The sequence below is a fragment of the Anarrhichthys ocellatus genome, unplaced genomic scaffold, assembly GCF_004355925.1.
Source record: "Anarrhichthys ocellatus isolate YVR2014 unplaced genomic scaffold, GSC_Weel_1.0 scaffold127, whole genome shotgun sequence".
Taxonomy (NCBI): domain Eukaryota; kingdom Metazoa; phylum Chordata; class Actinopteri; order Perciformes; family Anarhichadidae; genus Anarrhichthys; species Anarrhichthys ocellatus.
The window spans coordinates 595359-709987 of record NW_022280157.1 but is presented as its reverse complement, the minus strand read 5'-3'; the positions used below and the strand labels follow the sequence as shown (position 1 = coordinate 709987).

The window sequence follows — 114629 nt, the reverse complement described above, 5'->3', positions numbered from 1 at the left end:
AACCCCAACCCCAACCCCAACCCTAACCCTAACCCGAACTGCGTCTCAGGTCAGAGGTCGGAACCGCGTCTGTGACAAAGAGCCCGGTTCTTGCTCCTCTGGCTGGGAGAACAGTTTACCGAACTCCAGTGCGGCGCGGGGGATCTTAATCTTTTGTTTTATTTCATTTTGTTTTGTTCCTTTACCTTCTCTTTTACTAATCCACAGACACATATAGCTTTGAGTTAATGTAGCTACGTGCTAAACGGCTACCGGCACGTATAGACGCCGGGTCTTCTGTTGGCTATCCGCCATTATGAGTCTCGCGCATGAGAGACGTCACCACGTCCCAACTACGTAATACGGTGCTGAGCTGTTCCCTCGCTCCTCCCCCTACACACACACACACACACACACTCCCCCCCTCTTTTCAATAGTCTGTTGATTTTAGATAGCGTGCTCATAAATGTATAGTTGTTGTTAGTTTAGATATTAGTTGACTAGATCATTAGTATTAGAACGTAATAAACTGTTATATTTTAAAGAGCAGCTGTCTGATTACTTTGTGCATGTGTTGTGATAATAGCTGTATATGTGGTCTGTGCTCGAACTTAAACCTTCACTTTCACTCTGAATGTGTAATAGTACTCAGACTGTTGACATTGTGAGTGAACACTAATTATGAGACTTAGTTTTATCGTTTGGTTATTGGTCCCTGTTCGCAGGGTGGTGCCCCGTTATTATTAATAATCATTAATAATTGTTACTGATATTAATAATTCTATTGATGTCAAGAATTTAGTTTCTTAGATGCTGATAACCCAAACACACTCCTTTACGTTCCCAACATAATGGTGCCCCATGTGAGGCCACGTTATACCAGCTTTATCACAGTGTTTATGTACATTAGTCCAGAATTGACTTTGATAATTTTTGAATAATTTAAATTTTCCAAAATTTTATTTTTCTAAAATTAATTTTTTCCTTTTTACCGTTCCTCTTTTGATTTTGTAAGTTAAATTACTCATTTAATTTCCTAAACAAACACACAGCTGTTGTGGTAAATTTGATCGTTTAATTGTAACAAACTCATTTTGTTTTTTTTGAGTCCTCATAAATCCAACACACAGCTGTCACCAGCCAGAAGTGCTAAGACCACTTCAGTAGCATTCCAATTGCAAAGCAGTAGAGCGGTAGAAATTGTAAGTCACAGAACTAAGCATTTCACTGTCTACCTCAAAACAGCAATTAGCATATAGCAGTCAAACTTGTAAGTCACAGACTAGGCAGTTCACTGTGCACCTGTTAATAACTGTAACAGTCCCTTGCTCACATTAGGTAAATAACACCACTGGGTGTCGCCACTTACTAAAAGTAAAACGTGCAACCAGAAACCCAGGTTAGGAGCATGAAGCTCAATAGAAGTCGGACAACCCTGCATTACAAGATGCAGTTGCTGGCCCCCTCAGTCGCTACCATGTTGTGCAGCAGGACACAACTGCCCTGCCACAAGAAGCCCGGGTCCTTCGAACAGAGCTGGACCAGCTGCCGAAGAGCTATTAAGCTCATCATGGTCCCCAAAGCGAAAGCCTCTGAAGTTTTAGAGACCCTGAGTGCACAACTCCAGGCTGCTCAGAGAAGCACTAAGACCTGGCATGAAGAACCTCAGGGGGGTCAGGTAAGTATTGCTGTCGCAATCCCCGACCCCATGATAGGCCTCCTCCCTGACATAGTCAGACAAGCCCTGCCCCAAAGGCTTGATGAGGCTCGACTGAGTGGACAAGCCACTACAGTCACCTTGAAGACCACTGCTAGGAGCTTAGCAGCGTCTAGTGGTGTAGTTCTTCATCACACCACCAGGGACAGCGACCGAGCACCCCAGTCTGCTCGCGTGCTTGATCCAGGTGGCCCACTCCCCACTTTGCAGTTTGACAGGAGGAGGGGGGACTACTCCCAGGCCCCGAGTGGCATTAGTGGTTCCAAACCCACATCCACAGGTGAACAAAACGTCCCGTGTAGTCCATGCATGCACCTGAAATGGTGCCCCTCCCCCACACGTCAAGAGGTTAGTCGTCCTCACCGCTATGTCGTCTTAAACGACTATGCTAATCCAGACTACTCTGATGATCCAGGCCCTCTCCGCGCGCAGGGTTTGCGTATCCGTCAGCTTGAGTCTCTTGCGAACGACATAGAACCCTTTGATCCAGAAGATCATGAGTCATGGCATCAGAAGACATCTCACCCTAAAAAGAGAATTAGGTTCAAACTAAATCTTAAGTCCCAAACCCACTCCGGAAGAGCAAGTTTAGACCTAGAGATCAAGAGTCTTAGACACCAACATGTGACGGAGGCGGTAAAGCGCTTTACCACACTCCGGACACTGGTGGACGACCCGAAGCCACTAAACCTTGCCAGCCGTGGGCCAGTTCCAGACGGACAAGTCGCCGTCACCCAGGAACATAGACAACCGATGCCAATGCCCCTCCCAGAGCCTGCTCCTGACTCTAGTCCACCCAGTCCGCCTGCATGCTTACAACTGCCAAAATCTGACACCCAGAACCATGTCCCAAACCAGAAGTCTTCCCTTTGTTCACTGAAAAACGCTCAGAACAAAGACGCACGACACTCTGACCTCTCCCTTGCAGTCAACCAGCCTGCAACGGAACAAGGGACACCCTGGGTAACCCAGAATAATCGGCCCCCAATTTCACAGCCTTGCACGATGAATAGTAGTGCAGATTTGACCGCCCAGCAAGCACGAGATCCAGCCCTTCCAACCATTCGACAGCCGAAGTTGAAACCCACGCAAAAAGGGTCCCGACAGGGTTTAAATAGCATCATATCCTGGTTTTTGTGGAAAGGGATGGGTAATATGATCGCTCGTAGGACGTTAATCGCTAACAAGAGGGAGGGGGGTTTAGATCTGATTGACATAGGTGCCAAAAGGGACGCACTTAGGGTAAAACTTATAGGGCGTTTTTTGGATGAGAAGAGGCAGCACCCGTGGAAGGATGCTTTGACCGGACTCCTGGCAGACTACGGTGAGAGAGGGTTGTACAACTTGTACGCCCTCTCCCGGAAATGTTTCAGGAGACTGGCCCGGGCTCTTTCGCGAAGTGCTGGAGGCTTGGGACAAGTTTCTGCCCCACCTCAGACCTGACGTACAACATAAAGGACATTTGATGTTTTTAAACTCCCCTTTCTTCCTTCACCACGGCAGACCCATGGTGTCTAAGGCCCTCTGCGAGGCGGGCCTGACGACACTTGTGGATGTCTGTGGAGGAGGGGGGAGTGGGGAGGGTTGTGTTGTATTTGAAAAAATAAAAACTGTAATGAGACTGAGGAGGGCGGTCCGTGTAATAGAGGGGCTGGGCTGCAGCCTGTCAGAGTGCGTCCCGCAGGGACTGGAGCGCACTCAAAACCAAGAGGAATGTGATGCAGGGCGATGCTGTAAACGTCTTCCTGTGTCTAGGTGATAAAACAACAAATCTGGTCAACATAAAAACTAATTTTATTTTTGATAATAAAAAGACAAAAATTCGCGCCCGATCTCGGAAACTAAGCAGAGTCGGGCCTGGTTAGTACTTGGATGGGAGACCGCCTGGGAATACCAGGTGCTGTAAGTTTTTTCACTTCTCTCTCCAAAAGGCAGAGGACACTGTGCTTTTTCACTTGAGAAATATGAGAAAAAGGCAAGATTGAAGAAGAGATGCATACAAAGATGTGGGTAAAGGTAAAAAGGGAAAAGAGAATCAATCAATATATCAATATTTTCTTATTTTTGGAATGTTAATTAATGAACTGGTTTAGGTTCGTTAACGTTTATAATTGACCTACTGTTGTAGGTTTTAAAGAACTATGTGTTGGAGACAAACTTTTAACCCAAACTTTGCTTTGGGTTAGGTTTAGGGTTGGGTAATAGCAAGGACACCAGACTTTTAGCATGATCGTATATAGCTGTTGCCCACTTGGTGCTAGCCCCCTGTAAACCTGGTGTGTGCATTCCTAGCACACCTTTGTATTAAATTTGGTATGGCTGCCATAGAGCCCCATTGGATTATTTTGGTGATGATCGTATATAGCTGTTGGCCACTTGGTGCTAGCCTCCTGTAAACTTGCTGTGTGTGTTGGTATTAAGCCAGATTACGTGTGTGTCAGGTTTTTGCGGCTCTAGCTTGTTCCTTTAGTATAGCTGTCATAGACTCCCATTGCTTTGGGCTGGGGACCTGAGAGGTCCTGGAGCCTGGGCCCTTCTGGGATAACTTTTGAGAGGAAGGTCCTAGAGAGTGGGCTCTACCCCCCCCCCCCCTAATGTGGCCATTGTGGTTCGATTGGTACCAAGTTTGAGGTTCTAGGACCTTGGGAAGGGATAATAAATCCCCTTCACCATATATGGTGACTAGTGACTAGTAGTTAAACCTACTTGGGTAGGTTTTAGAGCCTTGCAAGTGGGCTCTACCCCCACTAAGTGGGTGATTGCGGGTAAATACGTAGATAACAGTTTGATGCTGGTAGGACCTTGGGAAGCGTGAATGCGCGGCCTGATCCATGTTTTCCATGTGTGTGTATGTGGTGAGCTGTCTGTGGGTGTGTTTGGTTGGTGGGAGAGTGGTTGAGGTTAGGATAGAGGTGTGGTTGGGCTTGGCTTTAGTGTCTGGACCTGTCTTGGTGGGTTGGGAGTGGTTGAGGTTAGGATTAGGTCATGTTCTGGTTTGAGAGCTGTCCTGCGTCCCACGAAGGCATGATCAGTGGTAGAGAGTGCCAACCATTATGAATGTGTCACATTTGGGCCTGGCTACAACATATCCAATAAGCAGAGCTCTGACATGTTTTGAAAGAAAAACATATCCTATTTGACCAACTTTTTCAGAGGATGTCAGACTTTTGTCAGACAGTTTGCACTTTTCTGTTTTGTTTAAAGAACCCATATGACCTTTCTTTCATAGGGACAGGTTTGTCTTTCTGATTTTTTTTTTTTCAAAGAAAGAACTTTCACAGATAATACACTGGTCAGTGTTTTTGCTGCATTCTACGACGGGATTGAACAGCTGTATTCATAAATACTTTTATTTTCCAGTCACCTTGGTTTTCAACTGTTTCAAGTTCATGATAGTGTTTTCAGAGACAGGTATATTTATAGAAGGGAACTCCTATGGCCATACAGTTTATGTATCGACAGATTTAAAAAAATAATATCTTAACTGGAAAAGTGGTTAGAAATATTCTCTCAAAAGTCCAGTTAAAATGATGCACGCAAGTGTGTGTGTGTGTGTGTGTGTGTTTGAATGGTTGACATTGTGTGAGCCTTTTTATATTAGTCCAGGATGGAGTTTTACAATGCAGAATCATTGACTAACACACAATGAATGTTTGTTATGTAAAAACCATACGACTTTCTAAGTGGTCAAGCTTGTCACTGCTCTCTTGTCTTCTGGGTTTTACAAATGTTGGTTAACTAGTTCATACCCAGCAATCACCAGATCTTAAAGAACATCAGGTTGTGATGTTTTCAAGACGTTTCAGAAGATTGTTCTTTTTTGTTCTTGTTTTTGTAACGGGTGTAGTTAGGACCCAGGAGCAGTACGACAACACCAGGACTGGTATGATTTAAGTTCTTTATTTTCAACACCCGACAGGCAGAATATTCTCCGGAAGAATCAGCGACAGGATTCTCATGGTCAAGAAAGGCTGAGTAAGTTACCAGGGCAGAGGCAAGGCGCAGTAGTCCGGAACAGGCAGGGTCGGCAACAGGGAATCAGTCCATGGGTGAATGCGGGAAAGTCTAGCATGAATGCAGAGAACGATCTGGCAGCGAGTGTGTGTGAGGCAGGTGTTTAAATAGTGAAGAGGCAGAGTGAGCAGGTGAGAGTGATGGGCTGATGAGGTGATGAGGTGAGTGTGACTGGCAGGTGCACTGAATGAACTGATTAGGTGAGTGAAAGGTGGAAAAAGCAAGATAGAAGTGACAGAGCTGTGACAGTTTTAGCTGATATTGTTTTATATTGTAAATAATCTGTGAGTTCTTTGTATATTGTTTTAATGTTGATAAGTTTAATAAATGTTTTTGAACTTTTCATTATTGTTTAATCTTATTGTTCAAAACAAGATCAATTACACCAGATATGGTTAATATTTGTGGTTACACTTATCAAAATGTGTTTTCTGTGCCTGCATTACACTAACAAACTTAGTTTTTCCTTTACTACTTTGACTTGAAAGCTAAATACGTACCACATCAAATTCCAAACTTTATTTAAAGGGCACGCGTCATACTGCTTGTATAGAATCACAAGCACCTGCTCCTTGGAAAGGGATCTGATCATTTAAACCCCTATAAAGGCCAACACAGTGTACTCAGGCAAAATGTGACCTTTGACTTTCGTGATGATAGAGCAAATTAATCAAATTTACAACGAAAGAGGAAACTAATATTGTATTTCACTATGCACCACAGCATTATATCTTCTCATCTCGGCCCTTTGACCTCTTGTTTTAACCATTCATTTCAGGATTTAAGTGTGACAAATAAATCAATGAGGTAGGTAAATTAGGCTTAATGTCCAATAAGAATGAACCAAACATCTTTATTTTTCAATTGTCATTATTTATTGCCTCGTGATCAACACGTGATCACTCTTCCATGTAGGTATGTTTAGTTCTTAAATGACGCATAGATAACATGTAAATACATGATGTATACAACTAATGTAAATTAACCATAAACATGAAATAATCAGCATTAAATGCATCTGTATCAATAACCTAGATAATTAACAAAGGCAGAGGTAAATATGTATAATTATATGGTTTAAATACACGTATACTGCCATCTAGTAGTAGAAAGGTGAACACTTACTTTGCGTGTCCTTACAGCAGGGGTCACCAACCTTTTTTAAACTGAGAGCTACTTCAAGGGTACCGAGTAGTACGAAGGGCTACTTGTTTGATACAAACTTCCTGAATAAGAAAGTTGCACAGATCACTTTTTAATATGTGTGAAGAGACTGTCTGATCACATGTCAATGTTAACTATTCCTCACAATAATTATTAACAATGATTTCCACAACATGATGGTAGGAAACACAGATATATTTAAACATTTATTTCTGTTATTCTGTTTCAACATTTGAAAGTCAGAGGTATCACATCTCTGATATTTTTGTAAATATCTTTGACAGTTTTGTATGAATAAGTACATTTGTAGCATTTGGTTCAAAATCACACCTGTTATATTTTTGTAAAAATTATCACTTCTAACATTTTTTATGAAATCATTAACTGTCATATCTTCAAATCATGTCTCGTTTGTACTAACCACTTTTGTAACATTTTTGAACAAATCATGATCAACAAATCAACTCTGTCCCATGTTTATACAAACGATCAGTTATGAATATCCTGTGTTGTTTGGCTTTGGAGCGGATGCCATTTATGATCTTCACGAAAGGAGTCATCACATGATCAAAGCTTACTTTTGCACATAGCGCCTGCTGGTGAATGATCCAGTGGTAATGTAGAAATTTTGGGAAGTCTGGGTCACCTTTACATTGCGCAATGAAGCCTGCATGCCGGCCCGTCATGGCGGGAGCCCCGTTTGTTGTCACCGACACCAGTTCTAATGGTACCTTTTTCTCCACGAAGAAACTAGTAAACAGTCTCGTCTATAGCCGAGGGGGGATCCAACCCTCCGAGGCGCGCGAGTATCTTCGGGCGCCCGCGTTCAAACCTCTAGTCTGGGCCTTTTCGGTCGGATTGCGTTGCCTCGCCTTTACCCCCGCCACCCCTGAGTTGTTGCCCCGCGGACTGTTCCGAGGACTGACGGACCTGACGACGGGGTGCGCTCGCGGGGCGTGTCCGGCGCCAACGGGCAGCGCCCACCATTCTGAACCTGAAAACCCAGTGCGGTACGGCAGCCTCTTCCTGGCTGTCCGCCGTGCGCCTCTGGGTCCCAACTCTCTTATGACGAAATATTGTCATTTTAAAATCAACATTCATGCAAGCGTTTTTGATTAAAAATGAACAGCAACTAAAATGTTTAGACGGAGCTCGTGATTAATACTATTTTTAGAACATGCCTTGCGGGCGACTCACGTGGTCCCTGCGGGCGACCAGGTGCCCGTGGGCACCGTGTTGGCTACCTCTGCCTTACAGGCTACACTCTGCGTTCACTAAATCAACAGCACAACACAGTGGAACAAGAAATATCAGTGCGAACAGCAACATTTCTGTGAACACAAAAACGACTTTGATTAAACTATATCACGAACTGTATAGCATCAAACAATGCACCGATTAATCGAAAAGTTGAGTTTGACACCCCTGCTCTATCGGATCACTTCAGCCCAATACAAACTGATGGGGACTTCCTCCGACCGCTTGTTGGAATTGGTGATTTCTTTCTGAACGTTATTGATGTATTTCTTTGTGTTTTCTTGAACACTATTGTTATATGGTGAGTCTTGGTCACTAAAGCTTTATCGAAGAAAAACAAATGTAGGTCGAATTCTACACAGTCTATGGTCGAACGTTGAAATAGTAAGAGCGAAGGTTGGGTGTTGACCCGAGACAGCCTCAAGAGGCGCGAGCGTGAGTCAGCGGAAAACGCGTAATACGCGTCTGCGCGTCACTCACTGTAACGTCTGCACCACCGGTGGGCTGTAAATATTAACCGGTGACTTGAAGAACCATCGAGCCGATCCAGAGGAAACATGCATCTTCTTAAACACTTAGTGCATCGGTGTCCGCCAGTTCCCCATCAGACCACGTCGCTTTCTTCCTCTTTATGGCAGCATGCTCGGTTTAAAACGCGAGGGCTCCCGGTGCGGTCCGGGTCGAAGCGGTTCGGCACGGCGGAGGCTTCTGTGAAGACGGGCGATCCTGTCAGGACGAGAGCGAAAACCCTGACCATGGCGACCTTAAACCCGCAGGTGAAAGCGGTGGAGTACGCCGTGAGAGGACCCATCGTTACGAAGGCGGGAGACATCGAGAGGGGGCTGCAGCAGGTGAGCGGCTAACCGACCGGTGCAGCTTCCGCACCGGGGAGACAGTGTGTTCAATGATGGAGGGAGAGAACGGGAATAACGCGTACGTTATTAAAAGTAGTTACTTTACTAAACGTATGAAGGGAACAGTACGAAGAGGCTTAAATATTTAAACTTCGTGTGTGTGTGTGTGTGTGTGTGCAAGGGCTTAGGTTTGGTCTCAGCATTGGTAGGGACACTGCCCCCCCCGCCATATAAAAAACTTAGTTGATATTATGTTCAACAGGCAAACTTTATGAAAATATATTAACATTTGTGTAACTTGAAACTGATTTAAACACAACTGTAATAACTTGAATACTGTTTAAATACAAAACAGTATTCTGCACCAAATAAATAATAATAATAATAAATAATTAAATAAATGAATAAAAAACGTTCTTCTAAAATGCCAATATACAGTAACAGTATATCTGCAATATATATAAAAAACGTTTCCCAGTTGTGCAGCCAAAAACATTTTAAATAATTAAATAATCTATTCTGCAGCACTTAATAGCCTATAAATAAAGTGCTTTCCTCCTTTATGCAATTATTAGCTACTTTTCTTTTCTTTTGATGTCTTATTTAAATACACCAAAAAGATACCTCCGTCTATCATTCACAGAGATGAACTGTTGGCCTACATCTTCAAACTCAATCTTGTCCAGAGCAGCTTGTGCGCGCATGTGCGTTTAACAGCGCTTCTTTGTATGAGTGAGTGCATTTATCTGTTGATGCCCAAGTTTAATAAAGGCAGGCTATTCATAAAAAACGTACATAAATGTGTCATTAGTATGAACAGTTGAGACATTGGCTCTGTCGGACGCGCGCCGGGCTCAGACAGAAACATTTGGCATGATCCATACTCTACTCTACACTAACACTGTGTGGGTAGTTAGCCTACTACTAGCTAACTAACAACGACCTGGGCTTCTTGATAGCTACTTACCCTCTGGGTGGTGGAAAAACTTCGGCTATATCTCTTTTCTTTTTTGGTGTAATTTTCCCATCTACAAAGCACAAACGGGTCAACAATATCAATGCTGAGACCAAACGAAATACTAATATGAGGCTTTATTATTTCCTGGCGTATTTAGTAGCTTACTGTGTCAGACTACTGCCAGCTCTCTTTCTGCAAGTCACGATTCACTGAGCGTTTCTGACTCTGCCACTTCAGCCAATTAAATGACAGCGTCTTGTCTCGCAGGCTCGAGGGCGCATTGGAAAACTTGGAAATGTATTTTTCACTCTTCTGGGCGACGAACATAGTATAGATAATAATACGAATGAGTTTGCAAATATATTGTGCAAAGTTATTTTTTCTAACAGGCAATTAAAATGAACAAAATATTGGTGGGGACAATTGTGTCTTTCCCAAACTTTGGTCGTGACTAGTCCCTATGGACCATATGCAAACCTACGCCCTTGTGTGTGTGTGTGTACGATCACGCAGCTTCTCTAAATGACAGCGGAGCTAAAGGAGAGAGGCTGTGTTATCCTCTTACGGTATGGCTCGCTGGGTACCAGACTACCGACTTCTGTTACCGGGTCACCAAGTTCAGAAATAAACCCATCCGATTTTAAGATGCACTGTCCTGACAAAGCTCAGGCCATGATTCATGATGACAGTGGTGTTTTTTAACTTTTGTATTCAGCCTCAAATTGCCTGTTGGTGTGTTGTGATGATCTTTTTTGTCTTCTCTCTCCAGGGAGAGAAACAGTCTTTCACTGAAGTCATCAAAGCCAACATTGGTGACGCCCATGCTATGGGCCAGCAGCCAATTACCTTCCTCCGTCAGGTGTGCAGCCAACTAATCTGCAGCAGCTGTTGATGTTATTATGTCAATATGGAGCACAATCTGTGAGGACTGTTTACAGCACCTCATTATGTTCAACCGCTACCAGCAAAGTGTACCTAATAAAGTGTGTGTGTGTGTGTGTGTGCGTGTATGTATATATGTATATGTATATGTATGTATATATATATATATATATATATATATATATATATATATATGTATATATATATGTATATGTATATATATGTATGTATATGTATATATATGTATATATATATGTATATGTATATATATGTATATATATATGTATGTATATATATGTATATATATATGTATATATATATATGTATATATATATATGTATATGTATATATATGTATATATATATATACATATACACACATATATATATATACATATATATATATATACACATATATATATATATATACATATATACACACATATATATATATATATACATATATGTCCTTCCCTGATTCGTCACACTCATATCACGTGACCCTTACCCGGAAGATCACAAACAACAACATTGATTACCGATCGACTACCAGGTTAATTCAACATGGACAACTGATTACAGGCATTGATGACCTTGTTGTCTTTGCTAGCAGCTGTTGTTCAGTTAAAGTCTTTATTATTACGGAGGAAGCAGCTGTTATTGGAGTGATTAGCGAGCGGCGTGACCAGCGGGGTTATCAGACCTACGGAGCGGACGTCTGAAGTCACAGTTAGCGGCTTTGAGGAGGGTGATGGACACCAGTGGCGGGCTGTGGATTTTATACCTGGGCCTTCTGTGCTGTCCTACTACAGTTGAATTACCTCCTAATAACCTCATTATGAAACATCAATCTAGCAAACCTGCAGCGGATCCACGCATTCCACCCCACAAGAGCATGAGCTGTTTACCTGCGAACGTGTTTGTTGAGTTGTAGATCCACTCGAGTCTCTCCAAAAGTTTTCAAATGCTATGGTGTCCTCAGGTTAGCGTAAGGTAGCTCCAAACACCAAGAGCTCAGTTAAAATGAAACACATTCCCAGCCATAAAATGTGCAACGCTTCTCCAACGCTGTCAGCAAGAATACCGTTCATACAAATCCTTTTCCTGGCTGAGTCAGGCTGCCAGCTGTGGTTGACTGACCATTTCTTATGATGTCCAGCTTTTCCTGAAATGTCCTCCTTTCTTGAGAAAGGCGTTGTCAGTAACTCCGTTTCTCCTCCTTATTCAGCCATTGAGTGTTAAAAAAACAAAGCTAGGTAAAAAAATAAATAAACTACACCAAGCAAACCCCTAAAAATGTTATAATTTCTTCCATATCTTTCAATTTGAACTCTTACTCCTCCAACTAAGCTCTGCTGTTAAGTTTCGTTTCACGATAGTCACATGCTCGCCCACTGACCAATCACAGCGCACGCTGCACCTCACTGCAGAGCTGCACCTGCAAACTGAGCTGCCCGTTAATGCTGATGTAGTTGTAGGCCAGCTAGCAGGCTCTGACATGTCAAAGAATACGCCCAACAGGTCAAACTAAAGATCTGATTGGTTGAACACTATGACAATCAACAATATCGTCCCCATTCACTTAAACTGCACATGGATGCACTTGTGAGTCTGCAGGCCTCGAGCCTCTCTTCTTACCTAGAGACACAGAGGTGAAATCTGATTGGATAAAAGCTCTACTTAAAACAAGCTGCACTGGAAGCAGAGCAAGTGATATGTGAGAGAGATATAGACCAAGACCTGCAGCGTTGTAACTAACGTTGAGTCTGAAAAATAAAACTTCTAAAACTTTCCACGAACTGTGTTTGAGTTCATAGAGGAATATTTTAGAGAAGATCTTAAGTATCAAACACGACCTTTCATTATTAAAGACTACTTTATTACTCTGTCGTATATTTTTTAACTAAGCAACTAATCTACTTCCTGTTTACACCGGCACCCACCCGCATGCCCAGTGTACGTAAAGAGTCACGTGATATTCGTTTTCAGGCGTGTTAGTCTGGACGGAGATTCGAAAACGATGCTGAAACGCCGTGTGGACGGAAATTGTTTTTGTTTAAAAACGTAGTATGGATGTAGCCTAAGCCCCACTTTATCTATTTCAACTTTTTATGAAGGATAAGACAGGAGAGATGAGTGTGTTTCTAAAAAGAGATGTTGTTTTATGAGATGACGCTGCTATCATCTGCTCGTCCTTCAGCCCATTTCATTGAGGTACAGAGTCGTGCAGTGGTATGATGACGACACAACAAATGGTACTGGATCCTTGGTCAGTGTGGGGATCATAGTCCAGTGGTCATAAATGATGAACCAACAGTCAGGTCTGCTCCTTTATGTAACTAGGCGTACACTTGGACAACATCAATAGCCAAAAGGTCCATGTTTAAATCTCATGGTGTATAGGGTGGATCAGAGGATTATGTTCTTATTCTACCAGGCTGTATTAGAGAGCATAGTGAGGAGTGGGATTTCAGCATGGCAAGGGCCTCTCTCTGTACAGTTAAATAAGAAAGCCTGCTCTTCTGGTACCGACTGCCATGAGGGAAGAACGGCAGTCTCTCCAGTCCTTATATGAGCTGTCTGTCCTCGGCAAGCTCAGATCCATCCCATCTGAGACTCAGATGGTTGTGCAATATGTTGCTTGTTCTTATCACCGGCTGTGTAATGTGTACAATATGTAGAAGTTGTGGTTGCTTTAGTACATGATGCTTTGTTTGTCTGTTTCTTGTTTTATTACTACTATAGAGGCAGCTATAATGATAAGACAATGCCATGTGTCATATCACATGTGCAGCATTTGAATCCAAGACAAATGACCCTCTGGGTACAATAAAGTATTTGGTATCGTACCTCCATCTTCAACAGGTACTAACTGCTTCTTTTCTACTGGTCCATTATGTGTCCGAGGAGGAGCCTTTTACTTTGCACAGCAGCTGGACACTTGTGATGTCACAAGATCACAAGAAAAAAGCGGGATCACATATCACACCAAAATTCATCTTCTCAGGCTTCAGTTAATGCATTTGTGTCCGGTAACCCGGGGCACGGACCAATCAGGGTCCTGTAAGGACCTACTGGCTGCTAGGGGCGTGGTTAGGGTGTCTGTGAGAGGGGCGACTGTGGCTCAGAAGGTAGAGCGGGTCGGCCCTCAATCAGATCAGCGATTTGATCCCCGGCTCCTCTAGTCCAATGTGTCCTTGAGCAAGACACTTAACCCCAAATTGCTCCCGTAGGCTGTGCCTGCGGTGCGTGAATGTGTATGAATGCATGGTAGCCCCTGTCATCAGTGTATGAATGCATGGTAACCCCTGTCATCAGTGTATGAATGCATGGTAACCGCTGTCATCAGTGTATGAATGCATGGTAACCGCTGTCATCAGTGTATGAATGCATGGTAACCGCTGTCATCAGTGTATGAATGCATGGTAGCCCCTGTCTTCAGTGTGTGAATGGGTGAATGATGAAATGTAGTGTCATAGCTCTTTGAGTGGTCAGAAGACTAGACAGGTGGATGGGTAGTGATGCAACTGAATGTTTTCTCCTACTCTTTAGCCACAACATTTGCATTTCCTAAAGACATACTCTGGTGGTCTGTGTTTTGGCCATATTTACTGTTTCCATGTTGTCTGTTTACTTGGAGTTTTATGTCAAACCACGATTTATTTCCATATAATATTGATACATATTCCCATATAATAAATGGAGGTTGTAGAGGTTCAGAGGGCTGGAACAGTATCATTAGATCCATCTGAATAGGGGAATAGAATGGTATCAGGCTCATTGCTGTGTCGCCATCTGGTGGTCGTATCAAAGTACTAAGAGCCAGAGCTTCTAAACATAGCTAGCTGCCGGCTCAACATTAGCATACCAAAACCACCGCCACAAAGTAAACCAATGTTAGCTGTGTTCTCCTCTGTCTGTCCCTCTTGAAGCCTCTGTTCATGTGTACATGACAGCAGCAGACACCATGGACTCAGTGGGCACCTGTCAGCGGCAGCAGCGGGTGGTGTGGACGGGGAGCCTCAGTAGTTGCTCTGCTGTTGACCCATGTACTCCGCTTTCCCATCCGCCGTTTATCCCCCAAAACAGAGGCGGCTGCCCGCTGTACATCCTCAGCAACATTTCTGTAGTGTCTTTAAGCTTTTCTTGTCGTGCTCCATGTTGTAGGATTTCTTCTTTTGAACATTTCTCTCATTGTGCCTTGTATCATGTTCTTTTAAGGGTGGGATTAACAATGTGTCCTGTCGCTGCAATGTTTTTTTACCGTATCAAAAGGCGTCACACATGTCTAGTTGCGAAATAAAAACTACTGGAACCATCGTAAGCCAAAATAATTTACTTTAAAAAACAAATCGGACTTTTTCAACCCAAAGTGTTGACTGTCTGACCGTCCACCGCTGGAGACGAAGCAGCCCTTGTTTCTGACTCAGTGGTGACGTGCTTATACACACTGAGGTTTGAGGCAGGTGTCAGCAAGACATCTTCAAGTGTCTTGAAGGTCTTCATCAGATTCTCTTTATACCACAAAAGCTGTATTAGTGTTAAAATGACAACATTTCATCTGCTGCATAACAGGCCTCTCCATCTCAAAGTCCCAGGCTGCATTTCAGTCCCAGGCCGTCCCTGACTGGACCTGCTGACCTGCTAACCTGCTGACAGTTTTTGACAAGATTTCAGTTGCTACTTCACCACTGTAACTTCTTCTGGCATATTTTTAATTTCCCTGCTCATTATAGAATATTTAAAGTTTTTGTGATGTTTCTGAATGTATACATATTTAAGGCATGACAGGAGTTTGCAAACCTATTTTTCAATCTCTACTCATTTCTTTCACAGTACTCACCGGCACTTCCACACATGCACACGCATCACTTTCCCTGAAGCTGGTAGTGGGACAGCTAGCAGCTAGCTGTCCCACTACCAGTGGTTTCTTATTTCACTGCATTAGGTTCTCTTTCAGACTATGTTGAGGGCTGGAATGTATATGCATTTATTTTTGTGTCTATTTACAAGGAAGATATTGTCTGTTTAGATATTTTTGACTACCTTGCATATGGACCCATATGTGCTGCTTTAGCCCTGACACCAGATTGGTATTTACTTCCAGTGTTAATAGTTCTCTGTCTCCCAACCTCTGTTCTCCAGGTCAAGTGCAGAGTAAGAAGTGTATAGAGGAGGTGCTCCACTTCGCCTATGTGGAGAATCTGTTAGTCATGGCTGATGAGGTAACTTCCAATGCCTGCAAATACCGTTTTACATCCAGAGTTATTTTTCCTTCATTTTCACGTTAAACCATTCAGACTTTGCACGTTCAGGGGCAGATTTCTGTTTTCTTTCTTTTTTCTTCTCAAAGTCAAATCAGCAGAGAAAGAGAGATGTCGTCAATCAAAATCAAATCAAAAGAACTTTTATTTATTCATTAGTAACTTCGTCATCAAAATGAAAACGGAGTAGACGACATGCAGCTTGAATTAGTTTAAGATGTCCACCAGTGGGATTAAGTGTGCTTAAAAATGTCCATAATTAAATGATAAATAGGATCAAGCACCAAGGTCTCTTGCGCAACAATGAGTCTGATGGAAGCAGGTGTAGAGCTGGAGGAGGAGGGACCTGCATCTGTGGCCTGATCTGTTGTGTTGAAGGTGATATATGAAGGCAAATCACTGTCAAAATCCGAGAGCGCAAATGAGAGCTGCGCGTGTGTGTAGAGGTGCTCACCAAAGGAAAATATGCGCGCAGCTGTTTAATTTGCATGCGCGGGGGTTCTGCACGCAGGCACACACGCACGCACGCATCTCATTTGCGCTCAAGGGTTTTGACAGGGATTTGCCTACATAGTGATAGAGGATTCAATGAAGCGCCTGCAGGGAGCTAGCACATTCACCTCCAGTGAAGGGATGGTGAACCGGCCATGGCGGATAGCAGTGACCAGCTCCCTGGTCTTGGAGGCGTTGAGCTGAAAGCAGTTCCTCCTACACCACTCTGAGAATGGGTCCATCCAGCTTGGAGCAGCTCCTCAGAGTTGGTGTTGTCGATGATGTCTGTGTCAACAGCGTATTTGATGGATGTTACTTCTTACTTCTTTATTATTATTAATCGAATAACAGATGCTGTAGACCAACATCTCCGAAAAGAACAGGCAGGTTTCAGAAAGGGTAGAAGTTGCAACGATCATATATTCACGTTACGTAACATCATAGAGCAGTGCACAGAGTGGCAGAGGGAACTGTATATAAACTTTGTTGACTTTGAAAAAGCATTTGACTCCATTCATCGTGAAAGCCTTTGGCGTATATTGCGGCATTATGGGATCCCTGAAGATATAGTTCATGTGATCCAAAGTTTTTATACCAACTTCACATGTAGGGTTGGAAACAGTCTCCAAACATTCCAAGTAAAAACAGGTGTGAGACAAGGATGTGTGATGTCAGCTTTGCTCTTCAATATTACTATTGACTGGGTAATGAGACAAACAACTGAAGACCAAAATGGAGGCATTCGATGGACACTATTTTCATCACTTGAAGATCTAGACTATGCAGATGATCTCTCTCTTCTTTCACATACTCATCGGCACATGCAGGAGAAAACATCCCGCCTCAGTGATTTTGGTCAGAAGATTGGCCTGAAGATCAGCAAAAAGAAAACAGAAGTGATGACTCTGAACATTCCCAATCCCTCACCAATTCAGGTTAACGGAGAAGATCTCCCTAAAACTGACGAGTTCACATATTTGGGCAGCACTGTCAGACACGATGGGGGCACAGATAAAGACATCAAGAATCGTCTTAATAAGGCAAGGAACGCTTTCAAAGTACTGAATAACACATGGAGGTCACAGCAGGACACCATCAAGACCAAACTCAAATTGTATCAGAGCTGTGTTTTATCCACCCTATTGTACGGTTCTGAATGCTGGACAATGACACAAGAAGACCTCAACAGACTATCAACCTTCCACACCAGAGTTTAAGACGAATACTGCACATTTTCTGGCCAAACACCATTTCAAATAAAGAACTGTATGACAAATGCCAACAAGAATGCATGGAGACCATCCTAATGAGAAGAAGATGGGGATGGATAGGACATGTGTTGAGAAAAGATCTTGCTGATATTACAAGAACAGCCTTACATTGGACACCAGAAGGGAAAAGCAAAAGAGGCCGACCAAGAAACACATGGAGAAGAACTGTGGAGAAGGAGATGCAGAGCCTAAACCACTCAAGGGGCACCATCCAGCGACTCGCCCAGGACAGACAGGAGTGGCAAGAGGCATAAAGGGAAATGATGATGACTTCTTACTTCTTACACCTGACCTACTGCATTATGAAAGTCATTGAAGATGGTTGGTGAAGGTCAGTAGTGTAAATATAAATCCGGTTCACAGCTGTTTCTAAGGTTCCTGTGTTTGAAGATAAATGGGTGCTGGTTCAGGGCAGAAGGTGGCTAGTTTGGTCTCTAATAATTAGGATTTTATCATTGAAGAAGCTCATAAAGTCACCACTACTGAGGTCTATGGAACACACGGCTCACAGAGCTGTGACTCTGTCAGCCTGGCTACAACCTGGGGTTGTTTTTATTTCCCTCTATTAATGATGAGTAATAGGCAGCTCTGGCGTTACGGAGGGCCTTCCTATAAGTTCTAAGACTCGGGTTTGTGGGTTATACCATGAAGCTAACCTCCTTTGTTTTATTGTCTTCTTGTTTAGAGGGGCACTAGATCAGAATAGAAGCATCTCCCCCAGAGTGCGTTCAACCTGCTCTCGTGCCTGTTTACATTCCACCCTCATGCACTATGTAGACTGTAGTGTGGTCATCGCAACATATCAAATTCTGAGGTGTTGGGAATAAATTAAATACTTTAAGAGAAAACCTGATAATGTTGAGAGTACAGTTGTTAATATTGAGAAAAACGTTATATATCCAGATTGGAAGCAGAGATGTAGTTAATTGTATTCTCATTAGCATATTCTGTCTATAACATGTCATTACAGGTGAACACCGGTGTAATTAAAGACGTTAATTACGGCCTTGTTCCATTTTGGTGCACCAGGGCCCAGGTATTGTGCCGGCTGGCTCACTGGAATGACTGTGACTCACTAAAGTAATTTGATCGATTACATCTGTGTTTACCGTACTATGACATGTCAGAATGGCTGCAGTGGAAAGGGCCTACTCCCTATGTGTCGGTGACAGGTTTGTTTCTTGTGGCACCATAGTTGTCATTCTGGCTGTGTTTTTACAGGTTTACCAGGACAACGTGTACTCGCCAGACTGTCAGTTCCACTCCTTTAAGAAGGTCCTCTATGAGATGGGCCCTGAGTACTTTAACAATGTGGAACTGGCCTCCTTCCACTCTACCTCCAAGGGCTACACTGGAGAGTGAGTGTCCATTGCACTGAACACACACTGAGCTCTTATCTCATTACTGGGTGCTTGCACAGGAAGAGCATGTGCATTTAAATGTGTTAAATGTGCTTTTACTATTTGCTTCTTTACAGTAAGTTCTTAAAATATTGTATGAGGTCTTCATTTATATCAACTGAACAGAGAATTATATATTAACAGTTTATAGATATTTCTTGGTAATGCTGAGCAGCAAGAGGGGATCTGATGTGGTAATATAGCCGACGCAGCTCCATCATCATCCAAAAAGACTCCATGTTCTCAAATGCAGAGTAACTAAATAAAAACATCTTCATTGTCCTTGTTGTGTGAGATGCTCAGATTGACACCACTCTATGGAGATATGAAGTTACAACCAGCAGCCAGTTAGCTTAGCACGGAGTCGTGCGCAATGACTTCCATGAGTCTTGTCATTACCATGAGGTTGCCAGGCAATCAGTGGACAGTCCAGTCCAGCAGGTAGCTGTACCTCAGGGTGAAGGGTTTGGTTCATAGGGCGTACCAAACTGAAGGACCTAATTGCTTCTGAATTAATACATGTGTCTTTACACCCCTGGTGTGGAGTGCCTTTTTCTGGACTTTTCATACTATCTGCGCTCTACCTTTTTTCTTTCTCCACACGCTCCCACTCAGGTGTGGTTTCCGTGGGGGATATATGGAGGTGTTGAACATGGATCCACAGGTGGAGGCCCAGCTGGTCAAACTACTTTCTCTTCGCCTGTGCCCCCCCGTCCCTGGACAGGCAGCAATGGACGTCATTGTTAATCCCCCCCAAAGTGCACGAGCCCTCGTATGCTCAGTTTATTAAGGTGTGTGTGTGTTTGGTTTTCCTAAATCCATTAAGTGTGACGTTGCCTTCACAGCATTGCCATTTCTGAGTAACTAGCACTGCGACTCACTTTTGCACCATTGTAGAAGAGATGAGGGATGTCACGGCTGGCATCAAATATAAAGTATAATATTAAAATGGTAAAGAACAGAATTCTGTTATTCAAGATTAAGTTTATTTTTCAGTCTGTATAGTTTTACTTGCTCGGGCCTAAAAAGATTTGAGTCCAACTGAAATTGGATTGCATGTTTTGCTCCGTGCATTACTCCCTGACTACTTTGAGTTCTCTGTGTACGTAAATGAAGAACTCGTTCCAGGCTGAGACCAGTACAAGTATCATAAATGAGGCTTGTGTTATTCCATTCCAATGGCAAAACACCAGGTCTTTGTTTTTTCATCAAGTACCGTAGCCATGGGAAATGCAATTTACTTATCTCTGACATTAGCAACTGTTTGGGGAACAGAAACACGTGGGTATTGGCGTATCCTTTCCAATCATTTTGCCTTAAGTGTGGTCAGGTCTCCCTCTGACGGGGACTAAATAAGTTTGGTCTCTTAAATCCATTTCTTTACCTTGTGTATTATGTGTTCTGTTGGTGTCCAGGAGAAGAGCTCAGTCCTCAATGTCCTGGCTCACAAGGCCATGCTTACGGAGCGAATCCTAAACTCAGTGCCTGGGATCAAATGCAACCCAGTCCAAGGAGCCATGTATGCCTTCCCTCAGATCTTCATTCCACCACGAGCAATTCAGGAAGCCCAGGTCTGTTGCTTCATGCATTCTCTAATGAGGGATTGTCCTATACAGACAGGTGGTAAGGTCACACGCTTATGAGCAGAAATACAATGTACCAGAAATGTAAGAATGTGCCAGAAAAATAGAAAACTATCCACACCACTGTATGTCAGCTGGATAGAATAGAATATTCAGTTTTATTAATTCAGGTATGTGTTGAAAAGACCCTGTGTGGCCTGTTTACACAGGTGAGAGATGACATGTTGTCCATGTCTTTGCCAGCTTGTGTCAAAAATCCAATCTCTTTATGTCATACAAACACTTAATAAATGCTGAGAGTCTATCCCAGCATGCACTGAATGTCCCTGAATACGTCTCCAGTCTGTGGACAGATGGAAAGCAGCTGAATAGAACCAAGGCAACATTCAGGGAGGGAAGTGACGGTGGATGGCTTTCTGTTTCTTTTCTTTGCAGTCCCTGTCTGTGGCTCCTGACATGCTGTACTGTCTCAAACTGCTGGAGGAAACTGGCATCTGTGTGGTTCCAGGAAGTGGATTTGGCCAGAGGGAGGGAACCTTTCACTTCAGGTTAGACGTGAACACTTTTGAATTTTATTCATCAACATAATGTTAACTTGATATTTTTAAAAATATTGAGATTTGAGATGATAATATTTAGAGTCAAACAACCAATTTGTCTTGAAACCTGGCTGTGATCTGATAAATGAGTTATCATTTCTTTCATTCATTAGACTTTTCTATCAGTGGGTTTCTTTTTTATTCTGCTTCAGGTACCTTCTGCTTAGCTGGATGTGAAGTGTGATGCTCAGTCCCACATTCAATATGCAGGTTGTCATGAATTGTTTTTAGCACTATCAGGCTACCAGAGGAATAAACCCATTTCATTTGAATGGCCTTTACTCTCGCGCTACCCTGGGGATACAATGACTCAGCATTTTAATTGGGTGGTGCCATAAGCCTGGTGACGTAATGAGTACTTGCAAGGTTAGGTTACATTGAACGGTGTCTGGTCTGCTAAGCTAGCAGGGTCACAACCATTTCCCCTTCTGAATAATGAATGCTTTGGTAGTTGGGCTTTTTGTTCTTTAGGTAGGTATTTGGTTTTCACTGTTGCTAGCACCGCGCCAACGCGGATTTGACTGGTCAGGGCTCCAAAAACTGTCAACGAGCAGAAAAGCAGGGCTGAAATGGTGTAGTGTCCACTATGCATTAGTTAGGAGAGCAAAGTCTTAAATCAAACCATGGCAGATTTAGACACACTGTGTATTTGTTCTTACAGTGTGTATGTGTTTCTGTTTCTTAGAATGACCATCCTGCCGAGCCCAGAAAAGCTAGAACTCCTCTTAGGGCAGCTGAAGGAATTCCACCTCAGATTCCTTGAAGAGTATTCACAACAGGAATCAGATCCCCAGAACCACCCAAGACCACCACAGGGAACCATCAGACCAACCAGACAGACACTTCTATTGATAGCTTGTTTCATATTGCTAAAATTGTTATTGTTAAAATTGAGTTTACTTGTTTTTTAGAACTTGTGTTACAGAAATATTGTGCCTTCTGCTCAGATTGTTTTGAACCCGGTTAGAAAAGTGGCCCTCTCCTCAAAGCCCCGACTAAAGGAAGACACAGTATAGTGACTTAGGAAGCACACTTATGACCTTATTCTCCTCTAAGTGTCCGTCCGTCGTGCTCTCATCGATCTGTGCTCTGTGGCATCCAGTGAACTTCCACATTCAAACATCTGCTCCTGTCCATCAACACATATCCATTTGATGGCTGCTGAAGACTTCAAACATCAGGTTGCTCCACACCTATTCGGTGTATGAGGAGTTGTATGCCTCTGTAAATGCCTCTGTAGAAGTGCAGCTACAATGGTTTTCAAATGTTTTCTTTGATTTGATATTGCCTTATATAACATTAAATGGTCACTATATATATTATATAGTGTGTCGCTGGTATCTACCCATGTAGATAGTTTTGTTCTAACTGCTTTTCAGCTATCTGTCTCCCCTATACAATGAATCTGAATGGAATTTAGTTTATGGTGATTACGTAAATGACTCAACAGCAAAACAAGTCCTCCAACCTATCAGTGCTGAACCAACAGGCAAAGGACTCAAAAGCAGACTGAGGAGGCAGGTCAGTGGTTAGTAAAATACACTTCACTCAAACAAGGTTCTGTACATGTGATCAGTCTGGATAGGCAAAAGTACAAAATCACTAGGCTGAGGAATACTCCAAAAACAGGTCAAACACTACAGATTAACACTGGGACAGAGAACATAAATACTGGAACGCTAACCAGGAGGAGTAAAGACAAAGGAGCAGGTAAAGAGACACAACAGGTATGTGCCAGAATAGAACTGGACATGAGACAAATACTGAAAAAAAAATAAGGAAACATAACTTATAAAGGGGACCGGGATGTGACAGTACCCCAGGCGGGCAGGATGACGTCTGTGGAAGTCACGGATGAGGTTGGGGTCCACGGTGTTCCTGGACGACACCCAAGACCTCTCTTCAGGACCGTAACCCTCCCAGTTCACCAGGTGCTGCTGTCCACAGCCACGGCGTCGAACCGCCAGGAGGCGCTTGACCAAATACACTGGACCACCATTGATGAGATTGGTGGGGGTCCACAAATCTGGGAGTCAGCTTGCAGGACTCAACTTTGATATATATATATCTATAGATATATATAGATATATATATCAGTGGTGGGCGGTCAGGGCCTGCAAGGCCTTCTCTGCTGGCCTAAACAGAATCACAAAGTTATAGCTATTTTATAATTTAATAATTGTTCTTAAATACACTACATGTATTATAATTTATAATAATATTTTTCCCCATTATCTTATTTTCTCATTGCACAGCTCCTGTCTTCCTCAGTTGCTCTGCTTCCAGTGCAGCTTGTTTTAAGTAGAGCTTTTATCCAATCAGATTTCACCTCTGTGTCTCTAGGTAAGAAGAGAGGCCCGAGGCCTGCAGATCCACACGTGCATCCATGTGCAGTATTAAGTGAATGGGGACGATATTGTTGATTGTCATAGTCTGTCATAGTAGAAGAGGATCGACATCACCAAGGCAGCAGGACTGGACAAAGTGTCGGGCCGCACACTGAAGACCTGTGCCGACCAGCTAGCAGAGGTTTTCACTAACATCTTCAACCTCTCCCTGCAACAAGCTGCAGTCCCCACCTGCCTCAAAGCCACCACCATTGTCCCTGTCCCAAAAAAGACTGCAGTCACCTGCCTCAACGACTACCGCCCAGTTGCCCTGACCCCAGTCATCACGAAGTGCTTCGAGAGGATGATACTATCGCACATCAAGGACGTCCTCCCAGCAGACCTGGACAGCCACCAGTTTGCGTACCGAGCAAACAGGTCTACGGAGGACGCGGTCTCCATCACTCTTCATACGGCCGTGTCTCACCTGGAGCACCCTAACACATACGTCAGGATGCTCTTCATTGACTTCAGCTCTGCCTTCAACACCATCATCCCCCATAAACTGGTGCATAAACTCAAAAACCTTGGACTTTCTACATCACTCTGTTCATGGATTCTGGACTTTCTCTCAAACAGACCACAGAATGTCAGGATAGGGAACCTAACATCAACAACCACCATCCTGAACACTGGTGCACCGCAGGGCTGTGTGCTCAGCCTGGCCCTCTTCACCCTCTTCACCCTCGACTGCTCCGCCACATATTCCTCCAACACAATAGTGAAGTTTGCTGACGACACCACTGTGGTGGGACTCATGTCCAACAACAACGAGACACACTACAGACAGGAGGTCCAACATCTGGTGGTGCTTGGACAACAACCTGGTCCTGAACACCACCAAGACCAAAGAAGTCATAGTGGACTTCAGGAGATCCAGGAAGACCACACCCTCTCCACTCTACATAAGTGGGGAGGAGGTGGAGAGGGTGGACAGCATCAAATTCCTGGGGCTCCACATCACTAAAGACCTCACTTGGTCCCCGAACACATCCCACCTGGTGAAGAAAGCCCAGCAGAGGCTCTTCTTTCTGAGGAAGCTCAAACAAGCTGGCCTGCCCCCTGCACTTCTGGTTAACTTCTACAGAAGCGTGATCGAAAGCATCCTGTGTATGTGCCTTACTGTGTGGTATGCCAGCTACACAGCAGAGAACAGGAGGGACCTGGCCCGTGTGGTTAGAACAGCACAGAGGATTGTGGAAGTTACCCTGCCTGACCTGGACACTGTGTATGCTGGCCGCCTCCAGAAGAAGGCCAGAAACATCTGCACAGACACCACACACCCGGGTCACTCTCTGTTTGTTCCACTACCATCAGGAAGGAGATACAGGACCATCAAAACCCGGACTAACAGGCTGAGGAACAGCTTCTTCCCCAGAGCGGTTTCCTCCATCACCCCCCCACCGCCACCCACCACCCCACCCAGCTCACACCGGACAGTGCTGAAACAAACATAGTCAATAACATGACACTGTAACCAAGCACATTTTTCACTTTGAAGCCATTGATGCCTGTGCTTTATCTTGTTTTAGCTTGTATATATTTATTTAATGTCTTGTTTTTTTAAATCGTCTTGTCTTAATGTTTTTATACACTTTTTAACTGTTGCTGCTGTACTGATGAGTCGCCAACTCAATTTCATTGTATGTTCGTACGATGACAATAAACATCCTACAATAAACATTTACTACGCACATAGTTACAGCCTTAGAAACTAATAACTGTGGCGCTATCATGTGGTTATAAGGAGGTATTTCAGCTGCAGGACAACAGTGAAGGCCTAGGTATAAAATGCACAGACCGCCACTGATATATATAGATGCCCTCACCACTTTTAAGAGTTGGCTCAAGGGAACAGTGTGTAACATGAATTGGCAGAGATAGAATATAATATTCATAACTATGTTTTCATTAGTGTATAATGACCTGAAACTTTGAATCGTGTTTTTGTTAGCCTAGTGTGGGGACTGCTGATCTTGCTGCCTCTTAGTTTTGTCTTGTGTGTTTGCTTTATGTTAATAAATCCCATGGATTTGTTGTTGATTTGGGGCGTAACATCCTTGTTAAAGGTTTTTTTTATTCGGGGCAGGACTTTTTCCTTTTCTGATGTGAGGGTCCAAGGACAGATGATGTTGAATGCTGCACTGATTTTAAAGCCCTCTGATGCAAATCTCTGATTTGTCATGTTGGGCTACACAAACACACTTAATTGAATTCGATGTTTCCCTTCTCTTATATCCATTTTTGTTTTCAATTTCAGCTTTACAAGTTCATCTTTTAGTTTGAGCATTTTCATTTAAGCTTTTGCATTTAAGAATGATCTGTTTTTCATTGTCACTTTCAAATGATCATTTAATTATAGCCTGATTATTCCTAGCAATGTAATAAGATAATATACATGTTTTAACTTGTTCTCTTTAAATTTTCTATTTGGATATCTAATTTCAAACATTACATTACAGTCATTTAGCAGATGCTTTTATCCAAAGCGACTTACAATTCAGAGTCAATCACATTTCTACACCGTAGGCTCAACTCCGGGAGCAATTTTGGGGTTAAGTGTCTTGCTCAAGGACACATCGACATGCGACTAGCAGAGCCAGGGATTGAACCGCCGACCCTTTGATTGAAAGACGGCCCTGCTATCCACTTAGCCACAGTCGCCCACATTTCAGTGGGCGACTGTGGGCACATTTCAGTAGCCAAACATGACCAAAGCTTTCCCGTATTTGGTGGAATAGGATATAAGTAATTGGGTGAACTGATGGAACGTCACACACTCCTGCACAGTAGTGGGCGGTATGAACCTTCAAGCTGTTCGCGATCCACCATTTAAACCGAGAGAAGTAGAAATAGAAGTAGAAGAAGAAGACGAGGACGGATGTGGAATGACAAACATGGCGGCGTCCAATGTCGATACATTTAGGGCAAATCGATTACAGTCACAGAAACCTTCCCAATGTCTCCACTGACACGGACCTGGTGTTGTGAGCTGAAGCCACAGCTGTGTTACGATGTGGACGACCGGCAGGACCGCAGGAGCTTCTCTCCGAGTCCTCCGCCCCCTGCAGCGCTGCTGTCCGCAGGCGGCGCCCTGCAGGCTGGGGTCGTCATCCAGACCCCCGTGGAGGCTCCTGTTCTTCGGCTCCGATCAGTTTGCCGCTGAATCTCTAAAACTCCTCACATCCAGCAGGTGCGTACTCTCCACGAGAAGTTTACTACACACCGCCAGTGATGCCGATGTGATACAACAATCACGTTGCATGTATATTATGTATGAATGTATTGTATATTTAAACATAGTTAGACGTAAGACAAAGCGACACATTGAGCTGCATCATCATTCGACAACGAACATTGTTGATAAAAAAGAAGAGGTCACTGTAGCTTCCATACCATCAGTTCACTACACTACTTTCTTTGTTTAGTTACTTTGACAGTAATTGTTGAAAGTGTTTAAAGTATAGCTGATAAAGTAATGATTTTAAAAGTAAAAAGTTGATCTGGTACTGGTCTTGGGATGCAGATGTTCAACAGGTGTGTCTGCAATGACCACTGCTGAACAGTTTCTTTCAACCTGATCTAATAGGTCTAAAATAAACTCTGTAGACATCTGCAGGTTCTACTGGGGCTGGAGAGGCAGTCACAGCGGGAGAGCAAGCTCTACGTCCAGGGTGTTTTCTAGTGCTGTGGAAACATTCTCCTCAAAGTCTACATATTAAAAGACTACATTTAAACCCATCATGATAGCATTAGAATTAACCTTAGGCCTAATACTCATTTGAGCCTCATCCTCATGCTGTCATGTTTTACCCTAGAAGAATGGAGTTGATATTTGTGGAATGTAATGTCATTTCTGTCAGTACCTGTACCAGAGGAGCGCTATAGAAATCTAACGGCACCATGAATTGCATGTTTACTCAACATTAAGTAGTTTGGTTGACTGCGGTGAAACTGTAGTTCTTGAAACGCTAAACCCCAAATAATATGGATTGAATCTTTTACAATCCATTTTTTTTTTTTCGGGAATGAGTTAATCGATCTCTTTTCAATAAGTGTTGACATTTGGACAAAGGACTGGGAGAGAAGGTGGATGCTGGAGGACCATAGACTAAAGGGGTTAGAATGCTCCAGTCTTCATTTCAAGTCTAGTTCAGTCCGGTCCCAGAAGGCTGGAATATAACTTGTTGGGCATCTTATTGGGCTTCATCATCTTGGAATAAGGGAAGTGAGTGCATGATAGCTGACCTCCATGTTCTGTTTTCTAGGAGCTCCGTTGAAGGGATAGTGGAGTCCCTTGAAGTTGTCACTTTGTCTGGGGACGTCCCAGTGAAGACGTTTGCTCAACAGAACCAACTAGCAGTCCACAGCTGGCCCCCCCACAATGTGGATGGACGCTTTGACGTTGGGGTGGTGGTCTCTTTTGGCTGTTTACTCCATGAGAGACTGATCAACAAGTTTCCATAGTGAGCATTTCTTCAGTCATGTTGTCCCCTAAATGTGATGACACCTGAATCTCATAGCTGCCGCTGGAGGACCAAGCTTTAAACTAAGAAGTGCAGCAATGTTTCCATCTTGGTTTCTCTCTCACTCCCCAAAGTAACGGAGAGGTCTGTGTGTGGATACATCTCTGAGAACAGGTCAGACAGCTGGCTGAACACCACGGGATTTCATCTCATTTAGGAGCATTATTATTTAAATCATTCTATTATTTACAGATTTATCTAAACACTTTAACAATTATTTTTCTTTTCCAAAAAAAACGTCACTACTTATTGTACAAAAAGGAGCTTGTTACTGATGATAACAGCATCGACCCTGAGCTCCTGATCCAACAGTTAAGGCTCGTGAGTCCATCACACAATGAGTAGGTATTGGGTACTAGATATTACATTTATCTCTCACCGATCGGGCCAATAAACCGATGACGCTGAGCGGGGTGTGATGGAGTCACAGTGGATAGAAGATGAACATTCATAACAGTCTTCTTGTTCTTATCTCGTTACTTCTATTTGGCTCTCAGTGGGATGAACATTGATCCATCGGTGCTCATCATCGAGCACTGACTAGCAGTTCAGCTCCAGCATTCTTCCTCAATGACCGTAGGATGATTGGTTCTCATCTGCAATATTATGTGAAAAGTCTACTTTCTACGTGTAGATCTAACATTAGTATATGTCCTCGTCACCTACTTTATTTCCCATTCAGTGAGATTGATAACACTTCAACAGTGCTTACGCTTCAGGACGCGGCTGCTTCACTGTGGTGAGTAATGCTAGCTAGTAGTCCCGCCCTTCAGAGCGATGGGCCAATCCGCCGCTTGTTTTCCTAGACGCTGTACATCGGCTGAGAGAGGGAGGAAGACGGCCGAGAGGACCATGTTAGTCAATGTCAGCGATCACCACGTCTGACACCGGTCACATAGAGAGCTGCTCTGCACCCTTGTTGAAGATAAACCTAAGCTGTATAAATATATAGATTTAATAGCATTATTATCCAAAGGCATCTCAAAACTGGAGAGTTGACCTCAATAGAGTGCAGATCTCTTTTGCATCGTGTGATGGATGAATACGACCAGAGCTGTGAAGCGGTCAAACAGACGGAGTAACAATATTCAATGTATATGCATTAACAACAGGGTGAGCTGTATAATAACTGTGTGCGTCTGTGTGTCTGTGTACACACTCTTTCATTGCAGTGGGATTTTGAATGTTCACCCCAGCCTGCTGCCGAGGTGGAGAGGTCCAGCACCCATCTTCCACACCATCCTGCACGGTGACGGCGTGACAGGGGTCACCATCATCCAGATCCGCCCTCACAGGTAAAGAAAGGAACCCCTGTGTCCCTCCGGCTTTTTGGCCTTACTACAAACAAAGTGATCAGATTAATAGTAGCCCTTTTCACACGGCATGTTTAGGGCAGGACCGTAATTCTGACTCGTTCCTTGTGAACAAATAGGATGACTGTGTAGTCACAGAGCTGAGCAGGGTTGTGTTGCACTCACCCAAATCACTCGCTGGGAAGCCATTGTGCCACAGCTCTTGGGTTTGGTGTGAAAAGGCAAACCGCTTAACGGCAGATCTTTTTCCGTGACAGTATTGTGTAGTCTCAGTGTTAAAGGCGCTAATGTCTTCACCCCCCAGGTTTGATGTGGGCCCCATTCTGAACCAAGAGCTCCATCAGGTCCCTGAGAACTGTACTGCTGATGAGCTGGGAGTGGCCCTCGCCACTAAGGGAGCCCATCTGGTGAGTTGTTGGAACACGCCTGGTTAACTAATCCTATGACTGACAGGATACTAACGTAGTTTCTTTGATTGTTTCATTTGTCTTCTTGTTTGCAGCTCATTGATACGCTCATGACACTGTCTGAGAGATTGGCACATAAAAGGGAGCAAAGACAGATGGGTGCGACATTTGGTAAGTAAGTCTGAAGTACACAGATACAGTCAGGCTTATCATGAAAGAAGAGTTCTTCTATCTTACACCTTCATTTCATTCAATAGCCCCCAAAATCACCACATCCATGAGCTGGGTGGTGTGGGAGGAACAGAGCTGTGAGCAGATTGATCGTCTGTATCGTGCCATCGGATCCCGGGTAAGGACTGCTCAGGTTGAGCCATGGAGACCCTGTTGGATATCACTGTGATGATCCTCCTCTCTGACAACAGATACCATTGAGGACCACATGGATGGGCAGGACAATAAAACTTCTGGACTTCGTAGGAAAATGTCACATTTCACTGTTAGGTAAGTTTGATTTATTGTACCATGAATGTCTCTACAGTAAACATACACCAAATATCTAGTTCATGTGTCTGTGAATGTAAAAGTCATTCTGCTTTCAGAATGTGTAATAAGCCTCAATCGTGTCTCTGTACATCTTCAATATGCTCGACTTCGGACCACTGCCTGCATGCGTGTTCCTGTTAATCAAACCACATTGTAGTGAGTCAGCACTTTTGCACTTTGCTTTAGCTGGCTTGACAAAGTCTGACTCTGGGTTCCTTCTTCAGGCTCTGTGTTCCCATATAAGAGGGCGTTAACATCAATTAATGCGTCATTTGACTCTTCTACTGCACAAAAAGGGCCAAATTGTATCTCATTTCATGAGCAAGTAAGCGTCGTTGTGATTAACAGCAGTGAACTAATAGTGTACGATAGTAGTGAGCTTCTTCTGGAGCCAGTATGGGCAGATGGCCAGAGAACACTAAGAACATATTTAGTGAAAGCAAGAACAACTTTGCAAATAAGTATATATACATAAATAAATCTAATATGGTGATGCACATAGTTCACTCTGTTTTGTTTTCTAATGGAACATACAGCTCAAGTTTGCATACAACGTATTCCCTCAGCTGAGAATCTGTTCTGCTGCTCATACAGAATATCGACATTAAAACCAACCCCCCCCCCCCCCCCACTGAAGAGAGCCTCTTACCGCTCCGTCACCGAGATCCACCGGATTTAGCAAGAATGGGGCCGCTGTCTCCAGAGGAGTTGACTAGTGTACGGAGCCTTTTCTAGCTGATTTCAATCCCAAACTTCACACCACGTTGGATGTGCAGCATAAGGTTCCACTACGACCTATTCAATAACATTCAATCCAATTTTATTTGTACAGCCCAATATTAGAGATTTTCCCCTGATGGCTTTACAATCTGTTCAACATACAACACCGTCTGTCTTTGGACGCCAAAACACCTTTAACAGGAGGAAAGGAAGAAACTGAGGAGAGATCCCTCCCCCGGGACTGGCTCAGGTGCAAGATGGTGTTAGAGGTCATCTGAACAAAAAGAACATGACAACATAGCCGATCCATATGAGAGTCCGGTTAAATCCACCTTCATGACAATGAACCCTCTTTAGGCTCAACACACCACAGCACAGCCCTCTGGAGACGATGTGTCTGTGGAGTTTCTGTGCTGAAAGCCTCTGAGCATGAGGCCAGGTGGCATTGACATGCGCCTGTATGTGTGTGCTGTGTGCTAGTAATGAGCTAAGACGCTGAGCTGTCACACATCACTCACGTTTGCAGATCCCGAGAGGAAACCGGTGCCTGGTTCACTGAGCTATCAGAAGGAGTCCAACACTCTGGCTGTCTGCTGTAAGGTCTGTTCAACTCCGTTTAAACACCTCCACACGTGTCTGCCACAGCGCCGCGTGATGCATGACACTATATCGGTTCATTTGAGTTTGTGTTTTTACATGATGCGTAAATGTTGTGAGCAGCAGAATCCAGACGCGATAACCTGTGAAGGTCTACTCGGATAAAATTACAGTAAAGGCTTTTTGACAAACACCTTGAAGATGTACTGAAGCAGGGTGACTCAGGTTGTCATGCCAAAAAGCCATTTTAAAGAAGTGTGCAGCGTTGTCGTCCCTTATTTGTTCCTCCACAACAAATCCTTTATTGTGCGTGCATACATTTTCTTTAAGCGAAACAATTTGTACTGCTCACTGTTTACAGTACGATTAGTAACTTGAGAAGTGAGACTGAGGTTGGAGTTGACTGACTACGTGCACGACCGGCTCGTTTCACAAGTAGCGAGTCTACTAGATAACGAGCTAGATCCTCTTCAGGCGATAGCCGGTGGCTTCTGAGATTGCATTCCGTCTCCTTTTGGCTCCACACAGCCTGCTGACCTGCATTCCACTCTACGGATCTGCGTAAAGCAGATCCTTTCGGACACATTCCCGTCCCGCCTGGTACGGTTTCTGCATATTTAGATTACTAGATGCTTCCAGCTGCGTTATCTGTGGTGATGTACAGAAGGTCAGCTACCATGACAAAGACTGAGTTTTAAAATGGACGCTACAAACACAAGCATTAAGTGTGCTCAGTTCAGTGGTAGTCAACACATTAAATTGCATTAAAACCACTTTGATGTGGGGAATGACCAGCAGCACACTGATTGTTGTTGAACATTAGGCAAGAAAACTGCATACAGTGGTTATCCCTGATTGGCCAGGCGTTAATTGGTACATAAGGCTACAAAACCTACTGAAACGGGCTGTTTTACTTGTCCACAAGGGGGCGCTCAAAGATAATTTAAAGGTCTAACGCTTACATGCCAACATGCACATGCATCTTTTTGATATCAGGTCTGTAGGTGTCTGACATTATAGAAAGCATCTCTGTGTGTTTTTACATATATACAGTACTGTGAAAAAATGCTGTGAACTAAGAATGCTCTGAAAAATATAAATAATAGTTTATTTTTATCAATTTACAAAATGCGAAGTGAGCGAACAAAATAAAAATCTAAATCAAATCAATATTTGGTGTTACTTAGCCTTCAAACCAGCATCAATTCTTATAGGTACACTTGAACAAAGTCAGGTATGTTGTAGGATTATAGTCGGTGTATGATCAACCAATTATACCAAACAGGCGCTAATGAGCATCAATTCCACATGGAGGTTGAAACAGTCAGTAACTGAACCAGAAGCAGCTGTGTAGAAGGCTGAAACAGCCAAACTCTGCTACCAAGGTGGGGTTGTGGAAGACGGTTTCATGTCGCAGACACCATGGCAAGACTGAGCACAGCAACAAGACACAAGGTAGTTCTACTGCATCAGCAAGGTCCCTCACACAGATTACAAAGAAACGGGCAACGTTGAGGATCCTAGTGGCCGGCCAAGGAAACTTAGTGCAGCAGATGAAAAACAGATCAAGCTTATTTCCCTTTGAAACCGGAAGATATCCAGCCGTGCCATCAGCTCAGAACAAGTGGGACCCAGGTACACCCATCTACTGTCCGGAGAAGTCTGGCCAGAAGTGGTCTTCATGGAAGAGTTGCAGCCAAAAAGCCAAACCTCCGACATGGAAACAAGGCCAAGTGACTCAACTATGCATGGAAACAGGAACTGGGGTGCAGAAAAATGTCAGCAGGTACTCTGGACTGATGAGTCAGAGAATATTTGGCTGTAGAAGAAGGCAGCAGTTTGTTCGCCGAAGGGCTGGAGAGCAGTACAATAATGAGTGTCTGCAGGCAACAGTGAAGCACGGTGGAGGTTCCTTGCAATTTCGGGGCTGCATTTCTGCAAATGGAGTTGGAGATTTATGGTGTCCTCAATGCTGAGAAGTACACGAAGTGTACCTAGAAGAATTGATGGCAAATATTGATTTGATTTATATTTCTCTTCTGTTCATTCACTGCATTTTGTTAATTGATGAAAATAAACTGTAAACACTTCCATTATCAAAGCCTTCTTAGTGTGTGTGTGTGTGTGTGTGTGTGACTTATAATCAAATCATTGACTTGTTCTGACATGCTCCCAAACCACAGCTGTAACATTTCTATGTTCCGTTGTCAGCCTGCATTCTTTGGTTTCCTCTTATTCATTTCACTTAATCAGACTCGTTTTTTATACTCTATTATAAAACTACATTTAAAACAAATTCTGTCCCCATTCATCAGCAAATCCAGAGAACCTCTACTTTGCACTTTTTTTAAACCGCTGTTATATTTTTCTGGGTTCAGACTGTTTGTATTAAGAAGAGGAAGACCAGACTAGTGAGTATGAAATGACTCTGCTCGTGATGGAATGAGTGCAATGGAAATGTACATTATTCTGAATTCATCAAGGCAAATGAGCAGCAACTTCTGAAGGGAGCCAATGAGAACCCTTGGTGTTGATCTGTGTTCCATGTTTCAGGATGGCTGGGTGGGATTCAAGGCAGTGCTCCTGAAGAAAAGGCTGACAGCGGCTGACTTCTACAATGGCTACCTGCATCAGGCGCTGCAGAAGAGAACCCCTCATCAGACGGCTGAAGGACTGTTTGTCAGCCGGAGACGAGCACCTGAAGCACATCCGATGAGAGAGAACTCAACGTTGTGATGCAGCGGGAATCCTTTTCTACAGACATGACATCACCGAATGTCCTTTATTGTAGTTCATTTGTTACTCTTGTCTGTTTTAAGACATCTGCATGTACAGTTCATAAATACATGTGCTGTTGTCTGACAGATACAAGGGACGACCATCAACTCATTATTTCCATTTATACAACTGCTAAAGAGAAATGGCATTATTGACTCTGAGATCATGTATTACCTCCGGAGTGTCTAGCTTAGTAACCAACACAAAAACATATTTGGAATGTAAATGATTGACTTTCAGGACATTCAATTTATTTATGGACTGTCTGGATTATTTTGCAAAGAATGGGAGATCATCTGTTCATTGTTCTTATCTTTGGCTCCTTTAATAATGACAAACGCAGGTTCTCAACCTATGACATCGAAAATCTTATGCAAATAATGCAAGTGAGTTTTAATTGGTCTAATATTGCAATCAGTTGAGTTAATATACAGTTGTGTGAAAAAGTGTTTGCCCCCTTCCTGATTTCTTATTTTTTTGCATGTTTGTCACACTTTAAATGTTTCAGATCATCAAACAAATTTAAATATTAGACAAAGAACACAAGTAAACACAAAATGCAGTTTTTAAATGAAGGTTTTTATTATTAAGGGGTGAAAAAAATCCAAACCTACATGGCCCTGTGTGAAAAAGTGATTGCCCCCTAAACCTAATAACTGGTTGGGCCACCCTTAGCAGCAACAACTGCAATCAAGCGTTTGCGATAACTGGCAATGAGTCTTTTACAGCGCTGTAGAGGAATTTTGGCCACTCATCTTTGCAGAATTGTTGTAATTCAGCCACATTGGAGGGTTTTCGAGCATGAACCGCCTTTTTAAGGTCATGCCACAGCATCTCAATCGGATTCAGGTTGGGACTTTGACTAGGCCACTCCAAAGTCTTCATTTTGTTTTTCTTAAGCCATTCAGAGGTGGACTTGCTGGTGTGTTTTGGATCATTGTCCTGCTGCAGAACCCAAGTGCGCTTCAGCTTGAGGTCACGAACAGATGGCCGGACATTCTCCTTCAGGATTTTTTGGTAGACAGCAGAATTCATGTTTCCATTTACCACAGCAAGTCTTCCAGGTCCTGAAGCAGCAAAACAGCCCCAGACCATCACACTACCACCACCATATTTTACTGTTGGTATGATGTTCCTTTTCTGAAATGCCGTGTTACTTTTACACCAGATGTAATGGGACATACACCTTCCAAACATACACCTCGTCAGTCCACAGAGTATTTTCCCAAAAGTCTTGGGGATCATCAAGATGTTTTCTGGCAAAACTGAGACGAGCCTTTATGTTCTTTTTGCTCAGCAGTGGTTTTCGTCTTGGAACTCTGCCATGCAGGCCATTTTTGCCCAGTCTCTTTCTTATGGTGGAGTCATGAACACTGACCTTAATTGAGGCAAGTGAGGCCTGCAGTTTTTTGGATGTTCTGGGGCCTTTTGTGACTTCTTGGATGAGTCGTTGCTGCGCTCTTGGGGTAATTTTGGTCGGCCGGCCACTCCTGGGAAGGTTCACCACTGTTCCATGTTTTCGCCATTTGTGGATAATGGCTCTCACTGTGGTTCGCTGGAGTCCCAAAGCTTTAGAAATGGCTTTGTAACCTTTTCCAGACTGATAGATCTCAATTACTTTGTTTCTCATTTGTTCCTGAATTTCTTTGGATCGCAGCATGATGTCTAGCTTTTGAGGATCTTTTGGTCTACCTCACTTTGTCAGGCAGGTCCTATTTAAGTGATTTCTTGATTGAGAACAGGTGTGGCAGTAATCAGGCCTGGGTGTGGCTAGAGAAATTTATTCGTCACAGCAGCAACAATTATACATAAGCAATTAAAGTAACAGAGTAAAAAAATAAGTATAAAAATGCACAATATACACAATAAAATAGCAGAATTAACTAACTAAACTAAACAGTAGTGCAAAGACCAAACAACAGTGTAACTGTGTTATAGTCTTGTGACTGATCTGGCCAGAGGTGATTTATTATAGAGTCTTATTGCAGTGGGCAGGAATGATCTCCTGTATCTGTCCTTGTGACATGATTATTGCAGCCAATGATGGAGCCGGCCTTCTTAACCAGTTTGTTAAGTCTGTTGGTGTCTCCGGCTCCAATGCTGCTCCCCCAGCAGACTACGGAGAAGTACAGTGCACTGGCCACAACAGACTGGTAGAACATCTCCAGCATCTTGCTGCACACGTTGAGGGATCGAAGTTTCCTCAAGATAAAGAGTCGACTCATCCCCAGTAGTGGAGTAGTCCTCCACTACTGCCCTGTACTCCTCGTCCTGTCCGTCCCTTATACACCCGACCACTGCAGAGTCATCAGAGAACGTCTGCAGATGGCATGACCCCGAGTTGTCCTGGAAGTCAGTGGTGAACAAGAAGGGAGACAGAACAGTTCCCTGTGGAGCTCCAGTAACACTGATCTCTCCTGGGCTTCAGTAATTAGCCTCGTAGCTAACTTTAGCTGCTTTGAATGCATAGCACCAGATCCATGCGTCTATTATTAAATCACAGCTTAACTGAAGATGTGATCAATGGACTCCTTCAGTGGCACGGATCAGACTGCTGGAGCCAGGTGCTCGTCCAGATCTGTCTCATCATTGACTTGTGTTTACCCTGATGCCCTCACCTTTACCTGAACACACTGTTCAGTATGGATCTCCACCCTACTGCCCACACATAGGCCTGTTACGATGACTACATTATTGACTTGCAGTCAAATAAATTGAAACAGCCTCAGGCATCGTTACGTTATTGACTTATTTTACAATATATGACCGTGATGATCGTCATTGCATAGCCTCGTCTACAGCATCTGTAGCTCTGCAGGCAGGAATGACAGAAGCAATATCCCCTTTACAGCTCTTTATTTATGACGGGGTAGCTGAGGACTACTTGGGCAGTAACCTCTGGTTCTGAAGAGGGAAGCCAATGAAGAAGGGCCTTAAACCTGCATTCCCTCTACTGGCCATCAGGGGGCCACTACTCTGGTTGCAAAAAGAAGTCTGATTGTATAGAAGTCTGAGACAATGACTCTACTTCTCCTCTCAGTAAACATTGTAAACATGAGTGTATGGTCTCAGTCGCTAGTTTCAAGTCTTCTTCAATACAGCATGATGTTCATTTAGTAAATGATGGTCCATTTAGAGTCAAACAGACCATAAAGCAGGGCAGAATACTTTGTGACTGACAGGTCGCTGTCTTATATGTTGTTGCTTTGCCCTTTTTGTTAGCAAAAGTCCTACAATTGAGGAACTGTGTTGGCAGTATATTGCCTGTTAGGGCTAAGGAATGAATGACTCTCCATACCCCTGTGCCAAATGTCTGTTAACAGAGCCTCAGAGTCCATCATGGTTGTGTGGGTTTGTTTTAGTTATGTTTGATTTATTTACGTTCCAATTCCAATGTCTGAATATTCTTAAGATTTAAAAGTTCAATGCTCTTTAAAATGGTGAACTTGCATTATTATGTTGTTAAAAATAAATCAGTGGCATACAACGGTCTTGATAATATATTAAATAATATTAATATTATATTATTTATTGCAATTATTTCTGGGACGCTATAGTTATGGTGACAGGCCTGTGAGGGATTGATCCACCAAGCCTTGTGATTAAAGGACCACGTGCTCAACGCACTGAGACTGCTAACGATCACCATGGCAGAAATGACTCGATCCACATGTTCCTAGAACATTCTTCTGTCCATTCATACTAGCCTTCATGCATACTTCTCTCTGGTCAGCTGCCTGAGGGTCTCCGATTCGTCGTTCCACCACTTCTTAAAAAGTCATCTCTATCCTCCTCCCTTTCAAGTAACTGTGCAATCTGCAAACCTCTGTTTTTGGCCAAGACGTTTGATAAAGTGGTAGCTGACCTGCTCACTGCTTTCTGTGTGGGGGAGTAGTTCACAGTTTAGCGTGGCTGGTTTAGAGGCCGTGGGTCTCCTGGCAGTTTTAAGTGTGTTTGGCTTGTTTCCTGTGGTGCACCCGGAGTAATGATGTTCAGCTTAGAGCCTTGGCTTAACGCAGCTCCGCTGCTGAGGGTCCTCTGGTCTACTGTCTGCGTCTCTCCCCTCTCCCGATGCCTGGGAAGCTGTGTTTCTGTGCTCTGACATTTGTTATGCCAGGCTGAGCACCATCGGAGCCTGCCCTCCCCTCCCTGGATCAACGGCTGTCTTTTCTGTTTTTTATCACTCCCCTATGTGTAATTGACTTTGTTTGACTCTTTGTTACTCTGCAGTCATTAGTGATCCACCTACAAAGATAGAAATGCTTGCCCTCCCCTCTGGCTGATCCGTGGTGGTGTTGTCCCTCCACTGATGCTGTACTGTACGTAGGGTGTCATGTATAAGGTCGGGTGTGTTTACATGTGCTGCAGTATTTGACTCACATCTTACTCCTGTCAGTGCCATTGTATGTTACAACTTGTACTATCTGTCGTTTAAAAAAAAAAAAAAAAAAAAAGATAATAAAATGTATAGATATATTTTGAATCTGGTCTCCTGTGTGTGAGGGATTTACTCTGTGGTATCCATGATCCGTTGTGTCCTCTGCCACCTGGTCTGGGGGACCAGCTGGGATCCATGGACAGACACAGCCTTTATGAGTTTATCCCCAGCACACCATTACATAGAAGATGTGATAAAACATGTGGAGCGTTGTTTGTATTTTAAGCTGAGCTAACCACAACATATTCAGTTAAGACAGATCAGACGTATGTTAATGCTGGTCTGAACAGGTCCTCCAGGCTGAAAAGCAGAGCAACTGGAACTACCTGCCGGGATAACAAGCAAGCGTGCTCTTTATCCTCATTTCAATCTTTCCTGAAAACACATTATTTCAGAGTTACATTTTCTTAAATATTTTGTGTATTGTGCTTAACTGCACTTGTTCTTTTAATTGCATAAACTTGCTCCTTATTCTTATCTCAGTTATTAGTACTTTATTGCACTTTACATCTGTCTGTTTTATGTTTTCTCTGAATATTACTTTTTTAATTTTGACCAAAAACAATCTATTGGTATCCAGGTTCATCTGATGGAGAATGATGGCGGCTGGGGAACATTATGGGAGTCTGATACCACACATGCTTCAGTGATGACGTCTGAACAGCCAGCAGAGAGAACATCTCTGTTCACAGCTGATTTGTACCAAAGTCATTATTTTGGCAAAAACGTACAGGCTATCTTTCAATAAAGAGCGTCAGTTTCTCTGAAAGGTTCACAAAAAATGTATTTAATGTTCATAATACAGGTTTCGTCATAGCACACTACCTTTTTATTGCTTTTTTATATATTTGACTCATATTTCTCTTTTAAGTTCAACAGATCTATTTTTGTTTGTATTTGTAATGTTATAATCGTTATGGATTCTTTTCCATTTCCAGTGTAGTTTATTATTTCAAATGTACTTTATGTTGATTGTATTTTAGTCAAACACTACATTTAAGTTATCTTGTTGTTCTGAAGGTATTCAATTTCAAATTCAGCTGGTGCGTCTTTTTTCCTCATGCATTTAAGGTGACTTGCACTATTGCACTACTGTTTGTATATTGCTGACATTGTCATTTTGAGTCTCACTGCTCTTTTATAGTTTTCTATTCTTATGTACTTTAATACATTTTGAACTTTCTCTGTGTACATGTACTTATTCCTGTCCTTGTTCTACTGCAACACCCCAGTTCCCCCTCTGGAGAACAACAGCGGCTGATCTTCTGAGAATGAAACATAAAGCACATCAAGAGCTCTACGGAGGTGATGTTTGTGATGTGGACTGTACCACGTCATACTTTAACCCAGGAAACTGTCACGTGCACTTTCACTAGCAAACTAAACACCAAAGATCGCTCTCGAGGCAAAGCGTTCTTCTACTGAGAATAAAAGTGTGCACACAGCCATTTAGATCCACGTGGTAACTAATGTCACATTAATGTTGCTCTGACCAGCCCCCCCCCCCCCCCCCCCGACCCGTGCAGCTTCTGATTGGTAACGGTTCAGGAGAGACTGCCATTTTACACAGTGACTGCTAGCTGGACCTCCAGTGACACACCACAAGTTATTTACCTGTGTAGCAGCCAGCTTGTTTCCAACAGTACGGCATGATTCACGCTGTATCGTGAGCAAACATCCACAAAGACACTTTGTCTTAAGCACAAGTCAAATTAACAGTGGCGTAAACAAACGGGTAAGTTGGTCATTTGAAGTTCTCCAACGGTGTTGTAGCTAGCTAACGTTACCGTAACACACCCACGGTGCTGTGGCTGCTCTCACGAGCGCTCCTCGCCGGCCTGCTCGGTTAGCTAGCAGCGGTGTCTGACCGGGCTTTGATGTACCGACTACTCTTTGGGCTGAACGGCACTTTTATCGCGTGAATGTGTTTATGAAATGACGTCATGGTAGAGTTGATATGGCTTGCACAAGATGCGTTCAGCTGTGACGTAACCTCATGTTTCTGGTGCGGGGCATTGCTACGCGTGCGAAAGGTTTGTAGTCAACCCTATATATACGTATACGTATATATGTATATATACATACGAAAAGAGAAATGTCACCGAACGCGGCAGTCCCCGCTGTCACTCCTTCCACAGTCCCACACTAAAGTTTAGAGAGAAGTATAGCGAAGTGTATGTGTATCTAATGTTAACCGAGCACTCAATAATCTCCTTAAACATGTCGGTGGGATTATCTGACAACCACAACGCATGAAGTCTTTGATTTCTATGAGATGGTCAAATTCCATTAGGATCATATGTCTCGTGTCTGACAGCACAGCAACAGTGAGGACTCAAAAGTAGAACTATGTCTACATTAAGTTGTCTTCATTTTTAAATGCTGCTTTAGTGTGAAAATGTTTAGCATCCCCACTAGTGTCTCTGGATAGTTTGTCCACAGCGAACACCTGAACAACATGGACACAGCCTTCATTTCAAATGGTAAACGATGCATCACTGCCAACATCTGGCCTCACTGACCGAAGCGCTATTTTATTGTCACCCCGTTGTCTGACATCAGCACAGACCGATGAATGACAGCAGCTGTGCCTCAGAGTGCAGCTGTCACACCTCTGTTCGGTCTCCTCTGGCTCTATGAGCTCACTTATATGTTGAGTTTAATACTGCAAACATTCACAGTAGCTTTCTATCTGGAGACAACTGAACGAGTCCTGAAGTTTATTCATCCCGACACATAACTGCTACCTGTTAACCAGCAGTCAGTCCCAGGCGGCTGTGTTATGGTGATGCAATCATGATTCCATCATTTAGACATCGTCTGTCAAAATCAGTATTAGCTCAGTTTAACAACGGCTCTGTTGTGTATTCAGCTGCATTGACATTTGAATTCACTACCCAGTACACACTGAACCACCAAGCCCGAACTAGTTGATCCGGACACAAGGCTGAAACAGAGAGAACATTTACAACAGCAGAACTTAATCTCATCTGAGAAACACAGAACAACTATCAGCTTTGTTTCCCTTGAGTTTTTTTTATCCTGCATGGACTGGTAGTAGTCTCTCACGCAGAGACTCTTGGTGGACTGGGTATGAGAGTACTGAGTAGAGTTAGTAGAGTCACTTCAACATTGACTCTATTGAGCAGACTCCCCTTTTAGCAGCGTCTGTCATGGTCAGCTGTGATTCTCTTATTATTGTCTCACTACACATACAGTGTATGTCTGCTATCACTTTGTGAAGCCCCTCCTGCTCTTCATAGTCTCTGTGGTACAACAGATGACTGGATGATATAATCAATAGGCTTGTGCCAGCTGATGATCATAAAGACATTTGACTATAAAATATTGCCAATTCCAAATGTCCCAACCAATTTTAAAAGGGTGTGTTATTTGTGACAGTGGAGGGGCTCATTATGTAGGGCTACCTGTGCTGTAGTACATTGTGCTAAACCCTGAACAGGAGTGTAGGAGTGAAACCATTGTGGTTTTGGCCCCGCTGCTCTCAAACATGGTGGGTCAGTGTGGCTACCTCCTGCTGTGAGCCTGCAGTGTAAACACACGTGGTGGTGGCTTGATATGCTGTTATCCATCTCTCCACCAGTTTCAAACTTTATAACATGTCTAAGAATTTACATGCAATTCGTGTTTATTTACTGTTAGATTCTTTAAGGTGATCAAACAGAACTAATGGACCAATAAAAGGGTATCAGTCATGCAGGACAAAGTGTTTTAGTTAGAGGAGAACATTTTGTTGTTCAACCTATTGTTTGAATCAGAGTAAGTGCATTATTTAGGCCTGTTGAACACCACAGACTGCAGCTGTATTTTGGGGAGAGTTGACTAGTCCTGGCACAAAGCCTGAAGCTACACCCTTAATAACAGAGGTTCCTATCATAAATTTAGACATCTTTGTCAGAAATCTAAAATGTCATTAAAATACATCCCTGAGTGAGGTAAATAAAGAATGAAGAACACAGACATCGCTGCGTATCAGTCCTTCAGCATGTCGTCCTCCCTGCTTTGTCTCAGCAAGCAGCTAAGTTTACAAGAATTTGACCGATTTTCTAATACTAATGCAAACTAAGCGAAACAGTGAGACTACATACAGACAGCTTCTGTTTGAACGTGTTTGTAACACTTTGCTAGCGGGCTGTGCCTGTATAAAACATTGCTGCAGTAGAGGAGGATGGAGCAGATTGAACAATGGCTTTTCTATATTTCTACGTTTATTCTTGTTGAATAGGTGTATTGATGAAGATGGCAGAATGAACAGGTGGGTAGAGCCAGAGGTGATTGTCCACTAGTTCACCCATCTCAGATAGCATTGTTCAGACATACAGAGAAATCAAAATGTTAAAAGTGGTTACCAAATACATTTGTTTTGGTTGTATACCAGCCCGTCCCAGTAAAGTATGTGTGGGAAACACTGGATTATATCCATATATTTTCATGTTTTATACTGAGAAATAGCACCGCTAACAAAGTATTACTAACTCTATGAAGATGCATTGGATGTCCTGTGCCTGAAATGTTTGTATCAGCAGTAACTTAAGACAGTTCTGATACATCTGAAAGCGCTCCGTTAACATTAAGATAAAGCTCATCTGGAAGTGCGAATAAGAACGTAACAGTGAAACTAATCTCCAAACTGCAGAGACTTTGAAGCTACAAAAGAATTTAGTATTGAACATCTATCGACTTAAAGCTGAGCTTTCTCTCCAAAGACAGCCTATGGAAGCGAGACCATCATAGGTTAGCCCTGGTTGGCCCTTGTTGGCCCTTGTTGGCCCTGGTTAGCCCTGCTTCTAAGCAAGAAGACCACAGCCTACTCCCAGTAGTGAAACCGCATGTCATCATGGCTTTGCTTGGCATGGAAAGACCTTTTAAGTTGAACTTCCATTGTGATATAGGTCCCTGTTAGGACCAGTCTTAAGAATAGGCTGTAAGTTAGTTGCACCAACCAAAATGAAGCCTAGTCTTAACTACGCCGATCTTAGCTATGCTGAATAGCCACGCAACTATGGCTATGGCCTAGCAGCGTGTGTTGCTAGGATACATCGTTAACAATCGAATCGGTAGCTAATCAGTTATCATTTGTGGTGACGTTATTCTGGAGGATCAGAGAAAAAGAAATGAATAGAGCTGTAACAGTTCAACCAGCCACAAGGACACCATGTAGTGGCTCTTCTGATCAGGCTGAATATCTCACTATCCTATTGTCCACTCAAACTCTACCGCCTCCAGTAAAGTGCAGGCTGGATCTGCTTCATCATGAACATTCAGAGCAGCAGTCTGATAGGTGCTAGTGAGCCATGCTAGTCCACGAGCACCTTTGGATTGTAAAAGATACAAGCCCACTCAAATTTCAAATCAAATTGTGCTTAATATTTGATCATCGCTGTTAATATTTTTCAATAATTCCATGACTGAAAAATATTGACACTCTATTTTAATATTAAGTTGACATGGGCTTTAGCTTTTATGTATAACTTGTCTGCAGTTAATGGCTCTCCATGGTGGCTACAAACACTCTGCCTTCTCCAGCCAACTCACCCGGCACCTCTTCACCGGCCGCGTCTTATTAATAACCGTCAGCTTCAAGAGGTTTCACGTCAGTCAGATGCAGAGAGACAACACGTTTCTTTGAGGAAATAATTACAGAGTAACATAAAAGTGACATTACACCTGCTCCTGACTAGTTGAAAGATGTACACCCGTCTCAGCAGGAAGAAGGCGTAGAGGCAGGACCTACTTAGCTTTAGACCAGGTGTAAGCCTCGTTGGTTTAGCCAGACCCTGGTCTTTGTGGTTATTCTTTATCAGTCTTGGATGCCACTGCTAGTTCTCGTTTTTGACGGACAAGGTTACAAGGTTTTTATGTGTCACTGTACGACAGGGTACAACATTTACATTGTAGTCCCAATTTGCTACATAGGAGAGAAAACCAAACACACCTGTATCATAGATGGAGGGTGGAGTTATGACACGTAACCACCCGTCTGGGTTCCACTTTAGCTGCATTTGTTGAGTGTTATATGTGTAAATATTTGTTGTGTATTCATTGGTAATTGTTTTGTGTGTGTCGTTGTGGTGTGTTGTTTCCTGTGTCTGTGTGTCTCACTAGTAGTAGTGCAAGGCCCTGGATGGATAGCCTGGACCCTGAAACCCTGTATGTCTCTCCAGAGCAGACTGGACCGCCCACGCTACCGCTCTCTACCTCGGAGGTCTCCAACTTGGCATTAGTGGGGTAAGAAGTTCTGATAGCAGTTTGGGGGACAGCAGGGGGTTCTAGAGAATCTGTCAACACCTAGCGCCCACGGCTCACACCATGCAGCCACGTATCTCTCTCACACATAGAAAACTAGGAACAAAAGCACGCATACCTACAACATGAGTCAACATGTATGTGACTTCAACGGTATTTATACATAATGAGGCAAAGTCACTTCCTGTTGGTAGCATGGTCCAATAACTTGCTCCATGTTTTTAAAACCCATCATGAGGTCCAAGACTCTGTCATCAACTCATCTGCTCTATTAAGAATTAGTTGTAGTGATTGTTATAGTGGAAACCACAATACCTGAACATCCCTGAAGCCTGGCCAGCCCGCACCATAGTTTGTGATGTGTTTTATCACAGCCTCTTAGTCAGCATCACAGTAAGCACCGCTATTACACAACATGCTATTTTGTCCCATGAATCTTTTGCACAGGCAACGTGAAGACGCTCCAGTCGGCCTTTGGTGTGTCTCTGCCTTAATAGACTATTGACTCCAGTGACTGTGACAGCTGCTGGCTAGCTAGATTTTATGGAGGGCAGGCACGCGTTCACCAAGTGCACTGTTGGTATTTCTCATATTATCACAGCAGTGTCGTCATATGACATCTCCCACTACCATTCCTCTACTGCCAGTTTTAGGAATTCTGTAACACTATCTCTGGTATGCGATAAACACAGTTTTAGCTCACCATCTCCAAGTTTCATCACATAGCGTGTGCTGTAATGGTGACATAGCTGTCAATAACACAGGAGGTCCACCCATGGATGTTGGATTTGGGTGAAATGTAGTAAACTGCTTTCTAGAAAACCTCATTTCTGTGAAGAGATTTTGTTCTACACCTCTAGAAAGATGTTTGTGTTATTTCACAGACTTGTGTCTGGCATTAGAGATATGCTTCGCTCAGATGATTAAGTGCTGTCATAATACAAAAATTAATAGTCAAATAGATTTAAAAACCATGTGCGGCAGTAAATGGAGATGTTGAGTCCAGTTAACGACTACCTGAAGGCAGGTTGGCAGCTTTATGCTCCACACATCACTGGAGTTTATCACATTTCATAGGTGTGGGTGTGTTTGTGTGTGCACTGTGGGGTGTACAAAGACCAAAGCCCGGCTCACTTCTGTTTTTACACACACAAATCACACACAAACCAGTGCAGCCTTTAGGACAACAGGGTAAACACAGCCCCCCTCGGGCCGGAACCTAATTGTTAGCCCCTGGAGTGGCTAGTCCGGGGATTAGCTACTGGCTGGTGAGTACTATTCACTCCCTCTGTCATTCCCTCTGCCCACTGGGCCTTATCACCATCAATCTGACACCATGTTTATCTGACGCTGCAGCCAGATCTGCTGGCCTAGGAGAAATGTTCACAAAGGCCGTGGATCATCAGCACTTTGATTGTGGGACCCCGAATGGCCATTACTTTCTCTGGCCCCAGTGATCCCAGCAGCCCCCATGCAGTGGTTAGTCCCAGAACCTGGAAAGCCAACCTGAAGGCCTGTCTGTCTGTCATTTGTGCTCTTCTTCTATCTCAAACGAAGGCGGTTCCTCAGCCAGATTTTGTGTGTTGTATTTGTGTTCCAGTGTACGGCGTCTCCATGTGCTTTGGTTTGTTGCGACAAACTGTTTTTCTCTGTGTCGGCTGCCTTATACCCTTCACCAGGAACTTACCACCGAGTGTGTGATCTGGAGATTACCACCACGCTTTGATCACTGTGTCTATTAAGCTTCACTGTCGTGTGTGTTCGAAGAAGAAGAAAGAAAAAAGAAACAGATTCATCATGGCTTCTTTTAAGTTGGATTTTCTCCCCGAGATGATGGTGGACCATTGCTCTCTGAATTCTAGTCCTGTGTAAGTAACTCGCTTTGACCAGCTTTGTAAGTGCGATCTGTTTCCTACGGTTGTTCTGTGTCTCTGGAATGGACCGGTCTGTGTTAAGGTCTTTATGTATATGAATTGTAATAACCATGAGCAGCTGTGTTGTGGTGAGTCAGGGTGATAATGGGCCTCCTGTAGTTCATCCACACAGCACTCTAGTGTAGTAAGAGGAGTTGCGGTACCTTCCTATCTGCCTTTCTTTAAGGTATTGTTTGAGACTGATTCTGATTCAAATTCAGGTAGTAGGTAAAGAAACAAAGAAGACAGAGTTTTGTGCTTAATGGGCTGCTCTAACAAACTCAAACTAACAATCAATACCTCTCCCCCTTTAGTCACAATAACTGCATTATCACTATTTTTCTTTCATTAAACAGACTTTTGATAACATTTCCCCTGAAAGCTCAAATTGTCATCCCTGGCGTAATGTCACGGTGCATTCAAGGACTTTGATCTCAGTTGTTGTGATGTGTGGTTTTGACTGGTCCCCTGGCACAACTCACTGTTAGGCCTGTGTTTGAGTGTTTGTTGTAATTTCATTAGTTTTGAATATCTGTCCCTGTTGCTGAAGTTTGTGCTGACATATCATAAGTACATTCAGAAGATGAGCTACATCTTAAATGCATGAAATGTCCCATCACATTTACACTAGAGCCTAATGGGTTTTTAAGGCAGATACTGATATGGATGTTTGAGGGTTTAACATCAAATCTGATAGTGATATACATCAGCTGATATACATTTTTGAACAGAAAGTATCTCCTGCTGAGCAGGACACTGTGGACAGGATCGGGGATTAACGGATTACAAGTAAAGGATAACTGTGTGACATTGCAGTTACAGAAGAAGAAGACGTAATCAGACTACACAGTCATATAGTACAAATATGGATAACAGGATTACAATTTTAAAATGCGTTTAAAATAAGGAATGATATACTATGCAGCTTCATGACACAAGTCAGGTCACACCGAAGCGGAAGCTGTCAGTTGGACGTGGACAGTGTAGTGTTTTATATGTGAAGCAGAAACAGCATTAAAGTGCAGTGCAAGGTATTACAAAGCAGGATGGTTTCACTTCATCAAGATTATTCTGTCTGTTTGTAGGAAATGAGCTTCAAATTTCTGCTCCAACAAACGGAACACAGGAGAAATCTTTGTAGGGCTGTGCCTAAAAGTGCGAAGCTTCGAAGCTTTATTGATGATGTTGAAATTTGAATCATTATTATTAATATCTGACAGGAACATTGCATGCTAAGACCATCTTCTACCTTCTCTTCCCCTCCTCAGACAGCGAGTGTTCTCTGTAATTATCTCAGTCCTCAGTCCAAAAGTCAGACGGATGTAATCATTCCCAAAATTTACAATACGTTTTTGTCTAATGAAATATTCTGCCATATTTGTTGGCATTAAATCTTTCAGTAAAATATTTTCACTGCAGTCAAAAAACAGAAAGGGAGGCCAGCGCTGTATCAACAGGGCAGATGAGCAGCACATTTAATACACAATAAATTACATTTATATCAATCAATTATAAAATCATAACATATTTCCCCCCCATTTCTTTAGGTTGATGTCATCATAAGATATGACGACATTCAAAGCTTCATTCCAAGACCTCAATAGAAGTTTTGAATGTAATGAAATAACATTGGCTACAGCCCTAGAGATGTCCATATGGGTTCATTCAGTTCCACTTCTATGGGTGCTGCTGCTCCAGGGCACAATCCTGCAACACAAATGTGCTCAATGATTTGAGACCTTGGATGATGACATCATATTCACGTCTTAAAGGCTGTATTATTGCTTGCACTGTTGTTCCCCTTTCTTCTTAAATAGCATAGAAAATATGTAAAATCATGGCAAAATCTGGTATTGAAGTAGGAAGGAATTAGATGACATTACCTTTATTCTGTGAAACGTGGATTAGGTTACTGATTACATTTTATAACATGTCATTGTATCAGATTACATTCTTGAATTAAATGTAAGCAACAACAACACACAAAACAAATATACACAAAAAATGTAGAGTATAATTAGTTTTTTTAAACCTGGATAAATAAGTATTATTGATAATAATTATTACTGATGGGAAACTATGATGAATACTTCTGACAATGTAATTTAAGGTTGCCATGGATGATGCAGTAAACTGATCCAGACCATGTACACAGTCGTGTATGTGCACTTTCTTTGTAACTCTTTCTCTTCCACATACAAACGTGCACAGACTTTACACTCAGGAATAGCTTGACTCTGCAGACATTGAGAAGATATTTTAAAGATAGATGGATCAGATTATGAAGTTACAGCCAGACCTCGTACTATGTCTCCAGAGCTCACCTGAGAGTCTGCAGGTCACCTGTCCCGTGTGAGTCTGTAAATGTACATTACGCTTAGTTAGCATGTACATTATATGACAGGCTCCAGGAGTGTATCCATCCATCTTTTTCTTTTCTTTCCTTTCTGACTGGCCTGCATTTGGGACTGGCTTATATTTGTTGGTGGAAGCCTCCAGCCATGATTAGAGACCCGGCCTTTATTTGAGTAAATATGGTAGTTTGATCAAAACGCATTGCAGTTAATGCCCTCTTCAGGCCACTTAGCAGTGCGGAAGAGATGATGGAAGCAGAATTGACCATTCCACTTTGAGAAATACAGAAAGGAAAACTGTAGCAAATGGTTCACAGCAGATTCAACAGGAAAAAAGTACACATCGAAGCAAAAGCTGTTTCTGAATCTCGAGGTGCAGGATATAGCTGAGGCCATTAAATAATAAGATTCAGTGATTGTCATTGTACAGCACATCTGATAATGCAGAGCGTTGGCCGTCTGCCTTCCTGCTCTATGCTCTGCTCTCTGTGCCAGGGCCACAGTAGACTTCAGGTAACCTTCACCTGCATTGATGAAGACCATGTTTGCAAATCCACAAGTGCAACAAAGTCTTTCAGCAAGGCAGACCAGGGCACCAGACTGACTCTCTCTGTTGGTCGCAGCAGCACATGATTTGCTTGCATCCTTTTTTTGATACAGCGTGGTATTAATGCATTGTTATACAGTAAATTAAAACACCCAACAGTATGAAAAAATGAATAGTATTTGCTCTATTGCATAACATTGAAATGCATTTTATATGTTACTTCATCAATATTATTAACCTAATATTAAAATATGTAATCAGGATTCAGGAACAACTAATGAGCCCATTTGGTTGCATAGTGAGTACTTTTACTTTTATACTTTAAGTACATTTTCTTGATTATATATTTACATCATTTTATTTCAATAAGGTTTTTTAAATCATGGTATTAGTACTTGTACTTCAGTAACTTCTTCCACCACTCAATGATCTAGCTCAGTCTGTCCCTCTCTGCACTTCATTATTGAAATGATCAGTGATAGTGATTCATTTATGGAACACGTTAACAGTTAAACGTACTGTTAACATCTGTGCCCCGCTCTGAGCCCTGGGCCAGGATTCAAACTGATCTCACTGGGTCGTAGTGGTTGGATTGGATTCAGTTCTGATTTGATCAAAACATTTTAAAGCAGATATAATGATTGTTTTATCCTGATGATTTGGATTCAGATTTGGTAAACCAATCCTCCATTAATGCACCAACAAGGCCAAATCATCAAGTACAGAAATATCTACCTTGATTGATAATTGATAATACATCTCACCAATAACGCTGGCATATTTTGCAATGGTGTCAGTGATCATTGTGCAATTTCTTGAATCAAGAATACAAAAATGTCCGAGGCAAAACCTTGTTTAATTTTTCAAAAATATTTTGTATATTTTTGTACTACAGTAATTTTAGCAGAGTTACTTTGATACTGGATGTTGAGTTGGCATAGAATGAACTCCATTGTTCTGTCTATCTCTAATAAACATTTTCCATCAAGAAGTTTAGGATCAGACAATCCATGGTACTCATTTAAGAAATAAGAACCCCTCTGGTAATTGGACCACCTTTAGAACCCTTAATGATGAGAAATTCCATATTTTATATTTAAAGTCAGTTACGGATAACCTAAATAACCCCGTGATAAAATTCTGAAAATTGATAAAATCCTTGTCAGGTACACATTTTGCTTCGATCCTCCCTGAAGGTGGACCAGCGCTATTGATTGATATTTTTCTCAGGAAGTGGTGGTGGAGGCCTAAACAGAGCTTAAAGAGGAGTGCATATTGGATTTTCATCAGGGGGACAAGCTGGGCCACGCAGTGTTTTCTAGAAACTCAAGAAAGTGTGTGGAGCCTTGCAACTCTGCCAAGCTGCTGAATCAAGTAGTCAATTGAACCATTATGTTACATTAGAACATTCTAAATTAAGAATAGAAACAGACATTCATTGTTCCACTCTTTCTTGATTACAGAGAATAAATAGACTTTAATCACATAGAAAGAGACTCACTCCACATGAATATATAATGTTGATATGGTGTAACGAAAGTTACAAATGTAACTATGGTTCTATGACCACCAGAGGCAGTGCTTCACACTGGATATCTTCCGTCTCGCGCATGCGCAGGTCGAATATTTATACCAACAAAGTCACCTGTGACCTCGGATGACACCCGTCGTCTATAAGTTCCGGTGTCATCCTGAGTTCAGTCCTATGGAATCTTCTCGCGAGTTCACGGGATTCCGAGTGACCAAGAACTCTGGCGGTCATCCAGGATTCATAGAACCGTAGTTACATTCGTAACTTTCGTTCTATTTCATCCTTACTGACCGCCAGAGGCAGTGCTTCACACTGGATGACTTATACCAAAAGAGTCACGAGGAAGCACAGTAACTACCTCGTATAGCTCCGGCAGAGAAAATTGGCCAAAGAACCCTCCCCAGTGGGTGAGGGGTGGCAACATTAACTCTGTAGTGTTTGGTGAATGCGCTTGGTGATGCCCATGAGGCCGTAGCACATATATCCTCCACAGGCACACCTCTCAGGGCTGCCCTTGGCGTGGAGACACTCTTGGTAGCGTGACCCTTCACCCCGGATGGCCGAGCGCAGTCGCTCGCCTTGTATGTATAGGCAATGGCCTCCACTTTTTTTTTTTTTTTTTAGAAGGAGCACAGCCCTTCTTAGGCTCACCATAACTGACAAAAAGAGCTGCTCTGACTGCCGTATGCAGGCGGTGGCTTCCACATAAGCTCTGAGGGCCCAGCAGCCTTGACCTCTCCTCTCCCGATGGGGGGGGTCAACTTTGCCAGCTGGATAGGCTGGTTGATATGTGAACGTATCAACACCCTTGGGAGAAACACTGCATTAGGCCACAAAGTGACACCCAAGCCATCTGAGTTCCACCTCAGACATGATTCTTTCACCGACAGGGCATGCAGCCCGCCCCCACATTGAGCTGAATTGACGGCAAGGAGAAAAAACGTTTTGGCCGATAGCCATCTCGGCTCCGCCTGTGCCAGGGGTTCAAAAGGAGACAAGCATAAGGTGTCCAGTACCAAGGGTAGGTCCCATGCAGGGGAGACCGGCCCTTATCTAGGAGGGACTGTAGAAACTCAGCACAGCAGGCACGGGGCGCTGTACTGGGACCCTGTTCTGAGCCGCACACCAGCCAGAGAACAGCTTCCACCTGTTTTTGTACTGCAGGTAGGTAGATCGCGCTGGCATTCAGAATAGTCAGTCTGACTGGTTCTATGCAGCCACTCAGCATCCGGTCGGGCCCTCCCGTGGCCCATAGTTGAAGGCGGCAGGGATTGGATTGCCAAATCCGACCTTCTAGTTGCGACAGGAGATCCCTCCTGTCGGGGAAGAACTCTGACAAGCGTTTAGCAAAATCAGAGGGAATGGTGGAAAGGCATAAAGAAGATCCTCTGGCCACGTGTGAGCCAGGGCATCTTGACCCAGAGGACTGGTCCTCTCCGTCAGGGAGACCCAGTGGGGGCAGTGGGTCGACACGTCTGGATGCAGCCGCCACTCTCACGGTGGAGGCTTGTGACGGAACAGGAAAACCACAACCTGGTTCCGTTCTCCTGGTGGGTACATTGTCCACAGGCTGGTCAGGCGAGGGGCCTCCCAAGTCAGAAGGGCACGGTGATCCCCGTAGCAACTTCTGCAGATCTGGTGCCCCATTGATAGTTTATGTGAAAACACAGCAGTGTTGTTGTCCAACCGGACAAGCACATGCTTTCCCTTCAAACATGGAAGGAAGTGCTTGAGCGCTAGCTCTAGAACCTTGACCTACCCCTGCGGTCTTTGAGCAGACAACTGCCCCCAAGCTGTCTTGTCCTGTCACACTGCACCCCGCCTTGAGAGGCAGGTATCTGTTGTGACAATCTCCCGGTGGAATGGAACCGAGCCCATAGGGACACTGTTTGCCAGATATGCACTCTCCCTACATGGGGATAGAGTGAGTAGGCACTGTTTTGATATTATTGCCCTGTATCTGTGTCACTTGGCATCCAAGTGAAGGCTGTTCAGCCATCTGCAAACCCAAGAGAACGACAGTTGAGGCAGCTGTCAGTTTACCCAATAGTCGGAGAAAAGGATGTAGGGCAACCGTCTGCCCCCTCGGAAGGGGGAGAGGTTGTGGGGGTTGTTGTCCACATGCTGGGGTGACAGACGGGCCCTCATAGGGCCACACCAATGAAGGTTATGCTCTGAGAAGGGCTCAGGTAGCTCCTCTCCATGTTCACCTTGAGGCCCACCGGGCCACGTGAGAGAAGGCGAGCAGTGTCCTGTGGCGCCTGAAGCTGGGATGGCGCCCAGGTCAGCCAGTTGTCTAAGTACGGCAGTATGTTCACGCCCTGTGATTGCAGGGGGGAAGGACAGCAGTAACACACCTTGTGAACACCCATGGGGAGATGGGAGAGTCCGAATGGAAGCACCCTGGACTGAAAGTGGCGGCCTTATAAGGCGAAACGTAGAAACTGCCTGTGGTGATGCACCATGGGAACATGGGAATAGGCGTCGATAGACGTGAACCACTCTCCCTTGGAAATCTGCTGCTGGGAGGAAAACCCCGACAGCCGGCCCGGAGACATCTCCTGGCCCCCTGCCTCTGGAGGCTTTTGGGGGGCGGGGGGGCGGGGTGCGACTGTTCGTCCCCAAGTTCGGAGGTTGTCTGGGGGGGGCGTAGGTAGGGTTGTATGGGTAGCGGCCCGGCCTCTCAGCAGGACGTTGAGGACTGTGTCGGCTACTAGGGTAGGCTGGAGGCTGAAAAAACGGCCTTGTGGGGCCAAAGTGGGACCCCTAGGTCAGAGAACTGCTGCCTGTTCTGGCTAGCTTCAACAGTTCGCTGGAGCGCCTGTATAGCAGCTGACTCGAACAGCTCACCAGGTTCCACTGGGACAGTACAGAGGGTCCTCCTACATGTCTCAGATAGGGGTGACTGCACCAGCCAAACCTGGCAGCGAGTTTGGACCAGGGTGGACATCATATGTCCAAGTTCCCTTGACATGAGCGCAAACGCCTGCAATGAAGCATCACTGAGGCTGGAGGCGGAAGCGTCGAAGTAGCCTGCTGCAGAGAAGCTGCGAGGGCAAGTATGAGGTCGGAGAGGGAGTTGTCGATACGGTGCACAGCGCTGCTGTGTCATAAGCCCTGGATAACAGGTCATCTTTGACCTGACGTTGGGTTGAGGGCACCTGGCATCGGGCCTCACAGTCTCCTCAGGGGAAACTATGAGGGACGCAATAGTCGGCTAAATGGCTGGCATACGTGCAAGGCCACCTCCTGCATGGCCGTCAGGGTTCGCCATCTGATGTAAGGCGGGAGAGAGCCCTGGTGTCTCTCCAGCATGCATGCAACTCCCTCAGATATTCCTCGGAGGGAGGAACAGAAAAGGTGGTGAGGGTTAGCCTGAGCGACCAGTTAGCCTGAGCGAGAGCACTCTGCTACTGTGAAAACGGGCCAAAAAAAAAAACAGTCCTTACAGTGAGAGGGGAGCGAGGACACTCTCTTCACTAGGACAGTCACTGCGGATATTGGTGTCCCACCAGTTAGCTTGAGCGAGAGCACTCTGCCACTGTGAAAACGGGCCAAAAAAAAACAGTCCTTACAGTGAGAGGGGAGCGAGGACACTCTTCACTAGGACCGTCGCTTGTAAATAGTGGTGTCCCACCAGTTAGCCTGAGCGAGGACACTCGGCTAACTGTGATAGCCGTAATGTTACAAAATCAATGGACACAATCCCAGTATTAACTTAGTCTAGTTAGTGTCCCACCAGGTTAGCCTGAGTGAGGACACTGCCAGTTGCGACAGCCGTAATGCGTAAGAAGCATCAATGGGCACAATATCAATGTTGATTTAGTATAACTAGCATTCACTGAGTTAGCCTGAGCGAGAACACTCTGCTAACTGTGATAGTTGTAATGCTACAAAGTTGATGGCCACAGCCCCAGTATCGGCTTTGTTTAGCTAGCTTCCCCCTGAGTTAGCCTGAGCGGGGACGCTCTGTTAACTGTGACAGCCGTAAAGTTACAAAGTTGATGGACACAGTCCCAGTATCAGCTTTGTCTAGCTAGCTTCCCCCTGAGTTAGCCTGAGCGGGGACGCTCTGTTATCTAACAGCCGTAAGGTTACAAAGTTGATGGACACAGTCCCAGTATCAGCTTTGTTTAGCTAGCGTCCCACTGAGTTAGCCTGAGCGGAGACGCTCTGTTAACTGTGACAGCCGTAAGGTTACAAAGTTGATGGACACAGTCCCAGTATCAGCTTTGTCTAGCTAGCATCTCACCAAGTTAGCCTCAGTGAAGACACTGCTAACTGTGAATTATGTCAGATGTAAACACTAAATCTCAATGGACACAATGCCAATGTCGATCTAGTCGAGCTAGTCTCTCACCAAGTTTGCCTGAGCAGGAACACTCTGCTCACTGTGATAGCTGTAATGTTACAACATCAGTGGACTTAATGCTAATGTCGAACTTGTATCTCATCAAGTTTGCCTGAGCGGAAACACTCTGCTAACTGTGATAGCCGTAATGTTACGAAACCAGTGGACATAATGCTAATGTCGATCTAGTCGAACTTGCATCTCATCAAGTTAGCCTGAGCAGGACACTCTGCTCACTGTGAAGGGCGGGCCGACAGCGTATATTCTACGCTCTCGTTAGCGTGCCACTCGATTAGCTAGAACGGAAGCGCTCTGCCAACCGTGGAAAACGAACAACGGTTATAGAAAACAATGTTAATCGATCTCACCGATTGCTGTCTTCACGACTTAGGTGGCCCTTATCAGACTGGTGACGACCGATGATAGGTGCGTCCACCAGTCCGGGGCTCGATGTACGAACGGTGAACACACCGCTCCCTCCGAAGAGGGCCAGCTTGTCGCAGCCTTTGGAGGGCGAGAAAATCCGCAACTCCGACCGGTGGTCACAAGGCTACAGCGACAAGCTCTAATATGTCTTGATCGTAGACACATCTTTGTTTATGCTACCATGGTAGCTAACCTGCGTAGCGAGAAGATGAAAAAGAACTGAACTCAGGATGACACCGGAAGTTATAGACGACGGGGGTCATCCGAGGTCACAGGTGACTTTGTTGGTATAAATATTCAACCTGCGCATGCGAGAGACGGAAGATATCCAGTGTGAAGCACTGCCTCTGGCAGTCAGTAAGGATGAAATAGAACGATGTTTCTCCGTGTCTGCTGGATGTTAAAGTAAGCAGCTTTTCATATCTGCTATATAAGGTGATAAGGGTCAAAGTTCATTTCACGTGAGATATTAGGCCAGTCTGCATCCGGTGAGTCAGACTAGTGCCGCATCAGTGTTGCTTGTTTTGCGGTTCAATAACGCAGATCTGAACATCGTGCTTAAAGATTTCTCCGATGTAGCGTCTGGTTCTTAGTCCGATAAATAGTGAACACAAACTGAAGCAGCCCTGTTGTGCATTTCTTTAAGAAGAGGATTGTGTATTTCTAAATAACTGCTATGGGATTGCTTAGGTGTAGCATTGTTTCTGTGTGATCTGATGTATCTTTTTAACTTGGGGCGCACGAATGTATCAGGTTTTGAGTCACAGATCGGATCAGCACTAAAGAAAAAAGAGAGCAAATGATGCCCCGATCCCATTCGTTTCTTTAATATGTAGACGGAAAACGACCAACCTCATTCAAAAGTAGTGGTGTAACAGACCATTGTGAACCGTGGATCAATAGCGTGAACCATCAGCGTGTGAAATAATGCTTAACTGACGATCGTTATCCACCAATAGTTTTCAAAACATAAATAGATATTAGAGATGAACTATGACCTGTTCATTAACTCTAAACAGATTCATCATTTGAATTGTGTGTTTTTATGAAGAAAAACCACTAAATGACTATAACAAAGTAAAAGAATAACATTTAGAATTTTTGATGGTTTACACACTTCAGAGTGGTTGAAATGATTTTTGGGACGGTGCAATGAAAAATAGTCTGGAGCCTCGTAGACATCACATTACATTACAGTCATTTAGCAGACGCTGTTATCCAAAGCGACTTACAATAAGTGTATTCAATGTAGGTAGTCAAGATAACTACTAGTCACCAGAAGTCATAAGTGCATCTCCTTTTTAAACAAGCATCTAAGAGCAAAAACCAGAGCAGAAGTACAGTATAATCAAACAGAGGGATCTGTATCTGCCAGTATGGATCATCAATGATCTGCAATTGGTATCGGCGGCAAAAAATGTGATCAGGGATCTGTAAAAGGGATATTTGCTCCCTTTTTTCCTCTGTGCTGATCTGATCCGTGACTCTGATTGTGATCTGATCCGAACCGTGAGTTTTATAATCCATTGCACCACTATTAGCATAACAAGCTCTGTATGGCTGTGTAAAACATACCGGCTGTGAATGACCGAGAGCCGACAGCGGGCCGAGCGACTGAAGACATCTCATTTATACAAGTTCACCTTGTGCTTCTTCTAACAGGTTCATGATTCACATGTTGTCCCTCACTGGATGATTCTGTTGCACTCGTAAAAAAAAAAGAATGATCATTGTCTTTTTCAACAAGCTGGTTGTCCTGTGTGCATATACGCACTCATTTTGTTGTAAAAGGGTTTCAGAATACGTGCTGCTGGGAAGTGGTCCCTGTTAGGCTAGAAGTAGCATGACACAATGAACAGAACAAGTAGAAGGCTGTGCTTATTGGTATTACTCGTATTTGTCTTTGTAGTGGGAAGAAGATGAATGGGTCTCTGGACCACCCTGACCAACCAGACGTTGATGCCATTAAGATGTTCGTGGGACAGATTCCACGGTCCTGGTCCGAGGAGCAGCTTCGGGAGCTGTTTGAGCCTTATGGAGCAGTCTATGAGATAAACGTTCTCCGGGACCGCAGTCAGAATCCACCACAGAGCAAAGGTCAGCCTACTAGTGTGATAATAATGTGTTGTCAAAGGTATTTCATTTGAATCTGTAATATTTAGCAGTGTAGTATAAAACGTAACTGGGTTGCAGGTTGTTTTTTTGCCTCCAGCCCGGCGACAGCCATTATGTGGACTCTTACAATTACTTTATTGAACTTTCCAAAACATTTTTTCAAAGAACTCCTCCATTTAATAGTGTTTTTATGTGTTTATGTCTTCTTTGAAGACAAGGAAAAACACATTTTTTATTAAATTTTCATTTTCATTTTTTCTTTCCTTACAGTTGTTTGGATTGATGAGGGCCTTGTAATAGCATAGTGGTGGTGCTGACAAACAACATAACAGATGTATGAGTTTTACACACCACATTTAGTAAGTCAGGTGTGTGACACAGTTGTCTCTTTCAATCCTCGGCAGGCTGCTGTTTTATAACGTACTACTCTCGCAAATCAGCATTGGAAGCACAGAACGCGCTGCACAACATGAAGATTCTGCCAGGGGTAGGTGACAACCTCCTTAATCTGCCCTTTCAATGCATGCTGGTTTATATGGAAGCCTTGGACTTCTTGGGGCTGTAATAAACGTTCAAGTACACATTCGAGTACTTTAGTGTATATCCACATATTTCTTTGATGGAGCGCCTGTGGCTCAGAGGTGGAGTGGGTCATCTTAACTTGCTTAAGCTCGCGTAGATGTGAATTGAAAACGCAATTACATTTACACTTGTGTTCAATGTGGTCACAATGCATGGACACATCAGCCTCAATTCGCCGCCTTTTAGGGGGAGAGGGCCCACAAACGTGAATTTTAAGTACATCTACACTAGCATACACAGAGGGATGAGAAGATGAGATGCTGAGCACAGACAGAGCGGTGGAGATCTCTCTGGTCACAGCTGTCCAGTTACCAGAGGAGATTTGGGAGCATGCTGCAGGTTGAGTCCCACCACACACACACACACACACACACACAGACACACACACACGCACCAGGCTGAAACTTCAAATACTCACTGTTGATTAGTACCGAAGTACCAAAAGTGAGCAAACCCTAGCTAGTGTTAACCAGCTGTCATATTACTAATATGTCAAACTAATACAGGCTAGTCATGTCTTCTCTGACAAAATAATTAAACAATGACACTGCAAGCCAAGGCATTGCTTCTTTATGATAACTTTAAAGGTCACCTATTATGCACAATGCACTTTTTCATGGCTTATAAACAGAAATATGTGTCCCCAGTGTGTCTACACCCTCTCTCTTTTTCTTCTGCTCCATCTATCTGAAAACCTGTGTAAAAAAGAGATGATCAAAATAGGGACTTGTTTGTATGTCATTAGAAGTACCCAGCCATTTATGTATGTCTTTCCTGGTGGTTCTGTAACTTGGTGACCCCACCCAAGGAGCTCCTCACAATCCGCTGCTGTCCACCATGTTGATTTTCTGGCTATCATGGACCTGCTTACACAGCTCGAGCAAACAATGCTACTTGTTCTGTTGTTAGTTGCATGAAGCAACAGAAAAGACGTCATTTAATTTAGTTCCATCACCTGAGGATGTGAACACCCAGTAGACTTACTTCATTTTTAGGTATTTTAGGATCGTTTTTACTGAAATGTCCTCACAACAACAGGAAAACTCTTGTCTCAATGAGGGCCAGTAACATCTATAAAACTGAAGTTCTGGATGGATCTGGAACGGCTGTCTGTGACCCATCTTCAAACTTGGAAACTGTAAGTTTAGCCATTTTTAAGTTATGTGACTTACTGTGTAGTTTAGCCTGTTACTGTTAGCATGCCTAGCTGCTAATGTGGCTAGCTTTGATTTAAAGGTCCACAGGCTGGAGGTAATGTAGTAATGTCAGGTAATACAGAGAGATACTGTGGACATTAAGTCTCATATGAAGCCAGATGTTTGTTTTTTTGTGAAACTGCACTGCAGTGAAGCTAAGCTGGCTTTGCTAGCACAAAGGCCCACATCGGTCTGTTTGTGTGTGTTGCTTCTGTTGAGGTTGTAGATTTACTTGACAGACTGCCTTGAAGGCACAGATGTGAAAAACAGAGTCAAACTGTATGGAATTAAAAAAACAAGTTATTCTTTTGCTTGGTTTTGCAGCGTTAGCTTTGATTTGTTAGCACCAGTCACTAACTTGCTCAGGCCGGTGGTGCTCGGCTCCCTCGAAAGAGACACCAGCTAAAATAACCAACTTTAAATTATGTCTTTAGACTTTTGAGCTGTATTTATTGTTATTCACCAAGACCATTTCCTTGTATGTGCGAACATTTCTTGGCTATAAAACACTTCCCCTAGTGAGTGAGAGGAGAGAGAGAGAGCAGTGGGTGAAGTGAGAGGAGACATTCTGAGTAAAGTCTGTAAACATCTTATCGCTGCTTTCCGACCACAGAGGGACGTCTAGAAAACTTTGCTACGTGAATACTTTCTTCAGTTTCATGTTGTCTCAGGCTAAATAATACGCTAACCTGTAATAACACTGGGCAGAGTGTAACGTTACTATGATTATGAATGATGAGTTTACAAGCGGTTTACAACAACACCAGTTACACTCCTAGTCAGATGCTGTGTAATTAATTTCTTCCTCCATACTCGATAAAACTGTCATTTTTACACTGTTTGCAGATGTTGCCAGATATTGTTGCAGTAGACTATAACTTTCCTCCTGTCACACTTACTGTCGTACACCTTGATGTTATTACATGACCGTATAATGTAACGGTGAATCTGACATGTTTTACAGGCACTCGGTCCTGAAGTTCCAGTCTGATGAGGGGTTCCTGATCCCAGCAGACTCTCCTCACAGTATGTGAAGATGACCTCTGACCTGAGAGCTCCACCAGCATCTCTTTGCATGATCTGGACAGTTTACATACAAGTTATGGCTCTGCTACTTTTTGCATTATGTGTACCCAATTTATTTTTCAATGTCAGTCTATGAATAAAGAGCTTTATTTTCAAGCAGTGTTTTGTCATTTTTAAATTTACAATTAATGATCTTGTGGTATATAAAATGTTCTTTAACAAAGGTTGGATGTAATTTCTCTATTTAAACAGGTGATATGATTTCATGCATGCAGAAGGGTAAAACAATCTGGTCCTGACTAATCCTATCTTCTTATATGTTTACATTTATATATAATAATAACACTTTTTGTGTGCACTAAAGTATTTTTGTGGAGAGAGCCATTTATATACAAATCACAAAATATTTGTGAATCCCTCTGTGTGCATTCATTAATATCAAGACTGAACTGACCCCAGTCTTTACACTATATGGCAACATTCACCCAGTGAATGGCAGAGACGGCCATGAAAGGTGCCTCTGTAAATCTTAATGCTCTTTCACGCACATTCACACACCAATGGCAAAGACTGCCCATTGACACTTTCACATGCGGACTGGAGGAGCCAGGGATCGAACCACAGATTTGTACGATTAATAAACGACCCATTCTACCACTGAGCCACAGCCCCCATATTAACATCAACGTCCATTAACGGCCAAATAAACGTTCATAAAAAGGACAGGGGACCTCTGAAATCCAAATCTCAGCATTCTGAGTACTAATGTGTTGTTTGTTGTTCAGATGCACCACCCAATCCAGATGAAGCCAGCCGACAGTGAGAAAAACAATGGTAAGGACTTTCTAGCATTTTCATCTGTGTTGTCTGTGCTTTGATAGCAAACAACTCTGTTCATTCCCTTTCTAATAATGTCCCTAAAAAAGCCTATCACTTTTAATAATTATAAATATATCATTTGTAAAATTAATTAGACTGGTGAGACTGTTGAATGACATTAAGTGCGACTACAACTGTTGAAATACCAATTGTGCGCCGTGCTGGTGCCAACCTGTGACTGAATGACTATAGATAGAACAGTTGTGACTAGTTGTAGCTAGATTAACACGCTGTTCTACTTAAGTTACACACTGTTGTTTGGGACCCACCACAGGTTCTCTGCATCATTACGTAGTCTCCATCATTTCCTGGTTTAACCAATGATAGGGTCATCTACAGCAGGCATACGGAGGCAATGACGTACATCTCATATGACATTTGTGCTGGGAGGTCCATTCCCCAGCGATGTGTGGCAACACATTGCTGAACTTTACAAGGAATATTCTCTATTTTTAAAATGTCTGTTAGTGATTGGATGTTTTTAATTTGTTCTCCTTTTGTTAATCTGAAGTGTGTCTGTCAAGTGGAGTTCCTTCCACATGCTAAAAGACAAACCCAACAGATAAATGGTTACGTTCATTACATCTTTTTCTTTTAAATGTAGTTTTCTCACCCACTCTACAGTGTAAATCTACTACGATTGTGTGGACATGACTTTAAACATGTTTATTCTGTTGAGAAAACAAGATAAGTCTTCTCAATTTTTTAAAATATAAGTCAAATCAATAGTGAAGTGCCTATATGCACATGGACACGTTTTTGCTTGCTGTAATTATTTCTCTTGTTCATACTGGCCAATAAAAGGGCTTTCAACGTCAGTGATGGGGCAAAGTCCTTGCTTTGTGCAAAATTGTATTCAAAAGTCTAGTTGAAGCTAATATGGGGCATCAGCGCAGAAGGAGAAGTGGGTATTTAGTCCTCCATCACTTACGTTTGATTCACATTACTGTTGGAAAGGATGTTTTTACAGCCATCTTGAACAAGAGGAATGATTACAGCAAGCCAAGCCTGCTTCAGTTTTGTATGGGCTCCTGACTGTTGTTTTAAGCCAGACTTGAACAATGTTGAACCCATCCTTTAAGTGCCACAGAGCTCAGCTGTTAGACGATGTTGTCCTAAACTTAACTCAAGTGACTTTGATGACATAAGTTGCAAAAGAGCCAAAATGACACATATGTGCATGTTGAATGTTCTATTACACCATTGACCTTGACACAGAGCAGGTGTGTTTGATGTAGTGTTGTGTTGTGTTGAATACAGCAGTGGAGGACAGGAAGCTGTTCATTGGAATGATCTCCAAGAAGTGTAACGAGAACGACATCCGAATGATGTTCTCACCATACGGACAGATAGAGGAGTGCCGGATCCTTCGAGGCCCTGATGGACTCAGTCGTGGTAATATATTCTATATTTATACACACACACACACACACACACACACGGAAATAAATAATATGATCTATTAAACTAAAATATGAATAAAAGAAAACCAATACAAGAGTATTTAGAGACCACTATTATAAGGTACAACGGTGTGGTTAAAGAGACCGTTGTGTGATAGTGGTAACAGCTGCACGGTCAGCAAGTCTCTGTTAACACTGTAAACCAGATTAGAGACACTGTACTTGTACTTGGTCTTTTTTTAAATTAATAATGTGTCACTTGACAGTAATGACAACAGACAATGTAAAAGTGTTATTTCATAGTGATGAACCTCCAGAGAATTATCAGCTGAATCTACAGACTGTGAGAACCCTCTGACGATAGCTGCTCAGCAGCAGACACAGTTAGTTAGCTGGTGAACATCTATCACACGTTTCACTCAGGAGCTGGCAGACGGCACAACGGAGCCAACAAAGAGTGAATATAGGACATCCATCAGCTAGACAGAATGCTGCAATAACTCAGCATGTGTCCAGGGCTACCACTTCTATAAAATATAATCAACAAGGACATGATCATGTATTATTATAGCTTAAACTACCTAGCTGTATATAAAGTAATTAAAATGACTATAATCAAAATTATAATGTAATATATATTATTTTGAAGTGGAATAATGTACTTTTGGTGGCGTCCTATAAGTATATGTTGGTGCCAATATTTTAGTTCTTTACGTGAGTGTTTTGAATGCAGGTCTAGTAACAGACTGTAGTATTGATACTTTACTTAATTAAAGGCCCGGTGTGTAAGACTCATTATCTAGTGGTGAGGTTACTGATTGCAACCTCTGCTCACTCCTCCCTTCCAAGTGTGTCAGAGAACTACGGTGGCCTTCAAGTAGGGATAGCTATATTTAGTATGTTATTACTACTAGGAGCTACTCTTATCAATAATCTGTTATTCCTCATGTCTAAATAATTGCTTTTAAAAACGTGTATATAATTGTAAAAACAGGATGATAATTTGTTCATATTCTAAATATTGTTTCTAGAGCAGAACGGTAATGTGTACAACAGCAAAGTCGCTACATAAAGTCATTAATATCTAAGTGTAAACAAATCTGAAATGTCACTAAAATGACAACATTCCTGAGTGAAGTTTATAAAGAATGAAGAACACAGACATCAGTCAGTGTCAGTCATTCCTCTGTCCTCTGCTGATTGACTGGCTGCAGGTAACGCTGGTAGAGGAAGGAGGAGCTGCTTTGTTTCAGCCAGCAGAGACATTTACAAGAACAAACTAAACTAGAGATTAAACTAGAAAATTTCGCAAGAAATTTTGACAGTGTGGCTTCTACTGCACGAAGACGTCGCAATATATAGCTACACACGCCGATGTTACCGGTAGTATCTTTCAGGTTCGATTGAGATAGCACTTCTCTCTTTTCTGGGAAATGATGGGAGCTAACGCTTAACAGCATTCCAACAATAAGCCCGCAGGATTACAGTCAGTGTGCTTTGGCACAGGCAGTTTTACTGCCTGTGCCAAAGCACACTGAACTACAGACATAAAGCTTTTGTTTTAGCTTGTTTGTTCAAAAATTGCTCTAAGCCGAGCTGGCGTGCTGTGCTTGTGTAAAAATAGAAGCTGTGGATGAGAGACTGTGACAGATCAGAGTAAATTAGGTTTCGCTTCTGTTTACATGTTCATGCTTGTTGAACAGGTATAATGATAAAGTATTGTTTTTTTACTCACAAATATTTTGTTACACTTACAGTAATGAGCGTAGCTGTCATCAACTCGAGTAATCTTCACTTCACCTGGTTCGGTGTCTCTGCCAGCTGACTGTGTGCGTGTGTGTGTGTGTGTGTGTGTGTGTGTGCGTGCGCGTGTGTGTGTGTGCGTGTGTTTGCGCCTGTGTAGTTGGAGGAGCTCCTCCCATAGACTAAGAGCAGAGCAGATGCAAGCTGCAGCATGATAATATATTACACCAGAACATTAAAGTACACATAAAAAGAGCCAGTAACGTTGGAGCTCATCAATGCTCCGGACCAGAGTGCAAAACTCTGATACAAAATAATGTAACCATTAGTGCTGGGCAAGGTAACGCGTTATTATCGCGTTAATGCATTCATTAATTAACGCCAACGACAATTATTTTATCGCGCGTTAACGCAGTTTTTAAAAAATATTATTAAGCGGACATTTTTAACACAAGAACCTGGCAGCGAGCGGTGAACAGCTGTGCTTGTGTGTGTGTGTGTGTGTGTGTGTGTGTGTGTTTTTCTGTGGCGTCTCTTCCTTCTCTTCCTGCTGCTGCGGCTCCCCCCCCCTTCACTCCGTCACCGTCGTCCCCTCCTGTCTCGCGCGCGCGATCCTGTAACGGCGATCGTCTCGTTACAGGATCGTGACAATATCAGAATACATCTTGTCGTGTTTTTAAATAAACATACAAGCACGAGAGAACAAACTGATCTTAACTCAACTCTTTATTAGCATAACTTTCTCATGCTGCAGATTACTGCCACGGTACAGACTACAGGTCTGCTTCGCCTACATTCCCCTGGGTCCTAAGTCCCTCCATGTACAGCTTCTTATCACCCTCTAGATCAGTGTTTTTCAACCTTTTCTGAGCCGCGGCACATTTTTTACATTAAAAAGATCCCGCGGCACACCAACAACCAAAAAAGTTACAAAATGACACCTTTTAGCATAATACTGCAGATATGCCAGGGGTGTCAAACTCAATCCCAGGGAGGGGCAACATAAGAAATTGAGACTACGTTGAGGGCCAAATAGAGTCACCATTTAATAAACAGGATAGAAGGGATATTGGACAAAGTGCAAAAAGAATACATGTTGAGGTAGGCTACATTATTTTATGCATATGTACCAGAGCCAGATGTTTGGCATCTTTTCTTGGCTGCCAGTTCATTAATATCTGGGGTTGGGTTCTGTGGAAACCCTCACGATGGAGTGAAGGTGTGCATCAGTGAGACTCCTGTGTGGGTTTGTGTTCATCTTCATCACAGAGAAAAGCTGCTCACACAGGTATGTGCTTCCAAACATGCAGAGCATTTGAGCAGCATGTAGGCGGAGTTAAGGCATCGTTTCGGGGGTGAAGCTTGTAAACTGTGCAGCGCCTTCAGAGTCACACTTTGCCTTGAGTGTCATTACACTGGAGGTCTATCAGCTCCACAGGTGCTCTTTACACCTCAACTGCAAACGGATTGCTGAGCAGTTCAAATTTAAATTTCTGAGCTGCAAAGTCGACAAATCGCAGAGTGAACTCTGTGCCAAGTGCACCCAGTTTATCAGCAAAATGCGCAGTCGGGAACACAGCGGTGGAGACCTTTACTACATCACACATGTCTGTGATCACATGTCCCCGTCCCTGAAGCTGCAGGTTTAGCGCAGTGAGATGCTTCGTTATGTTGCACATAAAGCCAGCTCACATCGCCACTTCTCGTCCCGGAGCTCTGTGGTGTGGCGGGCCAGTTATGATAAACATTTGATATTTTCTGGCGGGCTGTTGTACCGAGGGCCGGATACATGCTGACAATTTAATGACAAGTCTCTAAATGTGTTGATCCTTATAGGCTTTTCATTTGGGTTATGTTGTCCAGGGCCCAGTTCAGAGTCTGCATTTTTCCTTTTCAAATATTTCACCATCGCTGTTCGTCTTGTCACCCCAACTTCTCCCGCGCGTCATTTCATTCTACTGTCCTAAATTAACACGTCATTACTGCGCTACCTACTGCCACCCACTGGCATGGAAGAGTATTTATTACTTAGCCAGCCACTATATTGCAGCTCAGACACTCAACAATGGCAAAGTATTTGCAACAACTAAATCATATTTTTTTGGACTCATTAAGTGAAATTGGACATTTTCCCACGGCACACCTGACGATCTCTCACCACTGGTGTGCCGCGGCACAGTGGTTGAAAATCACTGCTCTATGCACCAATGTACATTTATAACAAATACCACACATATTACGGTAATCAGCGTTGCATATGTGTCTGACCAAAATACCAAAAAAAGCAAAAAAGAAATGATTCATTTAAATAATTTTTTTAGAGTTTTTAAAGTGTTTTGTTTGTAATATGTATAATAAGCATCATTTAGTTATCACTACTGAGAATTTAACAAACATAAAAACATGACGTAGATAGGTTTGCAGTTTTCAAAGTGTATATTTCAATTGCATCTCTTACACACACGAAGATAAAGTTGTGAACACCGGCTGAATATCTATGATCAGAATCATTATAACTGTGTTATAACTGATACTGTGTAAAGGGAATACTGCTGCTAACAAGAACCTGATGTGTTCAAAGTGTTTACAAACCAAATGTTATTGACCTTTTGTTCATATAGCAGTACTTTCAAGATAAAAGTGCACAATACACTACTTCTGAATTCATTATTGAACTTTGCGCATAACAATGCAATTAATCGTGATTCAAAATTGTAATTGTTGCCCAGCACTAGTAACCATACATTCAAGGGCTATCTACCTACATATTCAATCAGTAACATGTTGCGCATGTCATCAAAGTCTTTCTACTTACAACCAACATATGAAATCTGCATTCTCAATATACTCACTGGCATTGCCACTCAGAGGACCAGAAACAGCAGGATGAAGAAGGATACAACTCTTGAAGAACACAGCTATCTTGTCACAAAAACTGGAAAAATAAGAACTCTACTTTCTGTCACATGTGCCACCCACGTATTAGTTGAATACTGCACCATCTACACTTAACACTAGGTGGTAGTAATTGCTTCAAATAATATACAGTTCCATTACAGAAATAATAAAAGGGTTGCCTTTTACACACACAACTTTCAGATACAGTTCATGCTGTACAGCGTGTGCACGGTTTACCTCTCCATCTGCTGCTGTTTGTACACCTGTCTGTCCTCCTTTCTCTCTCCAAAGTGCATTCGCGCACATATTTCGCCTATAGTTGTTTTTACCTTTTAAGTTTGTTTTGGAACCACGCAGTAAAGTAAAGTAATGTCATGCAACGTGAGGTTTGTAAAATAGAAGCTCTGAGATGTTTCTTCAGAGAAATCGTCATGAGTTGTGGTTCTAAACATTGTGTTTTTCTCTTTTAGGTTGTGCATTTGTGACATTTACAGCGAGACAAATGGCCCAGTCAGCCATCAAATCCATGCACCAGTCCCAAACCATGGAGGTGAACTTCAAATATACACTACAAACATTATGTGGTGTTGTAAAATTGTGACCCTGATTTCAAAATTGGTGGATTATAGTGTCTCTGCTGTTACAAAGAAAAATAGTTTTGAGTAGCAGAGCTTTTTTAAATGGTCTTTATTATTTCATTTGCTCTTCAGTTTAAAGTGAATGACATGATGTCAGTACACCATGCTGTCAGTGTAAAGGTTTACCGTCTGTGTTTAGGGCTGTTCATCGCCTATTGTCGTGAAGTTTGCAGACACTCAGAAGGACAAGGAGCAGAAGCGTATGGCCCAACAGCTGCAGCAGCAGATGCAGCAGCTCAGTGCTGCTTCAATGTGGGGGAATCTTACTGGGCTGAACAGCCTGGGGCCACAGTACCTAGCAGTGAGTGTGTTCAGAGGGCCTGTGTGTGTTGATGCTAAATGGAATGGTTAGCCTGTTCACAAAGCAATTTCCCCAGTTTAAACTTCACTGTCACTTCCACTTCAGCACGCTGTTTCTCATATTGCTGGCTTTAGCTCTACTTACAGCTGCTGCAGCAGTCAGCCTCAACGGGGAATGCACTCAGCAACCTGCACCCTGTTTCAGGTACGCACACACACACTTTAACAGACATTCCACCATGAAATATCATGCAGTCATGTATGATTAAGATTTCCTTTTTTTGTGTCTGTATTGTTGAATGCTGAATGATAATCAAAAGGTTCATGTCATCCCTCTGGATGTCCAGCCTCCAACACGTCCTTACATACTGTTTTTCTATACGATAGTGGTCAGATGAAGGGATGGGTGGAGTCTTCAACTTAACCGTGTGTATGTCTGTCAGGTCTTAATGCCATGCAGAACCTGGCTGCTTTAGCAGCAGCAGCAACTGCCACGCCCACAGGCTCCAGCGCCATGACAACATCTAGTAGCCCTCTCAGTGCACTAACAAGCTCAGGTAAAGAAACTCCAGTACTGTTACATAGTCCAGCTACATGCAGGAGGGCTGAGTGGTATGGTGACATCCATGTCCACATAAACACCTGCACATTTATACATAACTATATAATATATCAATTAACTAGTGAGAGAGCTGCCAGGTATCCACAACAATTGTTTATCAAACATTCATTCTTCAAATTTAAATTTTCTCAGATTTCCTATTTTATGATTTCTTTTGATAAACGCTTTGTCTAATATTTTCCAGTTGACTTTATCACAGCATTAACACTAAATGTTCCCCGAGTAGGCTCCTCCCCCACCTCCAGCAGCAACTCATCAGTGAACCCGATGGCTTCTTTGGGGGCCCTACAGTCTCTGGCTGCTAGTGCTGGAGCTGGCCTCAACATGAGCTCCCTGGCAGGTACGAACCCTCGGCTGGACCCGTGCCTTTCCACTGATGAGATTACTGCTAGTCAGCATAATTGATGTAAACCTTTGTCGTAAAGATTCACCCAGCAGACAAGGTTGTGAATCTAATGTAGTGTGAATGTGTGTTGAGCCGACCATTATGGAGACTAAAGTAATGCCTCACTCAAACTGCAGTGGTGTGAGGCCAGTGCCAGGTGTTTATGATTGTGTATTAGTAGAATAACAGTGGTAAGATATGTTCATTTGGTCAACACAATATAGTAGTATAGGGTGAACATCACTGTCTGCTGCTAAGTTGCAGTGACATCAGTATGAGTGATAATATTTGACCTTTCCACCCATGTATCTCTGATGCAGGCATGGCAGCGCTGAACGGCGGCCTCGGCTCCGGAGGCCTGTCTAATGGATCAGGAAACACCATGGAGGCTCTGAGCCAGGCCTACTCGGGCATCCAGCAGTACGCTGCTGCTGCCCTTCCCAGCCTGTACAACCAGAGCCTGCTGTCTCAGCAGAGCGTCTCAGCCGCAGGCAGCCAAAAGGAAGGTGGGTTCAGTGGGCTGAGGTTAGAAAAAAGGAGATGGCATGGGGACAGTTGGGATGAAATGACAGGTTAAAGAGCTGCAGAGAGAGCACGAGGAGCTGGGGGGTGTGTACTGTGTAGAGCATGCTGCTAAGTGCTCCTTTCTTCACTCACATTTTGGAATCAAATTGACCAAACACTCTAAGGGTGAAACTAAGGGTGCATCCCAAGTCTCTTAATTACAGATGCAAATAAGTAATATAAACGCATTCTTCCAGCAGAAATGGTTCCTGTGCCTCTAAGCAGGACACAGTGTAAATACAGAATGCAGGTGGGTTTTCATGTGCAGGTGTTTGTTAAACAGGTAACAGGCTACAGTTAAGTCATAACTTAGTTATCCAGCTTAGTGCCCCCCCCCCCCCAGGGATGCATAGAGAGACGCAAGGAAACCATGTGAGGAGAGAGGAAACGAGGAAATATGTACATCAAAACATGAAAACCCATTATTAGGCTGAAAAATTTAAATGATGTAATTCATATCAAAGCCAACGCTCAGGAATGATCAACCTCACACGACTGCATGGAAATGAGGGTAAATCATGTACAAAGGAGTTCTTACTGACAGACAGGCAGTCTCTCCCGCTCTCTCTCACTTTCATTTGATCCATAATAAAAGTTAATGGGAGAAGAAAGCGATCAGTGGTAGAGATGTTTGTGTGCTGTGTGTTGACCTCACCTTCTGCTAAGAATTCTGTCCTGTTTCAAATCTGCTGCGTCAGCCAGCCACAGTCGCAGCACCGGTAAGACGTCACCACCTTCTCTTTGACATCAGATAAACAGCTGAAGACTTGTCCTTGTTTGAGTGTTAGCCCTCCTATATGCTATGCTATGCATACTTTATACTTATGTGGTACTACAGAGCCCCCCAGGGGTCATTGGGTGGACAAAATCTGAATGTGGGAATTCCGATTGGCAGACCGCGCGCACAGCTTCAACTTTGTAACCTCATTCTCACTGGTTGTGAAAATAGATATATATTCTGTATTGTGAAATTCACTTTTTCTAGTTACTGCCAATCACTCAAGATTATTAGGCCTCCACGGCAACAGCCGGGGCCAGCCCATAGTTCTGTCTGCCCGGTTATGTGAACGCAATATCTCAGAAACATCTGAAGGGAATTTCTTCAACTTTGGCACACACGCCCACTTCCACTCAAAGTTGATCTGATTAGAATGTGGTGGTTAAAGGTCACTGCGACCTCACAAAACACGTTTGTGGCCAAAACTCAAACATTCAAATGCTAATTAGGATCATTTTACACAATAAAGGACAGCCCTATGAACACAAAGGTCTGTCCCTGACTGAGTGAGTGATGAAGTTACACCATTGGTTGGTCGAGTGTTGAGTGAAACTAACAAACCTCGACATCAAAGTTATTTGCTGTTACTGGTAGTTTAACCCCGGGACTACTTTTATCAAGGTACAAAAAGGTTCTTTCAGCCCATTGTTGTTTTTTGTTTCCATAGCGGTCTAAAGATCTGTGAAGATTAGATACAGCGTATGACACAGCATGGTGGCATTGGACCAGGGCTGCTGCTGGACACACTAGCTTCTGTCTCACTGAGACAACGCATAGTATTTACTGATGCACGTTGGATGACATGCAGAGGAGGAAAATTAAACTAAGAGCGTCTTTGTCCACAGCAAATCATCGGTTTGATGATTGTTTGTTTGTGCTTTAGAACATAATCACGGTTAAACAATCAGAAAGTCACTCTTTTTCTCTCCTCTCAGCTCGCTCCAGCCAACAGCAAAGCCTAACTTTACCTTTAATCAAACATAGAAAAATGTCTGTAATGTTATTGACAGACATTTGCAAACCTTGTGAAAAAAAAATAATGTACATAAATTGGCTAAAAATACCCGAACAAAGCATTTGTTGCTGAGATACTGAGATAGTGTGTCTGTAATGTAAACAGGATGTGGGGTGGAACGTACCATATGAAACAATAAAAGGCGTGAAACAGTACCAGGTAATTATTTCTGATAGAAAGACACCGAAAGTAATCAAAGTAAAAGTAAAGGGATTACTGTAGCAACTGACTCCATGTGTTATCCGGACTACACATTGGTTACATCAGACAACTGAACCTTAATGTAATGAAGCAGCAACTTGATCCTGTAACATGTCAACATAACTGACCTGCTCAGTAACTCAAACATCAGCAGCCACCATTGGGACTGTACTGTGTCCATGTTCTACAGAGTAAGACACAGATGTTTCCCCTTTAATTCTTCAGACACTGTCTGTCAATCATTACATTATATCACGTTATCATCATTAAGGTATGTGATAATCATAATGCTCGTAACTTTACACACACTGTCCAGCTGTCCACTACAGCTTTTGGGCATGTTGGCAACTAGATGCTGTTTTTGTCTGAGTTGTACAACATTGTCAAGCAAACTCCTTAGAGTTTGGTCATTTGTTCTTCACATGTACCTTCAACCTTCTCCAGACACACCATGCAGTAGCAATGTTATGGTTGTGGGTGGTTTACCAATCTGCATGCATGGATCAAACCATTTGATCACTCAGTTTATGAATCTGTTTTTGTTAACTTCTGGAGCCCTGGGGGAAAGAATGACATGGATTTATTGAGTCATTTGTGCAAATGTTACTGTTTGATGTTTGGTAAAGCAGATGAATTGATTGGCAGGTCCAGAAGGTGCCAACTTGTTCATTTACCACCTGCCCCAGGAGTTTGGAGACCAGGACCTGCTCCAGATGTTTATGCCCTTTGGAAATGTCATCTCTGCTAAGGTCTTCATTGACAAACAGACAAACCTCAGCAAGTGTTTTGGTGAGTTCATGCAAGCCACTATATATAAGCCGTTTTATGATCAATGAAATATTTCAGTAATCTTATTGTATAAAGTTTCAAGTTGTACTCGGAGTGTTCCAGTATCACAGGGTCCTGGGACAGAGGATGTCCTACAGATTGTAAAGCCCTCTGGGACACATCTGTTATTTGTGATTTTGGGTTGTTCAAATATATTCAAATCAAGAAAATGTTCCGTTGATAGTGGCCATCAATATCACAGCTAACTAAACTAGACGATTCAAGTGAGCATCATCCCAAGTCTTTCTACTACCAGATTCCTTTCTTTTTGTTTCCCCCGACAATGTTCCTGTGTTGAGATCGTACTGAGAGGGCTGAACTTTGGACTTTGGACCTTTGTACTTTAAAAAACACCCACTTCATTTTAGTAACTCAGATGGCTGATACTGTATTAGGAGCAACCAGGGGCGTTTCTAGGATTCAAAGAAAGGGGGGGCTTAGCCTGAAGGGGAGCGGCATTTTTGCGTGCGTAGCGTGCGGCAATTTTCTTTGGGGCCCATTTGGGGCTGCGGATATCCATTGTTTCAGACAGTTCATAGATTGGTTCAATCAGAGAGAGTGTGATTTTGCTCTGTAGTTTTGCTTGCATTCAGTATATAATAACACAAGAGACAGAATTTCAGGGTCATAGTGAAATTTGACAACACAAATATGAACTTTTCTCAAATAAAGAGAGAAATAATTTTCCTGCTTGTAAAGGAAAGATGGATAAACTAGCTTTCATATCCGCGTCACTCCAAAATCCTAATTCTTAAAGGGACCGCACACAATGGATGGAGAATGGACCTGACAGTGTCAACTTTATATCGTTAAGTATGATGATAGGCTATTATATAAACCAGAACGCACGCACATATGTAGCATGTTAGAGTTATAAATAACTTGTCCATGTGAGAAACAATAGTTTAATTTAATGACATCACCAAAAAAAAAAAAGATTTTTTTTTTTTTTTTTTTAAAGACAATAATGCCAAATTATTTGGGGGGGCTGAAGAACATTTTAGGGGGCTTCAGCCCCCCTAAAATAGGCCTAACGACGCCCCTGGGAGCAACTAAAGTTAGGATCATTTTTGCACACAAGGATGGAGGATTTTGTCCTCCAAATGAATCAGTGCACACAAGGCCAAATATCACCAGCTTCTGTCAAGCAATATAGCAATTAAAAAGCCATCTTTTAAAGTCCAGTACAATGCTCACTCCACATTAAACACACCAGGGCTACATAACATCACCTCCAGCAAACCTCACAGAAACAGATTGTTTTAACCAATCTCTCTGGTCTAACTCCGATAAAACACAGAATCCATCAGCACGTTAGCGTGTCCTTCCCTACCAAGCCTGTCTGTACTTTAAGCATTCTTGCAATTCGACAACTTTCTCAGTAATTGTTGGGAGGACTGGAGAGGATTAGACGGATTTTTTGTAAATAATGTGGGGATGAGTTTCAAGTTGTCTTCTGTTTTCTCCTTCAGGCTTCGTGAGCTATGACAACCCTGTGTCATCACAGGCAGCCATCCAGTCGATGAACGGTTTCCAGATTGGCATGAAGAGGCTGAAGGTGCAGCTGAAGCGCTCAAAGAACGACAGCAAGCCTTACTGAAGGTGCTGAGGCGCTGCAGACTTGGTTAGGCAGGGTGGTGTTATGGTAAGTTGAGTATGAATAACCCAGACTGGTCCGCTCAGAAACCTATCTATGCCTTACAGGGTGATGTCTGCTGTGCTGCTTCTTCTGGTCACTATACCATGTCCAGGCAACGAGTCACATGAAGCTACATGCAGCTACATGCAGCTACATGCAAGAGTGTTCAGGCTGGACCGGGTTCTCCCTGTTATGTTGTGGTTTATTCACTTTGTTTTCCTTTGAAACCAATAAGAGGAACAGGTGCATTTTTATTTAAGTTGAAATGTTATCAGTTTGCTGTGTGCTGTGTACATAATACACATATGAGTTGATTGTTAGTATATGTTGCACAGTCAGGTCAGATAGGTGCCAAATCCATCTGTTTTTACTTCTTGTTCACCTTCCCCTCCTCCAGCAGCTTAAGCAGAGAGACACATTGAGTTAGGAAACAGAAACATGAATAGGTTTTCTTTTACGTTGTCACAAACCAGAATGGCTGGTTTTCCCTACATGTGTTCTAGATATCTGTATTATCCTTTGAAACAGGTATTGTATGTGACGTACACAGAAATGAGTGGTAAGGTAAGGCACAGAAGCTGATGTCCATGAGGAGGAGCCCCACTTCAACATGCACATGCCAGTTCTACATTTGTGTTGTGCTGTGTCTAGATCAGTGGCGAGTAAACCTGTGGATACTGTGAACATCGTGTTCCTGTCGTGTGCTGTTTCCTCTGAGCTAAAGTCCCTGAAGTCAGGTGAAACCTCCGACCCACAATGGTTGCTCTGTTAACTGTCATCTTAGCGCTGTGGTCTGACAGGACTGCCACCTGATTGTGAGCTACATCTGAAGATGACACATTAATGCACGGTTATGGTAAATGGAATTTACATCGACACACATTAATACACTGATGGTGGCACCCTGCGCATGAGGATCTGCTCCAAATGCAGAGTTTCATGTGGCCTCTGGTGGAAGGAGACACATTTACATGTGGGTTGTGTTGAATTCAGACATTAGCTGGAATTCATCTCTGAAAGACATGGATGTAATATCTCTGTCAAGGCTCATGGCATTTATTGTATTTTTCTTTATCAGGAGGTGAAAGCGATGCAGGTGAAGCTGCATGTAAATCTAGTTTTCTGGAGGACTGAACACGGCATGTTTTAGTGGCGCTCCTCCTGTGCTGTTGCACTCTTAGTGACAGGTCAGAGGTCGGGCCTGTGTTTTGTAAAGATTCAGCAACATCCCTCGGTTACTGTGCTACTAGCGAGCAGCTCATCTGTGGAGGGCTACACCACTGTGTCTCTCCCTGAAGATCTCCTGTGATTGGATCATTCATATGAATGTCAAACTGCTCAAGGCAACCTGTTAGTTGCCTAGACTTGCAAGACATGTTTTTTTTTTTAAGTAGGAACCGAGACAATTGTTGAGATGTATATTTAAACTATTATGCCTTTTCTATTTTTATATAGGTTTTATACTTCCCCTGTGTGTTGGGGAACTATTTATTGCCTTAATTATTTATCTGAATTGAAATTCTTTTGAAAGACAAATGTAAAGTCCAACAATTCCATTCGATCTCCTGGTGTGTGTGCTCTCCTTACCTGTTGTGTGTGTTTTCCTTTTGGTGATGTGTACTTTGTGTCGTTGTGGCATGGACTGTGTGTAGGATCCATCAGTGCTGCTACACACTTCATAGAACCCCCTCTCTGTCATACATGCCTTCATCCAAATAAAATACTCGTTTTCCAAAAACACAGGAAGCATAATTTATTCTAAAAGTGAAGTCTAACATGTTTCTGTTGCTCCTGTCTTTCTATGTGCAAAAATAGTGATCTTGTGTGTCGTCAACAACGTTTCACCAGGCAAAGTCCTGTAAGTCCTGTGCACATTAGCTAGAATCTAGCAGTACTAGAACGTGTTTTAAAAGTCACCATGTCTTGTGTAATGTTGTCCCATTTACTCACTTTGATGTTAGCACTGGAGCTTTCTTGGTATATTGTGCACCAGAGCATGAATATGTATCAGGGACTCTGAGTCGCAGCTGATCCAGCTGCTGTCTCTTAAGACCACTGTTTGATTGGCGCTCTCTCTCGTGGGGAGTTGGCGGTTTAAAAGTAGTGACCTCCAGAAATCTAAACCTCAGCAATAGTTGCACAATGGTTAGCTGTGATGTTCTGATGTGATGAAAATACATAAGTACTGGTATGGTGCTTCATTTGAAGCAGCAGTAGTATGGAGCATTTTACTATATACTATACTTTTTATACAATTTTTAAAAATTGTATAATTGAATTGCCAGTTAACACTGTGTAAGAAGAACAGATCAGTATAAGTCAATATTCCAGTAGCTCTCCATCCTCCATGTGTGACTAACTGTGTTTAGATTGCATGCTGGACTGTAGCTGCTGGTCCAGAACTCTGGAGGCCTCCTGTGACCTGCATGTGGTCACTGATTCTGTGCAGGCATTTTATTTTGGCTGTCTTGTGTGTGTTGTGTTCCTGGTAGCATGTGGTTAGTCCTCACCGTGTTCAGACTGTAGCGACACCACACACAGCTGCTCATTCTTGGTTTCTTTTCTCTTTCCTGTCTGTGTTCCTTTGCGGTTTAACCGAGGTTTGTCTCCCTGTTGTGTTTGTCTTTTTGTTTTTTCCAGATCTCTTCCTGTTTGCCCTAGCATGTTGATGTGGCGTCACAGTTCATCGTCCAGTCCTTGTCTTCTGCGCTTCTCTGACGCTCCCAATTTCACCATTGACCTTGTGTTTGGCATTACTCACCAGGAGGTTTTAGTTCTGTTGTTTCCCATATGTCCTCTGTGCTTCAGCAGGGGCACTAGAAGGACTGCCCTGGAACACGTTTGAACGTTACATTCAAATGATCACGAGCAAAGAGAATCTATTTTTCTAGAACAGACTCTCATAACTAATAGATTTTTGCTAAATCAGTTTGACACAAGTCTGAGCTTTAGCTTTGTTTTGTTTGACCTCCTGTGTTGTGGAGCAGTCCTCCCGGGGCCCCCGTCCTCTGGTTCTGTTGGGTTTTTGTGGTGTTGTGTGTGAGTGCTGGTGTGTGTATCCTAAATTAGAAACACCCATCAAGCAAGTTAGTGATCATGTGTTGTGAGATATTCATTCAATGCAAGGCTAGCTACGGGTTCATCATTTGAGTGATGCTATAAGTAGGTCACATTTGTCAGTGTAAAAATCAGTTTGACTTTTCGCCTATTGACTGACCACTGCAAGCACATGGTGCTGTTGTGCTCTTTTCTTGTGTGGAGAGTCGGACACAATCCACAGAGGAGAGACCTTTGTCATAGGTTATTTGGTATGCATGTTTTTTTGTTTTTTTTACATAACTGCACTGAAATTCTTGGCAAAATGTGATCTTATTTGTGTTAAGTTAAATGATGAATAAACTGGTGCCAAATGTTTTGCACAATCAGTATTTCATTGGACTTGCTTTACTGGTCTGACTGGTTGCAGCAGCAGAGGTCGGTTGCTGTGGCATCGTGTCCAGAAGGCTTTCCTAAAGAACCAACTAGCTGCAGCATTACATCAGTCTATTGTGGAACTATGCAGACCTAGAGTGCTGACAGACCAATATCAAACACAAGTGGCCGACTCATACACAGCGGTGTGTATACTGTTTGTGTGTTTTCATTGAATATAAGCCAGAGACCCACTCTCATTCAGGGGGCAGTCTGTCTGTCTCCCTGACCAGTGGACCAACACTGGGACTGATACTGAGAGTAATAATTTACCCATGATCTCACCCTGAGTGAATATACGGTCGTACTTAATTTTATGAGTCCCGTAGTTCAGCCCATTCAAAGACTGAAGTGTGACTGGGTTAGGGTTGTAACTTGGTACCAGTGGGGTCTCTGTGTGTCAGGCCTGTGATACTCTGCCGTGGTCAATTCATTAATTCCCATTCATTGCTTGTGTAATTCAAAAAAAGAATTTGGTTAGAGCAAACTGGGTCAGCTGGGTGAACAATACAAATGAACATGTTGACAATAAAATTCCCAATAATAAATGATGACCTTGCAATTAAGATCAGATAAACCTTTATTGATCTCCAGCAGGGACATTTGTTTGTTCCATTACAAGGTTCTATCTACTTCTGAAATGATTCCTCGACGTGTCGGCATCAGCTAGTGTAGGTGTTTTAGTCATATCTCTAACTTATGTAAGGGTCTTTCTGCAAAGCTTCAATCAGTGCCCTACATGTAGACAGGAGGAGCGATGGGGTTCTGCCTCTTTACCATGTTGCCTCACTACTCCATGACGGAGGTTAAAAAAAGCTGCAGAAATCAAGAAATATAGTTTGATCTCATGTTTTGAAACCTCTACATTGATGATTTTATGGAAAACCTTATAAATGACATGATATAAAATATTTCTTTACCTAGCTACAAGCTTAATGTTAATGTTATTTTTATTATTTTCAATGTAGGTATCTGAGATTAATGTCTAGTTAGCTAATTGCTGATTCTTTGATCTCTACAACTAAGAAAGACTAAACTGTCAGCTTCTTTCCTAAAGATGGTGGCCTTCTGTAGAGCCTTAGCAGATAGAATATTCTCATTCCAAGGTTATTGATAATGAATGACTCTACCAACAAACTCAAATTCAAATAACTTAATCTCTTTGGTAAACTTTTCAGGAAGTTTTATTCTAAATTTGAGTAAATGAAAGACCCTTTTTAAATTCAGCGTCACCAGAATATTCTTGGAACACGTATTTAATTGAAGGACCATAACGGTGTTTCAGTTGCAATTAACACAATTATTATTTTTAGCATACCTTACTTATAATATATTCATGTTCACCTACAATCCAGTTTTTCATAGAGCAAAAGAACCAAAGTCCTGTTTTCTAAACACAAGCACAAGAACTAAGTGAAATATCTAAAAATGGCAAAAGTATATGTTAAATCAAGAACTGTCTGTTTAAAAATAAATAATTAATAAATAAATAAAATTACAAAATTATGAATTCTGAGCAGACATTTGATACAACTTTCAATCCTACATATTTTTCAACAGTGCATGGAAAGAGTTTATTGAAGATCTTTTCACTCTGTGTCCATACACTATGGAAATGAGCATGGAGGCACTTTGTTATCCGAGTCTGTTTGTTACTTATGTGAGTGATGTTGTTTAGTAGTGCAGAGCAGAGATGTGTTCAGTCATTCAGCTCTTACAACTGCACTACAAAACAGAAGGTGGGAAAACTACAGAAACCTGGAAGGGACACAAAGGAGACAAAGATAATACAAATGAGGGGAAAAACCACTTGTGTGCTCTGGTGAACGTTGGTGTTTTCTTCAGACGTATTGGGCCAGTGTTCCTCCAGCAGCAAGACGTCCCATCACAAAAAACCATCACTGCAAATGTATCCACGGTTGCCTTCTTTTTTTGTGATGACATGACAAACAGGAGTAGATCTGTTTCAATCAGATGCTCTACATCTGGTTCATTTAAGGGAATCTTCCTGTCTTGGGAAGAATTGTGTAAAGTATTTCTACCTGGTGCAGTTTGAGTGAACAATTACAGTATCACTGCACATTAACACTGAAACTATTTAAAGGTAAAAACACAAACTGAGCCTTTTGAAGTATTTCTGTGAAGTTGCCTTTTGCTCCATTGCATTGGAGTACATGCATGTTTTTTTAGAGAGGGATCTGTTTGTCCCGTGCTTGGATTGTTTTTAAGCTTTGAATGTTTCTGCACCACGTTAAGCTGCAGTGCAATCCAGCTACAATATCTGTGAGACGACTGTGTGATCCTATTGCTTGGTTGTTTGATTTTCTGTACAAATAAAATGTTTGAGAAACCCTTGTATTTCCTGTGTTTTCTGTCAGAACTACAACAGTGTGATTCCAGTGTATTTCTGGGAGATAGGTAGGCTACTGCCAAAGTTAGCCATCTACAACAATCTACACAATCCATAAGAAGATACTGGGATTTGTGCTTGGATTGTGTCCAGGAGAGCACTGTTGGCATTGGCCAGTGTCCCCTCCTTCCTGGCATTAAACTGGCCTTAAACTGGCAATAAGATTGACACAAATCTATCCCACCAATGAACACCCAAAATTTATGAAATAATTAATTTCCCGAAACTAACTAACGCAGTGGTGGGCCATCGGGGCCAGCTAAGCCTTCTCTGCTGGCCTAAACAGAATCACAAAGTTATATCTATTTTATAATTTAATAATTTGTCATAAATACACTACATGTATTGTAATTATTTTTCCTATTATCTTATTTTCTCATTGCACAGCTCCTGTCTTCCTCTGTTGCTCTGCTTCCAGCACAGCTTGTTTTAAGTAGAGCTTTTATCCAATCAGATTCAGCCCCTATGTCTCTATGTAAGGAGAGAGGCCGTAGTGCAGCTTTTAGTGTCAGTATTGCAATGTGGTAGCCGTGGTGCCTCAATAATCATTTGCCATCAATCGTAACAAAACTTGTTGGATGCATTGTCTGTCAGTGGATTTGTTAATTAGTGATGTATTGATGAGGAAAACTGTATTGCAAAAGTTAATGGTGAATTGTTTATATGATTCCCGCTTAGCTAACAAAGCTAGTTTCCTAACTAAGCTCATATCCTATGCTAATTTCTTACTGACTTATTAGCATAAAGCAGTAACAAATTGCTTTAAGATGTCAATCCTTTCACTGGCCACTTCCATTGCTCGTTTTTGATGGACCATGAGTTCCAACATATGCAAAAATGCAAAATAGAGATGGCGTATACCAGGAGATGCAGGAACACGTGTGGAAATGTTGTATTGTGCGAGTTATGAACCAAAAGGCGTTTATTTTTACAATAGAGCCCCCTTATGGTTAGGATGGTTGTTTTTTTTCTAACAAATATTTGCAAGTGCTGCTAGGATTACTGTCTGTTAAATTTTCGCCTTTGCATCGTTGACACGACCATTTTAACAGAATAATAATGCTAATAGTAATAATAACAACGCTGGTGCTTGGGCCCAGAACAAACAATACGTTTCATTTATCACCGTTGGGTTTTAGACAAAAAAAACTCTGTATGCAAAATGATTCTATTCCATTTGGCCGAGTCTTCTGTCTTCCTTTTGCGATTATCAATTTAAGGCTGATGAGAACCAGAGTGTGAGGAGTCTGATATGTACCATTTCCCCATGGTACATGAATGCAACACACCAGCAGAGGAACTCTCCCTGCGCATGCGCCCAGTATTAGCATTACGAGTATACTCTAATGTCTGTTTGTGCTTCTAAAAGGTGTGTTGTCATTTAGTCACATCGGTGTGTTTTTGTTGCACGCATATGTTAGTGTCCTTGGAGCGAGTCAGTGTCCGTCCATGTATCGCACAGAGAAGCTGTAGCTACCGCACAGCCGAGCAAACGGACTATGTCTGCAAATAAAACAAAGAAAGTCAAGATGGCTACTAAATCTTGTCCTGAATGCGACCAACAGGTGAGGAAAATACATATCTTCAGTTTTGAACGTTGTCGACAGTGAACCGTATGTACTGTCGGTAACGTTGTGTACTACAGTCCCGCTGTGTCGGCGGTGTCTTCAGAGGACAGCCTCACGGGCTACACGCTGTGTTTGTGTTCACCAGAGGAAGCCTCCGTGTTCTCTCATCTGCTCATCTGGTTACACACCTTTTCAGTCATTTCGTCTGTTAGCGTGTTTTTTAATGTTATGTGTTAATATTGTATCATTAGTTGTTCTCCCAAGAATATAGAGTAAACGTCCATATAAAGCCACTTGCAACTTCTAAATCAAATAATTCAACCACGTCCTTTTTGTTTGCTGTGAAATGAAGCAACGTGAGATCTCTTCTTTCTGACAAGAAGAAGAGTTCACAGAACAATGTGACTGTGACTAACATTTGAAAAACAGTTACAGTTATTATTTAATTGTAAATCCTAATATTGACTCATTGCTAAGAACTTATAATCAGGGCTGTTTTCAGGACGTTGTTTTTGAACCTTGCTTCAGGAACACTCTTAATTCAGAACGACCTTCTCGGAAAGTCTTCCTGGTGATTTCAGGAATCTGGAAATATCTTCAATGTCTCAAAAAAGATTCTCTTCCTTACGTCTTGCCAGCTTCAACGACCAATCGTGTGTGCAGTCTCTCCTGCTGTCCCCTCTGAACACCTCTTAAACAGTTTGCCATAAAGGCGATGGGATCACTCCGCTTAATATTGCTTTTATGGTAAATGTATTTACATCGGGTCTTTCTAGTCTTGGTTTGCATAAAACACAATGCAAATGATTATAGATTAAAACACCCTTTGAGCGACTGTTTTTAATCTGTGGTTCACATGGAGCGGGATCCGTACGGAACACCAATCCACTTCAGTCCCTTACCCCCCCAAACACAGGAGCACACATTGTGAACATACTGTATAGTCACTTGGACTACTTCTGAATTATACCTGTCCTTTAGGTTCACATGACACCAGTTCCACATGTGTGTAATATATTGCATTATTTAACTGGCTGATAGTCCTGATAAACACATTGATGCCATCCTTAGGTTGAAGCTAACCTTTTAACCCCCGAAACCGTAACAGTAATTTAATCTTCTATGTTTCCCGGTTGATTCTCTCTAGATTCCAGTTGCGTGCAAGTCCTGTCCGTGTGGTTACGTGTTTATAAGCAGAAAACTTCTAAATGCCAAATTAAATGAGCGCTCTTCTCCAGCTATAGCAGGTAAGGTTCTACCTGCATAAATTATGCCTGAAAATGTTCAAAATGTTAGTTTGATTCTTCTCCATGTGTGTTGAGCAAAGTCATGTTAATTCTATGACATTGTTCAGTACTGCTCTTTATTTTGTGAAGTCTCTCCGTCTGCCATGGATTCATGAAGACTCAGCATAGAGACCTCTGGTGACAGCACAGGCAGGGCCGTAGCCAGGGTTTTAAAATCACAACTGTGATCTTTAAATGGATACTATTGTGAAGGGGCTCTGAGGGGCCTCCCCCAGGACATTTGCAGCATCAAGCACTGAAAACCCGTCAACATCTGAAAAGGAAGAGTGGGGATTAGATTTAGTGCAGCAGACTTTGAGACGATCACCGCCGACCGACCAGCCACACCTGCTGGACCAAACGCCACCAAACTGCCCCAAGGAAGAGAGGAGAGCCGAGATGGAAGCTAAGCTAACCCAGCTAGGACCTGAGGCTACTCCACTACCCAGCGGGAGGTCGGTGACTGTTGAGCCCACATCTTCATAGAGACCTGGATCTATCATGGTCCACGATCAAGCAGCACTTGAGGGGTGGACAGCAGGACAGAGAGCAGGACTCTGGTGGACTCTGTGTTCACATCATGATGCTTGGTGACAATGTTTTCCTCATGTTGAGTTTTTAATGTGAAGATGTCGGCCATGTTTTCTGACCAGATAAATGTTTTTGTTGCTGCTGTTTACGTTCCTTATCATGCAAATTCAAAAAATGCACTACAGGAAGATACTCCTGTTTTGTTTGTTGTGCTGTAAATGTGCTACAACTGAATTTCGTTGTGCATCCCTGTGTTGCATAATTACAATAAATGATCCTTGGATTTTCTGCATTCTGGTGACTTTTCATGGTGGAAATGTCTTTATTTATGTGAAGAAAAACAAAATCCTGATGAGAGGCACTCTGTATTGCTTTTAAATATTTCCAGTGGATCGACTTTTTTCATTTAATGTTATCTCTGCTGAGTCAACAAACATGTAGGCATGATTTACTCTTCTTCTTCTGTTTGGGGAACAAACCTCTGAGAATGTTAATATTATGAGAGTCAACCTGCCCTATAATCTGCCCTTATGTTATTGCTCTGCTGATATAGTGCCATCCCCTTGAGACTTGGGATTCTCTCTGGATGAGACAATGTTTAGACAAGCAGATATTATCTACTGTGCATACTGTATATCACCAAGTGTGACTTTAGTTTTTGTGTGTTAAGTTGTTGTCATGTGTGCAGAGCACTGGACTGCCTTCTCCAGTCTCCCCACCCTGCACATCTTACACCACAGATAGCCGTGTTATCGATAAACATCAGCTTCTGACAGTGTTTTTTTGAAAGAAAAGGGTTACTGAGGTGGGGCCCTCTGTGACCTCATAGCTGGCTGTGGCCATGATCACAAGCATTGTCTAGTGGCCACCATTAGCTCCGACTGCGTCCTCACAACACGGCACAGCTGTGCCCGGTGGACGCTACTAACTTGCACAAACCTCGGTCAGATAAAGGACTTATGACTCTACTAGACTAACATATTCCACTTAACAACGGGATGGCAAGTATGGCACGTCAACCCATCACATAGAAATCATAAATCATGACAAATAAGAGTATATGTTTTATGAATATGGGGATAAGTCAGGCAAGTTGCTGGACAATCAGTTGATGGGTGTGAAAGGCAATCATTGTATTATGAAAATCTGAATGGATAATGAAGAGATCACCTCGGAACAAGCTGAAATTAGCAAAGCATGAAATGATTAATGATAATGATGAAACATCACCAAACGTGTTGGATATTCTTAACTTGAACTATTGAAACATGTCCCCAAATGCCATAAAATATGTCTGGCAGGACTTTGACTCAGTAATCACTTAAAGGTTGCATACATTATGAAGATGATACAAGTGTTTGTATTGCTCTCACTTCTTTAGACAGAATTGAACCTTCTCAAGTGACTCTGCTCAGCTTTTAGACGCCCGAAACCCAGTCGCTGCTGTCTGCAGCTTTGATTTAGGCAAATGGCTGCTTCCTTTTGTTCAGCCAAAAAGGGCCTCAACCCAAAATGGCCGATTGCGGCTATATGCTATTAATATGTATTTCATTTTCTTCCCCATAACTATTATAATTACCGTATTTGGCCATATACTCACTGTAATCACCATTTTTTTCAATAAACAAATCAGAGATGTCTGCCTGGAACCAGTCTAACCCACACTTATGTTGTTACCTTTTTTTTACTATCAATGTTCTGCTTCAGACAAGCTGGACTTTAAGCGGAGGAGGACAGAACGCATTCGCAGAGAAAGGATAGACTCTTCTTTAACCAGTGACATGGAGAACAGGAGAAGATCCCGAGCCAACAGCCAATCGGATCCCATTCGGAGGGGACGGGGCAGACCAAAGACAGTGGGTCTGAAGAAACAGGAAGAGGAGAAAGGTAAAAGGAGTGATTAGTCACAGTTTCTTATTACAAGTCTCTTGTGATTAGGTCTGTCATGATAACTACAATACTTGGGAGATGCACTGTCACAGAAATAATTGTGATAAACGTATTATAATTCAAGATTATTTTATGTCAGGGATGATAGTATTATAGCATAATAATGTAAGTTCACCATTTCAAAGAGCAATGAACTTTGAATTCTTGAGAATATTCAGACAATATGAAAAAAAAGAAATAAAGTCCATATATCATAAGGTAAGTCGATAAAATAAAACTGGTTGAGGTCGTGTCCATTTATCGTACGATGAGTCGATAAAGTAAAACTGGTCGAGGTTGTGTCCATTTATCGTACGATGAGTCGATAAAATAAAACTGGTTGAGGTCGTGTCCATTTATCGTACGATGAGTCGATAAAGTAAAACTGGTCGAGGTCGTGTCCATTTATTGTAAGATAAATCGACATGTCAAGGTAATGTCTACATCTTGACGATAAGTCTGTTACGTAAAAATGATCAAGGTCATTTCCATTCATAACTTTCTGAACTTCCCTCTAAAGCTCTTTTTTCATTATTACACAGCTGTTTCTGTCACTTGTCATGTGCTACACTATGACTGCTTTCCAGATTAGAATGTCTGAAAATGTGCACCGTTATCCATCCATCCATCCATTTTTTCCTCCTCTTATCCGGGGTCGGTCGCGGTGGCAGCAGGTCAAGCAGGCCGACCCAGACCTCCCTCTCACCGGCAACATGTTCCAGCTCATTCTGGGGGATCCCGAGGCGTTCCCAGGCCAGCTGGGAGATGTAATCTCTCCAGCGTGTTCTGGGTCTCTCTCGGGGTCTCTTCCCAGTTGGACGTGCCTGGAAAACCTCCAGTGGGAGGCGTCCAGGAGGCATCCTAATTAGATGCCCGAACCACCTCAGCTGACTCCTTTCGACGCGAAGGAGTAGCGGCTCTACTCCAAGCTCCCTCCTGATGACCGAGCTCCTTACCCTATCTCTAAGGCTGAGCCCGGCCACCCTACAGAGGAAGCTCATTTCGGCCGCTTGTAACTGCGACCTTGTCCTTTCGGTCACGACCCAGAGTTCGTGACCATAGGTGAGGGTAGGAACGTAGACCGAGTGGTAAATTGAGAGCTTTGCCTTCCGGCTCAGCTCCCTCTTCACCAAGACGGTCCGGTGCAGCGCCTGCTTTACTGCTGCAGCTGCACCGATCCGTCTGTCGATCTCCCGCTCCATCTTACCTTCACTCGTGAACAAGACCCCGAGATACTTGAACTCCTTCGCTTGAGGTAGGCACTCCGTCCCCACCTGGAGGGAGCAATCCACCGGTTTCCGGCAGAGCACCATGGCCTCAGATTTGGAGGTGCTAACTCTCATCCCCGCCGCTTCACACTCAGGAGCAAACCGCCCCAGTGCACCATTATCACCAGATATAAACGACAATGCATCTCCCCCCTCTCTATGAATATCTCTATGACTTTTTACTCTGCCTTTAGTGTGGCCGTTCAGAACTATAAACACTGATTTCCCACCTGGTTGGTCAACACGTCTTACTAACTAGTTGTGATCGAGGCCATTATGCAGGTTCCACCATGTGTGACTAACTCCACTCAACCGTGCTGACATTTTGCATGGTTTGCTTTGCCATAAGAGTTCAATTCAGTGTATTGGTCCAGTCGCAACCGTCTTCTCTTTCAACATGATCTCGTGACGTGTTTGGTTGTGTCATTCCTGAAGTTTGGTGCTCCAAAACCCAAACCACTGTAGCCAATGTAAATGGGTATTTAGTGGTGTTGTTGATGGTTTCTGGTCCAAATCTTGACATTTTAGTGCAAAGTATTTAAATTCTACAAATATGTTTTACAATAGTATAGTCTAATGTATCATTATAATAGTGACTGCCCTCTGGTGTAACCAGGGTATTGCAACTTCATTTTGGTATTGGTTGATCTGGAGCCAGGTGGAGTATGTGGAGCCAGCTTTGCCGCACTGTCATTGCCTCATGTCTCTCGCTCCTCACCTCTCTTCAACTCTCCCGCTTGCGCATGGGGAGGCAGGCATCACAGTGTGAAAACCTCTGCCGCAGATTGAATTTGACATTATTTATTATTTATCTTGCAATTTGTACTCTCATTTAGCATGACCATAGATGAATATTGTATTGCCAAAATGAGTTTTCTGTGATTGACTGTGTTGTATTGTGTTCACAGAGAAACAAGAGAAGGAGGTGGATATGTATGCCAGTCTTTCAGATGAGAAGGCCTTTGTGTTTTCTGTGGCCTTGGCTGAGATCAACCGCAAGATATTGGGTCAAAGACTCATCTTATAGATTAAGGCCTGCCTACATGAGAATCCTGGCACAGAGAACCTACCATATAAAAACTATCAAACAGCAAGGGGATAACCAAAGAGGGCAGAACTGTCTGGAGCTGAACTTTGATCTGGATGTCTTTCACTTGGATGATGGGATGAGATTGAGAAACCTGCGGAAGCTTCAGACTGAAGTAGAGGGTGTTGTCGTTGGGGGATCACAGCTCTTCAGCACCTTGTATTATACACCCACCACAGACATGCAAATATATGTTTCTAGAGTATGGATTGTGTTGTAACGACATACGTAGAACCAGGAAAAGAAGCATAGATGATATTTCCCAACTTTTCTGCAGATACAAATATGACATTTCACTAAAGAAATACTACATTCATCTGAAATAAAGACTGTTATCAAGTGAACATCCTCAATTGACAGCAGCTCCACGTTAATGGGAGGGACCAAGATATTGTGGTAGCTGCGTGCTTTCTTATAAACTGAAGATGCAATAAATATTTTTTTTAATTTCCATTGTTAAGTGATCTATAAGTAATGTTGAGCACGTAGTGCATCCTATGCACAGTACACACCATGTATTTATTAGTTACTTTTATAGACTATGTCAAATGTTCTTATTGAAGAAGAATTTCACCTTGCTTTGAATTAAACTAGATAACAAAAATTGCAATCGACTAAAGACGGTGTCCGGCTTTCCTAGATTCATAAAGGAAGTCAGAAAAATCTTTCTCCAATTGTGAGGTCGTGCTGATGCAGTGAATACCTTCTTTTAAAATAAATGAATTTCATCAATCTATCCAACTTTGATTCAATCAGCAATTTTTGTTGGCTAATTAATTCATGTTCTGTTTGATGGGCCATGCATGTGTGTGTGTGTGTGTGTATATATATATATATGTGTATATTTTATATCAATAATTATATTTTCCACATAAATGAAAAGACACCATACACCCAAAATAGACTGTCAAGGCACAAAAACATCCTTTGCAGATTTTTTATTTCTTAATCGTCATGTCCCAAGAGTCATGAAATTCAGTTCTATTACTTCAGAATATTAAAAACAATGAAAAACACTTTTTAGTGTTTTAGGTTTAGTTACAGATACAAGATAAATACCACAGTCCAGTTCTGTGGATTGAATCCGTTTGGGACATGAGGAACTATGATGCTAAAACAAACCCTTCACTGAAAGCAAGTTGTGGATGATTTTTGGATTTTAATACTCCAAAATTTAAAATTTTAATGTAGTCCCTGAATGTATCACATGGGTCAGAAATCTTATGCTATTCTACTCTTTTCTGGACTGTATAATCTTTTTTTTTTTTTAAATGCCTTTAATCCTCTCATTTTAAGCAGATGATATAGAAAACTGATGTGTTTTGAGACAAAATGGATTGTTTCAAATTCTCACTAAAGACAACCTCCATGTAAGAAATGTATCCTTCCCATATATATTATCTACCCAATAAATGAAATAATAAACTCAGATACCAGTAAAGTTAGACCAGTTGGCCACATGCATTCTGCTGGTTTTTTCTGTCAGTGTGTCGGTGTCATTGTCACTGACGTTTTTCGTAACAATGACTCGGCATTACTCTCTTAACTCTTCTTTCACAGTTTGTATCTGTAAAAGCTTGTGGTTAGCACTGTCTGGCTCTGGCCTGTCTGAGTGGATTTGCATGCTCTCCCTGTGACTGTTTCCTGCAGTCCATCCATGGGTGGCACAGACATGCGGGTTGTTAAAATAATGACTGGTGTGGATGTGAGTGAGATGTGAACTGCACAAGTGAGTGACTGGACTGTCCAGGTGTTCGCCACCTCTCACCTATGTGGACTGGGATACACTATACTGAGCAGACGCCATGTGGATAATGGATTGATGGCTGTTAAAGATTACATCATGTATTTTGAATACAAGGCGCTAAAGATCAGTGTCATTGTAGATGTAATGGCCTTATTGGTAATATATATGATATTTATATCATCTTTTATCAGTCTCTCAGAGGCCAACTCTAGAAAAGTCTCCATCTTTACTTTCAGCCGTTCTGTCGTATATATTCTAAGGGTGTGGACGTGTTTCACTATTTATGTATAACATTTCAAACACTTTACATATAGTGTTTAATTTATTATCTAAACTATAAGAAGATGATCAACATGTTAGCATTTAGCTCAGCTAGCATATCGACTCTTAATCTAGTTTACTATTTACGATGTCAAGAACTAACGAGATATCGAGATCTACTCTCAGCTTCCCGCAGCGGCTCAGAACGGTTCAAAGAACCCAGTGGTCAACAACACAATCGAGATTTGGGTCAAATTCAGGTAAAAACCTGATGCTACTTTCTGCAGTTGGTCAAAAAAAGGTATTTTAACTCTTAATGACCTATATCTTTTCAGGTGTTTCTGGTCATCATGCCTCTAACACTGGATAAAACATTACTCAAACATTTGCATGATGGGCCACCTAGTTCCAATGTGACTGGCTCTTATTTATGGACTGGTAAAGCTCATTTAAAGCTTACATTGATGCCGTCACAAGTCGGTGGACAAAAAGTTCAGAGAGATAGGAATTTATGTTTTAACTGTGACCAGCAGCTCTAAAGCTCACTCAGTCTGTCTGTCTGTCTGCACTCTTAGGCCACGTTTCGGTCAATGAGTCCGATATTTGGCAATGAGGTCAACTGTGCGGGTGCGAAGGTGTTTTTGTGTTCATGCCAAATGGCAAAAAGGGGGTTTGGCAGTGAGAGTGGCCTATAATAACAAGAAGCATCACTTAACAGATATTCTGACTATGAACCGTTTGAGGCATCATTGCACTAAGCAAGAGTTCCCGTTTCATTGTTCCACGGCGGTCAAGTGTTTGTGAGCGTGGATGCATGCACGAGTGTGCATCTGTGTGTGACATTAGCAAAATGCAAAAATCTATTGTTAATATCAATTTTATTTCAGCAAATGACAATGATAATTGCCATTTAATCTTTATTTGATTTACAAGTAGGTTTACATAGATTTAAAAAGGGGAAAGAAATTGGTCAATAACAGATCAACAATAATAGCGAAGTAAGAGAAATCAGCAGACATGTACATCATAAGGTACTCAGTATGGCAACTCGCATACAATCCTGAGGAATCACTGCACCCCCCAACCACAGAGCAATCCAAAACGACAGTGTCACCAAGCAACGGGATTTCATTGATCAACAAAATGATGAAAAGTCAGACATTGTAGTTGGTGGTCCACAGAGTAAACTGAAAACCAGGCCTGTTAGTAGAAGCACACCAACGCATGCAAACACATGCTGCACTTCTCAAGGTGTCAATCCATTGGAGAGAAGTCTAGAAAAAAACAAATGCATGAACTATGGAGTCCATAGTGGGATGGAGAGACAAGTCTGATTTTATTTTTATTATCTGCTGAAGTATAAGGAACAATATGACAATTTGTGAGTTTGTTTTGGTAATAATTTGTAATTTCTCTGCAGTCCAGTTGGAATGGCAGAGGAGTTAAGGACCATGCTAAATTCTACACATTATAAACTGCATTGACAGATCAGATGACAGAACATAGTTTGCACTTTTCCTGTTGGGCCAAAGTTTGCTTATGCTTTGATTTGTCTGCACTTCAGTTAGGTTGGTCTCAACCTCTTTAAAAGGTGCAACAAAGCCGTCCTAAAGAACAGCAGAGCTACAGATTATTAAGCTAGCTCGCACAGCTGGAACACCACTACTAGCTTCTGTAGCCGTGATACACTCACTTCTCCATATGGACAGATGTGAACAAGTGAGGTGACACACCTCTGTCAGCTAATAAGCCTAATGTGACAATAAAATGATATTGGTTAAAGAGAAAGTAGTCGAGCAGGAACTCAAAGGAATATGAATGCCCATGACTTGCCACAAGTGCACACTGAAACCTGGTGCAGTGTTGCTGGCACACGCTTCTTAAAATGGAACATCTCCAACCTGCTGCAGAATACAGTTCTGCTAGTGAGGGACCGTGAAGAAGAAATGATGCATTAACATTAACAATAATTATAATAATAAAAGGAAGGAGCGAGTTCTTTGAGCTCTTCTTGACATTTATTTTTTATCTCTGGCCTACAGGATGGGATGTTGTGTGTGCTGTTGTATATTTATCATCTAGTGAAACATCTAAGGATGGACTCCCTTCCAACCTCCAATCGGTTTAAAGGACCAGGCCCTCATAGGCGGGGCCCTCCGACTCGGGAGATTCTCTCTGCAGGCGAAGATGCTCCAGTGTGTTGTGGAAGTGTTTGTTGATCTGCTCCGTTTCCTCACTGGCCTCCAGGTTAGGAAGATCTTCCCTGATCTTCTGGATAAGTTGGTTTAATACCTGGACAGTCACCTGGAGGGGTGGAGGGTGAGGGACAGTGTAAGAGTTCCTGTTTGTAGTGCGACATTAACTGACTGCATTCACATCACGTCTACGTGTTGTGAAGGTTCTAAACGTTGCTGCTGGAAGACTTATGTGCCCATACTGATCTGAAGTCATCGGAATAACAAAACTCAATGTTACAATTAGTCAACAGTCAAAATCAACAGATTTAGACTGTTAGAGGCAGTGGACTTTCCCTGATAGTTGGTTAGACAGTGAAGAAGAATGCAAGCTAGCACACAGGGGTGTAAACACTGCACAATGGTAATAGTGTTGGGTTCCGACGTTATCCCAATCTGTGTGTACGCATAAAGCATCCGCCTGTCACCCACCACGATGAATGACTGATGTATAGACCTGGACTTGGCTTAGAAAACTCCATTTGGCACTTTTAATGTCAATTGTAGTTTTAATCTAACCTTAAATGTAATCATTGTGAAGACGAGGATGTATGTCTACGTGTAATGGTCACAGCAATACTTTCCCTGTCTGATATCTTTGTCCTGCACATGATCACCTGCAAAACATGTGAAACCCAGTCATGTACACTTGGCAAGATATCAGCTCTGGCCAGGAGAAACCACCAATACAGGAAGCAGGTTTCTCATTCACATCTCAGAAGTCAGGTTACTGCAGTGACGACAGTAACCAGGCTCCCTAAGAGCACACAAAGAGGTAGGACCAGGGGTCTTAACCATGGAGACATTTGAGGTGTCCTACCGCATCGTTCTCCCTCTCATAGAAGCACACGTATCTGTTGAGGATTTCAATGAAGAGCTGGACTTGCAGCGATGGGTCCATACACTGGTTGGCAATCTTCAGGGCTTTCTTTAAACACTCCATCACCCGCTTGCCATCACGAATCTAACAATGCAACACGAGTATTTAACAACGACAGCTGAGGAAACAGATTGGAGTTCAAATGTGTCGGAACAATGAACTTACTGGGCAAGTATTATATATATTAATGACAGAAGATTGTTGGAACACACCTCTTCCCCACTTTTGTCAGTGCTGTGACCTGACCAGAAGAGATGGGCGCAGATACTGACAGCTCGGCACTGGTCAGGCTTCTTCAGCAGCTTGGAGGCCGCCAGCGCACACTGAGTCCTCAGCGGCTCGTGGTTTTCCTCGCTGAAACATCGCATTCGCTCAAAGGTACCGATGATCAGTGTGATGGCTGCCAGCTGGGCTTTAGAGTCACTGATCTCATCCTCATACAGAGAGAAGGCCTGGGGGGGGGAGAGACGACAAAATGAGACAAAAGAGAGCTCGAGGTTTAATGTTTACAACTTTCACCACCATTGTCTCTGGAATTTCTTTTTGGTCTTGGTTAGTTGCCTAGTTTGTAATATTACTGCACTTTTTAGGAACAAACATTTTTGCTGTAAAAAATAAATAAATAAAAAACTCCAAATGTTTGAGTTAAAAAGGCCCAAGTTTGAGCTTTAGCAAATCTACTTGAACACAAAATACAGTATTGGCTGAAGCCAACTAATTATTGGTTCAGAGACATTTCCCTGTTTCCCGACTGTTGTCACAATCTTTTAGATTTGTAGAGTAAATAAATAAAAACAATGTGTGAAACCTTCAGTGTCGTTTGGTTTATCATGTGGTTGTGGGGTTGACACCAGCTGTAGCTTTCCAACCAATCATTTTTAACTCTTGACTTGCACATGAATCTATGAGGCCAGCTGGAACAAATGTATAACCATAGAGCCGAAGAATCACATTCTTTAGGCCACACGTGTCTTTATGTGGCCCGCGAATCCACCAGCAAAAATTTTGGAATTTTTTTTTTTTTTAAGTTGGACTTAATAAAAGTATCCCCATGGTCGAAATTATGAGATAGAAAGTTGAAATTCTGAGATAGCATGTTGTCTGTGTACCGACATTAAAACTATCACAACAGGTGGACAGGAGAGGGAACAGGCCGTAAAGTGGTTTTCCAACAAGCGATTGAGTTGAAAAAGATCAACAAATAATCCCAAAATGTCCACGAAGAGAAAAATTGATGCAGAGGGAAGAAGATGTAATTTAAGATGGGAAAGCGAATACATGTTTGTGCTTCAAGGAGAAAAACGGATCCGTCTTCTGTGTTATGATGCGTGTCGGTGATGAAGGATACAATTCACGTCGGCATTTTGACACCAAACACGGAGCTAAATTTAGCCTCCAAGAAAAACAGAAAATTGTCCAAGAATTAAAAGGCAGACTGCAATCACAGCAGAATATATTTACAGAAGCTACAGCCCAGTGCATGCTAAAGGTATGCGAGCAGGTGTGCTGCGACCAGATACAGACTTTTACAAATGTCAGTTTGTGAAGAAACACCATCGCAGACCGAGTTCAGGAACTAGCAGCAATCTAACAACAGAGCTAGCTCAGAGACGAGATACATCATCTATCAATGTTTGTAAAAGGCTCAAGGCAGACCTGACTCTGTGAGGAGCTCTTGGATGTAGCTGCCATGCACGGGACGACGGCAGGGACATTAGTGATGCAGAGAGGTGACACAAATAGCTTTGAACAAAGTTAATGTAATAACTTGTGTTTGATATTTGTCTTTGTTATTTTCTTTAATAGTTTGATCTTTGATAGAGTAATGTGGGTTTCTTAACCCTAAATTAAAATTATTTATGTTATAATAACAGAAATGTGCTTAAATATCATTTTACATTTATATAACTGCATATGCAATATTTTTACACTTGAATAAACAATAATCAAAAGCAGAGAGAGTTATTTAACAATATGTTAGGAGTAGTTACAGTTATACAGTCTTACAGTTACAACCGGCCCTTTGAGGGAAACCATGATGCTGATGTGGCCCAGGGTGAAAATGAGTTTGACACCCCTGATCTAGGCAGAGGCCGAGAGGGTTTACCATCTTAACTCGTCTCTTTCAGACCTGTACTTCGGTTAACTTTGTCAGGACCAAAGACGTGCTGCTTTCACGATGTAGCCTGTGTAGACATGGTGTAAGCCTGAATGTTGTATTAAACATTGTACCTGTGACATGAACTCGTAAGCTACAGTCTCGTGGTTCTCAAAGCCAACCTCGCCTGCAGCCAGCGCCCCCTGCAGGAAGAGTCGAAGAGGCAGCTCAGCAAGCTCAGCTTTGATGAGAGCACTGATGGTCTGATGGGCGAAGGAGAAGATCTTCTGACACTTCTTCTCCCACTTGTCATCCTGATGGGAGACAAATTTGGGCCTATTGAAAAGGATGGACAAAACTAGAAATACAGCAGGTGTGATGTAGTAAAAAAAGGACATTTGCACACCGATGAAGAGTTCTCTTTGTATCTGAAGGCCAGTTGGTAGGCAGCGAACACCAGGGGAGGGAGTGTGTAGCGAATCCTTAGGTTTCCACCCGCCCCAAAGTGTTTCCGGGCTGTGTTCAGAATCTGACCACAAATCAGAGTTAACTTTAACAACAGGAAACAGGTCAATCAAAAAGTCACAGTTTGGGATGAGAAAGTTATAGAAACATGAGTTTGAATTGCTCTGGTGAAGTCTTTTCTCTATCTGGACACAAAAAGGATCGTTTGACTGGACACGTTTGGATACTACTTGGTACGATACCTTTAAAAGGTATAGAGTATTGATACCCAGCCCTAAATTACAGTCCACATCAAGTCTGAATTGACCAAAAGACAAACACTACAGCATGATTTCAAAATTGTCTGCAGAGATATGGTACAGCAGTAACAGTTAGGAGTGTATACATCTAGTTTATTCAATGGCATGCTCATTTGATGTTGAGGAAAGAACCCACAAGATATTGTTGATCAGGATCATCAGAGTGGAGCAGATGGATGAAACGACCCACAAGGCTCTGCTCCTCAGCAAAGTCCTCAGGGTCAGGATCGTCAGCTGGTTGGTCTGGCTGGTCCTGTATCAGTGTGGATACCAAGTTCAAGATGGAGTCCACCTAGAGAAACCAGGGAGGGAGAGAGGAGTTTACATTTGATGTACTTTTCAAACAGCCTTTGGCTGATCAAGCACTCTGCTGAGGTAATGCGTCAGAGACTGGTGGTACCACAACTTGTGAGGCTCCAGTGACTTACTGTTTACATCGACAGCTTTTGATTGGGCAGCGCTACACATGTTTCCTTGTATACATTAATCTAGAATACATTGCTGATACTTGATTCATAGCTTTATGTTAAGGGGTTACAGCATAACTAGGGCCCCTACTCCAATAAATACATGCACCTCTTCAAAACTGAAACTACACATTTGGATCAAGGGAATCAAGGGAAACTGTGATTGGTCACTTGTTTCTTATGCCTGTAGAGGTTGTGGATAGTGAAGATAGTATAAGGGAGTTGACGAGAGATTCAACAGTCCTCTCCTTTTCAGGGACATACATCTTGCTAATAATGAACCGTCTCCACTGCATCGGCTGCTAGGGATGGGCATCGTTTTACTACAACGCTTATCCATACTGCTCATCTCTTCACTTCATTATCGCTTCTTTTGGATTATTTTGTGAGGAAAAAAAAAAAAAAAAAAGACTTTTGGTTTCTTATTCTTGTGTGTAAACAAATAGTCTTTCTTGAGGAACAATACAAAAAGTTCCAAAATCTTTAAAACACATTCACAGCTAAACAATTAGCTTTCATATATTAAACTATTCTTATTAGCAAAGTCCGTATGGCATCACTAACGTTAGGGACGGCTGCTAGATCAGTTGAAAATTGTGTATTTCTGCAGATTGATGTTCTGCTTGTTCGCCAAAGGTTTTGATAAAATTGGTTTCTTCCTTTACTTGTATTATAATTTGTGCCAACGAGAGTCCTCAGCATCTACTGGACTAAAATGTTGCCACAATGTAGCTCCAGTTCCATCATTGTGTGCCTAGCCTACCGTCCCTCTAAATCACAAAGTGAAGGGAAAAAGCAGGACATCTGATCAGCCTGATCATTGATGATACCCCATCTAGTGTGTTGTCAAAGGGAGAACTAGTGTTTAGACACTAGTCTAAACCTACACCATAATTATCCGAGCTTGGTTTCCCAATAACTATTGCGTCAACTATTATTTTGGCTTAAGGTCTTTCCAAACGATCTTCAAGTTGCAACCCAATCCAGTTCTCTCTGGAATTGAGTTAAGATTGGACAATTGTACAGCAGTAATTTACGTCCACAAGCAATGTTCTGTCACAAACCAACGATTAATGTCCTTAGTAGTAGTTAAGAATCAGACCTGTTCCTGTGCCAGAATGGTGGTGTTGTAGTCCAGCGTGTTGCTCAGCACATAGCAGCTCATGCTCTTGCGCGACTCGTAGTCAAAGTACTCGAAGAGTGGCGGGAAGTGCTTGAGCTGCAGCACAGTCAGGATGTTGTTGTAGGTATCTACCGGGATCTTCAGCAGTCGGGTCAGTTCCTTTGACACTGCGCTGCTGGTGGCTATGCTGGGGGAGGGAGAGGAACGGAGAGGGCAAGAGTGAGACACACAAGTGTGACATCAAGCGAGGCAAAGAGTATTTCAATTGTCAATCACTATACCCATGCTATCCTTCGTGTGACCATGCTTGTGACTAAACAGTGTATTTGGAGTATGACAGTATCCAGGTTTCTGATCACTGTCAGATATCTCTCCAACTCAAATGGCTTCCACTCGGTTTTTCTCATTTCCGTTTTTTAAATTCTCTCTGGTGTGAACACGCATAAGTCAGTTTTCTGGGTCTCACCTACCGTTACCTTGGGGTGGATCGGTTTGTGTGTTTGTCAAGGAGGTCAAGTGTACTCAGATCTGGGCCCGTGTCCCTGATGTGAAAGCACCCTTTGTCTTTAACTCGCACACGCTGAACAGAAATTCTAGAGCGCGAGTTAAGCCTCGGCTTTACTGTCCACAGGGAAGGAGCTTACTTTATTCTTATTGATAATATGCCAGCATTTGAGTGACTTGACTGTCAAAGTAAGAATTATGGCCATCGAGCAACTGTTTAATATTTACATTTTCTTAAATAAATGAAGATATTAGGCTTATTTTCCCCTGCCGTGGTGCATAGCGAACAGTGAATCTTTCCTACACGTAGCAGTCACTGTCACAGAGACATTCATTCCATTTCAGGACTTTGAGGACTTACTGTTCCAAGTTGAGCTTGTTGAATATCTCCACAGTGCTCTCCAGGACTTTATCTACATAGTCAACACGGTCTGGGTAGCATTTCATGGCTAAGTTAATGAGAGAGACCTGAAGAGAGACCACGTCCTCTGATGGCATGTCCTGGCGAGACTGAAGGAGGAATCACAGAAAAAGAAAGCGTCAGTTTGTTTCTAACGTAAACTTAGAGTCCACATAGCTTGGGAGGGAGAAGACTGTTCTACTGGATTATCAGTCTGTCAGTTGACATGAATGAGAATTGAAAGTTTAAGTAGACCTAGAATTGGATGTTTTTGTCTAATTTATGGAGGATTTTGTTTTTCTCTTTTATTCCTGTAGGGGCAGAAATAAAACGTTTTAGGTTCATCCGACATGAATCTCTTGAACTCTCCTCTACACCTTAAAATTGGCTCACTAAAAATATTGAATGGTTTTTCATTAATTTACATTTTTTGTGCAGAAAAATACTAATACTAATTAAAAGAGAAATAGCTAGTGTTCAGTCCTAAAAAGACAGAGCAAGATGTTCATTTGAAATCCATCTGGATATTTCATTGTGTTCCTGTCTTTACACAGAACATCAAGCCATCCCTGGAGCTGTGTGACCCTCTATCACACAACTGAAGTGGTGCTCAATGGTGGAGGCTATCACAGGCCAAAGTCTGGCCACACAGCAACATCACTCAGGTTGCTCATTTTTTCCCCCCACTGCCCCACTCCACTTTATACTGCTCCACTGAGCCCCCCTGTGAGAGTACACCAGAGCCACGAGAAACAGTCACATTCCTTGTGTGGTCAAACATACTTGACCAATAAAGCTGATTCTAAATAAAGCGACTGCATTGGATCCACAGAGAAGCCATGTAAGAAGTGGTATGGCAATGATGTGAGGTCTAGTCAGATTGCTGCTGTGACTTTTACAGAAAAGTGAGTGAGCAGATCTAAATACAGATATACACTCCTGATTCAAATGGCTGATGTCATATGAAGAGAACTTGAGAAATAGAACATTTGTAGTGCGTACAGACTGATGACATGGTCTTGCTGACTGGGTACACTTCATTAACCTACTTGAATGACAGTGGCCACTTGCTGAGAGAAGATGTCAAACAGTTTAATCTCAGCTGGAATGCCAGGGCCGTCTTCTCGATGAGCAAAGAGAGCAAGTCTGAAAAACAAAACTGAAATTAGAGAAAATCTGAATACATTCACACACATAAGTAGTCTTGTTCAAATCCACTGTTTGAGTTAGTTCATTAAATGTACAGTCACTTTATTATACTGCTGATCCTCATCACATTTGACCTGGATCATCACAGAAGATCCAGGTATGCTACACCTGGGAACAAAAGGAGTGAGTTTCTATTTCCACTAGCTCTGGTCATTTACAGTGAATCACAGCATACCTGTCAATGAGGGCAATGATGATGTTCTTCACATTGACGTGTTGATGCAGGTCAGCACAGGAACGCAGGAAAGGGTTCAGGGTCTGAAGGTGGAACTCATCTGGGAAAACCTTCCAAGAGACGAGACTATTTCAGTTCAGCAGCTTTACTTATTAATCTAGTATACTCTTTAGCCCTCAGCCTCATCACAAGGATTAATATCCAGCCCATTTATTGTTGTACCACAAACTTCATTGGTGACCAGAGGACTGCATTGAATGACATCTAATAAAAATCAGATTTTCTTTTCCACCCAGTCTCCCCACACACACACACACACACACACACACACACACACACACACACACACACACACACACACACACACACACACACACACACACACACACACACACACACACAATGCCGATGCCTATTTCATAGTTTATATTATGTCTCATCCATTCTAGTATTTTGAATATCAGTTTGCATTGTGCAAACCTGTGTTGCACAATGACAGTAATGAAAGCTGGAGTCCTCGATGTCTACCTGAATGATGCACTCCATTAGATACTCCTGAGCCAACGAGTCTCTGCAGTTCACAACCTGTTCCAGCACTCCAGCAAGAACAATCTGTGGAGAGAGAGAAACAAAGAGGAAACCAGTTTTACCAGCCAGATGCCAAATAGCTAAATTATTGTACAGTATTTCAGTGTACATGTCAAATGCAGCAAATAAAAGACTTAAGAGGGAAAAGCAGAGACAACCCAGAATCAATTGAAACTAAATTCTTTGACTTGAAAGCTGAAACAAAGAATTCTGACAGACTCTCGACGACGACATCACAATTTTTTCAAGCAGCTATTTGAGTAGATTCAGAGGAATGTTGTTCTACAAAGCACACGAAGCCTGGGAGGTGTTTAAGTTATATACAGTAACAAAGTAAGTGAAAGGAAAAGAGTCACCAGCAGACTGTTATAAGCTGCAGATAGTTTACCTTCTGATGAGTCAATGCACTGAGCCCAGCATGTACAGACGGTCAGGAGGAGGACAGCACTCAACTTAAACTGTGTTCTAGGTTTCGGGCAGACACCCTTCCTAGTGGACAGTTTGTCTTAAAGAATTCAATTCAATTATACTTAAAATACTTTATTTGTCCCGCAAAGGACAATTCAAGGTCAGCAAAACATTAATCAAATCTTAAAATACATATCTGACAAATGTGTTAAACATGCATACCCAGGAATAAGTAACATCTATCGATCACAAAGCTGAAAAGTGAAAGTGTACTTATTTTTCTACACACAACGTATACTGTGGCGGTCTACATGTGTGGAATAGAAGCAAACATCCTCCTGTGGTGGTTCTGCCTCATCTCTTTATGGATGATTTAGAGCTTGTATTGGTGTCCCCGACATTGTTTTGATTCCTCTCCAGGCTGAACGCATGACACCATCATTCAAGTTATCTGCAGTTTGATTCCTCTAGCCTAATCCTGCCTGTCTCACTACTCACTTAACCTTTCTCTCTCTGAATAACTGGTTGGGATGCAACAGCAAGCACAACAGAGCTGTGGTATCAAGGATGGACAGGGTGAACACATCCGTTACATGTGTCCAGTACCTCTTGCAGAACAGCCAATGTACTGATGATATGCAGGTAGAACAGCATCCAGTGGACGGTGGCCTAGAAGGCACATCTGTAGATATCTTTAGGTGATGTATAGTGCCTCCAACTAAACTTCATACTCGGCGAACTTCAGGCCTTCTCCTGACATTGATTCATATATTTATTAGAATTAGCTATAGACCCAAATAAAATCACTATAAACTGAAATTATAACCGTACTTTACTAATCTTATTGGAAACAACAGACATACACAAACACACCTGTTTGTACTTTTCCACGTTGACACCCTCCAGCTGGCTGAGGCGAACTAGGTTGGTTCCCACCAGAATCCTGAGTTCCTGTCGTTCCTTTTCTCTCTTCTCCCGGTCTCGGCTGTGACCCTGATGCTGCATTCGGACCCATAACTTGTTCATTTCTGCAAAGTTCAGGAGGATGAAGTCGATTGAGTCATTGATATCACCGGTCATCTCCTCTGTTCCCCTGTGGAGTAAACGCAACAAGTTTAGAACCGGGACGCACGTCTAAATATTCAAAGCCTGGGATACATTGTGGCACGTACGTGGGCCAGACAGGGCATCTAAACTGTAGGTATCGTTGACAAACTGTGACACAATGATTATATCATGTGATGTTTTCACCACAAAGTGAAATGAGAAGCTAGATATGAACCCAACTAGTGTTTTGCAGTTGGGTTGAATGAGGTACTACTCAGCTACAGTAGACAGCAGTCGGCCCCCTGAAGAGGCAGACAGGTCGGACACAGAAGCAAAGTTATGTATTACTCTGGACAGGGGGCAGAAGCAAAACAGATTTCAGCCACCGCAAAGAAAGGCCCACCTAAAACACAAAAAGATATATTCCAACGGGAATATTATTTATTTATACTGGGTTTTTAAAGGAGTTGTGTGGCTTTGAAGGGAGCATAGGTACGTCTCACTTTCAGTTCACGTCCCTGTCACAAATCGTATCTGACGGCAAGATAAATTGGTGAAAGTATGATTTACTGATAAAGATTATTTTAGGTGGCTAATATACGTTTTGTTGCTGCCCCGGTCCACAGCGGTACATTGCTTTGTTCCCGTGCCGGTACCCCTATCGGTTTCTGATCACCATCTACTGTACGTAATACCCCGACTAAAGACAATGACTATGGATAGAGCCTAGACAACCCCACCTCAACACCTGCACTAACCCTAAACACCCAAACTCTGACAAACCAGAGCTGCTGCTGTAAGGTACCCTGCTGCCATCCAGTGGACCCAGTTTGTTCCCACTTGACTGGTGAAATACAGTATATCATTATATTTAAATTGGCCAACTGTCTAAAGATGACATAGCTGTCAGTGGTAAAAAACTAAACGGAAACTTGAATGGAAGCGTGACCTTAAACTCAGATTGAATGATGAGTTGTGAGTCTTTGGCCCGTTTAGAGAGCTGGAATCAGCACTTCACCCTATGATGCAGTGAGTGAGCTGTTGGCTACAGCTTGAGACTTGTTTGCTTTTTAGAATATATTCATTTATATTTTGCATGCTGAATAAGGTACCAGCAGTTCAGTTTGCAACTGTCACTATCTTACTTCGATACTAAAGAAAACGTAAACACGTCATGATTTTCAGGCAAGTTGTGGAGTTTATGGATGATAAACATTGGAGATAACACTCAGAAAGTGTAGACTATTGAATCCAGAAGTATGTGTACGGTGTCTGTGTTCAGACTGGAGCTATCAATCCAAGAAGGAGTCCAACGTTTCTGTTCTAAAGTAGCAGAAGTGGCTCCATGAGGCGTGTGTCACACAGCTTTCTCCAGGGTAGCTCATTCATCTGGATCTAGCGGCCACAGAGGCCAAAGTCTGAACTTACTTGCGACTGACGACTGTTCATTCCGGGGAAGGTTGTACCTTACCGATAATGTGCACATACCATCCTGGACCGTGTATCGTCAGTGTGATAAATGTGGCCAAATTGTTACATTGACAGACGCTGGTAGTTTCCATGACTTGGATCCCTGGATATTGAATGATCATCTTCTGTGGCACTCCCAGTAATACTTGTTCTAAAGGTGTATTGAAGTAGCACATCATGTGACATGGTTAAGCTATGTTTGAGACTATTATGATAAATACTGACACACTAAATATGAATTTGATTCTGTTGCCAAAATATTTTTTACACAAAAGGTAGATCTCCTGTTTATGAAGAATTAAAAAAAGAAAGAATTGTATTTAAAGTAATTATCTCTTACACACCTTTACAAGACACCCTTAGGTAGCCTATCCTTTATATGAATTATTTTGATTAGAATACTTCCAAATTGATATTATTAGCTTATAGTAACTATATGCTTTAGTAGGCCTTTCTGTGGCAATCATGTTCTCAGATGTCTTGTAACGTAGCTCTTATTATGTTCTAGATGTACTTCAGTATTCCATAAGGTTGGACAAAAGCTGATTAAATAGAAGCAATAAATAGAAAAGAATACTGTATTTCCTTACATTTCCCCAGTGTAATCAGATGCACACTGGCGCTGCTGTAGCAGTACCAGAGGGCCTTCAGGCACACATCATGTGGCTGTGCACCAACATGATGTGTGGATCAGAGAGTTGGTGGATGTGGTAAACTTAAGAGTTAGGTTCACTAATAAGAACAAGGAACTGTACTCGAGTACCTTAAGGGTAGTGGGCTGACGGTATCATTGAATACCCTCTATAGCTGGGTATATGTATTTGACTTTACTAGTAGAATAATATTAAAGTCCTATGATTTCTTTATCGTTTATTTTTCAGTTAATCGTCGCTGTGATGTACGGAGTTTTTTCTTATTTTAAAAATCTTTAAATAAATGTTTGATAAAGATATTGGATATTATTTCGGTGTTTATCAAAATCACAATTTTTTCTCTCCAGATTTCCATCTATAAATTTGAAATTTTGGGAAATATTTTTCACAACATACATTTTTATATACTTTGGATGTTTTGGCTTTTCAGTGAAAAGCTTATTCTAGTCGTTCCCCATCTCCTCAACTTCCTGTGATCTCACTCCCAGTCCGTATTCAAACCTGAAGCTACGTAATTACAGAGTGAATTGTGATGGTGGCATCTCAGAAGAGCATGCTATGTGGATTAGAGACACGAGGACAAAAGGCTGTCTTACTCTGGCTGCTCCCCATCATCTGGCAGTATGTTGCGGGTGCACTGCAACAGGTAGTTTCTGAGGAAGAGGCCCCTGAGTGGGTGCTGGACTCCACGACACATCTCGACCAGGTCCTTCAGAATGTCCTTACGAGACTGGGGGAAGGAGCGGACGTACACCACACCCACTGTGATCAGCAGATAGCTGGGGAGAGAGGGGGCAAGCAAGGAGGGTTGATGGTAAGAAGTTCATCATTGCCAATACTTTAAAGTATAAACTCCAACAAAACACAAGAGAAAGTGTGTATGAAGCATGACTACTACAGTGGCTTCACAATGGATGCAGACCCCTTCACTTTTTGACACTATTTTGTGTTGTAGTTGCAGCAAACAGATAAGATTGCCATTTATACCTGTCAGTCTACAGTCGATATCCCATAATGACAAAGTGTACAAATGTGTTTTGAAATTTTGTCAAAAGCATGAAGGACTATTTGACCACTGGATGAACACAACACTGCTGTTTCATAGGTTGATGTAATGTGCTCGTTTCTTTTATCTGAAATCTCTTAAGTTGTTTGAATAGATTTTTTGTCTGTTCTGTATTAAGTCTGTTTTATGCTGTTGTCTCTCTCACACACACACACACACACATTGATTTACATTAGTCCTGCCCCCCCTCATGTACAGTGTATCATCATTGTCATGCAGAGGTGCGCCGATACTTTGGCAGGTAAAAAAAATAAGAAAAACGGAGAAGGAAGCTCTGTTGTTATTTGGTGACTTTATTTACACAATGGAACTTACAACAGGTTCAGGGAGTTCTGTTTTAGAGCGTAATCTTGAGCATGCTGGCTACCCAGAGAGATAAGCTGAAGTAGTGGAGAGGGGAACTCACCTTTTACACTCAATATAGCCGAACTGAGGAATTTATTGATTCAATCGACAACATTTACCACCAACACTGATTGGACAAATTTCTCTTTTAATGTGATACTCACAGTCTGGGGATGATGTTGCCTGCATACTGGACCAGCTCATAGAGATCCGCCACCTTGCGTCCTTTGGCAAACTCATCAGTCAGATAAACTTCTAGGTAGTGGAGTTCATCAGAGATGGCCATATCTGAAAAGACTGTTAGGGACCAGTGCAAACCCACCATGACTCACACCCACACACAACACTAGAAAGGTGCTCTCAGTAGAGTGCAGCGCTCTGTCAGGTGCGTCTGCAACAACCGCTGCTGTTTTGTGTGATGGAATGAATACAACATAAGCAGTGTCAAACAGACTTCATTCAATCTCAAAAAGAAGCGAAGATGTAACATTATACAAACAATGGGCTCGAAGTCGTCGTATAATACATTTCATACAATTGTACCAAAACATAAAGGCAAACTGAGCACTGGTAGTCCTGTTAGCTGTAAGCCAAACATAGCTTCTAAAACAATATCAGAGTCGGGGGCCGGTTAAGGGCTGGTGAGTGAGGATTTAGGCTCTAAAAGGGCTTTGAGAAAGTAAGAGTCCCCTCAACCAAGAGAGGTCCTTGAGCATGCAGCCATAACTGGGCACTGTTGTGCAGTTTTCTGCAGCAGAATGCAAAACTAGCCGCGGAGAAAAACAGAGGGGCAGAAACACGACCCAACACATAGCCTCTCTACAGCTGGGGGAGATAAGAATTTCTTGCAGCATGTCAATAGCACAGCAACTTCCGCTTCAGTCCTCCATCAAGGATGTTTTCAGGCACAGTACTGCATAGGTCACCCAATACACAACACAACTAACTGAAGTTACACTAGAAAACTGATTTGACATATTGGCTTTACATTTGAATGAGCTCTCAATTCACCACTCCAAAACTGTCAGGACAGATATCATAAAAGACCTGATCAATGAACATTTCTTGAACTCTTCTACATAGCTGAGAGGTTAATTAGAAGTGGAGACATATTAAATGAGTGTTCTAGGCTGCCTTCTTAAACAAATAATACGCCAAAATGATATCTCAAAAGGTGCATAATACGAAATTGGGAGCATTTCAATTACCTCTAAATGGTTCTCAGCATGGCGACGCCTGAGCCGGCAGCTTGTAGCTAACGGTGCTAACAGTGCAAACTACGGCAAACGTACTGGCAGTGGTAACGGGGGGTAACCGGTAGTGGGGGGGGGTTACACTTCCACAACGATGCTGTCTGTCGAGACGGAGTTATCAGCTGTAACCGCCGTATAACCGCCGCAGTGCAGAGCGGCAGAAGCAAGCTAACCAGTGGGGCACGCTCACATGCGTCAACATGCACTAAAAGAACTGTAGAACTGTAAAGGATACATAGCTCATAGTAGCTCTTTGGAGAAAGCATGGAGGTCCTCAGCTCACCCAGCATGTTAGAGGCGTGCTTCAGAGCATCCATCAGCTTGTTCTTGTCCTGCAGACCGCACAACAGAATTAAGCTATGAATATGCAAAATAATCACAACGAGATATGACCTCCAATGTTGGACATTCAGCTGAATCCCAAAATGCAGCATTCACTCATACAGAGTAGTAGGCGGTAGCTGGCCTTTCATAATCTATAGCTTTGTGGGCGTGTTGCGTTGAACATGTGATTTACATACTCTGCTCTGACTAGACAAGGAAGTCCTCATTCTACATTGTTTGCTGCACAATTGCGCAATTTGTTTCCCTAAGAACAGAATTCGATGACACAAACACTTCCAGCACAGACACAGGGCTGAGCGTGCATGACTGAGCTCTGGATCTGTGCTGGAAGTGTTCGCCACTCCTCCTGCGGTGAAGGAATTCGTGCTTCCGTTTCTGAAGGAACCCAAACCAGCTACATTGGCTCGCATATGGTTGTTGCTTGCAGTGTGTCAAAGCATATTTGCATAATGTTGAGGCCTCCTTTATTGTCCTCTGTAGTGCCGCTGAGCACCCTTCCAATCTCTGCACGTCTGCGAGTGGTGTCGGGCTGTAACGCCAGGCCCCATTCAAACTAAATAGCAGATTATTGCTCTCCAATCTTTTCAGCATGTATTTGTAAGGCAGGTTTAGTCTTCCAAAAATAAATCTGAACCCAATATTACACATTGTTTTGAAGGAGAAATTTAGAGTGGTAAACTTTATAAATCCAGACCCCTAAAATTCTTGGTTGTTTAAAAAAAGGGAGCAGGTGGTGAGCACCGAGAGTTATTACTACACTGACAGTATGAACAAATGCTGCTGTCTAAAATGCATTAGCGAGCTGAATGACTTGAATATTGATTTGCAAGAAAATTGGTATGTGGGCTACGCACAGGGCTGTGAATCAATGGTTTAAACAATTATCACAACCATAATGATATCTATAACACACTGAAAGCAGCCTACCAGGCATCGCTTCATCTGGAACGACTGGACCTTGACAGCCTGCACAGCTTCATCAAGAAGCTTCTCCTGTTCATCCTGGGGAGACTGCTGTGTGGTTGGCTGTAATACCAAAGAACAGGAACACTTATTTCAATATTAGCTTCATTTACAAACAACTTTTTTTTTTCTTTACACAGTGCTGAATAATCAAGAATGCTGTCATGCTATGCTATGCCACCTTTGTATTAGACATTACAGCATCTAGCTAGCTTAGGGTACTGAGCAGTTGACTTTGCTCCATAGAACTGGACTGAATTACAAAACATAGAACAATGGAGGACCTCAACGACATCACCTCATCACGTTGTGTTCCTGTCATCCAATTCAAAGCATTCAGGTGTTCGTACTGACAGTCGCTGTGCAGTATGTAAAACCCTGGCTACCCAAAATAAATTCATTTCTCTTCTTAATCCCAATTCGCATTAATGCGCAATCAATGTATCTAATGTATCTAATGTAACATTAGCTTACGTTACCTAAATGCTCGCGAGTGGCGCAGGCATGTCCGCAAGACAAATATTCCTACAGTAGTACATGTACGGAATAATGTATGAAGTATAGCATGCATGCTCAGGCCCTTTTGCAGTTTGGGCATAGCACGTCATCGCACTGCTGCTAACCAGCTGACACAACTTCTGTTTATTTTACGCTAAAACGAGCTCAGGCCATACCATGTAGCTAGCTTCAGTGAAACATGACACACCAAGCGGAAGAGTAGCGCTGCGCTAACAACAGCTAGCGCTAGTTGTCACACTGTCACTTGTGTTGTCCCGAAAACCAGAGGCTAACGTTACACTTACTGGCTCGTTTGATCTAACACATAACACTGACTTTAAGGATATGATGAATGTATTATAGATAACGTGAATAAAATACGTTTCAGTAAAACTGACGTTAGCTTCTAGCTTGCAGTCAGCTGCAGGTTGTTAGCCTAGCTAGCCGCTGTCTGACGTTGCCTGAGAAGCGTTAGGCCATAGTGCCGCTCACTAACACGTCTTATTTAAGATAGGTTAAGGTACACACTTGAAACGAGCTGTTCCATTGACCGAAAGTGAACACAGGCGAGTAGCCAGAACAAACATGCAAAGGCATAGAATAGTTCTGTATTTGGAAAACTGCTTACCATGATTATTAGATGTGTGTCAGATCAGTCGGAGAGGTTGGCCTGTCATGTGACTCACATTAATGCTGCCTTCAATGTCTGCACTCAGCTACCACATGAGAGAACAGGCGTGGCCAGTGATCCACAACTTACAAGATATGAGTGAGTTGGACAAAGTCATCATTCATCTGCTCAGAGAATCAAATACCACCACGAGCAGCACAACACATTGTAACAGCAAAATACGAGTGCTTGAAAACGTTAAAACATTTAAAAACTTAATCACAGTTGATACGAGAACTGCAAAGTTATTTATTGCTCTCAACTGAATAAACTACCAACACACCATAACCACTACACTGTTGTCAGATGTTATGTTTAGTAACCTCCAGGGAACGTTGCCTGAAGGTTGCTCGATGGTTATATTTGTAAAGATACAATGGTATTGCAAACATTTTGTAAACATTTTGGTTAAAGATGCATTTGAAACAACTCATTTGGGTGCGTTTTTGACATAAATATAGTTTTCTGTTTTGTTTTGAGCCTGCATTATCTTACACAATGCAAGCCATGCATCACACCAAAAGAGACAACATACTGAAGACCATTCATACACATTGTCATGCTAAATGGATACAACGTGACAACACTAAATACGGCTAACTGTAGCTACTTGAGTATTATAATTGAAACATTATATGTAATCACTAAGAAATCCTGATCAACGTCTATTTTCTTCATTGTCAATTTCTTTATCATCAAATGAGTTCTTGCACCGAGCAGCATGGGCACATCCACATGCCCTACTGCAATACAAAGATGATCACTTTCCTTCCATCCACAGATTGTCAGCTGCAACGATCAGGCATGTACAGGTACCTTGGTTCAAATCCGGGGATTGAGTTGCTGGTGGATTTTAGGTCGTACAGTTTGCATACAATCTGTTCTTCCAGTGTTTCAGCAGTGCCTTCACCTTCTCCACAGCATTGGTGAGGACACTTTCCATGCAGTCCTTTTTTCACATGCAAGAACAGAGGATGTCTGTATGTCCTATGTATGCCGTAAAGATTGTAAAGCCCTCTAAGCCAAATTTGGGATTTGTAATATTGGGCTGTATAAATAAAATGGACTTTAGCATTTTGATAACATGAACTTCGATGTGATTTCTTGTATGTTACTGTTTTAGTTCAGATTTCTTGACTCAGTTGGTGTGCAAACACAAGAAAGGCAATGATATATCTACTCTAGCTAGCACCAACTACAATGAGCATTAGTTTGTTTTTTATCAATAATTAAGATCATACTTACACATGAGATGCATACTTTTGCAAATGTCTTCAAAATGACACCAGCAAATTCAAAAGTTTGGAGTGTAGAATTTAGTTGCGTCTAGTGGAAAGGACTTGGCAGAATTGGTTTGATCCCGAGGTGGCTGGCCCTTCTGTGTGGAGTTTACATGTCAGAATCAGAATCAGCTTTATTGGCCATGTATGCTTACGCATACATGGAATTTGTCTCCGGTTTCCACTCCGCTCTCAATGTACAAACACAAATTTACAATAAACAAGACAATATATATATAAAGAATAAAAAAGGGCAGCAAAAAAGTAGAACGGATGTAGGTATAGACATTTAGCTATATACAATATAAGTATAAATATATATTCAAGAGAAAAAGTGTATATATATATATACATGTGAACATAAACCTATAGACAATGGCATGAATAATAAGTGGTGGTAATAGTGCAGTATAACTTATTTATTGTTCATGAGAGTGATGGCCAGTGGAAAGAAGCTGTTCCTGTGTCTGGTGGTTTTGGCGTACAGAGCCCTGTAGCGCCTACCAGAGGGGAGGAGTTGGAACAACTTGTGTCCAGGGTGTGAAGGGTCTGCAGAGATCTTTCCAGCCCGTTTCCTGACTCTGGAGGTGAACAAGTCCAGGATGGAGGGCAGGCTGGAACCAATGATCCTCTCTGCAGACCTGACAATCCCTTGCAGTCTGTTCCTGTCCTGTTTGGTGGCTGATCCGAACCACACAGTGATAGAGGAACAGAGAACAGACTGGATGATGGCTGAGTAAAACAGGATCAGCAGCTCCTGAGGTAGGTTGAACTTCCTTAGCTGGCGCAGGAAGTACAAGCTCTGCTGTGCCTTTTTCCGGATGGTGTTGATGTTGGAGGCCCACTTCAGGTCCTGGGAGATTGTGGATCCCAGAAACTTGAAGGTCTCCACAGCAGACACAGTATTGTTGTGTATGGTGAGGGGGGCAGTGTTGGGGGGCTCCTCCTGAAGTCCACTGTCATCTCCACAGTATTGAGCTTGTTTAGCTCCAGGTTGTTCTGACTACACCAGAGGACCAGCTGTTCAACCTCCCGCCTGTACGCAGACTCATCACCGTCCCTGATGAGGCCGATGACCGTTGTGTCGTCTGCGAACTTCAGGAGCTTGACCGTTGGGTCCTCTGAGGTGCAGTCATTAATGTAGAGGGAGAAGAGCAGTGGGGAGAGCACACAACCCTGGGGGGCGCCAGTGCTGATAGTCCGGGTGCTAGATGTGATTTTTCCCAGCCTCACCTGCTGCGTCCTGTCAGTCAGGAAGTTAGTGATCCACTGGCAGGTGGAGGCTGGCACAGTGAGCTGGGAGAGTTTGGGTTGGAGTATTGCTGGGATGATGGTGTTGAACGCTGAGCTGAAGTCCACAAACAGAACCCTTGCATATGACCCTGGGGAGTCAAGGTGTTGCAGCATGTAGTGCAGTCCCATACTGACTGCATCATCCACCAACCTGTTTTCACGGTAGGCAAACTGCAGGGGGTCCAGCAGGGGCCCTGTGATGTCCTTCAGATGGGTCAACACCAGTTTCTCAAAGGATTTCATGACCACAGACGTCAGCGCGACGGGCCTGTAGTCATTCAATCCTGTGATGGAGGATTTCTTGGGGACCGGGATGATCGTGGAGGGTTTGAAGCAGGAGGGTACTTCACAGAGCTCCAGTGATCGGTTGAAGATCTGTGTGAAGATGGGGGCCAGCTGGTCAGCACAGACTTTCAGGCAGGAGGGTGACACACCGTCTGGGCCTGGTGCCTTCCTGATCTTCTCTCTGTGGAAGAGCCGACTCACATCCTCCTCGCAGAAGGAGGATGTGAGTTCTCCCGCTTTCTTCCACAGTCCAAAAGTCCAAAGACAAACCCTAGACTCTGAATAGGATAAGCGGTAACAGATAATGGAAGGATGGGTGGATGGGTGGATGCTTTAAAGATCCTCCCAATGTCCCCCTAGACCCTAAACCCTGAACCCTCAGGGACTTACTGACGTCACCTGGTAAGTGGGTGAGTGTGAGAGACTGTGAGGCCTTGAGATGGTGTAAATAAGAATGGGACAGCCCTTTGCTGCAACATATCACGTTACCATGAAAACGACAAAAAATATGATGTATAATTGTGTGTATTTATTTCATACTCTGTACTCCCTGATTTGAACGTCTTCAGGCTCTTTCCTCACAAGATGAGAGGTAACTTCATATCATCTATTTACTCGTTTTTGTCAATGGCTTCGATGACAAAATCAAATATTTGATGAATAAATAAATAAATATCTTCTGATTTCAATTTTATTTTTTGTTCCATCTTCAACCCTTAATGTTTCTGAGTACATTTAATATTCCAGGCTGAACACATGTGATCCGTCCTCTTCATTTACCTTTTTTTTTATGTCTCCATGCTTCCACTGGTTACCCCGCATTTAACGTCACATTGCAATGATTTGTGGGTAATTCGCTTAGGCTAAGTCAGCATCCTCAAAATGTCTGCGAGAGACTCAAACACTCGATGATTTGACAGTGGGACATCCTTAAACCCTCACGGACTTTGCGGGAAGGCGCCTCAAAATCTGTGAGTCCGTAAGGGAGGACATTGGGATTGGGCCTTTTGGGTTGCTGTAGAAATGTGGCGGCCAACTCTGTGAAGATATGTAAATATAAACAGCTCATTCTAAGATAATTAAAAGACACAACATTCTTATTTCAGGTGATTAGTGATTATACACTAAAGAAAACATTCTTTAGTCAATAATTCCCCTAAATGTTACATGTTAACCTTTAATTAGTAAATGACCCCATACAAGAATCATTGTGTTGTACTTAATATTAACCCTTTATATCTACACAGGGAGCGCTTCCCCTTCCATGTTGCACTGACATGTTACTACGGTGACCCAGAATGGACAAACAAAATATTAGCTTGAGAAAGTGCCTTTTGTATTTTTCGCAAGTTCTATATGAATATTATTTTCCACTTTCACTGAGTTAACTTTTTAAACAACATCAGTCCTGATCTAACTACTAAATATTTGTTTTCAGAATTTTAAAATAAAAATAAAATTTCTTTTTAAATAAAAATGTACCAAATTATTATCATTTTTGTTGAATTAATCTGCAGCAGAAGTGTTTTTGTTTATTTTTTCACAGTCTGAGATATGTCAGTTATTAGAAACAATATTGATTCTAAGAAATTAAAGAATCTCACCTGTTAATTCAAAGCCATTTTTATTACTCCTATTACCATTCAAAGTTTTTACTTTCTAAACACACACACACACACACACACACACACACACACACACACACACACA

At 42.6% G+C, this 114629-nt stretch overlaps 5 protein-coding genes across 18 annotated transcripts; 4 read left to right on the top strand and 1 right to left on the bottom strand.

Annotated features, from left to right (window-relative positions):
* The first annotated feature begins 8688 nt into the window (after positions 1-8688).
* Positions 8689-22285, top strand: gpt2 (glutamic pyruvate transaminase (alanine aminotransferase) 2). The gene is given in 11 exon segments (XM_031877165.1): positions 8689-8982; positions 10713-10830; positions 14757-14928; positions 15932-16049; positions 19073-19209; positions 19867-19999; positions 20001-20042; positions 20667-20822; positions 21270-21382; positions 22119-22214; positions 22216-22285. Coding segments are annotated over 11 exon segments (1449 nt in total).
* A 4413-nt stretch (positions 22286-26698) lies between these two features.
* mtfmt (mitochondrial methionyl-tRNA formyltransferase) lies at positions 26699-35153 on the top strand. The gene is made up of 9 exons (XM_031877167.1): positions 26699-27013; positions 28089-28286; positions 29519-29641; positions 29964-30066; positions 30162-30237; positions 30324-30415; positions 30489-30567; positions 31856-31929; positions 34480-35153. Exons 1-9 carry the CDS (start codon positions 26835-26837, stop codon positions 34660-34662), a joined length of 1107 nt encoding a protein of 368 aa, XP_031733027.1. The 5' UTR covers positions 26699-26834; the 3' UTR covers positions 34663-35153.
* A 5542-nt stretch (positions 35154-40695) lies between these two features.
* celf1 (cugbp, Elav-like family member 1) lies at positions 40696-78768 on the top strand. 14 transcript variants are annotated; one of them, XM_031877149.1, is made up of 16 exons: positions 40696-40877; positions 45269-45391; positions 58441-58628; positions 59051-59133; positions 62236-62284; positions 63590-63724; positions 68844-68923; positions 69151-69312; positions 69447-69516; positions 69755-69868; positions 70160-70273; positions 70639-70824; positions 71581-71601; positions 73522-73665; positions 75177-75306; positions 75409-78768. In XM_031877149.1, the coding sequence occupies exons 2-15, from the start codon at positions 45288-45290 to the stop codon at positions 75302-75304; spliced, it is 1578 nt and encodes a 525-aa protein (XP_031733009.1). In that variant the 5' UTR covers positions 40696-40877; positions 45269-45287; the 3' UTR covers positions 75305-75306; positions 75409-78768. The 14 variants fall into 14 exon arrangements, with proteins under 14 accessions (XP_031733009.1, XP_031733010.1, XP_031733008.1 ...); XM_031877150.1 differs by having other exon boundaries at positions 75177-75349; positions 77984-78768; XM_031877148.1 differs by having other exon boundaries at positions 45272-45391; positions 75177-78768.
* Positions 78769-81835: 3067 nt separating this feature from the next.
* Positions 81836-90749, top strand: cunh16orf87 (chromosome unknown C16orf87 homolog). The gene is made up of 4 exons (XM_031877163.1): positions 81836-82789; positions 83940-84039; positions 86317-86496; positions 88715-90749. Exons 1-4 carry the CDS (start codon positions 82724-82726, stop codon positions 88831-88833), a joined length of 465 nt encoding a protein of 154 aa, XP_031733023.1. The 5' UTR covers positions 81836-82723; the 3' UTR covers positions 88834-90749.
* A 1013-nt stretch (positions 90750-91762) lies between these two features.
* On the bottom strand, positions 91763-110126 carry vps35 (VPS35 retromer complex component). The gene is made up of 17 exons (XM_031877162.1): positions 110020-110126; positions 108858-108956; positions 107821-107917; positions 106497-106620; positions 105518-105700; positions 102625-102844; positions 101284-101367; positions 100756-100865; positions 100421-100517; positions 99333-99481; positions 98447-98654; positions 97014-97169; positions 96520-96642; positions 96248-96427; positions 94228-94467; positions 93956-94099; positions 91763-93205 (listed from the first exon to the last, which is right to left on the bottom strand). The coding sequence occupies exons 1-17, from the start codon at positions 110020-110022 to the stop codon at positions 93026-93028; spliced, it is 2397 nt and encodes a 798-aa protein (XP_031733022.1). The 5' UTR covers positions 110023-110126; the 3' UTR covers positions 91763-93025.
* Positions 110127-114629: the final 4503 nt, after the last annotated feature.

Excerpts from the sequence above, each read along its gene's own strand:
- mtfmt (XM_031877167.1), top strand. The coding sequence starts at position 26,835 with ATGTGGACGACCGGCAGGACCGCAGGAGCTTCTCTCCGAGTCCTCCGC. Across the intron at positions 27,014-28,088 it reads AAACTCCTCACATCCAGCAG|GAGCTCCGTTGAAGGGATAG; the intron begins GTGCGTACTCTC and ends TCTGTTTTCTAG. Across the intron at positions 30,238-30,323 it reads ACAGATGGGTGCGACATTTG|CCCCCAAAATCACCACATCC; the intron begins GTAAGTAAGTCT and ends TTCATTCAATAG.
- celf1 (XM_031877148.1), top strand. The coding sequence starts at position 45,288 with ATGGATAGCCTGGACCCTGAAACCCTGTATGTCTCTCCAGAGCAGACT. Across the intron at positions 58,629-59,050 it reads GAATCCACCACAGAGCAAAG|GCTGCTGTTTTATAACGTAC; the intron begins GTCAGCCTACTA and ends AATCCTCGGCAG. Across the intron at positions 68,924-69,150 it reads ACCAGTCCCAAACCATGGAG|GGCTGTTCATCGCCTATTGT; the intron begins GTGAACTTCAAA and ends GTCTGTGTTTAG.
- cunh16orf87 (XM_031877163.1), top strand. The coding sequence starts at position 82,724 with ATGTCTGCAAATAAAACAAAGAAAGTCAAGATGGCTACTAAATCTTGT. Across the intron at positions 84,040-86,316 it reads CTCTTCTCCAGCTATAGCAG|ACAAGCTGGACTTTAAGCGG; the intron begins GTAAGGTTCTAC and ends GTTCTGCTTCAG. Across the intron at positions 86,497-88,714 it reads GAAACAGGAAGAGGAGAAAG|AGAAACAAGAGAAGGAGGTG; the intron begins GTAAAAGGAGTG and ends TTGTGTTCACAG.
- vps35 (XM_031877162.1), bottom strand. Across the intron at positions 105,701-106,496 it reads GGCAACATCATCCCCAGACT|CTATCTGCTGATCACAGTGG; the intron begins GTGAGTATCACA and ends CTCTCTCCCCAG. Across the intron at positions 94,468-96,247 it reads CTTACGAGTTCATGTCACAG|GCCTTCTCTCTGTATGAGGA; the intron begins GTACAATGTTTA and ends TCCCCCCCCCAG.